Below are 144,179 nucleotides of genomic sequence, written 5' to 3' on the forward strand. Positions count from 1 at the left end.
AGATTATCTCAAGATTTACAGTTCGCCTTATCACATTGTATTTAAGTTCATTTTATTCGGGTGCATCTGCTGTTTTTTATACTCAGTTTATGTTTCATGAAGTTACAAGAGAAAATGTGACAAAAAGCCACATCTTCATTTTTTTCTCAATACAATAGCATTTTGGCTGTGTACTCATTGAATGATGCAGAGTTCAGAGTTTTTTGATTTTCCAGACAAATGTGGAATGTCAAATAGTCTCACTCTCTTTTCTCAACCCGTTCTCACTCCCGAGGTGTCAAATACTGCTGCTCGTGCAAGAGCCCAGTGCATCAACAGGTGGACGGCAAAAGCAGCCTTTGGCATTAGTTTCCGACGCCAAGTGACGCCAAAATGTGAAGGGTATCAGATTTTTTTCATTGTGAAATTATATGTTGGGGTACAAACGCCATTGTCTCTCATGTGTCTTGAACTTGAGCTCATCGTAATTAGTCACAAGACAAGTGAGAGCCAATGGCATTTTACGTTGCTGACACCTTCTCGTTGTGGCAATTTTTGAAGGTGTTAGAACGAGTCGAGGGTGGGATGTGTTACGGCGGACGCCAGGGGACCACGATTGTGAAATAAAAGCTTACATTTGTGTCTGTTCTTCGCAAAAAATTATCGGAAGACATGGAATACATGCAGAACTGAACAGATCACTTCAGCAAAGTAGAATGTGTACAGAAAACAACAGATTAAACATTAACCACTCCAAACTGTTACATTTTACTGCTTAAGCATTACCATTATGAAAAAACGTGACTGATTTCAAACATAATGAAAAGCATACACCAACATTTGTCAGAATGACAAAACTGTACCCCAACATATAATTTCACGATGATAAAAATCTGATGCCCATCTGTTACAGGACAGATTGTAGTCTTAGAGACATCATTTCTTTCATAACTCAGTTTTGATAAAGAGTAGTTACTTTGTTTTGCCTTTGCTGTGCTGTATAGTTTTTAGTCATAAAGTTCTTCCAAATTCCAAAACAACATGCAAAACAACAACATTTCACACCAATTACACAGACACGTCAATATCATACATTTTTTTGCATTGTTTGGTCTCTCATTATCACAGAAACGTTCATTCCTAAATCACTCCAAAGGCTTTAAAGAGAGCTAAAATCTACCAGTATGTTTCACTCTTTGCAAAAAAGCATGTATGTTTGCACTAATAGCAGAAATGTAATGCTCCACATGGAAAAATATTTGTTTGCTCTGTAAACTCTGAGGAAAATCAGACGCAATCACTCCTTTGTATCTTTGTTCGAAGAACGATCAGAAGTGTGCTTTATTTTCTCTGAGCTAAAGCTGCTTTTAACTGCTTTTTATTCTACCTGTGAAAGGATCAAAGTCATTGATTCCGGCTTCTCAACAAATTTAGTACATACTCAGTCTGAATTGGATAGATAATTTTGAATTCTTTTCATAGATTCCATTGATGGATGATGAAAAAAGTACACAGTACAGTTTGTAAACTCTGAAGTCAGTGTTCTCCTGTCATTCTGCTGAATGGAAATTTAATGGCAGCTCCTTATTCTCAACACAGCACTTTCAATTTCTGAATGACTTTAGAAGGAAAGGGAAAAAGGTCATTTGTGCTTTAGCGTGGGCGTCACTTTGTTTTAAATAGTGGTGGGGACAGTTTTGGGGGTGGGGGGAGGGGGGTGCAGTGACGACATGAAGTGGTGAAAGTCAAGAATACGTTATGTTCAGAAAATCTTAACTGTTTTGATTTAGAGTCATTCTTAATGGGGCCTGGGTAGCTCAGCAAGTAAAGACGCTGACTACCACCCCTGGAGTCGTCAGTTCGAATCCAGGGCGTGCTGAGTGACTCCAGCCAGGTCTCCTAAGCAACCAAATTGGCCCAGTTGCTAGGGAGGGTAGACCTCCTCGTGGTCACTATAATGTGGCTCTCGCTCTCGGTGGGGTGCGTGGTGAGTTGTGCATGGATGCCACGGAGAATAGCGTGACGCCTCCACACGCACTATGTCTCCGTGGTAACGTGCACAACAAGCCATGTGATAAGATGTGTGGATTGACGGTCTCAGACGTGGAGGCAACTGAGATTCATCCTCCACCAACCGGATTGAGGTGAGTCACTATGCCACCATGAGGACTTAGAGCACATTGGGAATTGGGCATTCCAAATTGGGGAAAATAGGGGAGAAAAAAAAAGAGGCATTCTTAATAACCAATTCAAGTCTTGGTTTGTGATTTAACTGGAAAGGTGCGCACACTGCAAAACAAGGGAGAACGCGTCTGAATGCAGGAGAGAACAAGCCGCAAAGAGCACTCATGATTAAGTTAAAAATAACAACCTCCTACAGTAACACACACAAATGAATTGGAAACTCCTGCTAGAGAACTGGAGATGTTTCTTTTGCAATAGACATTTACCTGACGAAAGCTATTTCAAAAAGTTGTGGGGACAAAACTGGCAAAGGCAAAAATTGGTAGGGACATGTCCCACCCGTCCCACCTTTAAATGACACCTTTGTGCTTTAGTGTTAGCTTGTTAAGGCTAAACTTTCCTTGATGCTCTGAGGCAGACACATTTTCACTGCTCTGGAAATCAGCGTGTAGGTAATTTTTTTCACCCAAATTTGGACATGATATGCAAAATTCCGGACAAGTGGCACCATGTGTTGATTTTTCATGCTGCGAAAATTGCCCCCGTTGTGCCTTTGATGTTACATACCTTTAGGGTGACGAGACATCCTATAAAACTGGGACAGTCCTGATTTTACGTCTCATGTCACATGTCCCACGCCCTGACGGTGGTATAGTTGGCAGGCCTTTTGTCCCGATAATCAGTCTTAGCTTAAATGTTTTATGAAACTGACATCGCTATACTTCGTGCTTTTTCTGTCATGAGAAACAGCGACAGGTAACAAGAGAATTGTTCATTTCCACTGACAGAATCAGCAGTACTTTCTCCAAGCAACTCCCAGTCTTTCCAAAACTTTCCCCCTCTCCGCTCCCTCCCACCTCTGCTGCTGTCTGTCTGCCCATAAGAAAAGGCTCCTCACCAGCTAGAAGCCAAAAACCGGGGAGGGATGGATAATAATACAGTACAGTACAGGTCAAGGTAATCAAATGGCAAAATAAAATCCGTACCCTTCATATAGCTTAGGTTATAGACCTAAATTCTATAAAATCGCACACATGTACCACACCATTTTTCATTTTGTTGAAAACAACTGTACAGAATTGCAACCCTATTATGGAGCTATTACTGGTTTCTACATCGCTCTCCACAAACCGTGCAGTGAAAACGGAACATACCCGTATATAGTGTGTTCATACTTGTAAGTTAATACTGGGGAGCTGTTAAAGTGAAAACATTAACTCATTTAAAAGCAGGAATTTTAGCCAGAAACTTATTTTAAATATCCATAGCACTTGTGAATATATTTACCTGGAGTGAAATGACTACGTATTCTGTCGAATAGTATCCTGTTGTGTCCCGTTTTTTTTTTTGTCATGGTCATCTGGTCACCCTACGTACCTTTTGACCTACTGTACAAGATACTACATTTTCAAAGAAGTAAACGAATGCTGTTTTGGTTTAATTTTGAAGCTCCAAAAGCACATAGAGGCAGCATAAAAAACTCCAGTGGTTAAATCAATGTCTCCAGAAGCGATATGATAGGTGTGTGTGAGAAACAGAACAATATTTAAGTCCTTTTTTTCTATCAATCACCACTTTCACTCTCTTTTTCGCATTCTTCTTTTGTTTTTGGCAAGTCACATTCTTTGGGCATATCGTCACCTGCTCAGCAGGGAGAGATTATAGTAAATTTATAGGGAATATTAAAATATAAAATAAATGTTTTTCAAATACCTTCCCAAACAAAATGTGATATATGGCCATAAACATACTGTATTTATAAAACTAGATTTCATATATTTGGACATATACAGTATGTAGGCTACATAATCCGATTACTCTATTATTTGGGAAAATATTTGTTACAAGTATGAAAATATGTTGTTGCATACAGTATGTGCAAGTATGTGATGTTTTTATCAGTGAAAACCATACATGAACATACATATAGTAGGCCATGTGTTTTACATTTTACAAAGTGGCACAATTTTGCATACATAGTCCAATGCGCACTTCAGTTTTGCATTCTAGATGAGACCATACAAATAGTAATTACATGTAGTTGTGTTTGCTAAGGAAAGCATCACATGCCCAAGCACCAGGGTGACTGCACGTGAAAGCACTATCACATTTTCTTCAGAAAATTTCAAGTTTGGTTTATATTTATTCTGATGTTATTTGCTCAGCAGATGGCTGCTTTGGTGTGGAGCTCTTAGCATTTTTGTTACTTTTGTTTGTTATGATTTTTGTCACTCTTCCCTGATCAGTTTCACCAGGGATGACAGCGCGTTACATCTGCAGGGCTTCCAACTGTTCCAGAGTTATCAGGGAAAATGAGAGCCAGTGGAACATGCTATTACATCAATGAAAGTTGGTGTACAGATGTAACAACATTGAAGAAGATGTGCTGTCCTAATTTAGAGGCACTATTCATCAACTGTAAGCCTTTCTACTCGCCATGGGAGTTTTCCCACGTTCATTCTGGTGAGTGTTTATATCCCGCCACAAGCGTGTGTGGATGCAGCATTGCAACAGCCGGCTGATCACATCACAGACACGGAGCTCTCTTATCATTATCCTGGGAGATTTTAATAAAGCTAACTCACCCGTGAACTGCCAAAATATAAACAACACATCACATGCTCCACCAGAGAAAGAAATATACTGGACCACTGCTACACCACTGTAAAGGATGTGTATCGCTCTGTCCCAAGTGCAGCTTTAGGACTCTCTGATCACTGTCTGGTTCAACTTCTCCTGACCTACAAGCAGAAACTAAAATCAGCTAAGCCTGTAGTAAGGTATGTAAAGAGATGGACCAATGAAGTAGAGCTGGAACTACAAGCCTGCTTTGACTGCACTGATTGGAGTGTTTTTGAGCTCACAGATACTGTGACATCATATATGTTTCTGTGAGAATATATGCATCCCTACTAGGACATTTTTATCATTCAATAACGATAAACCATGATTAACAGGAAAACTCAGACAGCTTCATCATGCCAAGGAGGATGCTTAGTGGGAATAAAACATTGTACCACCAGGCCAGGAACACACTTACTTAGGAAATCAGAGTGGCTAAAAGAAGCTACTCTGAAAAGCTGAAAAACCAGCCAATGATCCTGCATCTGTGTGGAAAGGCCAAAAAAGCATTACCAAGTACAAGACACCTCCCCCTCGCTCTGTAGAGAGTCAATTAATGGCTGATGAACTGAATGTGTTTTATTGCAGGTTTAAAAAGCCCAGTCTCACACCACTCTCCCACTCTGATCTTCACTTCACACACATACCAACACCTCCTGGAACCCCCCTCCTCCCCCTCCTGCTATTCAATCTGCACTTATGATCTGTGAGGAGGATGTGTGCTGGGTCTTTCAGAAACAAAAGACTAGGAAAGCTTCAGGCCCAGATGGTGTTTCACCTGCCTGTCTGAAAGTCTGTGCTGACCAACTGGCCCCCATCTTCACACAGATCTTCAATAGATCACTGGAGCAGTGTGAAGTTCCCTGCTGCTTCAAACGCTCCACCATCATTCCGGTCCCCAAAAAACCCAAAATCACAGGACTTAATGACTACAGACCTGTCGCTCTCACGTCTGTGGTCATGAAGTTGTTTGAGAGACTGGTTTTGGCCTACCTGAAGGACATCACTGGACCCCTGCAGGATCCTCTTTAGTTTGCTTACCAAGCAAACAGGTCTGTGGATGATGCTGTCAGTATGGGACTGCATTATATCCTGCAACACCTCGACAGACCTGGGACTTATGCAAGGATCCTATTTGTGGACTTCAGTTCAGCCTTCAATACCATCATACCTGATCTTCTTTCAACCAAACTGACCCAGCTCTCTGTGCCCACCCCAATCTGTTGATGGATCACCAGCTTTCTGACAGATAGGCAGCAGCTACTGAGACTGGGGAAACTCACATCCAGGACCCTCACTATTAACATTGGTGCTCCTCAGGGATGCGTTCTCTCTCCACTGCTCTTCTCCCTGTACATGAATGACTGTACTGCAAAAGACCCCACTGTCTTTTTACCATGGTCATCGGCCTCATCCACGATGGTGATGAGTCTGCATGCAGATGGGAGGTTGATCAGCTGGCTACCTGGTGCGGTCACAACAACCTTGAGCTGAACACCCCCTCCCTCCCCCAACCATCCTGAACAGCACTGTGGCAGCAGTAGAGTCATTCAGGTTCCTGGACTCTACCATCTCTCAGGACCTGAAGTGGGACACCCACATAGACTCAATTGTGAAGAAGGCTCAGCAGAGGTTGTACTTCCTTCGCCAGCTGAGGAAGTTCAACGTGAAACAGGAGCTGCTGACACAGTTCTACTCAGCCGTCACTGAGTCTGTCCTGTGTACATCTAAACTACAACGGACAGTCAGGACTACTGAGAGGATTATTGGTGCCCCCCTCCCCACCCTCCAAGACCTGTAAAATCCCTCTGGACCCCACACACCCTTTCCACTCCCACGCCCTCTGGCCGGCACTACAGAGCACTGAGCGCCAGGACATCCAGGCACAAGAACAGTTTTTACCCTCAGGCCATTTTGCTCATGAACAATTAAACTGCCTCAGGACTCCCCCATAGTGCAATAATGTAAATGCATTTCTCATGTACATATGTAAATTCACATATTTATATTCATATTTATTTTATTTAATAACTGTACATACCTACCTTGCACATACATTACCACTTTCACATGTACATACACCATTCTGTTATATGTCCTATTATTTGTATGTCTATTTATACTCCTACCTTGTATTATATTCTGTCTCACTGTAATATTCTGTGTGCACTTGTTTTTCCTATCACCAAAAAACATTCCTTGTGTACATGAGAACACTTGGCAATAAAGCTCATTCTGTTTCTGATTCTGATTTGGATCAAATATACACCTCTTACCTCGCATATCTAGATATGATTTATCTACACTTCATATACACCTCCAACACAAATTAATTTCTCAGCCAGATAGAGATCTGATTGCATTCGTTTTCTGCATCACATGCAAATCAAGGACTATTAATCTTCTGGTGTCCTTTTGCAATCAAGTCACGCATATAGAGGAGACCGGGGCTAGTTGTCTCAAGGGCTATATCTCAGTAACAATAAGATTTAGAGTCAAAGGTCCAATTGGTCAAATGTGTGTTTTCTCAAGCAAAGGTTTTGTATGTTGTATGGCTACTCAGACTACTTATTTTCATATCTGGAGTGAATATCCTTAGAAGATACAGATTATATTTTTTAATATATAAATATAGTCATTAAATAAGCCTTCAGTATAATAGTTTTGTGAAAGGGAGCACTTGGCTTAATTCTGAAGATCATAAGGCTCATTATACAAATATTTAATACTTAATCCCCATATTAAAAATAGATTGAAATGCAGAAATAATATATAAATTATAAAGCTTATATATAATCATAGGATTGAAGTGGGCCCTGACAACCTAATACTTGGTATACTACCTCCATTACTAAAAAATAAATTACGCAATACACTTTCAGAGTAATTAGAATTGTATCCTTAAAGCAAATTACAAGGCAAATCAGAATCCCCATGAATGCAAGGATGAAATGGAGAGAAATAATATCAAGGATGAATAAAAAGATGGAGTGGAAGAAAATATATTAGATGGGGAGATCAATAACATATAAGATTAAGAACCTAAAATTTGAACACTGTCCTTTTCTGCATATCGCTTCCCCCTTCCGTATATCGTGGCGTTGTTTTGTGGCGTGTTCTGCATAACTCAGCGGCCCATGTGGCCCCATTTTGCAGCCGGCCTACTGGGAAAAGTCCCAGTTCTCCCAATTGCCAGTCCGCGCTTGGGGTGGGGATAGGGTTAGGTTAGGTAACCCTAATCCTAACCCTAACCCTAAATGCTATAATTTTTATTCTTGAATTACAATTTCAACAGTTTTATATTTTTGTGTTTTGTGAATTTCTTGAAATACCAATAAATATAAACCATAAAAAATTCAGATATGTTGTAAAATATGGCGTTTTTTATTTTATTTTAGATAGTATTACAAAAAAGGATTTCTTCTTAAAACAGTGTCATAAACAGCAAGTTCCAATTATGACAACATATGAGTGTGTGAACATGCCCCGCTATTGTGAACATGCCCCACTATTGTTGTCTCAAAAGGACAGTGTATGTTCAAGGAACTGTATCTTTTTCCTGGGGCAATAATGGTGGAAATGTTCAATAGCCTTTTTGTAGTCAAGATTTTAAGGTATTTTCTATGCAGAAATAGACCCTTAAAAATAAACCTTCCTTATAAGGAAGATTCACTGGAGTTAAAAAAATAAAAAAAATAAAATGTGACGAGGTTTGATGATATGAGATACAAGACAAGGGTTCATATCACACGTATTACAAACACATATTTCACACCACACATACTCCACATTACGCGTCCAGAGAAGGCATTAATTCCAAACAATTTATTAACAGCTTCACTACATAATTGATCAAAAGTTCAGCCCTGGTAAGCACAAAGTACTTCATCATGAAACCAAGCACGTAGCTTTAGCGCCAGGGTGAAATTCAGCTCTCGCTATCAGTGGCTCCTTTACACATTAAAGCAGTCTTAATTTCTGAGAGCTACTTAATTATATAATGTGACAAGGGGGTATTAAAATCACAACTCCGTCAATTATAGATTTGATCACTTTACAGGCGAGGTTAACTATGCAGTGATGTGTGTGGAGAGAGAGGCTTTTAAAATGGAACTGGGTTCAATTGAAAAGCCCCACTGTTGAGAGTAATGAACAGTGACAAGTGCCTTCAATGACTATTGCTGCTAACAGTATAATTCAACAACACTTACTTAATAGTTATTTTCTTTGCTTTTATGAGTTCATATGCACTTTTAAAAACTAATTTGTCACACCACAGGACCATTTAAGATGAACTAGTGAAAGCAAAAATTGTGTTTAAAAATGTTAAAACTTTATTCAACCACAGTGGGACGCTACAGTCCTGAAGTCTGCCTCGCACGGATTGATGGATTTAACCCTATAATGATGAAAACTTAGCTGACAAACCAGTTGTATGCAATGTACTAGATATCTGTTGCCTCCTGGTGGAAGGTTTCTGTGCTCTTCTGGAAGTAGAAGACCTTGTAATATAATTTCCGAAATGGCCTTTGTTTTATGATGCACATGCCTTTTTGTTGTAAATCTTATGACATGATAAATTATAGATAAACAGTTTTGGGTAGATTACTCCTATAATGTAATCCGATACTAACTACAAATTACACATTTTAAATTGTAACCAGTAACCAAATCTTTTAGATTACACTTTTTAGGTAATCTAATCTCTTTACTTTTGCATTACACATTGCATGTTTTGATAAATCTAATCACTAGTTTTAAATATATTAAGCATCATATGTATTACGTTAACACTTGTTTAATTAAACAGTAGTAATAAACAAGAAAAAGTCCCACACACTGCTATTGCACATAATGCAAATATTACAAATTTATTAATACGTTTCAGTCATGAAACCTTCCTCAGGCATAAATGTTTAATGATTTAGTTGCATGGACACTACGCTATGGTCTAGTTATTGCATTTGGCTGATTTGTAATGTAATCAAAAATGTAATCATGTAATCCATTAAAATAAATGTAATCTGATTACATTTTTTTTTTTTTTTTTTTTTTTTTTTTTTTTTTTCAGTGCATTTGTTGATTTTGAAACAAATCTAGCATCAAGATGTGCTCACAACTCTACAAATTGGTGGGCTCCACCCATTGTCTACTCAAGCCAATCAGATAAAGGCCACATTACTCTGACCAATCGTAGCATGTTCTATCTTCAACCAATCATGCTTCGTTTTACTATCCGCAAACATTTAAAGAAACAGACGCCATTAGAGGAATACTGTGACTTAAGGTTTGTATCATTTTCTCTCAGTTATAAACATGTGTAGTGTCTTGTTAAATGTTGACAGCTGAAAATCGCCCGTTTGTAGAGTGTCCTGATCATTAGCTTTATAGCTAACCTGGCTGACTGTATGAGTCTGCTATTTTAATTTTAACCAAGTTTCTTGACTGAAATGTGTCGTCAAAACCTTTACTCTTAATGTTACATGGCAGATCCAAACAGACACACTACTAGACACTACAAAAGTAGTAGTACAGGTAGTGTCTTTATCTTTATAAATCATGAATCATATTAGATGATCTTAGGAGAACAAACCATAAATTAATACCCTATATTACACAGTGTACAAGATCTGCTATGCCAATCATTTGGTTTCACATTATGATTATGTATTTAATAAAATCAGTTTTAAGGTAATATTTATTAGAATTTTGCATTTAAGTACTTTTGTGTGAATTTTCCTTCATAAAATACAGCATCATGTTCTGACAGTGATAACTGACTCATTAATTATTGCCATCTTTTTCAGATGTTTCCCCTGTGTACTGCCTATCAACTTTGAGCATTTGACTCACCTGCTCCAAAACTCAACAAAAAGTGGTTCCATCTCCAATACAGGACACCTTTTATAATGTGTAATATGATATTCTTTACTTTTCTGTTATGTCAGATTTCCTTTAAGTTACAATGTCATGTCTTGAAATGAAAGTGCAATACAAAATGTAAACGTAAAACCGTAACATTGTCTTTGGGTTGACTTACTTAAAAATGAAAATTCTGTGATTTACTCACCCTCATGTTTTTTTTTGTTTTGTTTTTTTTTAAAAACCTGTACCATTTAGTTTCTTCTGTGGAATATGAGAATACATTGTAAAATGTAGATGCTGCTAATGAGGCTGAAATGAAAGTGAGGCTGTCAGTCCCTATCATAATTCCTGACATCTCTTTTGAGTTCCTCCCACAGAAGAAAGTCAGTCGTTTGGGTTTGGAACAACATGAATACGAGTATAAATGATGACTCATCTCATTTGACAAAATATTTTTTGCCATTTAGTTGACAAATCTTTTATTGAGTTCTATCAAGGCATTTTGAGGAGAATAGAATTTTAAAGAGTGTCTGTTTTTTAACACTTTAAAGCAAGTCTGATGGCAAAAAGGTATAATTTTTTGGTTACAATTGACAGGTTGTCATGCATGTAACTACAAAAGACAATAAATTTGAGTACTTGTTTTTACACACACAAACACTGGTATTGAGCATTACAACTGGAGTGCTTGCATTTTGCTCGAGCTGGTTGTACATGAACAACGTCATTGCCACGTCATGGTGTTGTATCAGTTGTCTGGGATGGATACTCCTAGCCAGGGTAAGAGCATTCTGCACAAATGATTGGAAAAAATAACAGTTACACGTTAAAAACAAGTCCATTACTGTATAGAAAAGAACATGTTACACAAACAAGTTTGGGCCATATAGCTTTGTGATGTCTTACCACCAGAAGCACAAAAGTCCCACAACTGTTTCCATCTTTTTGTGATGTGGAGCAGAGAGCACCAGTTCTCCAGTATCCTTGCAACTCTTTTATTATTATTATTATTGTCCTCCTGTATCTCGCAGCCCATATACTTCCTGAGTAAATAAGTGAAACACACTGTTTTACAGGGTTAACATAATAATTTATTGTGAGTAACACTGGACTGGTCTGCCATAACACTAAGTGCTAAAAATATAAATCCTTTGAAATATTACAAATATATATATATATATATAGTGAAACCAAATGATTGGCATAGCAGATCTTGTACACTGTGTAATATAGGGTATTAATTTATGGTTTGTTCTCCTAAGATCATCTAATATGATTCATGATTTATAAAGATAAAGACACTACCTGTACTACTACTTTTGTAGTGTCTAGTAGTGTGTCTGTTTGGATCTGCCATGTAACATTAAGAGTAAAGGTTTTGACGACACATTTCAGTCAAGAAACTTGGTTAAAATTAAAATAGCAGACTCATACAGTCAGCCAGGTTAGCTATAAAGCTAATGATCAGGACACTCTACAAACGGGCGATTTTCAGCTGTCAACATTTAACAAGACACTACATATGTAATGTAAATTATAAGGTGGGCAAAATCAGAGATCACCACAATTCACATTTCATTGACCACTCCCCACGATATCAGGAGCAGAAGTGTGGGTTTTCCCAGAGATCCACCTCACAGGTCACACATCAGTCAACATGTTTTACTCTTATATGGTTTAGCAGACATGTAAGTGACCAGAGGTCAGAAAAGTACCTTCAATAAGCCACTAATCCAGTACTGTTAAGGAATCAACCCAGATATTACAGACACAAGCAGTTTGAGAAGATTGTCCGGCACAGCTCAGTATCACTGAGGCAGGGATAATGACACAGGATTTCCCAGGGTCAGTCTGCACAGCTATTCCCTCCTTCACTCTTTGAGTAAACTGACATAATGGTGCTTCATAAAGGTCCAATTTAGTGTTTGACAACTCTCTCTCGCTCTCGCTCTCGCTCGCTCTCTCTCTCTCCCTCTCTCAGAGGTATTTTATGATAGTCTAGTAAAATTTTGGTCAGATTAGAGAGACTTGCCTGGTTATTTATTGTATTTTAACGTGTCTATTTTCATTTTTAATGTTTGCTGCCACTACACTAAAATATGCAAAGTTTTTCTTTAGTGATTACCTTTACGTTTGTCATCAAAACATTTGTCATCGTCCCTCGTTTATTTAAAGTTGAGCAAAATATGCAGTTACAGTGAGGCACTTACAGTGCAATGGAAGTGAATGGGCCAGTCCATAAACATTAAAATACTCACTGTTTCAAAAATGTAGCCACCAAACGTAAACACTGTATGTGTTAACATGATTTTTGTGTGATAAAATCATTACTAAACTTATCTCTGTAAAGTTATATCCTATTACAACTTTGCTGTCATGATGGCGAAATGCTGTAAACCCTGTTACCCATGTGATAAATGCCATAACGCAGGTAAATCCCTGATTTTATCACATGTTAACATGTATACTTTTGAAACAGTGTTTATTTGAACGTTTATGGATTGGCCCCATTCACTTCCATTGCGCCTCACTGTAATTATGACTATTCGAACAAATTATGAACAAATTATGAATTTTGATTTTTTTGTTTTGTGGTAATCAACATGCTGTCAATTGAGCATAACTTGAATTGAACCCAGAATATTCCTATAATTAATGCTGATTTCAATTAAAACAGTAACTGTATTACCGTAAAAATTTAGATATTGACAATCACCACTAATTAAATAACTAAAGAGTGTGGAGTTAATGTCATGTCATGAAAATAATGTAATAATGCAAAAAAAAGAATAGTCATGAAATAGCCTTCCGTTTCTCTATGCAATATATATATATATATATATATATATATATATATATATATATATATATATATATATATATATATATATATATATATATATATTGTATTTTTTAAATTGTATTTTCTTCGATTTACCATATTATTAGGAAATACATTATTTTACAAAATCACACTGGCGAGAAGGAAGGCTGCGATGAGAAAATAATTGCGGGTTGTCTTCCAATGGCGTTAGAGAGCGGAAGCACGTGGGTAAACAGGAAGTAGTTTTTGCATTTGGCGGGTTGAGCGGTGAAGACGCGCAGAAATGGCGGGTGAGTGTGAAAACCTTCTATTAAAGTGGTGCTGTGTCATTACTGCTACACTCATGATGAATGTGTGTGATATTAGAGCTGGGAATGTGCTGTGTCTGGAAGTCTGCGAGCAAATAGTTTAGAGAAACACTGAGTTTACCTGCGGCTAAATGCTAATTCACAGATGCATGCAGCTGAACACTTGATTGTTTACATAATTCTGTGTTTATTAGTTATATCATTGACACTAACACACACTCACGCACAGTATATCACAATCAAAACATCATATCAGAATGATCAGACGAGAGGCAGCTGCATACAGTCAGTCATCATTACCTGTGTGTTGAGTGAACTGTCAGTGGAACACATGAGATCAAGTTAGTGTCTTTAGATCTGACACTACACAACATGATAGATCGATAGATAGATTTCTGAAAAAACAAAACTATAGGCCGATAACTATATTTTGGCTTTTATTCAACCTATGCTGTCATTATATCACTATTTTGCTTAGGAGTTCTATTTAAAAAAATGTACAGAGAGGTACAAAATGTAGGTCTATTTTATTTTTCTAACAATATATAATTTCCATTGAACATAGATTGGATGTGTTGAACACAAGACAGGTCAGAATTAGCCTATAAAGGAGAATTCTGGGTTCAATACAAGTTAAGCTCAATCGACAGTAGGGCTGCCCCCGATCAAAGATTTTCCTAGTCGACTAGTAGGCATTAATTTAAGCCATTGGTCGACTAGCTGTCATACGTTTATGGTATTAATTTAATTACATATATATATATATATATATATATATATGTATATATATATTTTGGGGGGCATCAGAAAATGGTTTGAGTTCCAGGGCTTAGAAAGAAGGTTATACATAACATTGCTAACACTGTTCTACATTACAGAGAAATACTAAACCATAATAATGAGCCTTTAAAATATATATTTTACAAGCACACACACGAAGCGAGCTGCAGCGTCACCGAGAAAAGAGGTAATGATTCTGAATGTGTCGGAAAAACCAGCAAGGAGACTGTCTGAACATTTTGTTCATTTATAGAGAGAAATGCACATTAGGGTTGTGCCGACAGACGATGATCTCGGGGATCAACGATGGTCAGAGTGATCGCCAGTAGCTGATGCCTTTAATGATGTTAAAACGGTATTTGGCTCGTTTTCCCATTAATGTATTAAATTATTATTATTATTAGGCTATTATTATTATCAAATTAATATTACTAATAATTTGCCAGTAGACACACAGACACACGCTTGAAGAAACACACTTTATTATATTATCAAGAACAGATGACAGAAAAGTGTCTATGTGCATGTATGACACGCTGTTTGTACGGAGGCCTGCAGTCTCGTGGAACACACGCATGTAAAAGGTTCTCACTCTTTCTTTTGTTTTGCAAGAACAGTATCGTCTACGAGTGCTGCAAATGACCTCAGATATCTCAGCTCAGGAGGTGCTTTGAGTTCAGTTCTCTTTATTTCCACAGAGCAGTTCATTGTGAACGCAACTCTGCAGCCTATACATCTGTGATTAAAACATAAATAATACAAAAACACATTCACCTCGAACCATGATTTATATTTCAGTGATTATTATCATCATTATAATTATTATTTTTATATTTATAATTGTTTTTATTTCTTCATTTGTGTAAGTAATTTTCCGCCTGCATGTTAAGATGGATTCTTGCCTGACGGTAAATGGAAAGGTGTGTATATATATATATATACTCTTCTTTTATCACTTCATTATTTTAATTGCTTTTTGGAGTGCAATTTGAATTTAGAAATGTATTTGATTTAAGTTTTTCATTTAAAAAAATAAATAAATTAAATTAAAAAAAAGATGAATATTCACCGATCCCTCAGCCCAGGGGTTGCCGATGTAATTGGATATATATATATATAAATATATATATATATATAGTGAAGGAGGGAACAAAACAAATTTATTCACACACATGATGTATTTTCCCGGATAACCAAATACCCGACCGGCAGAGAATGCACAGATGAAGTAGGTTAGTTTCCAAAGACATGCTGCCCTTCACAACTGTTGTAAAGCCATCTTTCAAAAAGTTGAACAACACACATTTTAGTTGCACTTCATTTTTTTCCAGTTTCATTTGAATTTTTAACTAAAATAAATCAAGTTGAAAATCAAGGTGTCTTGCTTTATTGTGTAGGCTTAACCCTAACTCTGCTTAACGAAAATTACCCCATAGTACCTCTTAGCGTCCAACAAGCGGTAATACCGGTGTTTGTTGTTTTTATGTGGAGTTTTTTCTGCAACCAACCGACCAATCAAAACTTGTTGACCAAGACTCTTCAGGGGGCAGCCCTAATCGCAGCATTTGTGGCATAATGTTGATTGCCACCAAAAATTATTTTGACCTGTCCCTCCTTTCTTTTATAAAAAAAAAAAAAAAAAAGCAAATATCGAGGTTATAGTGAGAAACATACAATGGAAGTGAATGGAGCCACATTTTTGGAGGGGTTAAAAGGCAGAAATGTGAAGCTTATAATTTTATAAAAGCACTTAAATGAATTCTTCTGTTAAAACTTGTGTATTATTTTAGCTATAAAGTGGTTTAAATCATTGTTTTTTTACAACCATTTTAGGGTTTTAGTGTTTACGGTGTTAAGTCATCATGTTAACAAAGATGTCAAATTGGCTAGAATTTTACACAGAAGAGGTTAGCAAGCGATTCTATCACACTTAAATAATGTTAACATACATATTGTTTTGGACTTTTGGCTATACTTTTGAAACAGTGAGTATTTTAATGTTTACAGATTGGCCACATTCACTTCCATTGTAATTCCTTCAATGGAACCAAGAAATTCTTCTTCTTTTTTTTTCTTTTTTTTTTTTTATAAAGAGGGACATGTCAAAATTAGAGCTGTCAGAATTAAAGTGTTAATTAAAACGTGTGAATTTTTCGTAATCATGATTAACGCATTTATTGTTAATGCAGCATAAACACTTGTGTGAAGGGCGGAACATTTGTAATGTGTCGGCATGGAGTCATTACAGTGACGCACACACCATAGCGCCAGAGCCCTTCTACCAAATAGAGCCTACAAGCTTAACATAAAACAGCATAACGTGGCGGTCCTATAGACATTCTATGGGCGGAACTGTCTTAACACACTAAAGTTGACCATTATGCTCTCTCTTATGATAGAGCCATGGAGGTTGTTATCTCAGTAAATAAAAGAATCTCTGACAGCACTTCCCTATCAGTGATAAAATGATGGAGAAAGGAGCTCTAAGCACAGGGGCTCTCTGCAGGATAGAGGCCTTCCAGGACCAGGGTTCCCCACCCCAGTCTTAGCGCTATTTGATGTACAAAACAAGCCCAGATGGGACTTGTGACAGAAATCAAGTATTTTTCCACCTATGTAAGGCGCATGGTGAGTTCAAAGCGGCATTGACGTCCTGACGTGAATCATGAAAGCAGCTTCACGATTGCTGTAGGAAAGCGGATAGTCACAGTCTACCGGCAGATTAATATTGTGGGTGATGAGAGTTTAAGAGATTTAATGCCCATTGCAATGAATATGCATCCTATGTGGGGACTAGTTCTTTCAATTAGTCAAACTCCCACTTAGACTTCGGGAAACGTTTGATGTGACTTGAATTGGTGATGTTTTAGTGCATTTCTGTGTTTATATTGTGGAAGGCTTTGTGTGGAAAATGTTAATAAAGCATTAAATTGCTAAATATTGTTTTGTTTTCTTTCCTAAGATGGAAATAAATCCATTTTGACAAGAAAAGAGTGATATATAGTGTCAAATTTCAGCACTTTCAAAATCTGCGATTAATCGTTATTAACTACAAAAAAAATATGCGATTAGAAATTGTAATCGACTGACAGCACTAGTCAAAATAAATTGTGTTAATCAACATTGTCACAAATGCTGTCAATTGATCTTTAGGGCTGCAACTAATGATTATTTTGATAATCGATTAATCTATCGATTATTAGAACGATTATTCGACTATTCGGTGATTATTGCAACAATTAATCATTAGCTCTTAACCGATTATTCAGCTTGTGCCCTGACATAAAAGGTTGTATTAAACGTGCTTACTAACAATAAAGAGGACAAAATCATCTTTTAAAAATACCTCTAAATGACATTCACTGAATTAAAGGGAAAACATACTTTTTATTAAGTTTAATTCAGTAAAGAAATTCACTGCAAAAAATCCTATTTTTGTCTTGTTTTCCATTTAAAATTGTCTAAAAATCTTTAAAACAAGATACATTTACTTGAGAAGCAACATATAAGATATTTAGAATTGCTTTAAGAGATTGTCTCTTAAATATAAGTGTATTTTGTATATAAGTGTATTTTTTCACTTGGTTATAACTTGAGTGCAGTAAAGACAAATATACTTATTCAAGATCTATTCTCTAAAAGCAAGTCTAAATATCGTATATGCTGCTTCTGAGGTGAATGCATCTTTTTTAAAGGATTTTTAGATATTTTAAATATTTGTATTTTTAATATTATATTCAACATTCTCAGATAACTATTTTTCTTCTGCAGTATAGCTGCTAAAGTAAATGTATATTGTTTTAAAGGAGTTTTAGATATTTATATTGAAAAACAAGCCAAAACAAAAACAAATCAAAAACACATTTTGTTGCAGTGTATAATGGAGCGATGACTACCCTCTCTCACATTTCTGTTCACTTCAATCCATCTTTAACTCACACAAAAACAAACTCTCGCTTATTAATAAAGCTGCGTATTGCCAATTTCCTTCACGATAAGAAATGCACAGTGACACATATATTATGATTCAATAAGTCACGAGCCATCACGTTATAATCTAGCTGTATTAAGCGTCCACATTTGAGGGATGAGCGTCCCCACGACAGTGTGTGCCTCAGCCGGGTGCGGTTTCAGTCTCTCCCCCTTAGATCAGGACACTTCGCACAACTCATAAAAGAGGCACTGACCCCACAGAGAAATGCCAGTTTCGGAGTTTGTAGTTATTTAAATGATCTACTTCCTTATTATTTGAACTTGAATAAAGCTATAACGCATTAAATATAACTGCATTTAAGATGTAACTCCGGAGTGTTTCCTTTAAAGAGCTCCGGCTCCGCTTATTCCACAACGAGAGTGCTTCTGTATTTACTTATTTTGTATTTTTGTATTATAATTCCCTCATAATTTGCAATCTACATCACCTGAAACTGTTTGTAAAGTTTAGAGTGCATCTGGACTGTGAGCTATGTAATTCTTCCTATCCTCAGTCTGGCGAGAGCTGCAGTGCTACGTTACGTTATGTGAGATTTTAAGTTAAATAAGATCAAAAGACTATTTGACAACGAAAATTTTTGTTGACCATTTTTTATTGTCGATGTTGTTGATAACATCGACTAATCATTTCAGCCCTATTGATTTTAAAGGAATAGTTCACCATTTACTCACCTTCATGCTGTCTCAAACTCGTATGACTTTCTTCAGCGGAACACAACGAAGCTATTTTGATGGAGGTATTATGTGAATGTACACGGGTGGCCAACATTTTGGAATAATGTACAGATTTTGCTCTTATGGAAAGAAATTAATACTTTTATTCACCAAAGTGGCATTCAACTGATCACAATGTATAGTCAGGACATTAATAACATGAAAAATTACTATTACAATTTGAAAAAAAATGTTCAGAACTTCTTAAACTACTTCAAAGAGTTCTCATCAAAAAATCCTCCACGTGCACCAAAGACAGCTTTGCAGATCCTTGGCATTCTAGCTGTCAGTTTGTCCAGATACTCAGGTGACATTTCACCCCACACTTCCTGTAGCACTTGCCATAGATGTAGCTGTCTTGTCGGGCACTTCTCACGCACCTTACAGTCTAGCTGATCCCACAAAAGCTCAATGGGGTTAAAATCCATAACACTCTTTTCCAATTATCAGTTGTCCAATGTCTGTGTTTCTTTGCCCACTCTAACCTTTTCTTTTTGTTTTTCTGTTTCAAAAGTGGCTTTTTCTTTGCAATTCTTCCCATAAGGCCTGCACCCCTGAGTCTTCTCTTTACTGTTGTACATGAAACTGGTGTTGAGCGGGTAGAATTCAATGAAGCTGTCAGCTGAGGACATGTGAGGTGTCTATTTCTCAAACTAGAGACTCTGATGTACTTATCCTCTTGTTTAGTTGTACATCTGGCCTTCCACATCTATTTCTGTCCTTGTTAGAGCCAGTTGTCCTTTGTCTTTGAAGACTGTTGTGTACACCTTTGTATGAAATCTTCATTTTTTGGCAATTTCAAGCATTGTATAACCTTCACTCCTCAAAGCCATGATTGACTGATGAGTTTCTAGAGAAAGCCGTTTCTTTTTTGCCATTTTTGACCTAATATTGACCTTAAGACATGTCAGTCTAATGCATACTGTGGCAACTCAAAAACAAACACAAAGACAATGTTAAGCTTCATTTAACGAACCAAATAGCTTTCAACTGTGGTTGATATAATGGCAAGTGATTTTCTAGTATCAAATGATCAATTTAACATGATTACTCAAGGATAAGGTGTGGGAGTGATGGCTGCTGGAAATGGGGCCTGTCTAGATTTGATCAAAAATGACTTTTTTCAAATAGTGGTGGTGCTGTTTTTTACATCAGTAATGTCCTGACTATGCTTTGTGATCAGTTGAATGCCACTTTTGTGAATTAAAGTACCAATTTCCTTCCGAAACAGCACAATCTGTACATTATTCCAAACTTTTGGCCGCCAGTGTATCCATACAACCCAAATCTCCAAAAAGAACAAAAAGGCAGCATAAAAGTAATTAATACGATTTAAATGGTTTAATCCATGTTTTCTGAAGCGAACAGATCAGTTTTAGGTGGGAACAGACTTAGGTTGTGCGGGATACCGGTACTAAAGAAATATTGCGATACCAACGTTTTTTAAATGGTTCGATATCATTTTGTTGTTAATTTCGGTACCATATTAAAGTATGCTGCCATTATCAAAATGTAATGTAATGTGAGATTTTTGAGATGAAATCAAAGACCATTTGAAAATAATAATAAAAAAGCCTCTATATGGCCTAGTGTGATCATTAACAGCAGAAGGATGTCATTTAATTAAATAATATACAGTCACATGCGCTGCACGCCACAGTATGAATAAGAGGTGCCTCTCTGCCCTGTCATCTCCTTCACACACACACACACAACACACAGGCACACAAATGCAACACACACTACTAATGCTTGATTTTCATGCAGTGTCAAATAGGATCCATCTGCAGAGCCACAGATCAGTGTGTTGAGTGTATAAACGGCTGTAAACTCTCAAATGAACTATTTCTCCGTTGCTGCTCAGAGATTTCAGCTCGTGAGTCGCGGGAAGTTTGATATAACGAACGCTTCACAAACAGGAAGAACTTCAAAGATCTTTCAAAATAAAAGTCCCACTGATATGAGAGCTCTATTCAACTGATTGCGTGAAATTGAAGACATTACGACAGAAAAATATTACTACTCTATGAAAGTGTAATATTCATAGCAGTCGCAATAATACTCATAGTAACAATAATTTAATATTAAATGGTTATATTGTTAGTATTATATCACAAATATCAATATCACAAAAGCAAGTGTACTGAATATCAGCATGCTGTGATTCAGCCATGGCAGCCTTTTGCCTCAGGTAATCAAAAAATGTTTTTTCATTTTATGTTTTCATTTATACTGTTATGCTCTGTTGTGCACCTTTTTTTAATTTTTTTTTTTTAATTTTTACCAAAAATATTATACATATAAATTGTTGAAAAATATTATATTTTCATTTGATTAAAGCTGTACAGTATGTTTTTCATTAAACACAATTTATTATATTTATTATATAAACTATAACATTTAATTAAAACATTTTAAATGGAATCCAGAAAAATTTAAACAGATGGTATAATTTATAAGACTTTATGCAGTTCTTTTAGACAAGTAATTTTCTGTGTAATTACATAAAAAATCTGAGGGTTTTTATTTGTTGCCTAAGTATTGAGTTAGTATCGATACAGCGGTACCAGGGCTGGTATTGTACCAAAGACAAAATTTTGGTTTTGGAGCAACCCTTCAACAGACCAAAATATAGGCCTAACTTAATTTGCACTATAAATCTTGTGATCTGCAGTCTCTATGGTGCGATAAGAATTTGAAGCTGGATTACACTTCCTCATGCTTAACACATGCACAGAGCGCTGTACCTTTATTAGGGATGCACTGATCTGATACCTGGTCCTTACCATCAAACTCCAAAAATGCATAAAAGAACCATAAAAGCACCATTTAAGTAGTCCATATGACTCGTCCATTTTATTTTAAGTCTCTTGAAAACATAATATAGCTTTGTGAATCTTAAAAGGCTGCGTTTAAAAAATAAATATGAAGTCTTTATGAGCAGCACGCTTCAGTAATAGCAGTGCTCTGTTGTGTCACACACACATGGCATGCATGGGCTGATAGATCTCAGAGCGGCGTGCAATATGTGAGTGCTACACATGAACTACACCTCAGATGTAGATGCTCGATAGTTTGGTTTGCTTATAACTTGCATTGAGATCGAAACTGGAGAGGCATTTTATCAGATTTTGAATGAAAAGTATATTAAACTACTGTGAATTACACACAGATCACTGGATTTTAAAGTTAAGAAATTAGGACTGAAATACTTTACTAATGTATAATAAAATTCAAATATGTATTACTATTATTATTATTATTATTAAAAATATTATTAACAATGACTGCAATTATTATTATTTTAAATTAAATTATAATAATATTTAACTTGACTGGGTTCCAGAAAAATAACCGTGTGATTAAAAAGTGGACTGATATCCTATTACAACTGAAGTAAACAAAAAGAGATTTTAATCCATTTAAATTCAGATACAAGTTGAAAAAGTGTGTAAAGAGAACATTTGTTTCTACTGAAGATTTTCACTGAAATTACTGTTAATTATAAATAGTTAAATATTCTACTAGACTCTTTAAAAAATATGTTTTTCTTAATAGGCTACACATTTTTTATATAATTGTTTTTTATTTCTTCTCTAGTTTATAATGAATTCATGTGTAGTTAGATGTTTTTGTTTCTTTAGAGTTCCCCCAATCAGTTCCACGCAGTGAGGTATAGATATTCTTTCGGATCGAATTTTGAATATTCGTAATATTTAACAAAAAAATGCACATTCGAATGCTAAAACTGTGCATTCGAATTTTGGATTTGTGCCAAGCACTGATGACTTGAGATCGATTGCATTCTTGCGCTAAAAAAGGCTAGACACAGTGCAACAAATACAGTTTAACAGAAAGCAGGTGTCTCAATATGCGAAAAAATTATTTTAATTAGACACATCATCAAAAAAGAGCGCTCCTGCACAAGATGCTGAATAAACAAAAACAAAGGGAAACAAAGATTTTCGTCTAGTGCGTGTTTACATAGAAAAACAAATGGATGGTTGCAAAAGCATTCGGTGTGAACAGCCCCTTACAGTTGGTGGAGGTCTTTGGCCATTGTGTCTTGCCCTCTTAGAAGTGTTTCTCAGATTATGCAATGAGATGTTTAAATGCTTTGTCAGGAAAGATGTTCAACTTGGAACTATGTGTCTCGAGATCACCGTTATATTATTGCAAAGAACATTCCTGGCTGTTAAAAAAGAGCATTCCATTTTAAACTAATGTGCATAAAATAAATAAATAAAAAGTTGTAGTCGGTCCATATTCTCAAATGTTAAGTCAAAAGTAAAATGAGAAGGGAAAACGCTTCATTAGACAGTTCACATGGTGTTACATTTGCACTGATTTCTACTACACCAGACTCAAGCTTCATAATAACAGCGAAATACCACATTGTTTTTTACTCAGTACAGTTTTATGTATAGTAGCAATATTCACAGATAGCAGTGGTATTCGGCTGAACTCGGTGGTGAAGCAGCTCAGACTATGAGCCCAGGCAAGAGGCTGTTCAAACAGACGGAACACAACAGACTAGAACCAAACGCGATGTTGAACTCCTTTCCTGACAAAGCGTTTAAAAAAACTAATTTTTTCTTCTAAGAAATGCTTATAAGAGAGCAAGATGCAACAGCCAATGACCTCCACCAATTGTAAGGGGCTATTCACACTGAACACTTTTGCAACCATCCATTTGTTTTTCGATGTAAACGTGCTAGACGAACATCTTTGTTTCCCTTTGTTTTTGTTTATTCAGCATCTCATGCAGGAGCGCTGTTTTTTAGGTGATGTGTCTAATTAAAAAGAACTTCAAAAGCATATTGAGACACCTGCTTTCTGTTAAACTCTATTTGTTGTGCTGTGTCTAACTTTTTTTAGCTTAAGAATGCGATCAATCTGAAATCATCGTCGGTTCCTTCCGTATTTCAGAAATTCAGAATTCTGTCAGAATTTCTTAAATTCTATGAATATTCGAATATCGAATTTTAATTTGACAGCCCTGTTATTTATATGAATTATCTTATTTGGGGGCCTTTCTCAGCAAATAATGATTAATTTGATTAAAATTTGTAATCGATTGACAGCCTTAATTTATACTGTTGTGGCAGCGGGGGCATGGTCAAGCATCTCTCCAGAGAGAGAGAAAGCGGTAAGGGCGCTTACACCTGAGCTAAATTATGTCTAACACCTGTCTCTAATTTCAGTAAGCACGGGGAGAGCGGATAAATAGAGCAACACCGCAAGTAGAAAGGAGAAAGAGTCTGGGCACCACAGAGCCGAACAGGAAGCAAGAGTTTTGTGATGATGAGAGTTTTATTTTAATGAAGCGGTGTGTGATTTAAGTTCAATATTGCAAAGAGAAAAAATAAATCCTTACCTGAACCAGGAAAGCTGCTTCTCGCCTCCTCCTTTCCACTGAACCCCCTTACAACTATATATATATATATATATATATATGTATGTATGTATGTATGTATATATATATGTGTGACTATGGCATTTTTTTAAAATAAAAAACAGCAGTCTAAAAACATTTAGAAAATTTTTCTGCCACAAATACCATAGTTAATACAGTTAGCGTTACTACAGTAAATCCATGGTAAATTTTTGTGTTGAGATGTTAGGATTGAAAAGCCTTCTAATTTATGTTTTCTCCTATTTTCTTCGTCAGTTTAGAATGTGGGGGCTGTTTTTTAAAACTAGTTTCATCACTGAGACACAAACCAAGGAGTTTTGCGTCAAACGATTCTGTACCACATTTAAATGGGTTTCAGCATCCCCGCTGCGCATCACACTGGTTCAAAAGCGGATTTAAAATAGTCTGTGCGCTGCAATTAAGACCAGTTCGCCAGTAAACGCATCTGCCCTGTGCTGATCTGGATAGTGTCTAGTGCTGTTGATAATGATCTGCGCAGTCCGTGAGTTAACACACCTGCTCTGCACTCGCATTGATAAATGGTCCGGGTAGTGCTGTCACTCTGCTTTCATTTGAGGTGAGCAAAATGCACTCCAAAACATACAGTTTAGACGAAAGGGGAAGGCTCATTATTATTCACGAGGAAAGCACTAACTGATTGATCAGTGAGACATTCTGATCTCATGCCGTCCCACGTTTCAGAAATTTGCTCGCGGCCACATGAAATGAAGTGAGTTTGACATCTGTGTGTTATGTGGTGATGTCACTGAGTACGTGCATGTATTTGTGTATGTATTGGGGTCTCTTTTGCAGTGTAGAAAGCACACAGCTGACTGGGGCTAGCAAGCGTTACGTTGCTTCAAGAATATTAAATGAACCATGTGAAATTTCAGCAGTTTCAATCCTCACAGTACACAATATGCACAAAATTGTCACGGTACCAAAATTTCAGTAGTCGGTACTGATACCAATGAAATTTCACAGTTCTCGATACCAATTTCGATACCACAGCAAAAATATGCTAATATGATAATGTGCTATTAAACACAAGTTTTTAGAAATTATTTTAATAATTATTATTATTTTCAGAACATGTTTTAAAGTTTAATTTAATCATCAAAATGGTGTCTAATTAATTAATTCTTAAAACTTTTAATAAGTGAAATTGCCTTTTTTTTGCCAAATCTTTATCAACAGCTGTATTGCTTGTGATAAATTGATTAATTATTGTTATTATTATTATTATTATTATTATTATTACAGAGAATATTACATTTTAGTATACAGTTGTATTATTAATAAATTTTATTTAATCAATTTCAAGCATGTAGCTTTTATTTTGGATCGTACTTTTATTATGATGTGTTTTTTGCCAGAAGCTTCACTTTTCCAGATAAACAGTTCACGTCGTGGCCCGGTGCGATCATTGAAGACTTAATTCACATCTGAAATCTCATCTCTTTACACTGGCCTTTTAGTCTGACAAATGAAATGTAGGACACAGTTTTGGAGTGATTGTATTTTTGATTACTGGTGTTTGTGTATGTGGTAATTTTAAAATGTTGTTTTAAATGTTATTACTGTGAAGCACTTTGGTCAACTCAGTTGTTTTAAATACTATAAATAAAGTTGAGTTGAGATTAAAGCGCAAATGCTGTGATTTTAATTATATAAATATATATTTTACATGTGCTGAGTGGTTCACAGTAGATTAGTGCTCTGCTCTGTCATCTCATACAACGTGAATTATTCTCAATGTCTGTGGAGTTTCTAGTGTTTGAGCGGTCAATATTATTTATTTAAATATTATTTAAATATTTTTAATATTATTAATAAATATTATTTATTGTTTATTTATTTATTTATACATTTAAAGTACGCAACTCATCCACACTAAGATTGCAGCCTTTAGCGGTTTAATAAATCACACTAGGACATGCCGTGATTTTAATTTGATTTTGGTGTGTCAGTCATACTGCACGCTGGTACCGGATTGAGTTGGTGCTCGGTACTACCAGTACTGCAGAAACACTGGTATCATTACATCCTCGGTACCGAAGTACCAGTACTTTTGACAACACTAACAGATACAAATATTGCTCCATGTGTTTCTCCATGTGTGTGCATGTTAATGTTTCTAAGTGTCAGTAAGGATGAGATCATGTTAGTGTCTTTGTAAACCTGATCTCAGACCTGTCATCAAGCAAGTGACTGGTTTATTTATCTCTAATTGTTCATTGCTTATAGCAACACTTTTTATTGATGTTGATGTAGAGCTGCACGATTCTTGATAAATTGAGAATCACAATTTTTTTTTCTTAGAATAAAGATCACAACTCTCTCACGATTCTGAAGAAAAAATGCTTATTTCAGTGATTTACAAAACCTGGACATAAGGGTACTAAACATAGTAACATAATGTACTAGAGGTTCTCACAAAATGTTCTCTGCTTCATCTATGCAAAAATGCAATAAAGTTGTAAATCAAACATATACATTTAAAATGTCCTAAGTCCACAAGAGGGTGCAACGAATACATTATAAACCAAACAGCACTTTGTGATTATTGCAAAAAAAAAACAAAAACAAAAAAACAATCCTGTTAAAAAAACCTGCATAATAAATAAAAAAAAGATTTAGCCTGTTTCTCACATGCTAAGTAAAAAGCAAAACGAGCAGAAAAAGCTTCATTAACAGTTCTATGTTAACTTGGTATTGCACGTGTAAGCAAATATGCAATAAAACACTGTTACAAAAGTTTTTTGTTTTGTTTTAAATAAATATCAGCAATTTAAATTAAAACAATGTGGCCTTCAGTGTTTCTCTTGTAAAAATCGCTTCAAGCTTTTAAAAGGAATTATTCAAGAGCCAGTAATTAAATAGAGAACAGAGTAAACGGTGCTTTAAGTTTTTCAGCAACAGTAATTAAACATTAAAAAAATTATAATATAAAAACATTAAAGTAATTTAATGCAAAATGAAACTACTTAAATATTTGACACTCTTTCCTGTGTGATTAGTAGATTTACATTAATACTGATTTGATGCAGTAAGAATGCCTGAATGCCTATAACAGACATCATGCATCTTATTTACATTTAGACTTTGCACAGATCAAACATTTTGAAGAATTTGTCCCATCTGCTTATACATTAACGGCTGTGTTTGCTTTAATATCTCGTCAAGACAGTGCAGATTTAATCCCGTCTGTTTACACTGGTAATTCATTAACAGCTGTGTTTACATTAATATCACCTAAAGAGGGGTATTTTGATTAAAAACTGTGCAGAGTCTCGTACAGGAGCGCACGGGCAGACACGCATGTGAGCATTTGAGAGCAGCCAGCTGTAATCAAACAGCGCACGGGAAGTAAATTTAGTCAGATCTTGGTAATGCCGTCATTTTTTTGCATCGGTGGCCATAAAAATATTGAACTGAGCAGAGAATCTGTCACACTCCTGGCTAATCGTGGCTGCACCCTGCAGTTTGTAAACCACTGTGCTGGACAAATGTCTGTGCTGTGTTTTAGCTTGTTCAGCATCCCATGCAGGAGTGCTGTGTTTTGTAGATGCCATATAAAGTTTATCAACATAAAAATGCATCTTGAAGTGAATTCGGAATTTAAATTTGACCGCCTTACAGAGGCACGCCACTGGAACATTAATATACATTGCAGAATCATTGTCATTTAGAAATGAGATTGCGTGGGTGTCTGAATCGATATCGTGATCTTTTAACGATTAATCGTGCAGCTCTATGTTGATGGTATGAGTAGCATGTTATGACTTAGATACTCTCTTTCTTTTCTTACAGCAATGAATGACATGGAGAAGAAACTTGCTGAGTTTAAATGCAACACTAACGAAGCTATCTGTTTGAAATTAGGTAAATCGATACCCAGCATTATAAATAAAGCAGTAGACATGGCATGTTTGGTATTCACCATACATACAATTTTGTTTTAGTGCTGTGTCTTTATGTAAGTTTAAGTGTTTTGTTTGATGCAGTGCGCTTCCCAGAGGACATAGATGATGAAAGCACAACATTTCACCCTGAATACAGTCATCAGCTGTATGGAGATGAGTATGTATCATCCAGCATTGCATTTCATGCACATAATAGATTTATTCTTTTCCCTTTTGATGCTAAGACTTTGTTTTTAGGTATGCTGTGAATTTTGTACTACAATGTTAGGCTGTCAAATTAAAATTGGAAATTTTTATATTCGTCGAATTTAAGATAAAAATGCACATTCGAATGCTAAAAAGAGCATTTGAATTTTGGATGTGTGCCAAGCACTGATGAATTATTCTTGGGTAATAGCAGACACATTGAATCGAATAAAACAGAACTCAGGTTTCTCGAGATGCGATTTAAAGGTTGAATTTCCTTTTAAATTGACACACCATCTAAAATGCATCATTACTGCATGAGACGTTGAAAAAACAGTGAGACACAATGCAACGGTTGAAGACGTCCGTCTAGCGCATGCTTGCCTTAAAAAAAAAAAAAAAAAAAAAAAAAAAAAAAGACGGACTTGTTCGGAGTGAACGGCCCCTTAGGTGGTGGTCTTTGGCAGTTGTGTCTTGACAATGCCTTGCTCTGTTATCAGTGTCTCGCTGCACAAGCATTAGTCACATACATACAACTGTATTTAATGAAAAACACGGTGTTATCGCGGTATTATGAAGCTTGAGTCGTGGTAGAACTATGGCACCGGTATAGGCTACTGTTCAACACTAAGTTGACATAGATCGTTTTACTTTTTTACTTAAGAATATGAACTGGCTAAATCTTTTTACTTTATCATTTTATGCACATTTGTCAATAGCCAGACATGTTCTTTGCAATAAACAATAGCTGTAACATGGTGCTGATTGGTTTATATTGATTTGTTGTGCCCTCTTGGGGACATAAGAGACATCATCTATTTAAAAATCAGATGTCTTGTGGATTTTTCTCCCCATCTGAATAATGCAGTTTAAATTTGAAAGTATAATTCTAATTTTTGTAATATTTCAGTGAAACGTGAATTTAGCTTCTCAGCCCTGTTGACAGCCCTACTACAATGTATTCCCTTATTGTTCCTTGGCACCACTACTCTAACACGTTTGTCAAATGCTTGTGTTTTGTACAGTGAAGTTGCATTTGGCTACAAAGGTCTTCAGATCCAGCTGTACTACAGCGCGGGGAACCTGAGCACTCTGTTTAAAGTCAAATACAGCGCAAAGGTCACAGAGAAGTTTGACTGTGTGAAGGTACAGCTTCCCAAACCACTCCTTTGTCATATACAAGTGGACCTCACTAACTGTCACCCAGTTTACACCTGGTATTAAGATCTGTCTCTGGTGATCCGATCACATGTGGTCAGACGAGACAAAACATTTACATCTGTTTGCTCAAATGCGTCTCCTGTGACCACTTGTGTTCGGATTTATTCAGCGGATGATTGACAGGTCAGTGGGTGTTGTTTAGCTGATGTCCGGGATGCATCAGGACGGATTAGCGTTTACACCTCATGCAATGTGGTCACATGTGTTTTTAATGATCCGATCACAAAACATTCTGGACCCTGTTTACACCTGAATTTAGTGTTGACCACTTGTGATCGCATCGCTCGAAATGCATCTTAATACTAGATTCTGAATTTACTGTCTATATGTACCCTAATCTCTGCTATCCAAAAGAAGTTTTGGTTTACATGTGCCTTACATGGCAACAAAATTTCAGTGCATGCAAAGATCGGCATTTCGTGTCACCATTACCATTGAGTCCTATAAGAGAAAGTGATTGCTGACTAAAGAAGTTAGTGGTCTCTCTAACATATCTATAAATGTGCCAAGAAAGCATTCCTCACTAAGTCCTTTGTAAACATTTAAGCCTCATGCCCATTCCTCCTCCAATAACTAGAAAGTTGTCCTGCGCTGAACTATGCATGTACACATGTATTATTGAATCCCATTGCAAAAGGTTTACTTGGCAATTATTCTTCGGTTTAACAGATTATTTAAGATCTAAACCACCTTTTTCAATCAGAAATATCAGGTCGAGTCTGTATTCACTGGAAGCGTTAAAGCTACATGTCATCAGTGTTTTTATTAACTGCAGACCAATCAGCTGTACGCTTGAGGCTACAATTGAGCAACAATAAAATTAAAATAAAATCTGTTGAAAATGAAACTTTATTTTAAGAAATCAGACATTTACTTAGTTAATTTACTTTGTATGTTGTTGTTTTAAAAGGGAACTTTTTGGCTTAACTCATTCCATATTGCTAAAGGCTGGTTTATACTAATGCAAGTTGGTAGTGACCAACACAGTGATTTACATTTACAGTTTTGCGTTGGTGTGTCTGCGTCGTTCTGTGAATACACTGTCAAAGTGCCAGTGTATTGAAAGAAAACCCTTTCATTTCAGAGAGAAAATAAATTGGGCATATACTGTATGATTGCTCTTTAGTCGCTTATATAATGAAAAAATATTACTTTGATGCGCTGAGCTGGAATAAAAAACATCAAATGAATAAATAACTACCCGCTTGACCAACACCAAATGGGTGTCGTTTTAAAGCTTTGACTTTACAGTGTATATTGGCAATATAACCAACTCTTAACAGGTGCTTTTTAATTTGTTGGCAAATTATTAGTTCTGTTTTCATAACTTATGAAATATAATTATTGACTGTACACCATACCATACTGTCAAACACACAGTAAAAGTAGGCCAAGAGTAGAATACAAGAAATATTGTTTCACTTACTGACAAAATAGCAAATATTTATCGAGGAGAAGCCCTGAGAAAAAAAGCACAAGAGTTTACATGTTGTTTATAAGTCATTTTGTCACGTTTTAACATCATGAACAATAATCAGAATATAAAAACAACAGATGCTACCAATTAATGAGCCCAAATACAATGTGATATAATGCATAGATCTTAAAAAAAACAATCTTGGAGAAATGCAACGCTGCCTCAGGTATCCTTTTTAACATCCTGAGGGACAGTCTTCAGTCACAAAGTGGACCAAGCACATCTGTTGTGGTCTATGTTGACACGATGTGTTGTTACAATTTTGCACTTTAGTTTATGACGGAAGTTCGACGCAGAAGTACAAATTGACATTAAGGCCACTTGGAGTCTGTGATGTTTGTGTGCACGTGGTTGGAGTTGGTTCTAAATGTTATCCTAAAAAATCTGCACGAAAACTTGATGAATCAGGATTGCTGTGTGAAAATGTTTGCACAAGTTTTACGTGTGTGCGTTTGGTTAGTGAACGAAATGCGATGTTTGTATTTCTGCATCTGTGTGTGTGTATACAGTTGTGCTCAAAAGTTTGCATACCTTGGCAGAAATTGTGAAATTTTGGCATTGATTTTGAAAATATGACTGATCATGCAAAAAAAACTGTCTTTTATTTAAGGATAGTGATCATATGAAGCCATTTATTATCACATATTTGTTTGGCTCCTTTTTAAATCATAATGATAACAGAAATCACCCAAATGGCCCTGATCAAAAGTTTGCATACCTTTGAATGTTTGGCCTTGTTACAGACACACAAGGTAACACACAGGTTTGAATGGCAATTAAAGGTTAATTTCTCACACCTGTGGCTTTTAAAATTGTAATTAGTGTCTGTGTATAAATAGTCAATGAGTTTGTTAGCTCTCACGTGGATGCACTGAGCAGGCTAGATACTGAGCCATGGGGAGCAGAAAAGAACTGTCAAAAGACCTGCGTAACAAGGTAATTGAACTTTATAAAGATGGAAAAGGATATAAAAAGATACCCAAAGCCTTGAAAATGCCAGTCAGTACTGTTCAATCGCTTATTAAGAAGTGGAAAATTCAGTGATCTCTTGATACTAAGCCAAGGTCAGGTAGACCAAGAAAGATTTCAGCCACAACTGCCAGAAGAATTGTTCAGGATACAAAGAAAAACCCACAGGTAACCTCCGGAGAAATACAGGCTGCTCTGGAAAAAGACGGTGTGGTTGTTTCAAGCAGCACAATACGACGATACTTAAACAAAAATGAGCTGCATGGTCGAGTTGCCAGAAAGAAGCTTTTACTGCGCCAATGCCACAAAAAAGCCCGGTTACAGTATGCCCGACAACACCTTGACAAGCCTCACAGCTTCTGGCACACTGTAATTTGGATTGACGAGACCAAAATGGAGCTTTATGGTCACAACCATAAGCGCTATGTTTGGAGAGGGGTCAACAAAGCCTATAGTGAAAAGAATACCACACCACTGTGAAGCATGGTGGTGGCTCACTGATGTTTTGGGGGGGTGTGAGCTCTAAAGGCACGGGGAATCTTGTGAAAATTAATGGCAAGATGAATGCAGCATGTTATCAGAAAATACTGGCAGACAGTTTGCATTCTTCTGCATGAAAGCTGCGACGTTCTTGGACTTTCTAGCACGACAATGACCTTAAGCACAAGGCCAAGTTGACCCACCAGTGGTTACAGCAGAAAAAGATGAAGGTTCTGGAGTGGCCATCACAGTCTCCTGACCTTAATATCATCGAGCCACTCTGGGGAGATCTCAAACGTGCGGTTCATGCAAGACGACCAAAGACTTTGCATGACCTGGAGGCATTTTGCCAAGAGGAATGGGCAGCTATACCACCTGCAAGAATTTGGGGCCTCAAATTCTATTCAACTATTACAAAAGACTGCACGCTGTCATTGATGCTATAGGGGGCAATACACAGTATTAAGAACTAAGGGTATGCAGACTTTTGAACAGGGGTCATTTCATTTTTTTCTTTGTTGCCATGTTTAGTTTTATGATTGTGCCATTCTGTCATAACGTACAGTTGAAAATGAATCCCATAAGAAATAAAAGAAATGTGTTTTGCCTGCTCACTCATGTTTTCTTTAAAAATGTTACATATATTACCAATTCTCCAAGGGTAGCAAACATTTAAGCACAACTGTATGTATACACTAACTGAGCACTTTATTAAGAACACCTGTACACCTATTTATTCATGCAATTATCTAATCAGCCAATCATGTGGCAGCATTGCAGTGCATAAAATCATGCAGATACAGATCAGGAGCTTCAGTTAATGTTCACATCAACCATCAGAAAGGGGAAAAAATTTGATATCAGTGATTTAGACAGTGGCATGATTGTTGGTGCCAGACGGGCTGGTTTGAATATTTCTGTAACTGCTGATCTCCTGGGATTTTCACACACAACAGTCTCTAGAATTTACTCAGAATGGTGCCAAAAACAAAAAACATCCAGTGAGCGGCAGTTCTGCTGACAGAAACGCCTTGTTGATGAGAGAGGTCAACGGAGAATGGCCAGACTGGTTTGAGCTGACAGAAAGGCTATGGTAACTCAGGTAACCGCTCTGTACAATTGTGGTGAGAAGAATATCATCTCAGAATACACAACACGTCGAACCTTGAGGCGGATGGGCTACAAAGAAGAAGACCACGTTGGGAACTTTATTAGGATCATAGTGTTTCTAATAAAGTGCTCAGTGAGTGCAAACAGTATATGGTTAAAAAACTAGAGATGCACAGATGTATCAGCCAAACATCAGCAAATAAAAGCAATTATCTGCATATTTCTGAAGCTTTATTAGAAGAGCATGGTGCTAGCAACGCCATGGTCATGGGATTGATTCCCAGGGAACAAACATACTGATAAAATATATACCTTAGATACACTGCAAGTTGCTTTGGATTTTAATTTATTTAAGATTCATTTTAAACCTAAGTAAATACTGTTTGCTGATGTGAAATTATCATGAGACGAACATGTGTTGTGCTGTGTCTATCTGCTTTTGTCTCTCTATTTTGAGCCTAGCGTGAAATTACAGTCACTAAATGTACTTGTTTATTGTAGCGCTGTGTAAAAGAATAGTTTATTTTATTATTTCTTTTCTTCTACAGGATTCAACCGTTGCTCATATTGGGTTCCTTTTTCATCTCTTTTTCCTTGTTGATAAAGATGTCTTTGATTAGAAGGTTTTTTTTCAGCGTAAGTGGATTTAATGCCGTTGTTGAACCCCATCTGATAAAGAAGATGTATTCTGAAAATGAACCTCAAGTCTCTGAAGAGTCTTGTATCCTTAAGCACCGTTAGTTAATATATGGGAGCTCTACAATACCACGCTTTTATTCATGTGATTGAGCAATTTGCGGGAGAACAGTCTAATGTCTGAAACTGTCTATTTTTACCATTTTCTGTCCGTTCCCTTCTTGTCTTCTGCAGGACAATAGTGAGTGTTACTGAGCTGCAGGTGCACCGCTCGCCTTCTGATATTAGCTGATGTCTGAATGAGCAGGAATTAGCGGTGTGTTGCATTAGCCTTTTGTCATGTGTTTTGTGGCTGTCATGAATGAAGAGTCCCGCGACACAAGCGGAGCCCATCACGCGGCCTGATGCGGCCAAAGGGCCCTGCTTAGCGACTTAATGCAAAGTGTTCTCATGTCAGCCCTGCTGGAAATGGATAGAATGAAAACACGGGTGCACATTCTGCTGGGTAAAAAAATCCCAGATTGGGCGGAGGAGGGGGGCGGTACTATTGTCCGGCCGGGAGCCCGTGAATGGAGAGGGCAAACTCGTTTGATTGAGTTCGCTCGCCAGCCTCTGAACACAGGGGCCTATTATACGTGTCCGGGGCTTTTTTGTTAAGTCGAGATCAATTCATTAAATTTTATTGCCCAGTGAGAAGCTAGGACACATTATTGTGTGGGGAACTTCATCTGATATTCATGGTTTAAGATAAGTAGTTAAAGTATTCAATTAAGTGGTCTTTCAGAGGAGGCACAGGAAAAAAGGGGTGGGGGGGTGGGGGTACTCCTCAGCTGACATTGCTAATTGCCTAATGGGTCTCTTTTCTGTGCCACAAAAATATGTATGTTTTTCCTTTAATTCCTTTTTATGCCATGCCAATCACGGCTGAAGTATAGCTTAATGACAGAACAATAGGGAATTACTCTGTTAGGGCTCTTTTGTGATTATACAGTATGTAAGGCAGAGCTCCAGGGGAATAGATGCATAAATCATAAATGTGCCACTTCAGTTTATATGATTAAATTCAGCTGTTCGCACTGTATACTAGACACAGCTAAGTTAACTGCTTGCACACACACTCTCTCTCTCTTTCTCTCTCTGCGGGAGTTTAGGATATGCTTTAGATTTTGTGAAATGTGTGGGATCACTATGGAAATGCGCATAGTTTGTACTGGTCTTTACATTTAAAGGGATCGTTCACCCAGAAATTACAATTCTGTAATTTACTCGCATTCAACGCTACTAACTTAACTACATTTTTCAGTAGCGTGACAGTAGCTCAGCTATTTTCACAATAATGTAGCTTTTCCAGCAACAAGCTGGAAGCATTTTTTCAACATGTAGCATTGTAGCGTCACAAAATGCTACATTTGTCACATTGTATTGTGAGTACAGCAATGGAGCTGAGGAAGTAAACAAACACACTCCCTTAAACCGTCCACTCTTTTTCATATAGTGCTGGGAAAACCAAATAATTTAAGTGAATTAATTCTTTCAATAAACGTTACACTTACGTTTAGTATTGGGAACTCCAATTCCTTTTAGTGAATTGGTTCGTTCATGTAAATTAACTAGTTCACATTAGTGATTCACTTGAGCACCGCACAGCCTTAAAGGAACCTTTATGTAGTTAATTTCTTCTGTTTATCACTATAGTTTGACTCCGTTAAATAAAATAAACATTGTAAGTCTACATACAGTGAAGGCTTATAGTGACAAGGAGCAGTCAAGCTCCAAAAAGGGGACACACAAAAAGCACCATAAAAGTAGTTAATACAGCTCTTACATTATATTACAAGTCTTGTGAAGCCTTATAATATCTTTTTGTGTGGGAGAGAAAGAAATTAAAGGTTGTATTCACCTTAGCTCTCAAATCTAATTTATGCATGCACAAATTCAAACTTGCCGTGTCACAAAGTGGTGCGCCAGGTTTAACATCACTGATAGTGAATGCCATTTGTTCTCACATATCTCAACCAAACGTGACACGCTAGGTTTGACTGTGCATGACTAAATAGAATTTGACAGTGATGGCAGAGGGGAGGATTATGAGTGAATAACTGTCATCGAATCCAGAGGCAGGACCCAATCGCAGGGATTTATTAAATACCCACAAGGGGAAAAACAAACATAAACTACCCCGTAGGGGAAAAAGGTGTCCGTGCTGGGGCAGAGGGTAATGGAAATGGGCCGGACTGGAAAACGGGGCAAACACACAGGACCGACTGAATGGGGAACGGGACCAACTGGAACTAGACCAACCAACAGAACCGACTAGAATACACACAAGACAAACTGGCACTGGACAGCACACACAAGGAGACTAAAATAGGGAGAGAAATCAACAGGATAACAAGACAGGGCAGGTGTGACTAATAATGAGCAAATAAGAAGGCGGGGTATGATGTAAGACAGAGAGACACGTGGCGATACAGAAACAAAACAAAGCCACATGTTCTCACAAGACAACAAAACACCCAAATTGCATGAGCGCACATCACCAAGACAATAAGGCAATATGCGCCCATGCCAACGGACAAACAAGACGAGAGAATTCGTAACAACGGCAAACAAAGCGATGAGACGCATTCACACACTAAACGAAACCTGAACGTACATCATGAGGCAAACGGCACGCAACAGGCGACAAAAACATGACAGGACACCTGTGCGAGAGTACTGACACCTTAGACTGAAGTGACCGAACCTCAGCACAACATGAAGACAGCTTACAACCTGGGCGCGCAACACAAGCGCGATGCGAGGTGCACCCGTGTTCACGAGAGACAGACATAAACTATTGACGTGAGTGCATGCTGCCAAGATGACATAAGCGTGATGCGTCAATAACAGACAGAACGTGGAGCATGACACAGACCGAAACCGAACCAGACAGGAAGTCAGGATCCAGACACCATACTCCAGACATGGAACAACACAGACCAAAGAGTGCATGGCAGGGAATACAACCGAAACCGTGTGCTCACACAAAGACAGACAATGAAACACAAGACAGACATGGGACGATAATGTCATGGTCCTGTCAGACCAAAACCCAAAATGACAAGAGTGGCAGGACCGTGACAATAACAACTTAAATTTGGGTCTTTTTCTTACACAAAGCAGTCATATGACTTTGGAAGTCTTTGAATATAGCACATATAGTCGTACTTAAACTACTTTTTTGGTGGAACTATTACTTAAACAGGGTTCCCACATATACTGGAAAACCAATGCAATTTACTAGTCATGGAAATGAGAAAAATACCAAAATGTCCTGGAAAATATTTGTGTATAATAAAACTGTTTGTCTGTCGCTAAAAAGGTTTTTGTTACATGTAGGCCTGTTGCGATGATAAAATAATGGTCTGATTGCGGTTTCTGTGTCATTCAGTTGAAATTGGAGTCCGAGCCTCACTGAGCTGCACCATGGAGGTCAACCAGCTCCTGTCCGGAAGAGCGCACAAAGTGCTTTTCAAGTGTTCTGATGCGTGCTGTCAGCAGACGCTCGCGCCAAACTCTCGCGAAAATTAAACGAACAAGTACAAACTGAGATAGTGAATGCCAAGTGCTCCGGTTTCACTTTAAACGATCTTGTAATGGCAAATGTTCCTGGTTCATACACGCAGTGACACAGAGGAGACGCACGCTTACTCTATTTCTGTGGAGTGATAAAAGGTTTTGTTTCATGACAAATAAGGGCTCGTGGGTTTAATCAGAGCATTAAAATAACATGTGAAAGTGAAGAAATTAGGACAGTTATGCACTATTGCATAATATAATAAAATATTATATATAGTAAAATATATATTAAAAATTTTTTTTTTTTATATAAAAATGTCATGCAAAATATGAGTTCAAAAAACAACAGTGTAAATGTAAAACTGACCAAAACTAAAGTTGACAAAAAAAGAGACATATTTTAAGTATTTAGAAATATTTTGATATTTAAAATATTATTTTCATGTCATTCATATGTTTTTAAAGCCTTAAAAGGAAATCACATATCTCTATTTTATTATTTGATTTATATATTTCAAGTTAAATTTGTAAAAATGACTTCTTAGGGTGTATGAAGCACACATGCAGAAAAAAGCACACCTTAAGAAATATGACAATTAATCTTGAAAGCCCTAAAACAGACAATCATCATAATTGCAATTATTTGTTTTGCTCTAGTTACATGTACAAAAACATAATGATGATCAAGACTCCGGATAGGTGTCAAATACATAAATACGTACACTGTAAAAAAAAAAAAAAAATCATAATTTTAACGGTAAAAGACTGTAAAAATGCTACAGCAAAAACGTAAGTTGGTTAACGGGTAGTTATCTTAAAATATACGGTAAAAAACTGGAATATATTTAAAAAGACAATACATCTAGTTTTACGGTAAAAGTTTGTTATAATTATTTTTTAATATAAAAAGTATGATTTTCTGTATAATTAACAGTAAAAATGTATACTTTTTAACAAGAGGGTACATGTAATTTTTACGGTAAATTGTTGTTAAAATTACGGTAATCGGGCGTTCCCAGAATTCCCTGTGTGACCCAGTTCGTTTCATTATATTTTATGGGAATGTTATGTTTCTTCTTATTTTTAATATCAGTTATGTACATTGGGGTGTAATGTTATATTTGCTGTAGTTTAGTTAATGTTTATTGTATTATTTTAATTTCACACGTTACCCTGATGGTGTTTAGTGTATGTGTGAGTGACTGAGCCCCGTCTCTACATGTTTATTGTATTATTTTAATTTCACATGTGTTACCCTGATGGTGTTTAGTGTTTGTGTGAGTGACACTGAGCCCCGTCTCTACACGTTTATTGTATTATTTTAATTTCACATGTGTTACCATGATGGTGTTTAGTGTTTGTGTGAGTGACACTGAGCGCTGTCTCTACATGTTTATTGTATTATTTTAATTTCACATGTGTTACCCTGATGGTGTTTAGTGTTTGTGTGAGTGACACTGAGCCCCGTCTCTACACGTTTATTGTATTATTTTAATTTCACATGTGTTACCCTGATGGTGTTTAGTGTTTGTGTGAGTGACACTGAGCGCTGTCTCTACATGTTTATTGTATTATTTTAATTTCACACGTGTTACCCTGATGGTGTTTAGTGTTTGTCAAATCAAAATCAAATCAAATCACTTTATTGTCACACAGCCATATACATAAGTGCAATGGTGTGTGAAATTCTTGGGTGCAGTTCCGATCAACATAGCAGTCGTGACAGTGATGAGACATATACCAATTTACAATAACATCAAATAAACACAGCACAATTTAAACATCTGATATACACATAATTACACTCAACAATATACAAATAATAACATACACTGTACAGTATACAATACGCACAATATTGATACACATTATTCAATAAAAATTAAAAATAAAAATATATAAAAAAGTGTGTATATATATATATGTATATATATATATATATATATATATATATATATATATATATATATATATATAGAATGTACAGTATTGTACTGTATTGACATTCAGGCTGTCGGTTGATAGTCAGTTGTTAAGAGAGAACGTAATATAATATAATAATAATAATAATATAATTTATGATATAAGAGTAAGGGTAATAAAGTGCAGTGATGATGTATTTTGATCGTGAGAGATCAAGAGTTCAGAAGTCTGATTGCTTGGGGAAAGAAGCTATCATGGAGTCGGCTGGTGCGGGTCCTGATGCTGCGATACCGCCTACCTGATGGTAGCAGTGAGAACAGCCCATGGCTCGGGTGGCTGGAGTCTCTGATGATCCTCCGAGCTTTTTTCACACACCGCCTTGTATATATTTCCTGGAGGGAGGGAAGCTCACCTCCGATGATGTGTCTGGGAGTTCGCACCACCCTTTGCAGTGCTTTGCAGTTGTGGGCAGTGCTATTGCCGTACCAGGCGGAGATACAGCCAGTCAGGATGCTCTCCCCAGTGCAGGTGTAGAACCGTGTGAGGATGTGGCAGTTCATTCCAAACTTCCTCAACCATCTCAGGAAGAAGAGGCGCTGATGAGCCTTCACAACGACTTCATTGTGGACGGACCATGTGAGTTCCTCAGTGATGTGGACACCCAGGAACTTGAAGCTGCTGACTCTCTCCACTGGTGCTCCATTGATGGTGATGGGACTGTGTTCTCTGTCTTTTCTTCTGAAGTCCACCACAAGCTCCTTTGTCTTACTGATGTTGAGGGAGAGGTTGTGCTCCTGACACCAGTGTGTCAGGGTGTGCACCTCCTCTCTGTAGGCTGTTTCATCATTGTCAGTGATCAGACCTACCACCGTCGTGTCATCAGCAAACTTAATGATGGCATTGGAGCTATGTGTTGCCACACAGTCATGTGTGTACAAGGAATACAGTAGTGGGCTGAGAACACAGCCCTGTGGGGCTCCAGTGTTGAGGGTCAGTGATGAGATGTTGCTGCCTATTCTAACCACCTGGCGTCTGCTTGACAGGAAGTCCAGGATCCAGCTGCACAGCGAGCTGTTTAAGCCCAGAGCCCGGAGTTTCTCATCTAGCTTGGAGGGCACTATGGTGTTGAATGCTGAGCTGTAGTCTACAAACAGCATTCTCACATAAGTGTTGTTTTTTTCCAGGTGGGAGAGAGCAGTGTGTATTGTAGATGCAATGGCATCATCAGTGGAGCGGTTGTTGCGGTAAGCAAACTGCAGCGGGTCAAGATTGAGTGGCAATACAGAGCAGATGTAATCTCTGATTAGTCTCTCAAAACATTTGCTGATGATGGGGGTCAGAGCAACAGGACGCCAGTCATTTAAGCAGGTGATTTTGGATTGCTCTGGTACAGGCACAATGGTGGATGTTTTAAAGCATGTGGGGACTACAGACAAAGAGAGGGAAAGGTTGAAAATGTCCGTAAAAACACCAGCCAGCTGGTTCGCGCACGCTCTGATGACGTGGCCCGGAATGCCGTCTGGGCCAGTGGCTCTGTGGATATTCACCCGTCAGAAGGATCGGGTTACATCCGCTACAGAGACGGAGAGTGAACTAACCTCTGTAGCTTCAGCTGCGAGAGCTCTCTCCGCGAGGGCGGTGTTATTTCCCTCAAAATGAGCATAAAAAGTATTTAGCTCATCCGGGAGAGAGGCAGCGGTGTTCATGGCGGAGTTTTTATTCCCTTTAAAGTCCGTGATGATGTTAATTCCCTGCCACATGCTTCTAGAGTTGGTGGTGTTAAACTGTTCTTCAATCTTGCTGCTGTACTGGCGTTTTGCGGTTCTGTTCTTCAATTTTTCGGGCATAACTGGCTTGTTTATGCTCCTCCGCGTTCCTGGAATTAAAAGCGGAGGTCCACACATTAAGTACCGCGCGAACTTCGCTATTGATCCAAGGTTTCTGATTCGGATAGATCCGTATTGTCCTGGTCGGAATCACGTCCTCTACGCACGTTCTGATGAAACACATTACGCTATCAGCGTAAAGCTCGATGTCGTCATCAGAGGCGGACCGGAACATCTCCCAGTCCGTGTGATCAAAACAGTCTTGTAGCGTAGAATCTGATTGGTCCGACCAGCACTGGATCGTTCTGAGGGTGGGTGCTTCCTGTTTCAATTTCTGCCTGTAAGCGGGCAGAAGCAGAATGGTAAAGTGGTCCGATTTGCCAAATGGTGGGCGGGGGAGGGATTTGTAGCCATCCCGGAATGGAGAGTAGCAATGGTCCAAAACCCGGTCCCCTCGTGTGTTGAAACTAATTTGCAGGTGATATTTTGGTGCGACTGATTTTAAACTGGCTTTATTAAAGTCCCCGGTCACAATGAACACGGCTTCAGGGTGCGTGGTTTCCTGCTCACTTATTCTCCCATACAGTTCCTTGAGTGCCCGGTCTGTGTCGGCTTGTGGGGGAATGTACACAGCAGTGATAATGACTGCTGTGAATTCCCTGGGTAGCCAGAATGGTCGACACAGAAGCATAAGAAATTCCAGATCAGGAGAACAGAAAGACTTGATAGAATGTACGTTCCTCTGATCACACCAGGATTTGTTGAACATAAAACATACACCACCTCCTCTAGTTTTACCTGAGAGGTCTTTCGCTCTGTCCGCTCGGTGCACGGAGAACCCCGCGGGTTCAATGGCTGAGTCTGGAATCTCCGCAGACATCCAAGTTTCTGTAAGGCAGATAATGCAGCAGTCCCTCGTCTCTCGTTGGAAAGAGATCCGCGCTTTCAGCTCGCAGAGCTTGTTATCCAGAGACTGAACATTTGCCAGTAGAATAGTGGGTAGCGGGGGTCGATTTGCGCAGCGTTTTACTCTGATGAGAACGCCGGCTCTGTTTCCCCTTTTCCTCCTGTGTTTCCGCGGCCGTGCTGCCCAGACAAAGGGCTCCGCTTGCGTGTTTGTAAACAGCGGGTCGGCATTGAGGAATGTGATGTCCGGTTTTTGGTGTGAGATTGCTGAACCAATGTCCAAAATTGTTTGTCTGTTGTAGACAATAAGGCAGACAACATCCAAGACAAAAAACATAAGAATTGTGAACAAAACAAACAAAACATTGCTATGTTGTGTTGGAGCTCGCAACGCAGCAGCCATACTCGGCGCCATCTTGAGTCCTTAATTGTGTGAGTGACACTGAGCACTGTCTCTACATGTTTATAGGTCATTGCTCCTGGAAGAGCCACTATTGATGAACTTCATGTCATCATGTGCCCTTTTGTAGTTACTACGGTGATTAACAATATATTATGAAGTGAAAAGCATATTTTTACAGTTTCAGAAGGTTAATATATCAAGTTTATTATTTAATAATATATACGACGGTAATGCACCGTAAAATATGCAGGCATCAAAATTACATCCTGTAAAGCCTGAAATGTGGTTACCGTTTTTTTAATTATTTTTTTTTATAGTGAATTTCTGGCAACCACAGCTGGCAGTTTTTTAACGTAAATTTAACAGGATTTTTTTTTTTTACAGTGTATCATTTTGTCACTTTTGCTGGCTGCGCATTGTGAAACTATGTCATTGGTTTACTGTCATAAACAAAGCTCTGTTACGTACATTCTCTGCTCATATGCTGTCATCTCTGCTTTGCTCTGTCGAAATAGTTTAAGTATCAGTATAGTGCAAGTTTTTTTTTTTTTTTTTTTTTTTTTTTTTGATGGCTGTGGTGTTAACTACAAAAACATTTGAGTTGTAAATATTAGATAATGTCAACGGTCGGAACGCTGCTAAATAAGGCGGAAACGCATCACAGTTTGTGAAAAGGGTCCATTAAACCACAAAAGGCTATGATTTAATTAAATAAATATATAATCTGCATGTGCTGCACACTTCAAAATGAATGTGTAAAGCCTGCCGCTCATACACTGAAAACATTGTGATCATCAGAGCACTCTGAAGCGTGCAACACATACAGACTATATTTATTTAATTAAATTAAATTAAAATCTGCTTATCCAGATGTGAGAAACTACCGTCAAAAACACATAAAAACATAAAATAATAGCTTGATTTAAGTGAATTGGGAGGGAAGACAAAAATATTTTACTACTATATAGTAATGTAATTGTAGAGCCGAGGAGGGCGGGGCCGGGCTGGAATGAGACACACCCGGTCCCCAATCAGCCTGATGGGGCGCGCGAGGGATAAAGGCGGCCGGGGACGACAGTTCGGGAGAGAGAGATTTATAGACAGCTGTACTGTGTGTTTATAGTTGTGTGTTTTGTTTAAGTTGTTTATTAAATTATTATTTAAGTTGTCAAGCCGGTTCTCGCCTCCTCCTTTCCACCGAACCCCCTTACAGTAATGTTTACTGTAATTATAAATAATAACGTATAAAGAAATATCTCACACCTGTGATTAAGTTGTGAAACACTTCATTTGACAAAAATATCTCCCAATGTTGTTTAATATTTTATGGTGAGGATTTTGTAAAAGTACTTATAAACTCAGCAAAAAAAGTAATGTCCTCTCATTTTCAACTGCTTTTATTTTCAGCAAACTTAATGTGTAAATATTTGAATGAACATAAAAAGATTCAACAACTAAGACGTAAACTGAACAAGTTTCACAGACATGTGACTAACAGAAATGGAATAATGTGTTTCTGAACAAAGGGGGGGGGTCAAAATCAAAAGTAACAGTCAGTATCTGGTGTGGCCACCAGCTGCATTAAGTATTGCAGTGCATCTCCTCCTCATGGACCGCACCAGATTTGCCAGTTCTTGCTGTGAGAAGTTACCCCACTCTTCCACCAAGGCACTTGCAAGTTCCCGGACATTTCTGGGGGGAATGGCCCTAGCCCTCACCCTCCGACCCAACAGGTCCCAGATGTGCTCAGTGGGATTGAGACCTGGGCTCTTCGCTGGCCATGGCAGAACACTGACATTCCTGTCTTGCAGGAAATCACGCACAGAACAAGCAGTATGGCTGGTGGCATTGTCATGATGGAGGGTCATGTCAGGATGAGCCTGCAGGAAGGGTACCACATGAGGGAGAATGTCTTCTCTGTAACACACAGCGTTGAGAGTGCCTGCAATGATAACAAGCTCAGTCTGATGATGCTGTGACACACTGCCCCAAACCATGACGGACCCTCCACCTCCAAATCGATCCCGCTCCAGAGTACAGGCCTCGGTGTAACGCTCATTCCTTTGACGATAAACGCAAGTCCGACCATCACCCCTGGTGAGACAAAACTGCGACTCGTCAGTGCAGAGCACTTTTTGCCAGTCCTGTCTGGTCCAGTGAAGGTGGGTTTGTGCCCATAGGCGACATTGTTGCCGGTGATGTCTGGTAAGGACCTGCCTTACAACAGGCCTACAAGCCCTCAGTCCAGCCTCTCTCAGCCTACTGCGGACAGTCTGATCACTGATTGAGGGATTGTGCATTCCTGGTGTAATTTGGGCAGTTGTTGTTGCCATCCTATACCTGTCCCGCAGGTGTTGTTACACGTGGTCTGCCACTGCGAGGACAATCAGCTGTCCTTCCTGTCTCCCTGTAGCACTGTCTTAGGTATGGACATTGCAATTTATTGCCCTGGCCACATCTGCAGTCCTCATACCTCCATGCAGCATGCCTAAGGCACGTTCACGCAGATGAGCAGGGACCCTGGGCATTTTCTTTTGGTGTTTTTCAGAGTCAGTAGAAAGGTCTCTTTAGTGTCCTAAGTTTTTATAACTGTGACCTTAATTGCCTACCGTCTGTAAGCTGTTAGTGTCTTAATGACTGTTCCACAGGTGCATGTTCATTAATTGTTTATGGTTCATTGAACAAGCATGGAAAACATTGTTGAAACCCTTTACAATAAAGATCTGTGAAGTTATTTGGATTTTTACAAAATTATCTTTAAAATAGTGTTCTGAAAAAGGGACGTTTCTTTTTTTGCTGAGTTTATAATGTTATATAATGCAGCGTTATGTTAAAAATAAATTAATTTAGATAATTCTATTTCATTTGAATAAAGTTTTAATGAATTAATTTAATTAGAAATTATTTTGATGTTAAACTTGAATAAAGCTGTAGAATATGGAAATTCAGAAAAAATAACCATCCAATAACCACAATACATGGTACATCATAACCTCTTGTGTGTTTTTGCTTCCATATTACACCTGTTGAGCACATAAAATGTCCTGGAAAATTGTGCCTTGAAAGAGTGGGAACCCTGTTTAAACACCACTTCATCTTATTTACATGCTGAGTCAATTTCAGTGGTAAACACAGGTTTTTTTTAAAAGGTTTTTCTTTTTTATTTATGTTTCAATATTGCCTTTTTTTTTTTTTTTCATTTCTGTTGTTTTAATCCTAATACAGAATTGCCTCTCTCTTAAATCCATACTGTTGTATTTCAGAAGTATGGTTAGCTCTCATTTAAACTGCTTTCTCTCTGAATGTTTGTCTTAAGCCGGATGATGTGGAGAGTAAAATCAGAGAGATCATTCCTGCTGGTTTCTGCTGTAACACAGACTACTTCATCTCTCTACTGGAGAAAGAGGCCAACTTTAAACCCTTCGGCAGCCTGCAGCACACCTATAAAGTTCACAATGAGGAGGCAGGAGAGGACCTCACCTACCAGATACACAAGGTAATACAGCACATAGAGGCCCTGTCCCAAATGGCCCACAGTCTGTTGGGTAACAGTCCACTAAACTTTTCTAAAATAAAAAAAAACTTTTTATTTTTATACTATTTTTTTATGATTATCTCTGTATTGTTGCTGTATTGTTGTACACTGAAAGCTTCGGTCACCAAGACAAATTCCTTGTATGTGTATGTGCATACTTGGCAATAAAGCTCATTCTGATTCTAAACAGTCCACTACTAACCTTAAATGGCAAATGACTCACTCTCTTGGACTCCACTGATGTGCATGAGTCAAGTGAGCCATTTGGGATGGGCCCAGAATCACTGCTTTGACAGCTGGTGACATTAATGAGACTTCGTAATAGGCCATAGTTTGCAATTCAAAATAAGCACTTGTATTTTAGTCAATGTAACAGGTTGGGCAGTGTCAAAAACAACATAACATAAAACGGCATTTGCAATGCATTGAACGTCCATGTGACAAAAAAATGACGTGTTTCCAAGAATATTCAGTGAGAAAAAGTGCCGTGTGGGATTCAGTCTAATCAAACCAATGGTGTTTGACTGGATTGTGGAAAATGAAACGTGTTAGCCTATGATTTTATTGCTTATTATTATTTCTAAAGCTGCTTGGCCTTTAGTTACATTGTTTCAATGAAAGTTTCTATTGTACTACTTTATATATCTATGAATATTATAGTCATAATGTGAGCCAAAATGTAACAATTTATACTGTATGTGTGTGTATTTGATAAGATTATGACAGTGTTTTCTAAAGATTTCTGTTTTTGCAGTGGGGGAGCCCCTGTTGAGCCATATATATTAGTTTAAAAACAAATAAGTAAATGCTGTATATATTTGAATTAAAATATCATTTATCTTTTTTAGCTATGCAGTGTCAAATGAACAACCTATCAATAAAGATACTGATTTAAGTTTCACAAATCTTAAGAATACAGAACTGCTCTTGCTGCATTTCTGAAAGTAATGCTTACTTCAGTTCAGTAAGTGAGCCAAATGTTGTTTCAGAACTGCTCTAAGTAATTCGTGTGAAAATTTCATCAGAATTATTCAAATTTGTAAGCTTGTGAGTCTTTTAAACTATTCAACTTCTTATAAAAGAACCGGCTCAAAACAGTTATTTGCTTGTGAATCGAAATAACCTCGTCACACTGTTTTTTGCAGGCTGCCAGCGATAGAAACTCAATAGAAAGCTGCGTTTTCATGCCATTATTTTGGGATACACAGTTTTTTTTTATTTTTATTTTTATCTCTCTCTGTATTCAGACCTGGGATTCCATTAGCCTGTAATTACAGTTGTTTGACCGTTCAAACATCCCAATGTCCGACAAATTCAAAAATCGTCAGACAAAATGTCTGGTAAAAATATTACCACGAAGCATCAGCAACCCCTTTAGTTGATGCCACAAATGTACAGCATGACGCCATCCCAATGACGACAGCACTTTGCTGTCACGGAGGTTAAACTTTCTCGACTTGCGAAGTCCTAATCCGTGACTACAATGGGTTGTATCCCACACACTGGCTAAAGCAGGCTGCGTTATTCCCGTCTCTCACGCCCACATTGAGAAGCTTCTTACTTCAGAATCACATTAAAACAGCCTTGTGTTGCCGTCTTCTGGAGGAGAAGGGCATCAGGCTTATTTGAATCTCAAGTTGTAGAGAAACACTGGACTCATTTGACTTCACGTCGGCAGCTTCTGTGCTATGAGGAAAATAGTCATAAAAATAGAAAATAAATGGGCCAAGTTGAGAAATGATGACAATTATATGACAATATAACGATTTTTGATATTTTAATATTTCTTTATGAACTAAAAGATATGTGGCAAATTGCAGTTTAGCTTTTTGCTTTGTTTTTTTTTTGTTAGATGCTAATTGCATGACTGCCATTTCTTTTTAAATGGAAAAGCAGCTATCATGATCAAACATTATTATATTGCATATTATGCATAGTCCATCATGTAACAGTGCAAAATAAACACAGAAATGAGATGACCTGATTTTTTCCAATTTGTCCGGTAAACTTAATAATTCCCAGATACGTTAACAGGCACCAAAATTGGTTACCGGAGACTCTGATTCAGACTATATTTAGAATGCAAGATAGTATCTGGGGTAAAATTTCTTTACAATGTAATTTATTTTGCTGTAAATTCAATAGCGGCGGAGTGCCGCTGCAGGAAAGTGGAAGCACTGGATTATTACACCCCTGGAACAGAGTTTTTTTTTAATTACAAATATAATACTTTAGGAAGTCCATCTTGGAAATGTATAAAAAAAAAAAAACTTTTTTTGACACACCACATTATACATAACTATTATGATGAAATGTTCACTTTAACATGGTACTTTTTTTAAAATGAACTTCTGATAAAGTTGATGCTGTTAATAGAATTCATTTGGTCTTGACTCATTTCAGGTGGATATCTCGTGTCCAGGGTTCAGAGAGTATCATGAGCGCTTGCAGACGTTCCTCATGTGGTTCATTGAGACGGCCAGTTTCATTGATGTGGATGACGATCACTGGGATTTCTTCCTTGTGTGAGTGACTCAACAGAAAACCAGATTACTTCTTTCTTAAATTTCAGCATATCAAAGATTTCAACATATTATGGGCTCGTTGCTGGTTCAACACAAGCTATGGACTTCCGTTGTAAGTTCTTTACTCTAAACACTATTTTTATTTTATTTTTTATTGAGGAATGAGTCAAAAAAACATTTAATTGACAGTATGCTGATGTTAGAAATATGCTCTCAGATATTTCTTAATTTAGATATATGTACATTTATTAAAGACATTTAAGGCATTAGATAATCTATAGTATGATTTTAAAGACAATCTTTTAAACCATTGCAGCTTGTGGTAATGTGTGTATCTTGTGTTGTTGATAACTTTACAAATCAAGTGCTCGTACAAAGCCAGAGAGTGCCGATAAGAACGTTGTGTCAATTAAAAGTGAAGATCACATTGACAGTAACTTTCTTAACAATCATTTGCACACGCACTAATGTTCAAACGGGCCCAATGACGTCTCTCCTGCCTTTGTAAGGCCTGTGGGGCCAATTATCAGGCCGCTTTAATTATATTTTCTCCTGCATTGAGGCAAATTGTTGATCTGGCAAGAGTTTCCTTTGTGTTATTTGTCTCTCTTTCTTTTCTCTTGTGTTTCTTTCTCTCTTCAGTCAGGCCAAGAGGCTGAATTGAATGTTGTTGTCTTTTGAAATGCTGAATGAAGTCTCCAGCAGTAGTGAAGGGGACTCTGCTTGTGTTTTCTTTACTTTGGCACCTATTAAAACAGACAATTGGCAAATGGACTGGAGTGATGTGAAGAGGCTAGATGTCTGCCTCTCTGCTTTAAGTTGCAGTGCACCAATTAAGTGCATAATGCTTTCAGCGTCTGCAGCAGGTGCAGTGGCAGCCACTGGCCCTCCACGGCGTGCTCACACTGACAGTGGGCCACGGCGGGGGTCCGGTGCATGGGAGCGTGCCTACGATTGACCTGTCCGCCTTTGTCATCTCTCTCTATCTCTCTCTTTCTTTCCTGCAGATTTGAGAAGTACAATAAGGATGGAGAGACCCTCTACGCAACCGTTGGCTACATGACAGTGTATAATTACTACGTGTACCCAGACAAAACCAGACCACGTGTCAGGTAATTACTAAGGAAGCACGTGCCCACTATCTGCTTTATTCTACAGAAAGAAAATTATATATCTCTCTCTTTCTTGTCTCTAAATCTCCTAAATTAGCATCTTATGTCTCTTGTGTGCCAGCCCCTCTCTTGGTATTATAAGAACCACACATTCAGCATCACCCACCCAAAAGCCCGTTTTGAAAATGAATCTAATGTATTGATTGGCACTACATGGGAACATTCATTACGTTGAATGAACAGACTTCACCTTTCTGAGATGGATGAAATCATTGGAAACTATTTGAGCATGTTTTCAGCAGCGAAAGTGAGGTAGATATAGAAAGTATGATGGTCTAAAGCAGTGTTTCTCCACTGGTGTGTCACAACCAGAAAATGAGTCGCAGTTACGTTCTAATAGGGTCGCAGACAGCGGAGAAAATCAGGGAATTTTTAAATTGTGTTTTCCAAGCCTGGAAAATTCGTGGAAATTAATAACATTTAAAATTTCATGGAAAAGTCAGTGGATACACAAATACAGTATATAGGCCTGGCCGATATTTTGCCATTTTGCGATTAACTTTCGATTGCTGTGAAGTGTTTCCTTTTCCTTGTGTCAGTTCCGAAATCTACCAATAGATTTGTCAATGGATTGCCAGCACTTTCTGTTTTCAGTATTTTATCTTTTCAAGTGTATGCACATTTTGTTTACATCTGATTTGCTGTTGTTAAATTGTATCATGTTTATCGGCATTTATATTGGCCATTTAAAAAAAAGCATATTGGTCCACCACTAGATTTTGTAGTATAGTGAACACGTTTTTGTAGTTATGCTCTGGTCTTAAATATTTAATTAGCTAGATATTGCTCATAAGCCATAGTGATGTCTGATTTGTGAGCGAATCATACTTTTGAGTCTTTTCGATGAACAGGTTAAACTGGTTCACAAATCTGTCTGAATGATTCTTTGTAGGGGTGTGACGATTCGCTCTAACAATGATTCGATTACGATTCTTTACCTAACGATTACGATACATTGTGAAATCTGAAATTTGATCACGATTCGATTGTTTTGGAACGATTCATAATTATTTTCCAAAAATATGCCGAAAAAAGTTTCAAAGTTTTTACTGAACTTTCTTCATTTAGACAGCACAGAAATACGCCAGACTTGAGCACTAGAGTCACAGATGCATTTAAGACCGAGGAGGTTTGGCTTAAATGTCTGGCTGCATACATTAACAAAAATGCATTACATAATATGCACATTAGATGTTATGAATAAGTTACATTTAGAATGTGGTACATATAGATATGTTACATGCATAATAGATATCCGATAGTAATAAAGAATAATATAGTGTCTGATGCCACATAATGACTCGATGCACACGCACACAAACAGAAGGTAAACCATTAAGTAAGCATGATTGATTTGCATATCATGTAACAGAAAGATATTGCACCAATAATTAAAGATGAAATGTCATGTGCAGGCAGATAAGATTCATGTTTATATCGAGCAGGGTCATGGATTAAAAAATTGTCTATTAGTAGCGTGTAAAGGCGGTTGTGGTATGTGGTAACCGAATTCCCTATTCATTTTGGGACAGGGAGAGAGGCGCGAGGTGGCTAAACCGAGGTGCCTCTGCTTGTCAAGCTCGTTTACGAGAATCCAATTGCATTTTCATGCAGGACTGTTTGCGGCACACATTGTGAAAGATAAAAGTGCTTTATATTTTCGCAGCTGCAGAGTGTCATTGATCAGTCACAGGTGACTGTAATCAACTGGTTCCATTCAGAACAGTCTGAAATCGCTCCCTTTTCCCTGTAGCATTCACTAATAATAACTATAAAGAGAACGAATGAGAACTTTTGTCAAATTGCTGCAAACTGTTTTGAATAATGACACAGAAAGCCGAACTCGGCAGCATCCATCCATCTATATCTATCCATTTTATCTTATGTAGGTTCGCGGAGTGAACTCGATAGCATAAACTTTCTTTATTTCAAAGTGCGCTTTCCCTTCAATCTCACGAGGTTTGCGTAATATGAGATGGTCACATTGGTTATTAAAATAGTAATGATAATCGATTCTTAAATTAAATAATCGATGCATCAAAAGTTCTTTGAATGATCGATGCACCGCGATGCATTTTCACACCCCTAATTCTTTGGCAGTCTGTCTCCAAAAATCTAAATGATTTTGAAAAATAATTTTGCAATAATCACAAATGACTGAAAAGGTCAAGGAAAAATCCGGGAAATTCATTGATGAAAAGTATATGAGCCCTATAAAATGGAGCAAAAAATAAAAGAGCTAACCATATAATTGGCAAGGTTCCCACGGTCATGGAAAACCTGGAAGTATTAGGGAATTTTAAATTGAGTTTTCCAGGACTTATTTCCAAGTCTTATAGTCATGAATATTTCTATAATGTATAAATAGGCTACATTTAGCAAAGACAGTCTCTTTAAAATTTTATTTGAATAAATCATGAATGACTAAAAGTAATGGAAAAGTTATACAAATTGATTGTTCTTGGTTTCCATGGTCATGGTAATCCTGGAAATATCAGAGAATTTTAAAAATTGTCATGGAAACGAATAAAACCTCAAAAAGACATGGAAATTTCTAAAGAGAATATATATTTTTCTAGTTTTTCTCTGTTCCAATTTAATGAGAAAGACATTGCTCTTGTTTATAGTAAAACTTGCTTACTTTGATATCCCATTTGTCAGTGAATCATTCTTTTAATCAGTTCTTTTTAATGAATTCAGAACGGTTCACAAATCTAAACAATTCATTTGCAAATCAGTCTCAATCAAAATTATTATTAAACATTGTATCCAGTAATCAAAAATGCCTGTAAAGTCATCAAAAGGTCATGGAAATGAATTGGTCAAAAAGGGTGAAACCCTGTATATCTTTTGTTGTTGACATAGAAGGCTGTAAATCCAATTAAACTTGAAAGTATTTTGGTGCAAATTCCCCTATCACTTGATAATACTAATAGAATATTTGACCATATTTGATTGTTTTTTTATTATTATTATTTTTTTATGCATTTTTCCATGTATCATCATCATGTCAAGTTTTAAATGTGATTTAAGAGACATTTTCTTAACATGACTTTTGTATGATAATTGAATTTGGTCAAGTGTTGGGTCTTGGGTCTATAGTGTCAGTTTCAGTAGATGCTGTAAAGTCAGTAGTGTAGTGTGCATCTGATGAGTGCTGGAGGTGTAACACTGCTCTGTGTTTGCAGAACCATTGCTCAAAGACTTAAGAGTTCTAACCTTAAATTGTCTTTGTGGTAAAGCCTTGTGCTCTTGTGTGCTGGGTTACTAAAGCTTTTGTGTTTGTGTGCAGTCAGATGCTGATCTTACCGCCATTCCAGGGAGAAGGCCATGGGGCTCAGCTCTTAGAGACAGTCCACCGATACTACTGCAGTTCACCTAAAGTACAGGACATCACAGGTACTAGTGGACACTGAGTCCTAGTCGTTTATGAGTCCTTATTTTAGCTGTTTATTTGTCTTTCTTGTGTGTCTTAATTTGATTTAGCAAGCATCTCTATAACCTTGGCTTATAAGTAAGCTATAGGGTTGCTCTGGGATTAGTGTTGTGGAGGTGAATGGATGTTATGTAAATTGCAGGCAGTTTGCTGTTGAAATGTGCTGGCCACATGCTGCCACTCACTCACCCCCTCACAAAGACACAATTATTCACAGAGAGAGAGAGAGAGAACAACGCCTCACTCTACCAGAGGAGATCTCTATCCACCACTTACAACTTTCCCATGTCTATCTCTCTCTCCGTGTACACGCACATATCTGTCTTTTCCCCTCTCTTTATTTCATCTCTTCGAAAGTAGTCTGTGTTTCCTCTGATATCTAACAACACACCTTACCAAAGAGAACATGCATTTACCCAAATTTCCATCACTGATTTATTCAATATGAGAGTTTTAAAGGAATAATTTGCCCAGAAATGAAAATCCTCTCTCCTATTTACCCTCCAGGGCTCCAGACTAACATTTGAGAGCAGTGGCACTGGAGCCATCAAGTTCTATAGATGGTGGCACCAACACCTGATTTGGTTGCACCAGTTAAAAAATTATTAGTTTCTGCCCTTAATAAAAAAAAATAACAAAAATAAGGACAGAAACAAATAATACTAGTGATAAATTGTATTGCAGAAATAAGTGCAATTACCAAGATTGCATATTTTGCCACTATGAAATGCACATTCAACAGTAAAACAGATTTTGATTATGGAAGCACATGAAAACTTGCTGATACTAAGAACAGTGACACCTGTAAAAACATCTGTGAAAATTGATATGCACCAAATTTATATAGGGCTAAATTGAAATATTCTGACTGTGTGATTATGTTGGGACTTCAGCTGATTATGTAAAGTTATCCCTTGGAATCTCTGAAGGCAAACCAAGTCAGTTACTTAACTTTTTTTCTACTGTCAAAAGAGCATTCGATTTTAGACAGAAAAAAAACCCGGATAGGTTGATCCATAATAATTCTGAAGATTTACATTTAGTTCTTTCAAATTATCAATTGTTTTAACAGTGGTATTTGTAATAAGGCCAGTGTAACCACGTGATAAACCATGCATGCATGCTTCTTACTAATATCGTTAGTAACTCCAATAAAATAAAATAAAATAAAAACTGCCATTTTTGTTAAGAAAATAAAGACATTTTGAAAGAATAAATACAAAATATAAACATTTTGAATTTGCCGTAATTGTAACAAAAGCAATTTAATTGTAATATTTAATAGAACTATATAAATAATATAATAATATTCAGTATGAATATGTACCGCATTTCTGCTAACAAAAGCATAGAACAGTACAGTGACTGATGCTAAATCAATGGTAAATTGATGTCAAAATCAGAATGAGCTTTATTGCCAAGTATGCTTACATATACAAGGAATTTGTCTTGGTGACAGGAGCTTCCAGTACACAACAATACAAAAACAGCAACAAGACTTTTAAAAAATAATTAAAATTGAATAAAAAATAGATAAATATTGAAAAGAAAAAAGTATATATAGAATACACAATAGACAATATATACACATATACATAATATATATATATATATATATATATATATATATATATATATATATATATGTATACACACACACACATACATACATATATACACACACACATACATATACACATATATTAATATAAATACATACATACATACACATACATAGTGCAAATCTAAATACAAATCGGTTAAGTGCAGTGCAAGGGAATGGTATGACGTAATGGCAGACGAGGTAGGATGTGTTGGATAATATATAAAGACTAAGCTGTGTATTGCACATTAATTATTGCTCAAAGGGGCAGTTTTAACTGTTCATGAGATGGATAGCCTGGGGGAAAAAACTGTTACTGTGCCTGACGGTTCTGGTGCTCAGAGCTCTGAAGGCAACAGTTCAAAAAGGTAGTGGGCAGGGTGAGTGGGGTCCAGAGTGGTTTTTCCAGCCTTTTTTCCTCAATCTGGAAGTGTATAGTTCTTGAAGGGGGGGCAGGGGGCAACCAATAATCCTCTCAGCAGTCCGAACTGTCCTTTGTAGTCTTCTGATGTCTGATTTTGTAGCTGAACCAAACCAGACAGTTATTGAAGTGCAGAGGACAGACTCAATGACCGCTGAGTAGAACTGTATCAGCAGCGCCTGTGGCAGGTTGAATTTCCTCAACTGGCGAAGGAAGTACAACCTCTGCTGGGCCTTTTTCGCAATGGAGTCAATGTGGGTCTCCCACTTCAGGTCCTGTGAGATGGTAGTGCCCAGGAACCAGAATGACTCCACTGCTGCCACAGTGCTGTTTAGAATGGTGAGGGGGGACAGTGTTGGGGGGTTCCTCCTAAAGTCCACAATAATTTCCACCATTTTGAGCGTGTTCAGCTCAAGGTTGTTTTGACTGCACCAGACAGCCAGTTTAACCTCCCTTCTGTATGCAGACTCATCGTCATTTCGGATGAGGCCGATGACAGTGGTGTCGTCTGCAAACTTCAGGAGCTTGACAGAGGGGTCCTTGGCGATGCAGTCATTGGTGTAGAGGGAGAAGAGTAGTGGGGAGAGCACACATCCCTGGGGGGCACCAGTGCTGATTGCACAGGTGCTGGATGTGAGTTTCCCCTGTCTCACAAGCTGCTGCCTATCTGTCAGAAAGCTGGTAATCCAATGACAGATAGTCATGGGAACAGAGAGTTGGTGTAATTTAGTCCGGAGAATAGCTAGGATGATTGTGTTGAAAGCCGAACTGAAGTCCACAAAAAGGATCCTTGCATATGTCCCTGGTCTGTCCAGATGTTGCAGGATATGATGCAATCCCATGTTGACTGCATCATCCACAGACCTGTTTGCTCGATAAGCAAATTGAAGGGGATCTAGAAAGGGTCCAGTGATGTCCTTCAGGTGGGCCAACACCAGTCTCTCAATTGACTTCATGACCACAGACGTCAGGGCGACAGGTCTGTAGTCATTAAGTCCTGTGATTTTTGGTTTCTTTGGGATGGGGATGATAGTGGAACGTTTGAAGAAGCATGGGACTTCACACTGCTCCAGTGATCTATTGAAGATCTGTGTGAAGATGGGGGCCAGTTGGTTAGCACAGGATCTAAGACATGCAGGTGAAACGCCATCTGGGCCATGTGCTTTCCTTATCCTTTGTTTTCGAAAGTCGCGGCTCACATCAGGTTGAGTAGCAGGAGGGGGGAGGAGGGGGTTGCAGGAGGTGTTGGTGTTTGTGTGAAGTGAAAGTCAGAGTGGGTGTGGGGTGTGAGATTGGGCCTTTCAAATCTACAGTAGAACACATTCAGGTCGTCAGCCAGTTGTTGGTCCACCACAGGGTTGGGGGTAGGAGTCCTGTAATTCATAAGTTGTTTCATGCCACTCCACACTGATGCAGGGTCGTTAGCTTAAAACTTGTTTTTCAGCTTCTCAGAGTATCTTCTTTTAGCCACTCTGATTCCCTTATTCAGTGTGTTCCTGGCCTGATTGTACAAGACTTTATCCCCAACTCTGTAAGCATCCTTTTTGGCCTGACGAAGCTGCCTGAGTTCCGCTGTAAACCATGGTTTGTCATTGTTAAATGTTAAATAAGTCCTATTAGGAATGCACATAGCCTCACAGAAACTGATATATGATGTAACAGTATCTGTGAGCTCTTCCAGGTCTGTGGCTGCAGCCTCAAAAACACTCCAATCCGTGCAATCGAAGCAGGCTTGTAGTTCCAGCTCTGCTTCGTTGGTCCATTCCTTTACAGTCTTTACTACAGGCTTAGCAGATTTTAATTTCTGTCTGTAGGTTGGAAGAAGATGAACCAGACAGTGATCAGATAGTCCCAAAGCTGCTCTAGGAACAGAGCGATATGCATCCTTTATTGTTGTATAGCAGTGATCCAGTATATTTCTGTCTCTGGTAGGGCATGTAATTTGCTGTTGAAAATATAATAATTATTATAATATACTTAAAAAAAAAAATTCCATTTTTATTTTTGATCAAATAAAATGCTGCAGAACAGAGCTTCACAGTATTAATGAAAATCACAACATGCTGATAATACACTTGCGTTGTGATATTGCTTAATGATGATAATAATAATAATACAGCCATTTAATATTAGATAATTGTTATTATGATTATTATTGCTACTTTTGAATATTACATTTTATACAGTAGTTATATTTTTCTGTCTTAAATTTCACGCATCTATTTGAATAGAGCTTTCATTTAAGTGGGACTTTTATTTTGACAGACCTTTGAGTTCTTCCTGTTTTTGATTGGTTAGTTATATCAAGCTTTCCCATTAATGCTGGGATAATCCCGTCACAACTCTGGAGCTGAAATCTTAGAGCTGCACCAGAGGAGTTCATTTAAGTGTTAACAGCCGTTTAACTCTAAACACACTGCATGAACATCAAGCACCAGTAGTGTGTGTTGAGTTGTGTGAGTGTGTGAGCATGCGTGCGTGTGTGTTTGTGTGAAGCTGATGACGGAGCAGAGTGGCACCTCTTGTTCATTTTGTAACATGAAGCGCATGTGAATATAATATTTCATTAAATTACATCCTTCTGCTGTTTAATGATCACACTTGGCCATATCCAGAGGTTTTTTATTTTATTTTCAAATTGTCATTGATTTCATCTAAAAACTATCATTTGCTAATGACAGCATACTGTAATATGGTACCAAAATTAGCAACAAGATGATATCATACTGTTTAAAAATGTTTGATATTGCGCTACTTCGTTGGTAAACCGTGCAATCCTAATCTGGGTTAGTGGATAACACTGTTTTGTTCCAATTTTACGCCGTTTGTTGTATGATGTTTCTTATATGCAACAGAAAATGGCAGCACATAATCAAAGAGTTGGCCAAAATTGTAGTCACATCAGTGAAACCTCTTAAACATTTAGCCGCAGTCTAGAGCCCTGCACTTAAATCATTTCAGACCCGTATGACTTTCTTTCAAGGAAAAAACACAAAGTTCTGAAGAATGTTCACACTGCTACAGTGAAAGCAAAAAGCACCATAAAGGCCCTTTTACACCGAATTTGATGTGAAAAAGAGATAGATTGCTGACAAATGGCCCTGTCACACCAAAAGTGATGCAAGAACTCGATATTAGCACATTCAAGCCTTTATAGTATATGGCGCTGATCAACAGTGAATTTTACTCCCGTACAGTAAGTAACGCAAAGCAACTTTTAGCTGCTCCACCATTTACTTATCACAGATGCGAAGAGCTACTTAAAAAGCTTGCAAAACAACCATGGAATCACAGTACGAAAGACAAGCTAGCGAGTTTTCTAGCAAGGCGATCGAAAAAAGAAAATCAAGCAATATTTTCATGTTAAGAGGACCCATATGAGAAATATTTGTTTTTGTTTTTGAGACATTTGATGCAAATTAAATACACATCCTTACTTCCGGTTCAGGATTAGTTTCTTGAGTTACCAAAGTGTTTAATGTCAGTGGGCAAAACAGCTTTCTGTGCTTTAGTGCCACCAATTGCATTGGTTTTGGTAACTGCAGTGGCTCCTGACTTGTGATCCAAAGCACACATTTTATTGGTAAGGGCATTTCATCACAAGGTGAGGATAATAAATCGACACTCACCGTGAAATAAAAATCTTGTTTTGTCAGTGGGTGTCAGTTCACTCCCATTGTAAAAAGCTTCATAGGTATCCATTGTTTCTATTCAAAATCATCATCGCAGCAAGAAATTGTTGCAAAAATTTACGTTTGGTGTGAAAGGGCCTTAAAGTTACTATAAAAGTAGTCCAAATGATTAATGTGCTATATTCCAACAGATCGTAATTTGTAGTTCTTGCCTTCAAATCTCATCTGTTTCTATGCACAATCAAATTTTACACATCAAAATCAAGACACATGAAAACCAATGGCATCTGGCATCATTGATATGCCAAGTTTGAATATAACATAATTTTCATTTGTGGGTGAACTTTTCTTTTAATAAAGGTTGATTTGTGCTTGTCTGATCTCTGGTATCAGCATCTTTGAAATGCTCAAACACATCTTTCAAAACAATCGCCATTTGACTGTTTGTAAATTTACACAGCGGAAAATCCATCTGAGAACTACGTGAAGCTGAGGGATTTTGTGCTGGTGAAGCTGTGTTTGGCTTTGCCCTCGTTCTCTTGTGAGAAACTCTCTCGTGGCTTCAATGAAGAGATGGTGTCTGAGGCCAGAGACAAACTCAAGATCAACAAGGTAACATCTCCTGATGCTTTACTTGCTTCATTAATCATTATTTTTGGCTTTTTATTGCACTTTTTATTCATAGACCTAGTCGAGTGAAATTATAAGAAGATGATGTGGGAATGGGATTTTGTAATGTCACAAGCTGGATTCAAATGCACCGCGGCTCAATGCGTCATGCGCTAAATAGAGATTTTTAACCAACACTTTAATGATCTAAAGGTTTTTTTAATTGGCCATTAAATTTGCCAAAGACTGTGCCTGTAGGCAAGTTTCGCACTGCTACTTGTATCAAAAATTGTGAGTATAAAATGTGTTTAGATATTGAAACAGTCTGGTTCTGAATGGGAAAAATCACATTCGTTTTTTCCATAGACAAATTGAATTTTAACGATAACTTGGATAATTGGCTTGTATGATTATGTCGAACATGTAAGAAGTTGATGAATACATATCCTCATATGTTTAACACACCTCTTAAGCCTGAGAAATGTTGCATATCAAAATGAAAACTACCATCAGACATACAATATACATATTTACTGCTTAGATTATTAACCCCCATACTGTAAATAATAATAATATTTGACTTCATTATCATATTCCATGTTCATACTTTATAACAGCTGTTTAACAATAGTTTTTTACTGCATTCAAAGTAAATGCAAGACATAATTTTAGCAGTATGACAATATTTGCATATCTTTTCACAAACAGTAGCCAATGCGCTGAGAAGGAAGACAGGGTCCCATTCTTCCCGTTAGACCTTCCATGTGTTTTGTTCATCTAAGATCATCGTTAGATCATATTTGACCTTATATCTGTCAAAGTGATTGCACTTTAAAAATTAAAAACAGCCATTTGCAATCTGAGTTTGTGTGCTTTCTTTGTGAAAATTGCAGCTCTTTGTGACTTTCGGTAACTTTTTTGCCCCATGCCCCTTGCTCCCATATATTTCTGACCCTGCTACAATGGCTGTTTGGTTGAAAATAAGGTTCATTTTTGTGACAAAAATCACTTAATTTTAGAGCAATTACAGAAATAGCGAGGTATGTAGAAATGTCTTAAAATCATTTTAGATGGTAAAACAAAATCAGTGAATTGCATTATTAACTCTCTCTCAGAGTCTGAGCATTTATATACAGACCTAATGGCTTTGTCCTGATGGCTTTTCCTGATCTTAGATTGCCACTAAAGGCAAAGAGTGAGCATCCGTTTGCACTGAGGGCTGCTGGCCATTAGCAGGTAGTGAGTGAGAGTGGGCCTAACAGTGACCCCTGTGGTACTGCTCTCCCTCTCGCCACTCCGCTCACTCTAACTGCTCCAATTATAACCCAGCATCTGCTTTCATGGCCCACAATCCCCTCTGCTCGTGTTGTTTGTGAGTGATTATCTCGGGGTGGTGCCTTTGGCATGGCCAGGCAAAATGCTTGGCTCTTCATACTACCCTAGTGGGAACTATGTGAGGTATGGACGACCCCTCAGAGTCATGGTTACAGACTTTCGGCCCTCCATGCAGCACAGGAATCCCAGGGCAGGGTATTTTTAACCCAAAGAAAATGGGCAGGGTTAAACATTCAGCCTGTAATTGCTTCAGCTAGTACATTTATAGTTGTGCTGCAGTGTTTCCTGGACCGCTTCTTAATCTGCAGTGCCAAAATGTTAGTTTAGGTATAGCTTGTGAATTGTATGTGATGAGAGAGAAAGACTAGGTGCCTCAAAATAATACATTGACAATGAATAGTCAACACAACTTTCAGTTATGTTGTTCTCACTGACTGCAAGGAAAAACAAACATGTAGTGCAACATGCTATCCAATTTGCAAACTAATTGCTCAGTTGGTTTAGTTCAGTATTTTAGATTTAAGCCTCATTAACATTTCAATTAATCAGTTCTTTCAAACTGTTTGTCAATTAATTAGTACAATGGTTTGTTTGCTTCAACACCCAAAAATGGCATTTTACATGCTTTGGGAACAAATATGAGTAGGTAAAATTGGCTTTTTTTATTACTATTTTAAATAACTTGCATTACTGTGTTGGTGCATACAAATGATTAAATATTCTTCCTCATGTTAATTTAGTGATAAACTGTGGAAGACATGCATTTAATTATTTATTTTTATTTCACTTCTTGCATTGCCAAAATTTTAGTTTAGTTGTAGCTTGTGAATTGCATGCAAACTAGGCTCTGAAAAAAATATATTTACAATAAATAGTTGTAAAGGAGCTTCACAGCAAGAGGACACAGGAGAGCGGTTTCTTCACAAGTAAGACTTTAATTAATATACTCCAGCGCTTTACAGCTTCACAATGACTCAACAGCTTCACAATAATAATTCATCAGTTTCACAACAATAACTCATCATCTTCACAACAAGGTCTCTTGTCTCTGACTCTCTCTGCTTCTTGTCGGTGGCATAGTCCTTTTTATACCGCTCTCCCCAAGCTCACTGCAATTAGAAACAGGTGTTAATCATAATCTGGCTCAGGTGTATGCACCCTTACCACTTTCTCCGGGCGGATGCTCGACCACGCCCCCGCTGCCACAATAGTCAACACAACTAAGTTGTCCTCAATGACTGTACACAAAAACGAACATACAGTGCAAACCTTTTTCCAGTTTGCAAACAAATTGCTCGATTGGTGTGATTTTTAATTAATCGGCTGAACCGAATGTCTCAATCGAACAGTAGAGTCATTGGTCTAAATCACAGACTGAATTGGTTAGACAGGTTACTTTTCTGAATCAACTTGTATAACACACTTGCTTACTGAACAGAAATGAACTGAGAACTTTTAAAGTGTAATGTGTACTTTTTGAAATGTTGAAAATGCATATGTAAGGTTAGTAAAACTTAAACTTAACATCAGTTTAATCACTGGCTCTTTGTTCAGATGACAATGTGTAGTTAAAGATGCACATTCACAATGTTTAAATTTTGTTGTAATTATATAAAAAATCGAAATATGTTGGAGAAATACAACATGGTTATTATTTAACAAGTTGGTAGGTCCAGGTTTTTTTTTTTTTATCCTTTTTTTCATCCATTTTTGTTTTGCAAAGGCAAAATCCTGTAGGAAACACTGTACTTAAATAGTACAGTTAGAACCTTGGCTGTTACAAAACTGTGTTTTTATTCACTTGACATGAAAATATGACCTTAGCAATGCTCCATTTACACACTTCATAGCAAAATTCTGTTACACTCAGGAAGTCTTTGAAGTAGAGAAATACTTTAATAGGGCTGGGCGATATGCCAAAAATATTTTCACAATATTTTTGTATAAAATAAATATTGCAGTATCCGATTACATCATCAACCCCCCTGTCCCCACTGCCAAGCCCATATGTAAACGTATTTCCATATATATATATATATAAAAAGAAATAATATGATTAAAACCTGCATCAAGCAGATCTGACGTCACATTCTTCGCTTTACCCTCATGTTTCTTGCAGCACGAAAGTTCTTGTGTGTGTCTGTGACAAGCAGTTGGAACAGATTTTTTGCACTGCCGGTCACAATTACTCCGTTCCACAATGCTTTAACCCCAGTAAAGGTAAATATGCTTGTTTTCCTTGTTGCAAAAAAGTTTCCATTTTTGGCTGTACTTTATTATAAGACGTCCTTGTATAGCGGTTTTATTTAATTATTGTTTGTCTGTCGGTCTTCAAGGTTACTCTTCTTCCACCAGTTGATTTTGATTTAAAAATTCAATATATTGGTAACACTTTACAATAAGGTTTGATTTGTTAACATTAGTTAATGCTGAGTGACTCCAGTCAGGCTTCCTAAGCAACCAATTGGCCCGGTTGCTAGGGTGGGTAGAGTCACGTTAGGTTAAGCTCCTTGTGGTCGCTATAATGTGGTTCTCTCTCTCGGTGGGGCGTGTGGTGAGTTGTGCGTGGTAACATGCTCAACAAGCCACGTGATAAGATGTGCGGATTGACTGTCTCAGATGCGGAGGCAACTGAGATTCGTCCTCCGCCACCCGGATTGAGGCGAGTTACTATGCCACCACGAGGACCTAGAACACATTGGGAATTGGGCATGCCAATTTGGGGAGAAAAAAAACCATTAGTTAACAATATTATTTAACATGAACTAACAATGAACAATACTTATTAAGCATTTATTAATCTTAGTTAATGTTAACTCCAACATATAGTAATACAGTTTTAAAATGAAAAGTTGTATTAGTTAACATTAGTTAATGCACTATGAACTAACAATGAACAATTCTATTTTTATTAACTAACATTAACAAAGATTACTAAATTATGTAATAAATATATTGTTCATTGTTAGTTCATGATACCTAACTAATGTTAACCAATGGAACCTTATTGTAAAGTGTTACCAATTCATTTATTGAAACACGAAAACTTAAACCAAAGATTTCTCATTCCAAATTTTTCTCATTTCTAAATTCAAATTACACTACAAAGGAAACGAAAAAGCGAACTAACGAAGTGGTCTCAAAAAAGGTATATAACCACCTCCCCAAATCCAAACATTTACCGACTTCAACTTCCTCCACCGGCCCAATTTGCCATCATGCAAGTATCCATCTATGACAACAGGTGGGAAATTACCAATACAAATTAAGATCATAAAGGCAATTATAAATGTAAACATGATAATAATAGTGATAATAATAATAATTCAAATATAAATAAACCATTACATCTAGAAAGTTCGGTACAACCCACATAATTTGTACTTTCATAAAACGGCGACAACAGATTGTTTACTTCACTTAGTATGTGCTCAAATGAATAGAAAACATCAGTTTTCCTATAAGGTGTAAGCCTTATAAATTCCCTTGTGTTCCCCAATTAATGTTGCCTGAAAATTTCCACTGTTCTTATCAAATTTGTGCTTGTATTGCTTTTCGTTAATACAGTTAATGCTGCCTAAAGAAAATGAAATCGAACTCAATTTTAGGTTCAAGGTGAATGTGTTTTTGTATTATTTTATTATTTAAATTCCTTTCATCTTTATTTTTTAAACTACTTTCACTAAACAAATCGTAAGGTTGTTATAACGGGGCCTACGCACACCATATTTAATTAAAACAAAAAACAAAACAAAAACTTTAGTTTAATTTCATGCCTACAAATTACAAACTTCATCACTTATTATTTTTTCTCTACAGGCTGTATTTCCTTAATAATGACATTTCTAATATATGTGCTGTTTTTATCAAGTTGCTAAGCCATAACGTATTTGTTACAAGTCAAGTCTAAGTATAGAGAGCAGGTTATAACAGCTATGCTAAATGTTTCATGTTGTTCAGAGAACATGTCTACAGTGAAAATAGAAGAGGTGTGAATCTTCACTGGCTTCGCGATTCGATTACGATTAAAAGGGTAACAATTCGATTACAAAGCGATTCTCGATGCATCACGATTCATCTTGTCCTCCAATTTTTGTTTATCAATATGCAAGGCAAATTTATTTATATAGAACATTTCATACACAATGATAATTCAAAGTGCTTGACAAAAGCATTATAAAGAAAATACCAGTTAAGAACCAGTTAATTGCAAATCAGTGCAATAATGGGTACAAGCCCATCTTTCAAGTTGTTTGTTGATGTTATCATGAATAAACTCTCCCGCTGCTATGTGCGTGGGTTTGTGAATGAATTTCATGATCATGGTGTCATTCGGGCAAGGATAGTCGTGTGATTGATACACCTAGTTTGCTAACAAATATGCCCATTAGATGTGCATACTTGTTTGTAGCATCTCACTCTGTCTCTGACGCCACTTTGCTGCCGTGGTTTAAACTGAACCCCGAATCGATTCTGAATGTTTTTTCGCTGAAGCAATTTTTTTTCTCCCACCCCTAGAAAATAGTCATGCAACCAGCCTCTATAATCCGTATTATTAATATATATCTAACGGTTTAATAATTTGATTTAATATCTAAAAACGTGAAAGCATGATATCTATTGAGCTACTATTTATTGTATTTGGCAACTTGGCAACCCAATATTGTTGATCATCATCTGTCAGTGACTGTCACAATCATTGTGAGGATATTTGTCAGATATAATCGATATCCAATTACATCGTCCTATCACCCAGCCCTAGTGTGTTATATGAAATGCAACAGAAGTTACTTGTTTGATTAGTCAGAGACCCCTGATGATGTCAGACTACCCCTAACTACCACAGACAACTACAACTCATCCCTCAGTTTTAAAAACAAGACTGTAAATGAACACATTCCAAGTAATGTATTTCAATTAATGCCTAGCAGATAAGTGGGCAGCACTGTGAATAAATGTTTAAAATATGCAATTATAATTACACTGTTGTCAAAGTGTAACGGTAGTACTTAAACATTACACATGTTAGCACAGACTTACCAAACTTGTCTGTGCAAAGTTGTATCCAAAATTTCAACACTTGTCATGACCGGCAGGGCAGTTTAGACCATTTTTACAGATAAAATAACAAATATTTTACTGATAAACTGATTAATTCATTGAACAAAAGTACAAGATTCAAATTTCTGCCTTTAAACTATCGTGCATGTTTGCCTGCTAGGCGTTCATTGTAAGTATCCTACTGTAAACAAATTTTCTATTTGTTTAAACACACTTAGGGACGAAACAAAACTATTGTCTGTTTTAAGAAATAGAATGCCTTGGACAATGTCCGTAGACATTAGGTTGAAAATAGCCCATAATATTCATTAAAGAAAACAACTTTTATAACATGGGAGTGGTGGTGGCATAGTGGACTAAAGCACTGAACTGGTAAGTAGAAGGTTGTTGGTTCAATCCCCACAGCCACCACCATTGTGTCCTTGAGCAAGGCACTTAACTCCAGGTTGCTCTAACGGGACTGTCCCTGTAATAAGGGCACTGTAAGTCGCTTTGGATAAAAGTGTCTGCCAAATGCATAAATGTAAATAACATAGTATCTCTTTTGTCCATTTGTCTCTCTTTCAGAAACATGCACGACGTGTCTATGAAATTCTGCGTCTCAGAAACACAGATATGAGCGATGAAGAAAAAGCAAGAGAATTTCGTTTGGAGGTGAAGAAAAGACTCTATGGACCATACAGAGTAAGTGTGTGTATGTATCAGGGGTTGCACAGACTTGTCGATTAGTCGACTACAACTAACTAGTCAACACCGTCAGCCTGAAAATGACTAGTCGCTCACCACGTGATTTATAAAACGTGTCTTTAGGAAATACAGCAGGTGTAAAGCCCGGTGGCTCTACACCATAAATGCGCAATTACTCAAATATAGGCTGTGATGTTCAGAACTGGTGTTTGTTTACAGTGTCGCTCTGCTTAACAACACAACGCATCCACGTGTCAACAACAATCTAATGCATTCTCCATATTTTTATTGCACATGCACATAGCATTGTATCAACACTACTCTGATAAAGATGACATACATGCTACAGTAATCTGCAATATGTGCAAATTGGCTGAAATATTGCTGAAATACTAGTTTTATACTAACCTGGATGCTGTTCGCTCCTTCGAGAACATGATTCGTCGACAGTTAGAAAATCACTTCAAGTTAGAGTCCAGAGACCTGACAGAATACCCCGATTGTCAGCTGGTTGTGTTGGGACATCTGACTTGTATGCTGTTCACTCTTTCAAGATGTGATTCGGCGACTGTTTAAATAAGTGTGTCAAGTTGGAGTCTAAAGACCTGTTACGGAATACACCCCAATTGTCAACTTTTTGTTTTGGGACATGGATGGATGCGGTTCGCTCCTTCAAGAATGCGATTTGGGGACTGTTTAGAAAAGCACATCAAGTTGGAGTCCCCTGACTGAATGCATCCCCATGTCTTCTACACGCTAAATCTCGTGGCGCCTGAAACCATCCAAACAAGCGGCTGCGAGAGGACAGGGTCCACCTGCAGCTACAGGTAGTCCAGGCTAAGCTAAATAAGTTCAGACATTTATGTTAACTTTAAGCTACGTTACAGCTTGATGTATGCCTACCTGTTGTGGCACACTTCTAATAAAAAGGTGCTTACAAGGAGATAACATATTAGTTGATGTTTATTTCATTCAATACGATTTGTTTACATACAAAGCAATGCTCAGATCATCGCTCATTATTTTCCCCTCAGTTGTCAAACTACTATGCACGTTGCTATTGCACCTAAAGGACCTCAGGCTTAGTCTAGCTGGCTATCTAATGCCTGACGACATTTGGGGGTGGAATGATGTCACGACTAGTTGAATTCGACTCAACTAATGGGTGAAAGTAATCCCTGTTTGAAAAATATGACTCAAATGTTTTTTCATTTTAAAAATGCAAGTAGTTTCTTGGGGTAGGATGCGTATACTTATAATTAGCTATATAAAAACAATAGACGTCCATGGTGTCCCTGTTTAGGTCCATCCCTGCCTGTGTATGTTGACGAACTGCTTTGAAGCTTCAAAATGTCTGCAGTCTGACTGCACACTGTGTACATTAGCCATTAGGAGTAACTGCTGCAACTCCCATACAATGATTAATCAGACATTAATCACAGAGAAGGCAACCTGAACTCCGTGTGCTGAACAAGGATTTCAAGAAACAACAGAATGAGTGAAGTTGAGCCAAAACAAACCCCACCGTTTCCCCCGCTGCAACTGCTAAGACCGGCCTGCTTGTGTAACAATCTCTTAACCGCACCATTCCAAACTACAACACGTGAAATGAAGCATTTCTCCACTACAAAGAGAGCTGGCTTCTTTAGCACATTTCTAGGCAGAGTTACATTAGTATGCCAGGCCTCAACAATAAGGATGGGAGGGAGTTTTGGGCCCTGTAGGGCCAGTGCTGCATTGTCACACAGTATATTAAGTTTAGCCTGATCTCATGACAATTACAAATCTGTGGCGATATTTTGGTGAAATGACATTAAGTGGTTCATAACAAGTGTTGCGGGAGTTCTGAGGTGAAATGTCTACTGTATAGCACTAAGAGTGAGTTAAATGTTCTCCCAGGTTTTTAAGGTTAATCCCTACCCTAAGCCTAATCGATAGTGTCAAAAACACAAATGTGAGATGAAAACACAATATCTGAAGGAATCACATCATTTCTTGCTGCTTTTATGACACCTAGGCTCACGTGTCGACTTGCGTGCTCTTCAGGACTCGTACCCCAGATCTTTGCATGGGAAGTGCAATGCTTTATCAACTTAAATGCACTCAAAAGGGCTTGTAAATATAGCTATTTAATGTAAATGTGTGAGGAACAGTGTGAAAATGCTTTTGAATTATTTGTGTGAAAATTATGAAAATTTTCTGTGACACACACAAATGAAAATGTCTCATGAAAATGTCTTATTGGTATTATTCTTTTTAATAGTTGAATGGTGAAATAAAATGCAAAAATCATTTTTGTAGTCCGGCCAGTGAATTGCTAGTGATTCTTGCACTCTTTATATAAAAAGATCAAACCAAAACATTTTCTCTGCTGCTGTTCTGATTTTCTGCAATCTTTGTCTGAGGTAATTTATTCATTGAGCGGTGTGAATAGTTTTTGCCATTTCCTGTGTAATCCTCTCATGCTGTGTTAAGAGTGAGAGGGACCTTAGGCCTCGCTCTAGGTTTGTTTGAGGGTATAATGGCTCACACCGGGCGGCCACCGCAGTCTCCACACCCACACCACGAGCTCCATTCACAACAAGTGTCATTATTACAGATTTGCATGTGATTTAAGCGGAGCCATTTAGCAGGGAGAATACAGCTCCCAGTCACCTGCACACAGACTCGCTCTCTAATCCTCTCTCTGCATGAAGACACTGTGGTGTTGTATCTAAGGATTGGAGTCGAGCATCAAAAGTAAAACCACTAAATTCTTTTGACCTCATGAATAGTAATGTGTTGTTTTCCTGCAGGCTGGTGTAAAATGTTATGGTTAAAATTTGTAGATGTTTGACAGTATTTTAATGTCTTAAGAAGTTAACCTTAGCCTCATACGAAATCTATAAACTCTTTTTTTTTTTTTGTATTTTCTGCACCGATTGTGGGGCAAATTCTGCGGAATGACTCTAAATATAGCAGATAGTGTTTGCCAATGCCAAGATAACTCAGTTGTTTCTCAGTAGTTGCCCAAGTTAGCTAATATTTGGGTGAAATTTAAGGTGCAGTATGTAAGATTCAAAAACCCTTGTTATTAATGACACCTGTGGCCGTTAAGTGAACTGCAGCCAGCTACCTGTTGCTCGTGAACACACTCCATAGGGACGCGAGCGAGTATCGGCCAAAACAATGACGTAACTTACAAAGAGACTGAATGTGATCCACCGGCAACATGCTGACAGATGAGGCAGCATAATTAAAATTACACAGTTATGATTGTTTTACTACAAACTTTGAGACTAAACTAAAACTACTTATCATCTAACATAGCATACTGCTACACACATACAGCTACATACTACAGAACTACACCAGACAGTTTACTGTTGCGCTGCACTGTTATGTTGCACTATTGTATGTTTTCTATGTCTTATGTTGTACTACGATCAAGAAACCAGCGTATTTGCTTAAATTTATCCCGTATACCTGACATTTAGTATAAAGAGAAGATTGTTGAAATTATTTGAAAGTTATGAAGCAAGGTAGCTTGCAATTCGTCAGTGTTAGTAGGGAAGATCAAGTCAGCTAAAATTACACAGATCAATCCTTATGGCACTATATTTCACTATATTTTATGTAAGCTTACCTGTCCTATAAGAAGCACGGCAATTCAGGGTCCGAACGAAGGTCCCTCCAGGAATCAAATGCCCTGCCGATGTTTACTCTAGTTTTCGCTCGACCACAATCACATTCCCGCTTAGCCAGACAGGATTCAGTAGAAGGCTCTCGGGAGCGCACATAAACGTCACATCCTTTGGATTTTCCTGGCAAAACCGACCCTCTCCCTTCACATGAAAATCAGTCTATAGGCTTTAATAGGCAACCTAGGAAGTCCAGGAAAGGCTCATTTTTTTTAAGTTGCGTTACAAGCTGTTCACACATTGGCAAAAAAAAGGCGAATATTACATGAAAATTGTTACATAAAGGAACCTTTAAAGGAGCAATATGTAAAATTGAAATCAAGTGTTTAAAATGTTTAAAATGGGTACTACAGTCCAAATTCAAAATATTGGAGAGAGTTGTCTCCCCCACCCCCTCCTCCCCAGACTCCAAGCTCACATAGGTTGCCAGGTTGAGGACACGCAACAGGATTGAGCAAACTGACAATGGCAAGCGATGAGCCTCACACTAAGTTGATCAGCTAATGCAATGTTTGCAATGTTTTTATTGTTTGCAAATTATAAACCAGCTCATGAGCATTTTTTATAACTCTGTCAGTGTTAGCTAGATGTATTGCTGGCTTCCATGTCTGCAGCGCACTGTGTTTGCCTGCTAACTTGTTTCAAATTTGGCAACCTGGGGTGTCGAAATACTATTGGGAAATGGGCAGTGGGCAGGATCACACAGGCCAAAACACAAACAGAAATTCCAGCCCGGAACAGACATTTCAAAGTAGAACATACTGGCTGTAGCATTGTTTTCAGTGAAGCCAGTATTTCAAATTATGTTTCCTAAATCTCTGCTAACATTTTGTGGTAATTTTATGCTCTAGTACAGTAAATATATTACATATTGCTCCTTTAATAAAATAAAAGAAATTGTGTATGTTTGGTGTATCTTCATGATTTTTTTGATGATGGTTTAACTAGTAGAGTACATGATTTTTTACACGCCCTTTTCATCAGTGAGGTAGATTAAACTAGCTAGCTCATTAAAACTCATTATATATCAGTAATTTTACTCGTATAGAATTTTTTTCAATAAATATCCTTTTAGCTAGTCTCTTTGCTTTTCCTTTTTGTGGCATGGGACATGTCTTTCCTGTGATTTAGTAGAGTAAAATTCAGGGGAAAAGCAGTCCTAAAAACTGGAATATGTGATCATCCTCCAGAGCGCACTCTCTCCAATGTTTACCTTTCACACAGTCACCAACTGACGTATGGATCGGCAAAGAAAAGCACAGTTTCGCTACAAGAACCGTTCAGCCTGATGGTGGCAAAGCAGCTACAGAGGCAACAAGAGTCCAGATATATACAAAATAGGCACTTTTACCATCATCTACAACATATTACAATATAAACACTATAAAGTAAACATTGTCCAAAAAAATACAATATGAGGAGTAATTCATTATCAGTAGATCAGCATTCATTAACAGCTGAGCATCAGTGATCACTTGTCTTAAATGTCCTGTATTCCGGATAAATATTATAACATTTTTGGGCTTTCTCTGGGGGCACCGTTAGTCAAAATCGACATACTCATCAATCAACAAAGGTTACATAAATAACGTTCAATAATGTCTATGCTTCATATGTGTCTTTTTTATATATATATATATATATATATATATATATATATATATATATATATATATATATAACATCCCATAATAATAATCGTGCATTAGTCCATAAACAGTGACAGAGAATTAGCTCTATTACAATGTCCTACATGTAAGCATTCACCAAATGTAGTTTTTAAATATAAACTATATATTCACCAGATGAATGGTTTTATATATCTTACCAGAGGATGCGACATGAAATTGGAGATGAGATGTGGTGACGGTGCACGTGTCTTTGCATGTCCTCACTTCAATTTAGAACACTTGATTATCTAATTAAAATAATTATAATTCATCAAATAGGGATGGGCATTATCGAGTAATTATGTAGTCGAGTGCTCTAACCCACAAAAAATTTTAATAATCGTAAATTAAAATGTAGGTTAAAAATATCAGGGATGACATACATCAAATGTATATCTTATTTTATTCACAAACGTTACCAAGAACGGTTACAAAGTAAGCTCATTTAAACTTTGCGTTTCTCTTTATGGTTCAGTTACCATTACATTTCATTACAATTCTCAATGCATTAATGACTCAATTGTAACTGCGAGATTTGGTGAGAGATTCAGAGGGAAAGTATAATTCTGCATAACAGCAAGTGTGCAAAGTAAAATCAAAATGTGTATTTTTAATAGATCTTTTTTAATATTTGATTAGTTTGTACTGAACAAGTACTCGATTAGTCAATTTTGTATAAAAGTAGTCCATACAACTAGTGCACTATATTCAAAGTCTTCTGAAGCCACATAATTCCTTTATGTGATGAACAGACTGAAATTGAAGTCGCTATTCACTGAAAAGCTAATTTACGCATGCACGTATTTAAATTTGGCACCATAAAGATGCGTTGTATCAGGTTTAACATAAAAAAATGCGAGAATGCATTGGTTCTTTCATGTTTTGTAATCTCTATGTGGAATTTTTGAAATTGCGTGACCACAAAATGAAATGTGAGAGCTCGGTCAGAGGGGAAGGTTTTCAGTTAATAATGACATAAATAATGGTATGTTCCTCACACAAAGCTATTGTTTGTCTTCAGAAGAATTAAAATAAACTGCATGAATCATATGGACTACTTTTATTGAAAGACTCTAGTCACTGTGTGCTTTCATTGAATGAGTTTACGTGCACACTATACACCGATAACTACCAAAAATCAGCTTACTCAAAAAGTCAGACAACACAAGATAACCATGTTTACATGAAATATGAGTAATCGCTGCCTTTGATGTCAAAGTGTAAACAGCACAACATTTGCGCACATTTGAAAAGCCAGTAAAAGGGGAGTAATGGGCAACAATTTACGTGTGGCAATCGGTTTATGCTTAAACCGTTTTATGACATTACCCTGATAAAGGAAATCCGCTTAAGGCGTTTACATGACCACACACATTGTCAGATTTTTAAGCATAATTGGTGTAAGAATGTGCATGTAGATGTGCTTATTGTATGGAAAAGAGTAGTGTGAACATTCTGCCAAATATCTCCTTGTAGAAGACAGTCTTACAAAATTGGACAGGCATGAGGGTTTGTAAATGATGACATTTTGGGTGAACTATACCTTTAATAAGTGAATCTGTGAAGGGGGATGTTCCAAATAGAACTTTCCAATTCTGCTGAGCTTTCAACGAAATTCTGTGCAGGCTTAGTCATCCTTGAAAAAGTGCTCTTTATTTTTTCATCGTATTTTCTGACTTTATAAGCCATTTATTTTTCATTGTGATAATATGATTTGATATGTAGCAGATAATGTTAGTGTAACAGTTAAAGGACGGGCAAGGAGGAGGCAGGAACTGGCTGAACAGTCAACATTAAGTTTAATGGTATAAATAAACTTAAAACATCATAAAATATAAACGAACACAGACACACATGCAACGCGGCTGCGTGCGTCTCTCTCTCTCTCTCTCTCTCTCTCTCAAACTGGCGCCTCCGGCTCCCCTTTATCTCGCTCTCCCGCTGATCATCTGATTGAGCGCCGGCCTTGCACGGCAAAGCGCCCTTCTCCTCGTCACAGTTAGTAATATGAGATGTTACTGGTACTGAAGCTCCAGCGGTGTTAATGTTCTGGATCAGAAGTGCTCTCTTCATGACACTGTCCAGAACAGCAAACTGTGATGGCAGTAAAACTACATACACACCAGACGAAAGAGCCAGAGCCAAAGACTGAGGGAAAAACATGAGAATGGAGAGGAAGTTGAACAGGATCTGCAGACCATATGTATTTCTCTCTCTTTCTCCCTCTATTAGTTTTCTGGAGGTCCCTTTGCTCTGAATGTGTTGCAGATTTCCCCTGGCTTTTCTTAGTGTGTGGGAGTCTAATTTGAGAGTTTGTGTGTTTGTGTGCAGGTAGGGGTTTAGTGTGTATCCAAATACTTCTTTAAATTTGAGAAACCATAATAGCCATTGTGTGTTTCTGTTCTGAATGAAATACTGACTACTGACTCGGTATGTTTACATGAACACCAGAAAGCGGCATAAGCAGCATGCTCTTTACTCCCGTATACATGCGGCCCGGTCAGTAAGCAGCTTTCTCCACAGCATCGTATTTTCCCTGCGGCACTTGAGTAAATTACAGACAAGGTATCTGAGGAAGAGTTTGCTGTGTTATTCTCTGTTGCTTTGCTTTATTTCCAGATATTCCAGAGTTGTTGCTGTGTTTGTTTCATTAACTTTCCATTGCAGCCTGCACTGGAATTGCACTGCAATAGTGGGGTTTCCCTCTTACTAAAATGTATGAGCGCATATACACGAATGTGAGGGACCGTTGATATTTTACATTGGTGTGTATAAATGAGTACAGTTTATAGTGTATATGCTTTTTTCACTGTACCGCTAGAAATGTAGAAATTCTTTCCGCTGTGTTGACTTGTTGTTGGGCTCCATCCTTTGACATTTGTTATCCGGTCTGTTCACGAACATGCGCACTTCTCAAAAACCTGTAAGAACACCGCTTATGTGTTTACATGACCACATAAACCGCATTCTCCAGAAGAAACCCAGGTGTGTTAAACTGCTTTCTCTTAATCCCATAAGGAAAACAGTGTTCTTGTTTTAATGACGTTTCAGAATGCTGCTTTCTGCAGAAACCCTGGAATAAACCATTTTCTTAAATGCATGTAAACATGGTCACTGATGACTATACAGTGTAAACTATTTACTCTGTCTACTAAGTGAAACGGTAGGCATTTTTACAAATAGTTGTTATATACTTGAAATTAAAAATAATTCACACTAAATACACTAAAATACTTTGCTTCAGAAAAGGCAGCTGTGAGGAGCTCAAGTGAATCATTTATGTAAACTAGTTCATTTATAATACCGTCCGAAAGAATCGATTCACTTAAATGATCTGGTTTTCCCACAGTGTGACATGTAGCATTTTGTGATGCTAGAACAAACTGGAATCATGTGTAACAGTCTTATGTAGTCCTCTTTGCACTCTGAATTTCTTCAGAACAGAGAATCTTTGTGACACTTGCACTAAAAAAAAAAGCTAGATGCAGTGCAATGAATGAAGCATCATAAGTAAACAATTCAAGTACTGTTGACTACAATATACCATGAAAAGTAATACAGCAATATATTAACGATCCACTAACAGTTTACTTTTAAAATTATCATTATTTATTTATAGGAAAGAAAATCTAGAAAGAATTGAATAAAATAATCCTGTCACAGTATGTTGTGGATTTCCTCGCTTGAGCTGCGTGAGCTGAAGACCTGTAAAATTAACTTTTCTAACGGGTTAATTATTCAAACACATCCTATACATGTGACATTAGACATCAGATATATCCACAACATAAAGTCATGATAACATGCTTCTGCACAGACAATGAAGCCAATAAACAGGTGAACTTGAACTAGGTCACATGCTACTCAGAATGTGTAACTTGCATTGTGAATAAGCCACTTCCTTTAAATACACGCTATGCATTATGTAATATCCTAAACGGTCTTAACGTGAGGAATTCACAACAGACTTAAAAAGTAGCTTATACTTCAGTATATTCATTATATACTAAAATTTCAGGACCTCAGGTTTTCAGGACAGTTTTTTCATGTAGTTTAATCTTACACATTAAACATATTCATCTTTAAAATGTTTTATACATGTTTAAATAATTGGAAGTAGTCTATACATTTTTCAAAATATTTGAATATTTGGTTATAGTTTGGTCTGTTACAGTTTTATTCATGTTTTTGTAACTTTGCACATAATCATCAACAAAAAATTTCAGCCACTAAAATGATATGCCATTTTAGAGTAGTAAGAGTAAAACTGACTAAAATGAAAAAAATATATGACATTATGAAATATTGACTAAATCTTAAAGGACATTTTCGTTAAAAGACAAAAATGATATGATGAAATAAATAGGCACTCTGCGTCCAGTGCCTGTTTACATAGGAAAAATAATTGAAAAACAGCACACAAACACACAGCGCAAAAACAAGTTTGGTTTGAACAGCCCGTAAACAAGTCTGTAAACGCTCTAAATGAGAGCACGTCTGTGAATCAAGTTACAGTACAGTTTAAATATTATATATTAAATGTAACCTGTATTACATTAAATATATATTATTAAAATATTTATAATAAAAATATTATTATGTTAGTTTTTCATTAATTCCCAACACAAAATTATTCTTGAAAAACTGACGATGAATCTGAAACCCATAGGTTTGTCGGGTCTCATCGGTCTCGGGTCGGGAAGCAGACCTCTAGTATAGTTCACATTTTGGCAAATGTAGTTGGTCATTCTGTGCATACAGAAAAGAGTTGCAAGTATACTGTAGGAATAGTTAGAATAGTTTTTTTTAGTATGCTATTCTGAACAAAGCCTGTGTTTTTTAAATGTACTGTATGTTTTGTGAATCTTGGTTCAGTGCCAAAGCCTCTCAGCAACCTTACAGACTTTTTTTTTAAAACACAGTGAATTTTAGCTATGATGTAATCAGGTTTGCCCTGGGGTTTTTGTTTGATGGTAGTTTTTGGATGGGATTGAGTAAGCTGGTTTGCATCTGATTTTCTCCTGCACTATACTGACAGCTGTGTATTTTCTCCCAACGCTTTTGCCCTGTGTAGAAAAACCAGCGTGAGCTGACGAAAATGCGGAAATGTTTGAAGCCCGAGGAGTTGGCGTCCCACATCAGCCAGATCGACACATCACTGCAACACGAGGAGCTGGAGAAAAGCTACCAGGATGTGCTGGTGGAATATCACAGAGTCCTGGAGCGACTGGCTCAGGCATAAACAAACAAACACGCATAAATGAAGAGTTCTGCGAAGTCCAAAAACTGGCCGAGACATCAACACACACACTGTTTGATTCTCTTGTTCCCAGCATTTATAAGGGTGTAAACATGATACAGCTGCATTTGTTATGTATGTGTTACAGACATGATGGGCAATTACATAATCAGAGATTAGTGCATCAGTCTACCGTGGAGCAGATCTCTGAAAATTGAGTTGATATTGTCATTGTTTCTTCCATCAAATGTTTTACCAAAAATGTAGATTTTGAAGCACTTTGAAAAACAAATAAATGTTTTGTATATTGCTCAAATATGTGGTTTGGCATCCCTTTGATGTATCCAGAATTTAAAAAATCCTCATTTTTTGAGGACTTTAAGGAATGTTAAGTGTTGAAGCCGTATAGTGTTTGATTTCATGCAAAACTTGAGAATTTGTGTTTTCATTGTTATTTTTATGCATTAATAACTAAATCCTGCAAACAGTCCTCAGTCAGGTGGCACTGGCCGGTCACATTTAACAACCTCTAAACTAGAGCTGGGTATCGGTACAGAATTCCCATTTGATTTCGATTCAATTCCAATTTCGATAGGATTTTCTGCTTCGAAAATATTCAGTTCAATAGCTGTTCATTCAACAGATATACTAATCAATACAATCCAAACTGAAGTCAACTTTTAAAGATTTTAAGTAAAAGATTTTAAGGTTGGACAATATTGGGATCCTTCAAATGAAGATCACGATTAATCTGAAAATATATTTGTTCACCCAGCCCTACTCTTAACTGGCCATATATCATAAGGAATAACATTTTTGTGAGCTTTTTCAAATGTGATCTCATCTTCATCAACATCACAAGTATAGACAAACACAATGTGCTTAAGCTAACAACACACAATCAATTATAATATTTCATGTCTTTATTGAACACAATAAACATTCACAGTGCTGTGGAAAAAGAAAGTGAACCCTTGGATTTAATAACTGGTCGATCCTTCTTTGGCAGCAATAATCTCAACCAAGCATTTCCAGTAGCTGCGGATTAGACCTGCACAACATTCAGAAGAAATTTTGGACCATTCTTCCTTACAAAACTGCTAAAGTTCAGCCATATTTTTAGGATGTCTGGCGTGAACGGCTCTCTTGAGGTCATTCCACAGCATCTCTATTGGGTTAAGGTCTGGGCTCTGACTGGGACACTCCAAAAGATGGATTTTCTTTTTTTGAAGCCATTTCATAGTGGATTTACTTTGATGTTTAGGGTCATTGTCCTGCTGCATCACCCAGCTTCTACTGATCTTCAACTGGCACACAACCACCCTGACATTATCCTGTAGAATATCTTGATACATTTGGGAAACGTAGTGCTGCGTGTTCTTCCCAAACAATTCAACCTTAGTTTCATCAGTCCACAAAACATTTTACTAGTAGTGTTGTGGAGTGTCAAGGTGGTCTTTAGCAAACTTCAGGCACACAGCAGTATTTTTGTTGAAAAGCAGTGGCTTCCTTCATGGACACCGTGCCTGTTTAATGTTTTCCATATAGTAGACTCATGAACGGAGACGTTAACTAGTTCAAATGATTCCTTCAAGTCTTTAGCTGCCACTCTAGGGTTCTTTTTTTTTTTTTTTTACCTCATTGAGCATTCTGCAGTGTGCCCTTTGATTTATCTTGACTGGACGGCCACTTCTAGGGAGAGTAGCCACAGTCCTAAATAGTCTCCATTTATAGACAATTTGTCTAACTGTGGACAGATGAATATCTAAGCTCTTCGAGATAACTTTGTAACCCTTTCCAGCTCTATGAAAAGCATCAATTATTGATCGCAGGTCTTCTGAGATCTCTTTTTTGCGAGGCATGGTCCACGTTAGCAGATGCTTCTGAATAGCAAACTCAAAATATTTGAGTGCTTTTTATAAGTTAAAGCAGATCTAACCCACACCTCCAATCTCATTTCATTAATGCCAGGTTTGCCAACTCCTGACTCTAATTAGCTTTTGTTGACATCATTAGCCTACGAGTTCAAAAACTTTTTCCAACCTACACTGTGAATGTTTCAATGATGTATCCAATATGTATAAGAACAATACAATAATGTGTGTTATTAGTTAAAACAGATTGTGTTTGTTCATTATTGTAACTTCGATGAAGTCAAACCAGATTTTAAGACAAATTTATACATAAATGCAGGTAATTCCAAAGGGTTCACATTATTTTTCTTCCACTGTAATTTCTATAAAATTCTGCTTAAAACTACTCAAACACCCATAAATCTCATAGACTTTCAAAGGAAAAAAGCAAACGCTTGTTAGAAAAATGTCGGACTGCAACAGTTGCTAATGGTGTGTTCAAGATCTCCTAGGAAGTTTGTACTTACAGGTCGGATATCGTAAATACGATGTGATGTGCGTTCAAGTGATTTTAGTTAGAAAGAACGGACTCGTTTTGCAATTTCATATTTCTTTCTTTTTCACACACTAGTGAAGGCAGGAAGCTTTTTTAGTAGCAATGCAACAAAATGAGCAAATTCACACATAAGGACTGTAATTAATGCCTTATCTATCTATTTTATCATTCTTGTGTGGCCACATGGGAAATGCAGTTTTGTTGCAAATGCTTGTCGTTGCATTAACCAGCTAAATTACTCTTGTTTTCTGGCAAGTTTTATTGTTGTTATGTGCACAAACTAAACTGCACAGTCCAAATCCTCAAGTAAAACTGAATTATTACCAATAACAAAAGAAGGAAAAAAAATACAATTTTTCAGTCAGAAGGAAAAACACGGTTGTAATATTTTAGAAATGTGACATCCCTGCTATTATTGAGTTTGACTGTATAAGATGAGATAGTTTAACCAAAAATACCTCAAATCTGGGCAAATATCTAGAAATGTGTTCTTAAAAATAAAATAATTACACTGCAAAAAAAATATTAACATGTAGGTCTTGGTTAAAGTCATATAAGCATTTGAAACGTGTTAAATACGTCACCCAAAATCACGCAGAACAAAATTAAACCTTAATAGCATCAAAGTGTGATGGTATTGAACATTTTATGAACCTCATTAATTCCATGAATTCAATATCAGCATTTATACACATTTGTACATTACTAAAGTTTTCCATGCGTAAAATTAACGTTTTAGATGCTGTCAATACTAGAAGAACCACACTTTACGTAAGAATACATATAAATACTCATGAGATCGATATGCAGTGTAGAAATTATCTTTCAATCTCTTGCTCTTACTTTGGTGTGTCTCTCAAGCTCCCAAGAGCACTGGTAAAGACTATCTGAAGAGAGGATGAAACACTAGAAACAGTTTTAAATGATTTCATTGGGAAATGATACAGAAGTTAAACTTCTGATCATTCTCTCATTTCAAGTCAAATCAATCTACAAGCAGAAATCTGCTGTACAATTTGCTCCCTCCCTCTTGCAGCTAATGCATCTTCTGATTGCATTTAGCGCTGACTGCTTCACTAATGACCGTTACGCTAAAGCCCTTCCTGTCGCCATGTTGGCCACTCATGCTGATTCCATGGATGAATTACCCTCCCTTCCCTTTTACTCCACGCAGTTAAAAAATTAAGGTCTGGAGGTTCATTTTCAGTTCTCTTTACATGTGAGAAGTTGAGCCCAGAACTCTTGACCATGTCAGATATTAATTTGATCCTCTCATGTTCCTCTGGCCTATGTTCATATCAAGGCCTCTTGTCTAAATCCAAATGGAGAGAAATAATTAATGTCGCTGGAGGATCTAACGCTGTCAAAAGAGGATTTATTTTACAGGTTGAAGATTTTGATAGCAGATGCTTGTGGTGGGCCTCGTAAACATGATGCTCTTAAGTGTTTAACAAGGTTAGACCAGGAGTGGCAGAAGAAATGAATGTCTCTTGCATCATTTTTGTTGCATATAAATATTTGGAGAGTGCCCAGAGTAGTAAATGTCTATTATGTCTGTCATGACTGTAATGATCTCTCACATCAAATTAGCCTTTGAAATGTAGCTTCAGGGAATTACCTTTACAGCACTTGGTAATGCAACCTTGTTATTTCAGCTAGTGTATTGTTCACCCCCAAAAAAATAAAAATAGAAAAGTACATCATTTATTCACCCTTACATTGTTCCAAATATGTATGACTTTCTTCCTTGAAACACAATAGATGTTTTGCAGAATTTCTTCTTTGCAACGAAAACATATAAGCTCCAAAATTACTAAAAACACCATAAAAGCACCATAAAAGTACACGGTACAACTTATGCACTATATCCTCCTGCGACCCCGTGTCCACATGTGTGGACATTACGTTTTGGCTCTGATATAGGCTATGCATTATTTTATTTAATTTCAACCCACTGATCTCGGTTCAGGAGACTCTAGGCCGTCATTAAATGGTTAAACTAGAGTTTGTCTTTGGGAGGAACGCAACAAAACTACATCTGGTAATCAACCTAATTATGTTTTTACATTAAAACCTGTTTGAGTCCAAAGATTAGAGTCTCTAGTTTCATCCGATATGCCATTTTGAAAATGTCAATTTTATTGCAGAATGGCACACTGTTAAACACAATGACCATGTATGTGGACTGTATGTTCATATTCATATAAAATATCCTATCAGAGATTCAATGGATGCGTCGAAAAGCTGGAAAATGTTGCTTTCAGAGGCTGTATATGGAGTTAGGATAAAACAAGGTGCATTTCAAACTGTTCTGAGACCAGTGAAGACGGACAGCACACTGGAGGTTAATTCAGTCCCTAATCAGGGAGCAAGGGAGCATCCTACTGCTTTCCATGCAGCCAAGTGGATTCACTCCTAACATCCGGTCAAAAGTTCAGTTTCATCCTGCAGATGATGTTTGGACCACTCAACATGTTTGGCAGACATGGGACAATGATAATCAGTACATAGATTCAGAATTTAAAAATGCAACATTTTATTTTAACATGGTTGGCAGTGATTGGATGATGCTGGTCATTACTTTAATAATGAATTATGTTAATTTCTGATGTAATGTCTTTAGTTTATGTGGACATCAATTTAGGAAGGCTAAATTTTGCCATGGGTTCCCTCAGATTTTCCTATGGGGTTTTTAATGGCAGTTTTATATTAATGAGTAAAATAAGGTCTGTGGTAAACATTGCTTGAAGATACTTGAACGTTTTGTTCTACAACATAAAATACACACAGGCATACCCCAAACATGAATTTTGAAGCTGCTGTGTTTTAAAAAACAAAATGGTTGCCAACAAGCTGCTAAATAAGGACTACAAATACCACAAGCATGTGTGTAGTGCCTGACAAAATGGAAGAGCATTGTAGTCCTTATCTAGCAACTTTTTAGCAACATCATTTTTAAAAACACTGCTTCTGTTTGGGGTATGACTGTGTTATATTTATAATGTGATTGTAACTAGTAAGAAAGCCTTTTAAGATATGTTTAATTAAACTTCAATTTATTGATATCTGATTATTGAAATGAACATTGTCACTAGTGAAACAAAATTTCAGATGTCAAAAATTAACATAGTTGTAATTCATCAAGAATGGTTATTTGTACTAGTAACAATGTTAATTCTAGATATCTGTAATGTGATTGTTACTAGTAAGAAAGTTTTAATGAAACTGGCTCATCTGCAAACAACTGAGCAATTTAAAAGTTAGACAAAGAGAGAGTGCAAGTTGGCTAACAGATTGCATGTCAAAGGACCTATCAGTTTGCGCCATGTAGCGTAATGACTAAACTTAAAATTATTTTTCTTAACCAATACTTGTGACAATTACAGATTGTCCTAAAACCAGTCACAATCATCTTAGCTTGGGCTATTTTTTTTTTTTTTTTTTTTTTTTTATTCAACAGGGCTGTATTTTGAATCCACAGAAAATTTTAATTTATTTTACATAAAGTTCTTACTAACCTTTTAACTAGTCTTTTTATTTAAAACCACAGCCCTTTTCTTCTGCTAGTCTGTCATCTTTCATGTCTGTGTTCTAAAACACATCACTAAAATTCTTATATTAACAGTACACAAAGCTCACAGCTGACTGTGTGTGTGTGTGTGTATATATGTGTGTTTTGGAGAAAATAACTGTATTTTTGAAGGCATCACTCTGAGAGCTGTGTAAACTGTAATATGTATGCTTGTATTGCAGGGTTTCCCCAGCTGCAGTCACTCAAACCGCTAAGAGCCGAGCACAGACAGCAGAGGGAATTCTGTTCAGCTAACTTACACTACAGACAGAGCCTTTTGTGTTTTATTCCAGAGAATCCATCATCATCATCACTAAATCGCTGTCAGTTAGTCATCTTGAGTTCAGTGCTGGCTGTAGAAAAGGTTCGATTACAGGGATCCGACTGTCTGCGCCTCTTTTTCTGTGATTAGCAGGGTTTAGCTTTTGTGATCCCAGCTTTCCTGAACTAGATGCCTGTAAATGTCATTCCTCATTAGGAAAATTTGCAATTGTTTGATTGGGGAAAAAATTATTTCAACTTATCCCGAAGTTTGTAAAAGTGAACAAAAAACGATTATAGAAATGTACTCTTCATGGCAAGCGTCTAGCGATGCTAGAATAAATGTATAAATGTTTAAAACTGTTTTGAAAGTTTAACCATAACACAAAGGTGAAGTGTGCAATTCCTGCACCACTAGTGTCACCAAACACAGTTTACAGTGTTTACACTTTAAAGGGGAGTGGACCTATAAATGGCTTACTCATAGTTGACTCTGCATATTTAGCTGAGACAGAAGTATTTAAAAAAATAAAATAAATAAATTATACACTTCACCTTTAAAAAATGACATGTTAGTATGAGGCTGGTGTGATAGGCTAAATTCGGAATCACATATCACCATACTACTCTTACTATTTCTTCTATATATAGATGAGACAGAAATAGTAAGAGTAGTATGCGTTTCCAGATTCCAAATCCATAGAATTATTCACAAGACTTGTCTGTGCAAAGTAATATCTTTCCAGCCTGAAAGAAAAACACAATTGCTGAAGCAGCCATGTCATTTTGTGGTGCTTTAAGTTCATGAGTGTTTATGAACTGATAATCTGCCGTTTTACTCGTGTTTTGTTTGAAAGGGAATAAAAGTCATTCTTGTTGTTGCGCCTCTAGTGTTTATTTAACCAGAAAACTGCCGCAATGCATACAATGAGCCATGATAAAATCATTTTGCAAATTTGAAGGTATAGTAATGTCTGTGAGACGAGGTTGAATCTTTCGAGCAGCTAAAATAGTAAACCCAATTTGTGTGAGGATACCAGGAAATAACATTTGAGATGTGATGTAGCTATTCGTAAAGCACTGTTTACATGAAGAAAACACAATTCTTATGGGTGGAGTTAATACAAAACCATAAGTTTCTCCACCTAGACAAATAGTCCCACCTCAAAGTCACAGCTCACAGAACAAACATTTTTCACTTAACAATTCAAGTGCTTTAACAAAAATGTGAGCTTCACATTTCTGCTTTTAAGCCCTCTGGAACGCTTGCCTGCTAAGCTTCCATTGTACGTACATTACTGTAAACATGTTTTCTGCTCTTTTCTATATAAATCTGAATGTATAAACCCTTTAAGCAAGGTGTTCTATATAGAGCAGAGTTCTGGAGATGTATGTGTGGACTAGGATATTCCAGTGACAGACAACAGTGTTTCCCTCTGTAATAATGACAGACTGGAACTTTCATACTGGAGGTTTGAATCTCTGGTTACGCTTTTTGGAACGGCAACTCTGCGCATCTCGTTACCTGGTGGCGCCTCCGTATCCCTGGCCTTAGACGGCGCGGAGCAATTGGAACTCATCCCAGCCATCCACAGCAACCCTTTCAAACCCGATACCTCTCCTTCGGAATCCCGGCGTCTCAGTCGCAGAATTCCCATGGGGTGGGAGAGACAGACACACTGTATCCCCCAGTCCTTATCATGTTCCCAGACTATTGTCTCCCTGTGCGTCCTCTCATGCCTGAGGGACAGCGGTCCTCCTTAAACTCACTTTTCCAGACCTCTCTTTTTCTCCCTAAATTGAGACCTTCTTTAGATATCCTTTGACATGCTGACAAGCCGAACCTAAACACTGTTAAAGAAACCAGGTTTGACATCTTTTAATTGCGTGTGCCAGCAGAAGACTGATTACAGGGGGAGAGGGAGGATCAGGTGGACAGGTGGGGCTGTAAACCTGAGCACTCAGATATGTGTGTGTGTGTGTGTGTGTGTGTGTGTGTGTGTGTGTGTGTATGTGTGTGTGCGTGCGCACGTAATAGAGATCTCTAGGGACTTGTGGCAAAGCGTCATGCAATGTAAACACACACTTCACTGTACCTGATACAGGTGTTTCTCCTGTTTGAGGCTCAGTTTAGATTTAAACACCTGATGGTGTTTATTACAGTTTTATATACAGAATTAAATGTCATGGTTTTTTGTCAAAATACTTCCATTAGAATCAAGTTTCTTACATTTAAAGTAAGTAAATATTTAATTCATATTGATATCATCTTAATGTAAAAATATAGCAGTTTTAGATTGTTAGTGGTGTTTGTTCAGATAAGCTCATATGAAGGGGTTTATCATCCAGCACATCATCCAGCACTGTTTATGTTACAGACATGAATGATACTTCAAATCATGTGACTTGTTGAGGAGAATTGTACTACTACTTGGGATGGGAATCGTATGGTTTTGATTCCAATTCCTCTGAACGATTCTGGTTCATTAATGGTTCCATTTAATGTTTCAGTTAATGTTCACATCAACCATCAGAGTGGGAAGAAAAAAATTATCTCAGTGATTTGGACCGTGGCATGATTGTTGGTGCCAGACAGGCTGGTATGAGTCTTTCTGTAACTGCTGATCTCCTGTGATTTTCACGCACAACAGTCTCTAGAATTTACTCAGAATGGTGCCAAAAACAAAAAACATCCAGTGAGTGGCAGACTGGGACAAAAAAGTAGCCCTGGACTTTCTGGCCCAGAGCGAACCACCAAACCCAGCCCACAACACACATAACACACCAGCTCATTAATTTCATTTTCTGGCTCAATTTCAGATTTTTGTGTTGAAACAAATACATTTCTATTGACTGCTAATCATAACAACGGGCCCAACCAGTGCAAAAAAAAAATAAATAAATCATAATTTAAAACATATAAAACCACTGTAAATGTGATGAGTGGATTTTTTAGAGAAAGCACTAAAATAAGGACTGTATAGCTCAGACAAATAACCGAAAACGTTTTTCCCAACATAAAAAACGTTAGTTTTCAGCTAACGACCCTGCATCAGTGTGGAGTGGCATGAAACAACTCACAAATTACAGGACTCCTACCCCCAACCCTGTGGAGGACCATCAACTGGCTGGCAACCTGAATGTGTTCTACTGCAGATTTGAAAAGCCCAATCTCACACCCCACACCCACTCTGACCTTCACTTCACACAAACACCAACACCTTCTGCAACCCCCCTCCTGCAACTCAACCTGCACTTAAGATCTATGAAGATGATGTGAGCTGGGTCTTTCGGAAACAAAAGACAAGGAAAGCTTCAGGCCCAGATGGCGTCTCACCAGCGTGTCTTTGATCCTGTGCTAACCAGTTGGCCCCCATCTTCACATAGATCTTCAGTAGATCACTGGAGCAGTGTGAAGTCCCATGCTGCTTCAAACGCTCAATCATTATTCCTGTCCCAAAGAAACCAAAAATCACAGGACTTAATGACTACAGACCTGTCGCCCTGACGTCTGTGGTCATGAAATCATTTGAGAGACTGGTGTTGGCCCACCTGAAGAACATCACTGGACCCTTTCTAGATCCCCTTCAATTTGCTTAAAGGGCAAATAGGTCTGTGGATGATGCTGTCAACATGGGATTGCATCATATCCTGCAATATCTGGACAGACCAGAGACATATGCAAGGATCCTTTTTGTGGACTTCAGTTCGGCTTTATCCCAGCTATACTCCAGAATAAATTACACCAACTCTCTGTTCTCATGTCTATCTGTCAGTGGATTACCAGCTTTCTGACAAACAGGCAGCAGCTTGTGAGACAGTGGAAACTCACCTCCAGCACCTGTACAATCAGCACTGGTGCCCCCCAGGGATGTGTGCTCTCCCCACTACTCTTCTCCCTCTACACCAATGACTGCATCGCCAAGGACCCCTCTGTCAAGCTCCTGAAGTTTGCAGACGACACCACTGTCATCGGCCTCATCCGAGATGCCGATGAGTCTGCATACAGAAGGGAGGTTGAACAGCTGGCTGTCTGGTGCAGTCAAAACAACCTTGAGCTGAACACACACAAAACGGTGGAGATGATTGTGGACTTTAGGAGGAACACCCCAACACTGACCCCCGTCACCATTCTAAACAGCACTGTGGCAGCAGTGGAGTCATTCAGGTTCCTGGGCACTACCATCTCACAGGACCTGAAGTGGGAGACACACACATTGACTCCATCGTGAAAAAGGCCCAGCAGAGGTTGTGCTTCCTTCGCCAGCTGAGGAAGTTCAACCTGCCACAGGCGCTGCTGATACAGTTCTACTCAGCAGTCATTGAGTCTGTCCTCTGAACTTCAATAACTGTCTGGTTTGGTTCAGCTATGAAATCAGACATCAGAAGACTACAAAGGACACTTCGGACTGCTGAGAGGATTATTGGTTGCCCCCTGCCCCCCTTCAAGAACTATACACTTCCAGAGTGAGGAAAAAGGATGGGAAAATCACTCTGGACCCCACTCACCTTGCCCATTACCTTTTTGAACTGTTGCCTTCTGGCTGATGCTTCAGAGCTCTGAGCACCAGAACCGTCAGGCACAGGAACAATTTTTTCCCTCAGGCTATCCGTCTCATGAACAGTTAAATTGCCCCATTGAGCAATAACTATGTGCAATACACAGTTTAGTCTTTTTTATATTTATCCAATACATCCAACCTCTTCTGCCATTTCATTCCTCTGAAAAAAAACAAAAAACATTTGCACTGTACATAACAGATTTGTATTTTGCACTGTACATAACAGATAACAGATTTGTATTAGATTTGCATTATGTATGTGTATGTGTGTATGTATATATATATGCGTGTGTCTGTGTGTGTGTATGTACGTATGTGTATAATTATTTTTTATTATTATTTATGTCTTGCTGCTGTTTTTGTATTGTTTTTGTATTGTTGTACAGTGGAAGCTCCTGTCACAAAGACAAAAGCATACTTGGCAATAAAGCTGATTCTGATAACACAGATGTTAGGTTAAAATGTACATGAAGTACAAGGGAAAGTGTGTATTTTAGGTGCTGTGACAAGTCAGCATAAAGATTTTAATCACCTTTTAACTTTTTTCTAGAAGTGCAAATAAATTATCATCTTAGTTAATATGAGGTTGTGGAAACAACAAGTATAATGATAATATATTATTTATGTATATATAGCTATACAAGATCATAACATGTTGTTTAAAATAGTTAGATGAAGAAAGTATCACACAGCACGACACTGATGACAATGCTTAAAATTTCATGTCAATTACCCACATAACTACGTGTAAATGTTTATTTTTTGGCCAGAATATGTACATATATAAATATAAACAAATAAAAATATATGTAAAAAAATAAAATAAAAAAAAATCTCTTAATGTGTAGATCTTTGCAGATATTTTGCAGATTAATTGCTCATATTTTCATATGAGTATTATTATTCTTGAGTAAAAGTGAAAAGCCCTATGCTTTGACAAGTGCTGTTTCTGCTATCCTTTAAACAAAGTAAGCCTCAAAGTCTCAAATAGTCACAAAGTAATATTGTTCATGACTTATTTTCTGCATTTTTATCACGCATGAGCATTATTCAGCAAGCTGCACTTCAGCTCTCAGTAGAGTTCTGCCCGAGACCGTGTGGCCAGACCCTATCCGGCCCAAACGATACCGTCAGATTTGAAGCCTGAACCCGACCCGAGCCCGAAATCGCATACGATCTAATTTCTTCTCCTAGCAAGTACTGTTGCAATAGGCTGTATTTTATGTAAGCATTTTGGCAACATTCATAACAGTACTGAAACAGTAAACATACAGTTTTAACAAGTCACGGCAGCCCCTTAGTACACTAGAGCAGAAGGGGAAAAAAGCATTGCCTTACCATTTATTTGCTGAAACTTCATTTAGTGCAGAACAATCTGGAATAATATGAAACAATGCAAAAGTCCCCTCTCGGTGCAGAACAATCTGGAATAATATGAAACAATGCAACAGTCCCCTCTCAGTGCATAACAGTCTGGAATAATATGAAACAACGCGACAGTCCCCTCTATGCAGCCTGAACTTGTTCAGATTGTTGAATCTTTGTGACACCTACGCTAAAAACAATCTAGACACAGCGCAAAGAATGAAACAGAGTGCAGATGTCTCACCGTGCGTTTTTGAAAATGTAAAGTTCTTTTTAACTTGACAAAATGTGCCAGACCTACGTGAGACACTGAAGAAAAAGCGAGACGCTGTGAAAATGTCAAACAATTTGGGCTGGCTTAAATTACCCAGCAGCCCACTGGGAATACGTCCGGTGCGCCCGATGGCCAGTCAGCAGTAATGGACAGTAACAATGTATTTTTACTTTGTTACTGTACTTAAGTAAATTTTTTTAGGTATCTGTAATTTATCAGAGTATTTTTATTTTAGGAAACTTTTACTTCACTACATTCAAAAGCATAATATCTTACTTTTTACTCCACTACATTTTTTAAAAATGTGCCGTTCCTCGCTACTTTGAAATTAATAAATAGCGTTAAATTAAAATAGACTGGTAGGTCTTGTTCTCGCAAGACTATAACTGACAAATGACAAAAGCAACAAATGCAGTCTCGCCAGAGTTTCCGCAGATGCATTTGAGTGCCGAAAGACATTTTTAAATGTCTTCTGTGCCAGCCTAGCAAAATACACGATGGTGGTATCGGCTTTCAAGAACTCGTCGTCAAACTTGAAAAACACATCAAGATAATACATTTTTAATATTATATTAATAAAACTGCCACGAATGTACATTCTTGCTAGCAGTAATCTTATAAATGCACTCTGGCCAATGCAAATTAGGTTGCAGGATAATATAGGATATATAGAGAGAGCCATATAAAGAGCTGATAACATTTTATTAGGCCTATTTCTCTTTATATGTCAAAGAAAATATATTATCTCTGTTTTATGTTTTAATCTCTGATTTGTCTAGCTTTATTGCAATCTACAATCTCATCTGTTTAGCGTCTTTACCACGATTCAGATTATTAAACACATGTTGACCTAGCGAGGTATGTTATCCTACAATTATATAAACAGTAAAACAATAATGAAGCACAAAATGATTGATAAAATAGCAAAGATGTATTCATTGGAAATGTACAAAGATAAAAAAAATAAATAAAAAAAACCATTGTTTGGCCAGCAGATATTGTAATAAATAAACTGTAAACAATTTAAAACACACAGTCTGCACTGACCTGACATTTATGAAGAATACTTGTCCTGAGAACACAGGTGAACCTTTTGGTTAATGTCTTGCTTTAATGTATGGCAGCATGGTTTTATAATATGAATAATCATATTACTCAAATAACCATACTGTACCATTGCATTCACAAAGTTGCATTCGTTTAACCATACTTAACCATACTGTTGTATTGTTTAGTATGGTGCTGTCATTTTACAATTGAAATGTGGAAAATGCATTGTATGTTTGCTAAAAGGTTTAGTAGCAATTAAAAATAATTCATTTTCAGGTCAGGACTACTTCAGAGACCATCTGCGAGAAGAGATCGCATCCCAGTCACAAGATGATACTTCAACACTTCTGATGAAAATTACTTCTTTTCAGAAACACACACACACACACACACACACAGTGATATTTTGTATGCCAGTTTTTCTTAATAAAAAGCTCTAAACTATCTGTGTGCCTGTGATATTAGACCACTCTCTCCTAAAATGTATATGAGCAGGAGGATAAAGCATATTGAATTGCAAAAAAATATTAAACAAAAGGGATAGATCACCCAAAAATAAGAATTCTCTCTTCATTTACTCACCCTCATGCCATCCCAGATGTGTATGACTTTCTCTCTTCTGCTGAACACAAACCAAGATTTTTGGAAGAATATTTCAGCTCTGTAGGTCCATACAATGCAAGTAAATGGTGTCCAAAATTTTGAAGCTCCAAAAACCACTTAAAAACGTCATAAAAGTAATCTATACAACTCCAGTGATTAAATCTATTTCTTCAGAAGCGATATGATAGGTGTGAGTGAGAAACAGATCAATATTTAAGTCCTTTTTACCATAAATTCTCCTCCTTGCCCATAAGGTGGCGATATGCACAAAGAATGTGAATCGCCAAAAACAAAATAAAAATCTAGTTCTGAAGAAATAAATTGAACCACTGAAGTCATCTGGATTAGTTTTATGCTGCCTTTGAGTGCTCTTGGAGCCTCAAAATTCTGGCCACCATTCACCTGCATTGAATAGACCTACAGAGCTGAAATATTCTTCTAAAATGATTTGTTTGTGTTCTGCAGAAGAAAGAAAGTAATACACATCTGGCATGGCGTGAGGGTGAGTAAATAATGAGAGAATTTTCATTTTTGGGGTAACTATCCCTTTAATAGACTTTGTCCACCACTGCCAGTCTGCCCCTGCATTCAGCGAGCAGCAGTTCTGCGGACGGAAACGCCTTGTTGATGAGAGATTACAATTGTAATGAGCAGAATAGCATTTCAGAATGCACAACACGTCAAACCTTGTGGCGAATGGGCTACAACAGTAGAAGACCACGTCGGGTTCCACTTCTGTCAGCCAAGAACAGAAAGCTGAGGCTGCAGTGGGCACAGGCTCACCAAAACTGGACAGTTGAAGACTGGAAAAACATCGCCTGGTCTGATGAATCTCGATTTCTGCTGAGGCACACAGATAGTAGGGTCGGAATTTGGCGCCAGCAACATGAATCCATGGACCCAACCTGCCTTGTGTCAACAGTCTAGGCTGGTGGTGGTGTATTGGTGTGGGGAATGTTTTCTTGGCATACTTTGGGCCTGTTAATATCAATCAACACTTGAATGCCACAGCCTGTTTGAGAATTGTTGCTGACCATGTGCATCCATTCACAATTTCCCCATCTAATGGCTCCATCCAGCATGATAATGCACCATGTCATAAAGCAAAAGTCGTTTCATGAACATGACAATGAGTTCACTGTTCTTCAGTGGCCTTCCCAGTCACAGGATCTGAATCCAACAGAACATCTTTGGGATGTGGTAGAAAGGGAGATTCGCAGCATGAATGTACAGCTGACATATCTGCAGAAATTGCATGATGCAATCATGTCAACATGGACTAGAATCACAAAGGAATATTTCCAACATCTTGTGGAATCCATACAATGAAAAATTGAGGCTGTTTTGAGAGCAAAGGGAGGACCTACCCAGAATTAGTATAGTTTTCCTAATTAAGTGCTCAGTAAGTGTATTTTAGACATGCAGTAACTTAAATGAAATTATGCAGAAATGGCATCTTTCTCTATAATTTCTTTCCTCTTCTGATACCTAGACTTTAGAATCTTTCTAAGAGAGCACTCACTCATTGCGCTCACCTGTCTAGTTCGTGCTGTCCGCACGCCACTCTGTTCAACATGCAGCAGATGGAATAAACAAGCTATTGGTAAGAGGGCGGAGAGGAGAATTTGTTGAAAGATTTAAACTACTTACAAGTTGCATTGCTCTGTGATTTGATTGTTTTTTATTGTGCCCAAATACATTGAAATAATTATACTTGATGTTATATTATCAATCTTGCTGCAATACTTGTGTTGTATTTTCTAATGTGTAACGGTGTACCTGATGCAAAGTGATACTAAATCTGAATGTTGAGCATAATTTGGTTGCTTGCTTTGTCACTATACACATGTACTGTTTTGAAGCATATTCGTACAGCACTAAGACTGTAAAAAAGCACTTGTTCACTTGCATCTGGTTATAATGATTGACGTTGATCGAACAGTTCCAGAGATCTGCTTGTTATTTTTTGTCACTCATGATGTATGTCGGTAGTGCTGAGACTATAAACAACCCCATCCTGAATCGTGGCTTGATAACACTCAGGTTTCCAATGCTAATGTCCCTTCCTGCCAGAGCAGCGTGGCAAAACATTTAAACTTTTTTGTCGTCCCCGTCTGATGAGCTCATTTTTTACATCGTTTTTTTTGCCTGTTCACTTATTTAACGTTTTGTTTTTTTAATTGACTTGAACAAATGCTAATGGGAAGATGTCATTAGGCAGAACAAGCCGTGGTGAGTGACCTTAGCTCACGGCAATTCGGAGCTTTTATTTCTCCTTCACAGAAAGTGAATGTGTCAGACTTTCTTAGTTCAGACAGTCTGAAAGTAGGAGAGAGTGATTTCTATACAAGCTCCTCAGGAGGGGGCTGTCTCACTACACAGAGCACAATTCAAACTGCCACACAATGGCAATGTGCTGAAACAAAACCAGTTTCCCTTTTAAGCCAATTATGTGGCGAAGGCGAATTTTACTGTTCCATAAAATCATAGCTTAGATTCGCTCACCATGCAGAAAACCTACATTAGCATAATTTGTAAACAAGTGACTTTCTTTCTGAAAATAAAAAGAAACATTTGAAAGAAAATTGAGCTGCTTGGAGGGATTGATTGTAACTGGTGCAAAGGAATAAATCAGGTCTCGCTGTGGTCCAGAGTGGAGACATTAATCTCCTGCATCTAACGAATGGCGGGTGCAGAGGACGTCTGGCATACTGCAATTAAAAGAGTGCTGGAGACTGTGTGGTAAGATCATGAGCTGTGGCCAAACACAGAGAGATACAGATGAGGGGTTGGACAGAAGTTTATGGTCAAATGAAGATGGAGAGAGAGAGATAGATGGATTGAGATAGTATCAGGACATGCAGACAGGATGTCTATGTTGTTGTCAGGTGATGGAGTCCTCTGCTAATTCAGTTTAAACCATCAACATACAATATACACTGAAATAAACTTATAGAGCCCTGCAAGTCATCATTCACTGATAGTGACATCGCGTTTGTGTGTAAAGTCTGTGACACTAGCGTCACCCAAAAGAATTGCAAAAATAATGACTATTTTCGAACAGGTTTTCAAACACTCCCAATGTTAATATAATGGACTGTTCGACATCAAAGTCCCTTTTCAAAGGCAAGTCAGTTCACTTGGCGGCCACTTTGGTAACACGTACCTGTATCACGGCAGTTCTGAGGTAAAATGTCCACTGTGTAGCTCTGAAAGTGAGTTCAATGTTCTCGCAAACAGATGAGGGTTTTAAGTTTAATTCTCTATTGAGTTTTAAATCGACAAAACTTACCTACCTAACATAAACCTAATTCTGAGTGTCATAAAAAGGAAATTTGAGATGGAAAACACAATTGCTGAAGCAACCACATTATTTTGTTGTGCTTCTATGACACCCCCGGCTCATGTGTTGACTCCCATGCTCTTCAGGACTCGTACCCTGTACATCATAAGTGCAAAGCTATATCTTGATCGCACTCAAACAAGCTTGTAAATGTAGTTGGTTATGTAATGCAAACATTAAAATTATTTGCCTTAAAAGTCATGCGCTATAGCAAAAGTGCCATAACAGATGTCATAACATAGCATTGTAAGTTTTGAAACACTTGACCAAAATGTTTCCCATGATCTTAAAAATCTTTTGATCCGAAGGCGTATGCTTAAATGTTTGAAATTAGTTTTGTAGACAAAAATATAATTGTGCCAACATATTAATTTATTTCATTATAAATCTAAAATTTTATTACATTTTTACATACATTTTTTTAAATTGATGACTTGGACCAAATAATAAAGAAAAGCAGCCAATAAGTGGCCAGCATATAGATGGGAACTCCTTCAATACTGTTTAAAAAGCATCCCAGGGTGATACCTCAAGAAGTTGGTTGAGAAAATGTCAAGAGTTCATGTCTGCAAATTCTAGGTAAAGGGTGACTACTTTGAAGATGCTTAAATATAACACAGTTTTGATTTATTTTGGATTTTGTTTAGTCACAACATAATTCCCATAGTTCCATTTATGTTATTCCATAGTTTTAATGACTTTGCTATTATTCTAAAATGTGAAAAAAAAAAAATTATAATAAAGAATGAGTAAGTGTTTAAAACTTTTGACCGGTAGTGTATATGTTTATGAACTGATAATCTGCCATTTTACCCGTGAATTGTGTGAAAGTGAATAAAAGTAATTGTTGTTGTAGTGCCTCTAGTGTTCATTTTACCAGGAAACTGCCTTGGTACGTAAAACGAGGCACATAAAAGTAATTTGGCAAAAATTTAGGTATAGTAACGTGATTCTATGGGACTAGGTTGCTTAGCACCTTTCTAACTGAATAGGGAAAGAACAAAGTCTTGCTAATGCGCATACACATTTTAGAGTAAACAAACACGGCACCTTTAAGTGTAAGGTAGGACTTCCATTCATACAGCCACCATTTTGAGCTTGTGAAACCTCTATTAAAAAGGCAATTGGCTCTTTTAACTTTAAGGCACGGCCCGTATTCACAAATATTTTTATGTTACCACAAGGAGTTCTTCAAAGAGTTCCTAGCTAGGAGTTTTTGCTTAAAGCCTATTCATAAAACTGCTAAGAGCAAGTTTTAGTAAGGAAATCTTAAGATAAGAGTAAGGCGAAGTTGACCATGTTGCTATGGATTACGTCACATTTTATTAGCCCACAGTGATTGGTAGACAGGGAACCGCTATTTGTCAGCTAAGACAGACAACTATATATATATATATATATATATATATATATATATATAGTTGAAGTCAGAAGTTTACACACAATTAGGTTGAAATCATTAAAACTCATTTTTTACCCACTTCACCTATTTCATATTAGCAAACTATAGTTTTGGCAAGTCGTTTAGGACATCCACTTTGTGCATGAAATGAGTAATTTTTCCAACAATTGTTTACAGACAGACTGATTCACTTTTAATTCACTATATCACAATTTCAGTGGGTCAGAAGTTTACATATACTGAGTTAAATGTGCCTTTAAGCAGCTTGGAAAATTCCAGAAAATGATGTCAAGTCTCTAGGCAATTAGCTTCTGATAGGCTAATTGGCTTATTAGTTGGGTCAATTGGAGGTGTACCTGTGGATGTATTTTAAGGCCTACCTTCAAACTCAGTGCCTCTTTGCTTGACATCATGGGAAAATCAAAAGAAATCAGCCCAGGAACTCCACAATTCTGGTTTATTCTTGGGTGCAATTTCCAAATGCCTGAAGGTACCACGTTCATCTGTACAAACAATAGTCACAACTATAAACACCATAGGACCACGCAGCCATCATACTGCTCAGGATGGAGACGCATTCTGTCTCTTAGAGATGAACGTAGTTTGGTGCAAAAAGTGCAAATCAATCCCAGAACAACAGCAAAGGTCTTTGTGAAGATGCTGGAGGAAACAGGTAGACAAGTATCTATATCCACAGTAAAACGAGTCCTATATCGACATAACCTGAAAGGCTGCTTAGCAAGGAAGAAGCCACTGCTCCAAAACCGGCATAAAAAAGCCAGACTACAGTTTGCACGTACACATGGGTACAAAGATCCTACGTTTTGGATAAATGTCCTCTGGTCTAATGAAACAAATATTGAACTGTTTGGCCATAATTACCATGTCACATTTGGAAGAAAAAGGGTGAGGCTTGCAAGCTGAAGAACACCAATCCCAATCGTGAAGCATGGGGGTGGCAGTATCATGTTGTGGGGGTGCTTTGCTGCAGGAGGGACTGGTGCACTTCACAAAATAGATGGCATCATGAGGAAGGAAAATTATGTGGATATACTGAAGCAACATTTAAAGACATCGGCCAGGATGTTAAAGCTCGGTCGCAAATGGGTCTTCCAAATGGACAATGACCCCAAGCATACCTACAAAGTTGTGGCAAAATGGCTTAAGGACAACAAAATCAAGGTATTGGAGTGTCCATCACAAAACACTGACCTCATTCTGATAGAAAATTTGTGAAAAGGCGTGAAAAAGCGTGTGCGAGCAAGGAGGCCTACAAACCTGACTCAGTTACACCAGTTCAGTCTGGAGGAATGGGCCAAAATTCCAGCAACTTATTGTGAGAAGCTTGTGGAAGGCTACCCAAAAAGTTTGACCCAAGTTAAACAATTTAAAGGCAATGCTACCAAATACTAACAAAGTGTATATAAACTTCTGACCCACTGGGAATGTGATGAAAGAAATAAAAGATGAAATAAATAATTCTCTCTACTATTATTCTGACATTTCACATTCTTAAAATAAAGTAGTGATCCTAACTGACCTAAGACAGGGAATGTTTCTATGATTAAATGTCAGGAATTGTGAAAAACTTAGTTTAAATGTATTTAGCTAAGGTGTATGTAAACTTCGGACTTCAACTCATATATATATATATATATATATACATAGTATATACATACTGTACATACATACAGACAGACAGATAGACAGATAGATAGATAGATACATAGATAGATAGATAGATAGATTGATTGATTGATTGATTGATTCTGCTGATGGATGGCAGACATTCGCAATTCAACCGCACTTCACAGTTTTATTTTGATGTGGCTAGGGAGCACAGAGTTGCCAAAACCTTTATCTCTGGTGTAATTGGGTTGCTTCGGTTTGTGGGAGAGGTGCGTCTTTAACTAAGTTTACAATAATGAAAACACCCTTGCAATTCAGACAATACTGTTTTAAAGGTCAATGTCAACATGTATAATATTACAATATTATATTATTAAAATACATAGACTCAGTTTTTATTCAGGCGATGCCTTTTTAAACAGTTAATTTCATAGTTATATTCTAATACATTGTTTTTAATGTGGATTGACGACAGCAGCCATGCTTCAGATCGTTTGTTAGCCACTCTTAGGGATTTAGAAGTCCTCAGGAGGACTAAGCTATTGTGGGTTTAGGAGCTACTTTTAGTGTTTAAATGCTTCATGAATTACTCTTAGATTAAAATTTTATGAGTCCTAAAATTAGGAATGACACGGCCCTAATTTTTAAGAGTTGCTCCTAAATTTCTGCGTTAGGAGCTACTTTTAGCCTACATTTTTTTTGTGAATACAGGCCCAGGACTATAGTCGCCATATTTAGTGTTACAGTTTCTCAGATTCAACAAGTGGTCCATCTCCCCTGCCTTATAATGTCACTGGTGTTTGAGTCAAAGATGAGAAAGTTACTTTACTTTTACTCTACTTTTAGGAGTACACTAGCATATAGAAGGCCTCAAAACTTAAAGACATGGACTTAAAGCAACAAAACAACCATTTTAATTCATAGGGTCTTTGAGCTGACTAAATGTAGAAGTGTTTAGTCATAAAGGGGTGCTGTGCTCCAGTTATTCATTATCATAATTATCATATCTTAATTCCTGATGTGTAGTGTGCTCTGATAGAGATGGAGAAGAGTTTTTTTTGTTAGTCATTTAAAACCATGCCAGGGGGTTTGGGGTCATGACTCCTATTAAATCTGTGTTTGTGTGTCTGTTTGATGTAGTAAACATCAGGCTATGTTAACAGAAGTCGATATTGCACAAAATGGCATCCAGCCATCATCTTGGAAATAAAAAAAAAGTTATTTTGAATTTTTTATCAAATTTTGTGCATAAAATGTTGTAACTTTATGCAGTCCAAATAAAGCGAGATATTATACATTGTAGTCATGTGCTCTGTAGTATACGGCACATTTTGGCAAATGTACTAAGTCTTTGTGTATGCTATACATACAGAAAATATGCATTTTGTGCACAGTATACATTAGGGATACTTTATTCGGAAAGGCATGAATAATGACTTCAAAATGAATAACAAATTCTACCAAATACTGTAATAGAAAAAAATATTTGTTATTCAACAACAAGTACAGAGATACAGAGATATTTTAAATAAACATATCTAAAATGCAATAGTGAGTCTGTGAAGCCAATATGACTAAAGTGTAAACTTTAAAGGTCGAAACATACTGTACGCAAGTATGTGAACGCAGATGTGCGCACTTGGCCACCGCATTGCCAACACGCAGTTTGGTTGAACGTGCTTAACGTGCTTTCTAGAACAATTAAATCGCTAACCCGCATGCGCATTAGCTATACAAGTTGGGAAAATTGCGTGTTTTAGCGTCAAATGAGGTCAACATTCGGTTGAGTGAAATGCGATTGATTCATGTGTTAATAAACACTGCATTAAAAAATCAGTAAACATGTTTAGGCAGAGAGATTATAAGACAAGTCTTCCACTGGCCATGACATGATACACAGGGTGAAATACTCGCTAAATTCACTGACTTATGCAGCCGAACTGCTCCGTGTTACAGCTCTCTGTAACTGGGAGAATGGGATGAGAAAAGCTGACTCTGGATCAATGGCTCCGAGCAACATTCTACATTGATTGTGTACAGGGGTGGACTGGGAAGAGACTGGGGTTGCTGTCCTTTTCTGCATATCACTGCCCCCTTCGGCATATCGCAGTGCCGTTTTGTGGCCCGTTCTGCCTAACGCGGCAGCTCATTTCAGCTTATCGCGGCAGGCCCGGTTCTCCCGATGGCCAGTCTGCCCCTGATCGGCCCCAAAGTGCGTCGGCCCACCGTGAAAATGCCCATTATGCCAGATTACCAATCCAGCCCTGATTGTGTATGAAGAGAAAATGTCTTAGTTTCTAAAAAGATTCTAAATTTTTGTATTATAATAAACAAGTAGTTTGATGAAACAAACTGTTTCCATTCAAGTTGTATCAGCATGCGCCTTTGAAGTTGTATGCAATCAACCAATGGTGTCTGTACGCACCATGGATCAACTCAAAGCAAGCGTGCACTGAGATGACTTAAGTGAAAAATCTTATTTTATTATCAGACATATTCCTTGAAAATGTTAGGCTGGCATTCCCCACTGAATTTTATCTTGATTTTTGAAAAACATCTTAAGTTGACTCTGACATTGTCGATGGGCACGGCATATGATGGCGTATATGATGCAGGTTCAGGTGTTGGACTTTGCTGCTTTAGTGGTTATTCTTCATTATTCATACTGACTGCCATGTTGATAGAAAAACAAATCGTGCATATTCGTGCTATTGATTTTTTTATTATAAATATGACATGAAGACCTACTTTCTAAATATCTGTTTGTTTAGTATGTTGTTTTGACATGAGTATTGTACAGTAGCTAGCATGACCTGTAATGTCTCTTGTATGCAATGCATGACTTATTTGTATGGAATGCATAGCATAGTAGAAGAGAAAGTGGATGTGAGAAAAAAGTAACGCAAAATTAATGCAAAAGTAACGTAACGCTTTACTTTCCATAAAGAATTCCTTTTTAATTAATTAAGTGACTTTTTTAAGGAGTAATGCAATATTCAGTTTCTTTTAAAAGTAACGTTACCCAACACTGACTGTATATGAAGCACTGTGTAATGGAGCTTCCAGCTACTTTACAACTTAAAAATAGGATATAAACTCATACTAGGCCTGCTTTTAAACACATATGTCACATTTTGAACACATTTATGGGCTTTCTCGGTGGGCCTGCATTAATTGCTGACCAATAAAGGTTTTTCAATGGCCGATACTGATGGGGTTGCTGATAAAATGCAGATATGTATGTAATACATGTGCATTTAATTTAAGTACAGCAACTGAAAATTTTCAATAAAAAAACAAACAAATTCCATTCTGTACTCAGGATTCAGTATAAATGTTAGAAAAAAGATACATTATCCATCAACAAGGCTTTTATAGAGTTTAGTAGACGCTTCTGTTAATTGGTCAAGGGGGTATATAATCAGCCAATGTAAATCTCAAAATGACAAAATATCATCCAATATATCTGGCCGATATATTGGTCTATCACTTGACTGGATATACAACAATGAGCCAAAACATTATGACCACCTGCCTAATATGCTTTTGGTCCTCCTCATGCCGCCAAAACAGCGCCGACGCGCTGGGGCATGGACTCTACAAGACCCCTTAAGGTTTCCTGCTGTATATGGCACCAAGACATTAGAAGCAGATCCTTCAAGTCCTGTGAGTTGTGAGGTGGAGCCACTGGATCGGAATTATTGAACCAGCACATCTCACAGATGCTCAATCAGACTGAGATCTGGGGAATTTGGAGGCCAGGGCAACACCTTGAACTCTTCATCATGATCCTCAAACCATTCCTTAACAATGTGTGCAGTGTGGCAGGGCGCATTATCCTGCTGAAAGAGGCCACTGCCATCAGGGAATAGCATTGCCATGAAGGGGTGCACCCGGTCTGCAACAATGTTTAGGTAGGTGGCACTTGTCAAATTGATGTCCACATGAATGGCCGGACCCAGGGTTTCCCAGCAAAACATTTCCCAGAGCATCACACTCCCTCCACCGGCTTGTCGTCTTCCCACAGTGCATCCTGGTGCCATCACTTCCCCAGGGAAAGACCTTAATGCACTGTGTTGTGACACATTCCTCCTGTAACCATCATTAAAATTTTCTGTGACTTGTGCCACAGTAGACCTTCTGTCAGTTCGGACCAGACGTGATAGACTTCATTGCCCTCACGCATCGATGAGCCTTGGGCACCCAACACCCTGTCTCTGGTTTGTGGTTTGTCCTTCCTCAGACCACTGTTGTTAGTTACTCACCACTCTGACCGGGAGCACCCCACAAGCCTTGTCATTTCAGAGATGCTCTGACCCAGTCGTCTGGCCATAACAATTTGGCTCTTGTCAAAGTCGCTCAGGTCTTTATTCCTGCCCATTTCTCCTGCATTCAACATGTTGACTACGAGAACCAATTGTTCGCTTATCATCTAATCTACCCAGACCTTGACATGTGGCCTTGTTAGGAGATGATCGATGTTATTCGCTTCACCTGTGAGTGGTCATAATGTTTTTGCTCATCAGTGTATGGTAGTATATCATATTATATAGCATTATATATGTAGTTTGCATTTATGCAATTCTAAATGACATTAGTTTTCAGTTTCATACCTTCAGTTGCCAACAGTAAATTTAAACTGTCGCCCTGCAAGATGTTCCTGAAAATCAGTATTCACACCATGGCACTAATTTCTGTTTGGTATTGTTATTTTGAATTCATTATATATTTCCTTATTTGTAATTAAAGGTGCAGTATTTTTTTGCCAATGTGTGAATGGCTTGTAACGCAACTTAAAAAATGAGCCCTTCCCGGACTTCCTAGGTTGCCTATTAAAGCCTGTAGACTGATTTTCATGCGAAGGGAGAGGGTCGGTTTTGCCGGGAAAATCCAAAGGATGTGACGTTTATGCGCGCCCCCGAGAACCTTGCTTCAGTGCTTCTCTTCCGCTATTCAAAAGCGACAACAAACTGCAACACTAGGTAACGTTATCTTAGAGATGGAATCCAGCAAACGTCCGGCTCCCAGCACAACACGGACTCCTACACAAACTCCGAGTAAGCCAAAAAAAAAACTCAGACTAATCCAAAAAAAAAAACACAAAAAAAAACATTTATGTACTGAATCCCGTCTGGCTAAGCGGGAACGTGATCGTGGTCGAGCGAAAACTAGAGTAAACATCGGCAGGGCATTTGATTCCTGGAGGGACCTTCGTTCGGTTTTGGGGATCAAAACCAACCCTGAATTGGTGTTCTTCTTATTGGGCAGGTAAGATTACATAACTGCAAAGCATGTGAAATATAGTGCCATAAGGATTGATCTGTGTAATTTTAGCTAACTTGATCTTGCCTGCTAACGCTGACGAATTGCAAGCTACCTTGCTTCATAACTTTCAAATAATTTCAACGATCTTCTCTTTATACTAAATGTCAGGTATACGGGATAAATTTAAGCAAATACGCTGGTTTCTTGATCGTAGTACAACGTAAGACATAGAAAACATACAATAGTGCAACATAACAGTGCAGCGCAACAGTAAACTGTCTGGTGTAGTTCTGTAGTATGTAGCTGTATGTGTGTAGCAGTATGCTATGTTAGCTGATAAGTAGTTTTAGTTTAGTCTCAAAGTTTGTAGTAAAACAATCATAACTGTGTAATTTTAATTATGCTGCCTCATCTGTCAGCATGATGCCGGTGGATCACATTCAGTCTCTTTGTACGTTACGTCATTGTTTTGGCCGATGCTCGCTCGCTCGCGTCCCTATGGATTGTGTGCACGAGCAACAGGTAGCTGGCTGCAGTTCACTTAACAGCTACAGGTGTCATCAATAACAAGAGTTTCTGAATCTTAGATACTGCACCTTTAAAGTTGTCTAAGATTTGTTCATTTTTCTTTTTTTTTTTTATATTATTATTATTATTCAGTGAGAAGTTTTGGGGGTTTAGCGTGAATCATTCAGCGTGATTTAACTAAGGGAATAGGAATGTTGCCAATGCCGCGAGGAGACACGCTGAAGTTTCCCAGATGCAGAGAGCTAATTAGCCTTGAGTATTCCCATGATGTCGAGTATGTGAGAAACCAGAGGAGTGTGTGTCTGTGAGCGGGAAAACTAGCAGTACATACCTGTATAGCCTTACATACTCTAAACGCTCCCACTGCAAACACCTCTGCGCTGTTTGCTTTACAAGCCAACAGGGAGTTATTTCAGAGAGTGAGAAACTGTCATCCTATAAAAGGGTTTTTCCAGTAAAATGGTTTTGATGGTTTGTGGAAGAAAAAGTAAACAGATGCCATGGGAACTTGTTCTCTCAGGGAATGTGTGTGGGTCTGTACTATGGGGTTTTCATGTTGGAGGTTTTTTATTTTATTTTCATTTGTCAGATTTTTTTCGGTAGTTGCATTTAAAATTCTTTCATTTTATCTCTCCACTTCTGTCTTTCTCCACCAACCTCTCCCACTGAACCCGTCACCATTTCTCATTGGCTCTGTACTGTAATTACATGTCTGTATGCTCTCTCCTACACACCTCTGCCTGTCTCCCTGTTGGGATTTTGTGTTCTCCACAAATAATACAATGTGAACAGAACTTTGTTTACAAGCTGTTGAAGAGGCAATCCAGTGTTGTTTCTTTATCGAGACTGATCCAGTCCCTCTGAATTCTGCTCTTTCTGTTAAGAGCAGGCTCAAAATAACTCACATACTACTTACTATGTTTATAGTGTTCAGTATAATGTGTACAGTATACAATGCAATGCACTCAACCTTCCATTTCTAGTGTGACGAATGAGCAGAAAGTAATATCATTATTTGATCAGATTGCAAAAGTTAAGACATTTTTACACTTTACATTTTACAATTGTTTAAAAAGTGCAATATAACTGTTTGCAAAATGGATAGTTACAACTCTTAATATCTGTTTGGATGAGCTGTGTTTGAAGCCATTATAAAATTGTCAAACACACAACTAACCACACATTCTCTAGTAATTATGGTGACACGTTACATTTATGTTCCCTTCGTTAAGAGTTTATAAAAGAGTGTCTGGTGTAATTTAATTACAAAGTAATGAATTACTGTGTTCTAATTACTTTTTAGTACAAAATGTAGTGTCGCACATTACATGTCAAATTCTTGTAATCAGATTAAAGTTACTGACTTTGAATTAAGGTAATTACTTTTAATTACTTTACTTGGTTACACCTTTTTCTATAATAATATTATATTTGTAGAATAAATTTAAAACACGAATTACGTTAATATGTACATCTGTTTGTGTTCTGTGACAGCTGAAGGGTGTGCACCCCCTAATAAGTCAATAAACAAGGAGGAAATATAGATATTATTTTAAATTCGTTTAGCTGAGGGGCCGGGTAGCTCAGCGAGTATTGATGCTGACTACCACCCCTGGAGTCGTGAGTTTGAATCCAGGGTGTGCTGAGTGACTCCAGCCAGGTCTCCTAAGCAACCAAATTGCCCCAGATGCTAGGGAGGGTAGAGTCACATGGGGTAACCTCCTCATGGTTGTGATTAGTGGTTCTTGCTCTTAATGGGGCATGTGGTAAGTTGTGAGTGGATCGCGGAGAGTAGAATGAGCCTCCACGTGCTGTGTGTCTCCGCGGTGTCATGCACAGTGAGCCAGGTGATAGATGCGTGGATTGACTGTCTCAGAAGCGGAGGCAACTGATACTTGTCCTCCGCCACCCGGATTGAGGTGAGTAACCGCGCCACCACGAGGACCTACTAAGTAGTGGGAATTGGGCATTCCAAATTGGGAGAAAAGGGGATAAAATAAAATAAAAAAAATCATTTAAAAAAATCATTTAGCTGAAAAGTTTTAACTTTTATGTTTAGTGTTTTAGATAGTAACTTAAAAGTAATTAGTAATGTGATTACTTTTTAAATGACGTAATCCGTAAAATCAGTAATCTGATTACAATTTTAGAGTAGTAATAAGTAATTTAAAATGAATTACTTTTTTTTAGTAATGTAACACTTTATGAAGGGTTAGGGTTATTTATTAATGACTAAAGTAATTTACAAATGCATTATAAATCATTGATATGTGGTTACAACAACATGAATAAAAAGGGTGACTTTCATGCAATACCTGTCAAATTGTGAGATATTTTACCTCACATATGACCTCACAAAATTGACACATATGAAGTATTTATTAAGGAGTTGCCAACATTAGAAACCTATAAAGTTCAGCATGGTTTAATAGACCTGAACAGTGTTTTTGCAGAGGACTTTTGGTAACAAGGACTAATTAAAACCATTCTTTTGACATCAACATGACAAGGAACACAAGTGAGTCAAGACATTACAGTAACAAATATAAACACAAAATGACATAATCCCTCTTTTTAATCTCACTATAATAGTTTATTTTAGCTGCATTAACCTGTTGATATGCATAACCCCCCTCCCAGAACTGATGTCACTTTGTTTAAATTAGTTCACATATTTAATAGTCTAGTCAAAAAAGAGTTAATAACGTTAATAATTCATGAATTAGGGCATTTTCTATTTTTCATTAAAATAAGTATGAAGAAGTGTATTTATTAAGCATTTAAACGTACAGCAAATTAAAGTGCTCACTATTTGGCAAGTATTGTATGAAAATCTGACTTTTTTGCATGTTGTTATAACCGCATATCAGTGATTTATTATGTATTTGTAATTGACTTATTATTAGTCATCAGTAACCCCTTTATAAAACCTTAACAAAGGGAACATTAATGATAAGTGTTACCATAATTATATATAGTAATGCTTCAATGCTTCACATCTGTAAACAGCCTTCAGTTACAGTTAATGACCTATTTTGCTTAGCAGGAGAATTGGTTTATTCTGATTATTAATATTAACAAATGTATCTATTTAAGGTTCACTCACTAAGCCTTGCATTGACCTGAGCCCATGCTGAAAATCCCTCTAATTTACATGCTATCATGGCTTATTACTTACATTTTTCTGAGATGATAATTAGATTCCACTTGTTGAATTACACATGCGCTATATGAGGTCATGTCACCAAAATGTAGCATACTATATTTGGAATGTTTAGCACCGCATATTACGTATTGTTTCAAACACTCCTTTTTGAAAAACAGCATGCAGGAAGCAGTATATACTGTATGTTTTCTATTATGAATACAGCAATATTAATTATTACTCAGAGTACAAGCATGATGAAAGAAAGACCTTAAAATAAACACAAACTAACTGACAGTTGATCAGATTTTTCTGAAGTGAATCACACTGATTAAGCACCTTGACAGTATGATGACTTAATGCCCAAAATTACAGCATATGTAAGTTGTGTTGGTGGGGTTATTGCTGTGGGAACAAGCTTACCTTAGCAAGGTCTTCTAGCAACAGTAAAACCAGAACTACAGAGATGCGATGTGTACGCTTATCTATCTAATGCCATCATTTTGGCACACCACATTATTTACAGTCAGTATTCTTTGCACTATGTGCCAATCACAATATTTATTTTCTGTAAAACGCTGATCACTGTTTTTTTCCCCCGTAACACAACTGAACTTTTGAGCTTGACAAGGCCAATTTGTGTAAACATAATGAAATACAGATTAAAAAATCTGTAAGAGAAACTCACTGCTGTTAGAATTTTTGCTCTAAAAAAACAACTGATGGTTAGGATTATTTTTGGGTAAGGGGTTAAAGTTCATAAAAAATGTATTCTTGCTGACTGTATTACAAAATTTACAACTAAAAACTTTCTTTACAACTAATTTTTAGTGCCCCTCAGTGGACATTTCACCAGCTCACACGTGCCCTTTCATTCAACAACAATTGCAGCTCTGGCCACTGGGGGTAGTGATTCGAATTTCGGTAAGCACAGACCGATTTCAGTAGCAAAACATTCATAGCAAAAAAAGTGCAGATTGGACAGAAAGTGCAGAGACAAAGACAAATTCTGTGTTTTCTCAAAAATACATTAATCATTTGAAAAAAAAAAAGAAAAAAAAAAGAAAAAAAAACCTACATAGACAGTGAAAACATGATGTTCTAAGTTAAATAAAACAAATTATAAATTTTTTTATTCTTTATACTGTAATCCATTAAAATGTAATGATGATGAATGGGCACAAACTAATTGACTGATATTCTAAGGAAAAACTAACATTTAAATATTTTTTTAAATGTGGCGCTGTTGTGCAAAATGCGTGGCATAATCATAAATGTTTTTTTAATAAATAATATATTTTTTGCATCTTAAACTTGTTTTTTGTCCATTATACAAGACAACAGTAGATATTCTTTTGAAAAATTATTTAATTCTTAAGGTCTGTTGTGTTAAAGCCTTTTATTTGTTTTCATTTGCTATGCATGGTGCTAGGCCTTCGTCCACGGTGTTAATCAATGTAGATCTGGAAAACATCATGCGCATGTGCAATGAGCATTCAATGATAGCTTGATGGGTATGTTTGCCTTCGCCTCTAAGCCATTCAAAAGCTTCTTTTTTACTGCTCTTGAGTGCAGACCTGAGTAGTGAACTTCATTGGTAAGTTTTAAAAGCTAATTTCATTCTAATGTGTTTCTGGTTGAATAACATTGGATTAACGGTACAGGTTGGATTAGTTAAAGCGCACTACTCATCATTTCAATTAATTGTATGCCTTTGCTTAGAGGTGGTGTTGCTGGTTTTTTACAGACTAAACAAAAAGTTCAGTATAATGTTAATTATATCAGTTTCTGAGAATGCCCCATCTACCTTCCCATCCATTAAATTAATGTGATTTTTATTGAGGCTATTATAGTTTGTTGCTGAATTATGGAAATGTATAGTTATTAGAGCTATCAATCTATTCAAATTGAATCAAATATCAATATTTGCTAAAAAAAAAAAAAAAAAAGAAAAAGGCCCCCAAATAATTATATACATTCTATATATAATAAATATAATTTAAAGACATTATTGTATTGTGGCAGTCGAGTAAAGCATTGATTAGACAATAAAGAGTGGCTTTAGAAGTCATTATATTGTTTGTTTTATTTCCATATAAATGAGCATTTTGCAATTGAGATTATCAATCTGTCCGATGTTGACCTTTAAGGGCTGTTCTCACAGGAAGTGTTCTTGTGTTCTAGGTGCACTGTTTTGGTTGGTTTATGTCAGACCAGTTTTAATGTGGTTGCATTGTGTTTCACTGGTTTTCAGTGTCTATAGCCATATATGGCGCATTTCACTTGGCATAGCATTGTACAAATGTTGTTTGAGAAAATGTGTGTCTTTGAACAGCTGTTGGTTTGTTAACTGTACAGATGCGCGTTACCTGTAAATCTGGAATTGCGCTGACTACCCTCTGCTGACTGTGACTCGCAAAAACATGAAGGTGGTACTTCCAGCTTGAATTTGCTTAGAAAAATTCCATATTACAGGTCTGATTTATGCAGTCAGGGGGCGTATTTTTTTTCTCGTGTTATTGTTTATGTAATTAATCACTAAATTAAAGTGTTAAATCGACAGCCTTAGTTTGTCTGAGACCTCAGATTTGATTAAGCCTAGTACCTTGCACCTTGCTGAAAAATCATATTTGGTGAGAAGGTGTCATAGCTCTTTGCTCTGTGTGTTTAAAACAGAAAGGACAACACAGAACAGGAAGTGATTTGAACCCCAGTGTTCCGGTGGCCTATATGAGTCAATCTCTCTCTCACTCTCTTTCTCTCCGGGCTCTGGCTCCTGTCCAGACTTCGGCATTCTGATGGCAGGTCAAGGGAGGGCTGACCTGCTCTCTGTTGGCTGAATGTTGTTATTATTGGTGTGCTGTGCCCTCCGGGCAGCCTGTCGTCCCAGGGAAGGGAGGAAACACAGAGGGCTGCTAGATCTTAGTGCTGGCTCGCAGCTGTGCAGGTCTGGTGGTCTGTTAAGACCTCCACTCTCTTCTGTATGCCTCTCTTGAGGGAAACCTGCTCCAACCAAATCAGAGGGGAAGCAGTCTAATCCATAAATATCTCGTTCTGCTTTTGGCTCAAAGAAAATCCGCCACATGTTGCTAGTTTGTCAGACTAAGAATAATCATTATTGTTAGAATTTTTGTTGTACTTTCTTACAAATGTTCTTTGTGGTGGTTTTTTTCTCACAGAATAGAACATGCACAGTAAAAAATTTAAATCCTGTTAAATTTAGAGTTTTTGTATTTATTTATTTGACATACAAACAACCTGACAGCTGTGCTTGTCAGAAATACAGTAACAAGTATAGTAACAACCAGTGTTGGGTGTAATCTGATTACAAAGTAATTAGTTACTGTAATGCAAATGTAAAATGTAATCCACATATTACATTTTAATTCTTGTAATCAGATTACAGTTATTGACTTTCAATAAAACCCATTACTTGGGTTACACATATTTATAAAATATTGTTCATGTATGATGCATTTAAAATATTAATTCATATGTACATCTGTTTGTGTTTCTGTGACAGCTAAACGGTGTGGGACAATGAACAAGGAGGAAATATAGACATTATCTTGAATTCACTGAGCAGAAAAACAAAAATGTTTCTGTGAAGTGTAACTTAAAAGTAAAGTAATTAGAAATGTTATTACTTTTTCAATGAAGTAATCAGGATTACTTTTTTCGAGTAACTTACCCAACACATGGCGACAATGGTTCAGGCTTTACGGAATGGCACGAGAAACATAACTATTTAAATAAAATTTTATCAAAATGTGATGTTTCGTACAAAAAAACAAAAACAAAAAAACATTATTTATTATATTTTAATTATAATATATTAGTATTTATTAGTATTAATTACATGTATTATCATGTTAAATAAAATATACATTTTCACCATAATTTATAAGGTAATTCATTCATTTTACTTCCAAAAACATTATTTTTACAGTATTTATTTACTGCAGAGGTGTGCTCAAGAAATGGTTTTGTGTGAATATTTTTTAATTACTTAATAGATCCAGGACAAAAAAAAAAAAAGGACATGAACATACTTAATTAGCCAAATATTTTCAGTCTTGCATGTCAAACTCAAAAACGTATGTGGGATCATATGGAAAGAGGTCAAAAGAAACAATATTCCCAAAATAAGCACGTTTCAACATACAAGACAAAACATTAGTGTTGGAATTCTGCACATGTGAAATGGCCTGGCTCAGGTCCGATCATATTAAATTAACCAGACTAAAGGATTGAGACTGGCACCCACTGCAGTAAAAGTGACTGGGCTGAGATGGTCAGAGGTTGTGTGCACTGATGAGAGCGATTTAGGAAGTAGTAACATTCCCTGTGTATTCTCAGTGCCATCAAACAATATTGGAAAAATCTCTATTGACTCTATACAGTGCCATGTGCAAAGCATTATTGGAGCTTATCTCTCAGATATCTATATGAAGTGAAGATTAAGTTGTCAGGACAGCCACTTTCCTTCTACCAGGCAGGTATTATGTCACTGACAAAATTGTCAAAGGCCTCACTGGACCAAACCAAGATGAAGAAGAGTTTTGAGGTGTTTGAAGCCCCACTGAAGCAGAGCTGGTTCAAGGGCTGACCCACCAGCCTGCCAAGTAAAACACTCCAAGACGCATGCAATTACAGACTCAGTCAAAGGCCATGCACAATTTGCAAGCCTATTTACACAGCGCAGAATGCCCTCCCACCCTGCCAGGAATAGAACACATCAAGATTGGACGATACAGATGCTTTGCAACTGAATATAAGCACTGGAACTCAAAAGTCCTCAAACAGACAAGGTTTGATTTAAGTGCATTGAACAGTGGAGAAAAAAGTATGAATGGTTGAAAAACATGCAAATGATGTGGTATAATACATTAATTGGTAAGACTAACCCTCATGTCATTTTCTGAATATGTGATCGTACTAGGAGCTCCAATGAGTTCGGCTACAGAGCTCCTGTGACTGTGCTTGAGTTGATAAACACACATGACTTGCAGGTGTCTCAGTGCATATTCTTCCAAATGAACCCATATGAGGGTATCTAAACATCCAAACAGACACCTGGCTGAAGTGAGGGGGATCGTGTCATGCATTTCATTTCACTGTAAAAAGTAACTTTAATAGAAACAGAATGTAAAGAATGTTACAGTAAATACTGTACCCGTTAGCCTAATTCTAAGTTACCTTTTCATATACAGTGAAAATTATAATAGATTTAACAAGACAATACATGTAATTATTTTTTACTTTAAAATACTGTAGTAAAAAAACATTGTTTTTTGGAGGTATACATTACATTACATTTATGCATTTGGCAGATAATTTTATGTGACTGACAGTGCATTCAAGGTATACATTTTATTTGTAACGCCTTCCAGTAAGGTTGTATTTATTAACATTAGTTAATGCATTAGGTCAGGGGTGGACTGGGACCAAAAAATAGCCCTGGACTTTCTGACCCAGAGCGGCCCACCAAACCCGGCCCGCAACACACATAACACATAAGTTCATTGATTTCATTTTCCAGCTCAATTTCACATTTTTGTGTAAAAAAAAAAAAAAAAAAAATTTCTATTGACTGCTTGTCATTACAACAGGCCCAACCAGTGCAAAAAAATTGTCATAACTTTATAACAAATAAAACCACTGTAAATGTGATGAGTGGATTTTTTTAGAGAAAGCACTAAAATAATCATTTTAAAGCTCAGACAGATAACATGTCCAAAAACTTTTTTCCCAACATAACATACAGATGTTAGGTTAAAATATACATGAAGTACAAGGGAAAGTGTGTATTTTAGGTGCTGTGACAAGTCAGCATAAAGATTTTAATCACCTTTTTCTAGAAGTGCAAATAAATTATCATCTTAGTTAATATGAGGTTGTGGAAACAACAAGTATAATGATAATATATTATTTATGTATATATAGCTATACAAGATCATAACATGTTGTTTAAAATAGTTAGATGAAGAAAGTATCACACAGCACGACACTGATGACAATGCTTAAAATTTCATGTCAATTACCCACACAACCATGTATAAAATGTTGTTTTTTTTTTGTTTTTTTTAATCTATGAAAACAAAGTTAGCCAGAATATGTACATATATAAACATAAACAAATATACTGCAAATATATGTAAAAAAAATAAATTAAAAAAAAAAAAAAAAAAATATATATATATATATATATATATATATATATATATATATCTTAAAGTGTAGATCTTTGCAGATATTTTGATATTATTCTTGAGTAAAAGTGAAAAGCCCTATGCTTTGACAAGTGCTGTTTCTGCTATCCTTTAAACAAAGGAAGCCTCAAAGACTCCAATAGCCACAAAATAATATTGTTCATGACTTATTTTCTGCATTTTTATCAGGCGTGAGCATTATTCAGCAAGCCGCACTTCAGCTCCCAGTAATGCTTTGCGGTATGAATAAATTATGCAAATGACTATGTACTGCTCATAGCTTGTTTGCAGATTTTATTTTCACTGCTGTTATTGTATTTGTTGTAACTTGCAGTTATTTGTCATTTTGTAATTATTCAGAGCTCATCTTATACTTAATATGTTGTTTTTGGTTGTTACCATTATTGTGATTTGTATGTCAAATAATGAGGTCCACGCCAGTTATGGAGATAATGTGCTTATACATATGAGCTCCAATGTGTAGGTAATTCAAAATGAAAGCTATTGTATTGGCCTTACTTTCAGAGTTTATTGAATTTTCGCTTTGTTATGGAGTTCGTGGGCATGTTGGAGCCCAGGGCGGCCACTTATATCGCCTGTAAGATGGGCCGGTACTTGCGCAGCAGCAGTCTGCCCCTGCATTAGTTATCATGAACTAACAATGAACATTTTCTTAACAGCATTTATTAATCTTGATTAATATTTATTTTTATTAGTATGTGTTCCCAGGGAATCAAACCCATGACTTTGGCATTGCTAGCACCATGCTCTACCAGATGAGCTATGTATATGATAAACATGTTTAAATTTTGTGCAATTTTTTTTTTTTTCCCTGGTGCTTAAAGTAAGAAATGTCTAAGTGGAGATATTGAAGGAAAGAAAATACTATACAAGTATAATGTAATTAAAAGCTACATTTCTTGAAAAATTAAATGTTGGCATAAGGTTAAGAATAATCTTTTAATATTATTTATTAAACATTAAGGTGTACATTTTATTAGAAAATCTTATTAATATTTAAAAAATAATAATTATATGTTTTGACATTTTTATGAAAAGGCATGTCCAGGTCAAATGGAGTAACCCTAAGAAAACGTTTGTATTATTATTATTATTAATGACCTAAAAAAATATGATATTTGAAATAATAATAATAATAATAATAATAATAATAATAATAATAATAATGAAAAGGATTTGATGATTTACAATTGTACATTACATGTATTCAAGGTGAAAGGAAAGTATTTTGATACCTTTTACTTGATGGTTACACCACTTTATTTTTAAAAGCCATTAAATCTTTTTTGTTGTTGTTGTTGTTGTTTTGTTTTTGTTTTTTGATAGAAAATGCTATAAATATTTTTCCAAAATCTATGAAACCAACATGGATTTAAAGAGCGAGGAAAATATTTTAATACATTTTACTTGATGGTTACACCACTTGACATTTTTAAATGCTTTCAAAAATCTATGAAACATGGAAACAAGAATTGCATTTCTGCGAACTTAACACATGACAACTAGAAGTTAATCATTTTAATTATTTTATTTCAGTTGATGATAAGTTTTCATCTTAGTTTGAGTTTTAGTATACAATAATACCCCCGGACACCAGTTGGTTAAAAGTCATTGCAAATATTGATCAGAAAACTGAAGTGAGTTCTGAGAAAAGCTCTAGAATCAGTTGTTTGCAGATGACACTTATTTAACAAATTCATAACCTCCCTAGTGTTTGTCATGTGAGAGCTAAAATATTTCTTTTTTCATAGAATACAATCAGAATACTGATTGTATTCTATGAAAGAATTTGGTGTTTGGACATGGTTGATGTAGAGGGAGGCTGCTGATTATGTACGTGTTCTGCAGATAGGCCCGTCCACTCCACCCTGACTGATGGTGTAGCTCTATGAAATGATCTGTGAAGATGATGCTTGTTCTGGAGTCTTGGCAAAAACAATGGGAAAAAACAGAAAAGAGAGCAACATATGGTTTTCTTTCCGCTCTCCCCACATGGCTCGTTCAGACTTCTGCAGACCACTAACTAACATCTCAATTGACTGCAGTCAGGGGGGAATCACCATTTCAATCCAGTCCTTTATGTTTGAGGAGAAAGATTTCTTTTACCAATGTCCATTCTTTCTAAAGCTTATTTCAGGATGAAAGCTTGCTTAGCTCTCCACGTCAAGCAGGGCAATGGTCTAAACACCATCAGACCTGAACAACATCTCTCAACATGAGTAACACGATTACTGCATCCTGTATTACAGTAGAAATCATGAGTTAAGTGCGCTGGACAACAAATCACTTATGGACTTTATTTGTCTTTCTCTTTGTATCTCTTTTCTCTTCCTCTTTCAATAGAAGTGACTTTGAGGCTCATGATAAGAACTGTTCGGTGACGCTTTACATTAAGGTTCCCTTTGTAAAGGGTTTATAAATTAGTTTATTAATGACTAATAACTCATCTACAAATGCATTATAAATAATTTATATGCAGTTAGAACAATATGAATAAAAAGTGACTTTTGTGCAATACTTGCCAAATAGTGAGCCAACTCATGTTATAAATGCTTAATAAAGGTACATATTAATACTTATTTTAATCAAAATCATAAAATATCAATATTCATTATTTATGTCATGATGCAGCAAAAATAGACTACTGTAGTTAGATTAAAAGGTATGTTTTTATTCATTACTCCAATGTGACTCATGTCACTTTGCTTGTCATGTTGGTGACAAAAGAATACTGTTACTCTGAGTGGTAACCTACAGTACGTATCAAAGTTGGTATGTCTCAGCCAAACACTTTTAAGGTAAGTAACAATGCCTGTACCTGTGCCTGAACCATTTATTAATGACTTACCAACATTAATAAGCTATAAAAGTGTACCGCATTTGGCAAGTTTCGCATTAGTCACCCTTTTTAGTCATGTTGTTATAACTGCATATAAATGATTTATAATGCATTTGTAAATGAGTTATTAGTCATTAATGAACCACTTTTTAAACCCTTTCAAAGGGAACCTTCACATAAATTGTTACCAATTGTTCTGACTAGATACTTTATGTACATATACTACAGTATATACACACGTATCAAGTCATTTCCCAATTTTGATTGAACGTATGCAGATTAAATTTCAGAAATAATCTACCCAACATTGGTTGTTCCGTGAAAATCTTCTCTTGTTCATGGATTTCAAATCTCATTCAATTCAATTATTTAGATTTTTCTGTAAATGACGGAATCAAAGCTGGTGCGCTGCATGTTTATTCATCATATTTGAACTGAACACAAATGCAAATGAGATTTGAGTGAAGAGTAAAGGATGACAGAGTTTTCATTTTGGAGTGAATTAGTAGTTTAAATTAGATTTATCACTAGCTCCCAAAACGTAACTTTAAAAAAAAAAAAAAAAAAATAGCATGTGAAGTACTTTTGGGGTATTGATTTGGTCTTAGAACAGCTATCTGGCAATTTGTGTAGTTTTTCTTAGACACTGCTCTACTGAATGAGGGAGCGTACAGCTAGATAGATGTGGGTCATGGCCCTTGTCAGCAGTGTTGTAACAGCTGCACAATCAAGGATTCAGTCTTTCCTCCACCTGGACGGAAGAGGTTCATCACATTGTACTGGATATTGATGAGCTGGTTGCGTGTGCAGCCGTAATGGAAAGATCTGATTGGCTGAGACGGTGGGCTGCACAGGTGCTGGTAATCACAGAGGTTTTAAAAGACACACTCAGCACTGTCTTGAGGACTACACACACACACACATCAGATCTAGACATACACATGCCCTCATCAGTTGGTCTACATACACACACTTTAAGTTCTGCTAATCAGTAAAGACGCATGGGAAGATTTACTTTATTGCCCCTGATGACCAAATGCAGAATAAATCTGACCTCCTGACCTCAGAATAGCTTTACCTTTGATTCTTTGTTGCCCAAGGTAAAATTGTATTTCTCAGTGGCTGCTCCTTTATAGCTCAGGAGAGTACAACCCATTTAATCCCAACAGTTACAGTTGTGACTGTACTTCTCACAATAAACATACAGTACAAGTATTTTTTGTACATATAATATTTTTATGGGTCTATAATCATGCTCACAGGACAAGTAAACATGTAAGCGGTCACAATTGTGACCGTTGGGAAAACAAAGAGCCACATTTTTTTAATAGACGACTGATTGACTCCCATTCTAAAATTGCAGATTTCAAAGTATTGTTACAACACACGAAACAAAGTAAAATTAAAGAGAAATATGCAGTTATTCTTGGTTTACCCTTTCTGTTTTCCCCCACAATTGCTTGTTAGTATTAATAATAATAGTAATAATAATAATTATGTTACTTTGTTTGCAATTTTTCTATTGGGTCCTATTGAGCAACAGAGCAAAATTTGACTCTGTAGTTTCCCACCGGTCACAACTGTGACCAAGAATAAATCTCATCTTTCACTAACTAAACTTTTTTCTTCATTTTTTTAGAAAAGTTATACAGTTTGTTTCCTCGGCTATCCAAGGAGTAAAATACATGTGCTCACATAATGGAGTTCCCAGTGATTTTACATTAAACATATTAAACATGGAGTTTGAACACTTGGGCCATTTAAAAAGAGATTTGAAATTTGAAATGTGTAAGCTTTGTGTAGTTGAATACCTAGGCTGTTTCAAGAGCGATTTTTACGAAGTTCACGAGTCTTGTGAAGTTCATTTACTTCTGCAGTTTGAAGAATGATTTAAAAGCTGAAAGTTATGTAAAGTTGCCAAGGTGTTCTTTGTGGTTGCTAGGGGATTGCTAAGGTATTCTTTATTATTGCTAGGAAGTTGCTAAGCTGTTCTTGGTGGTTGCTAGATGGTTGTTAATGTGTTCTTGTTGGTTGCTAGGAAGTTGCTTAGGTATTCTTAGTGGTTGCTTGGAAGTTGCTAAGGTGTTCTTGGTGGTTGGGTTGACAGACAAACAGACATATAGATCGATAAATCTTTCCTATAGGTGTCTGATTTGAACAATGGCCTCTAGTGCCTGAACAAGTGACATGAGATATGTGTGTGTGTGTGTGTGTGTGTGTGTGTGTGTGTGTGTGTGTGTGTAGGACAGCCATAATAACTGCAGAATTTGTCTGTGAAGAAGGAAGACAAAAGATTGTGTGAGTGAAACAGAAAGTGTGTGTTCAGGTATATGGCTTTGAATGAAGGCTGTTGAAGAGAGCTGTGTGAATTGTGTGTGTGTGTGTGTAAGAGAGAGAAAGAAACAGACCTCTCTATTGGAGTCCCTGCTGAGTCTTGTGGAAGAATATGCCTGTGTTTGTGAATAATTGTATATTCAGTGGCCCTCGGATGGCTTTTGAAATGTATGTGAGTGTGTTGTCGGACTCATGCTGTTCTCTGCCAGGAGCTGTCTGTGTGGACGAGCGTTATGTGTGTGTCTTCCCTGCTGAGCGCGTTGTGCTGAGAGCGGCTGTAGTGCTGTTCTCTGATTGGTGGGTGATGACGATGATGAGGAGACGGACAATGTTGAACCCCACCGCGCCGCTCTGCAGAGCTCCACGGGGCCCTCTGGGCTCTCTGCTCAGAGCCTGATTGGCCCATGAGATCACAGGCCCCCTGTACACTCTTGCATACACACCAGAGAGCATCTGTACCCACAAACCCCTGTTGAATATAAGAACAGTGATGTGGCATGTCCAGCTGCAGTGCATTTTAAACAAGCAGCGTGGATGAATGGAAATCTTGTCAGTGAAACACAAATAACCCCCTCCACATTAGCGAGCATCTTTATATGAGGTGGTTTGAATGTCGTGACCATATTTAATGGCGTCTCAGTGTCCAGAAATGTCTCAGGTCTAATGAGTCACTTATTACAAAGTGCAGACTAGGGATGTGCCTGAAGCCAAATACCTTATTTGGTAAGGCACGAATAATGACTTCAAAACGAATAACGGATTTCTCTGAATAATATACAAAATATTTGTATGCCTGATTATCCAAAAAGCACAAGGAATAAGCAACATTTTAAATAAACATATACAAAAATTACAAAGAATTTATGAAACTGTGCAGCCAATATTTCTAAAGTGTAAACCTTATGAATTAAAATGCGCACAGTGTGATTTCAGATTGGATGGCTGCGGTCTAGTCTCCGTTTGTGGTCTCTGATAATTGTTCGCGTCTGGAGCTTGTCAAGTGTAACATTAATTAAGATACAACATCATATGCACATTCCACTTCTTGAAATGTATATGTTAATGTATCACATGATTTACACGTGATTCTCATGTATATTGATTGATTCTACATGATTCTATTTATAGCCTAAACCTGAGCGCGATGTTAAATTCCTGACCTGAAGTGATTTCACGTCAGAGCTCGTCTTTCTGTCTCTTAAAGTTGACCACATTTGGTTAAGACTTTATTCAGAAAAAAAGTTAAAATGCTCCATAAAGGTTTAAATGCTCCATAGAGTATTCATCTATTTGGAATATTACTGCTTATGTAAAACAAAGAAACTGAAACTTGTTCTGTCTTTTTTCTTCTTTTTTAAATTGTGCTAAATTTGAAAATGTTAAGTGTTCTTGAACTCTGGTAAGGCGCAATATAAATTTAACATTATTATTATTATTATTATTATTATTATTATTATTATTATTTAATGGGGTTTTATATATCTTTTGGGGGGTATTTGTGCTCAGGTCAAGCCTCGCGCCCTTCGCCCAGAACAGCGGGCCATAAACGTTTACACTATCCTCTAAACAGGATTAGATTACGAACTACTGAAATGTAGTGAATGAAATGTTGATGTTATATGAAATGTTATAAATAAGGTTCGGGAGGAGCAAGGTCATTTAATCCGACCAATCACATCGCTAGAGTAAGCGTATATAAACAGCCACTTACCTCTACGTGGCGTCGAGTCTTCCAGCATTTGGCCCTGCCCATGGACCATGAACAGACCCATAAAGTGACTCGGATCATCAGATGCAACTTTGCTGCAAAGCATTCAAATCAGTTTATAGTGTGAATTTGCTTCCACAAACTGGCTGCTTCGGCTCTGTATACATTTGAAACAACTACCTACGACTGCTCATATGTTCCCACCCAAAGCAGTCCATCGCGAGCTGCCTCTGCGAACGGGCGCTGTTCCGGCTTCATGCCATTCAGGTTCCATTTCAATTCCTTTTTTTTCTTTTCAAAAGCAAGAGAAACAAAGATTAACTATTCAATTCAACCGCCATTTCAACCCCCTCAGCGTTTTAATCTGGTTCTTCCGCACAGGTGATTCCTGTCAGCCTCATTACCTCGCCGCACAGGTTGTTTATGGCGTGCTCTATCCAGCAATTCCGTTCGTCATCTTCTAACATGAATATCACGATTGTTTCTCTCTCCAAAGTACCCTTCGGAGTGTGATTATTCCATTCAGAACACAGGGGTAATCATGCAATAGCGAACTCCTTCCAATCGACCGATACTCTAATTACAACATCTTTTGAAACCAACACAGACATTTTAGCGTGAGCTCGCTGCCACGCAGCACTTGCTCTGACCATTCCACAGCACACTGCAGTTAAACAAAACCTCTGTCTGAACAGACACGAGCCGAATTCGGCTCCGCAAGAGGCGGATCACACGCCGCATCCCAACTTATTCATAATCAGGTTTCTGCAATGCGTTTCGCCTCCTATCAGCACTCGAGCTCGCCTCGCCTTGCAGCCCTGATTTCACAAAACAAGCGCTGCTACAAACTTCCACTCATCTCTACACTAAACCATGACCTCCCCTCCTCCCGTCAGGACAAATGCTTCACTCAGGTAAAATTAATCCATTATTTTATTTTACAGACAGTCTTCTCTATTTTTGCCCAAATCTTTGGATTACAAACTTTATTTACAAGCTTGGCCATACAACTTAATCGCTGCATGATTATTAAAAAGCGTTCAACAATCTGTCATAATTTTACGCTCCACCCAAGTTTAAAGTAACAGGTTTAAATCGACGCTGAACGTTCCAGCTTGGCACCTTGCTTTATACTCCAATATTTCCGTTTTTCTGTAGAATTTATTACAAGTCATAAATAGTCATTTTATTCACCACACTACTGCAACTGATGCTCTTATAGTATCTGTTAAATCCAATTCCCAAGCACAAACTCCTACGATTTCATACGTCCTTGACAAAACAAGACGAGTCACCCCGTGCCAATAATATAGAGTTATGAAATGACTCGCATTATGTTGGAAAACAATCTACAAAGCTCCAAACCATAAGCTTAAGTTTATAAACATCAGACAACAGTATATATCTGGGCACTCATTTCAGGTGCCTTCTAATTTCATGACAAACCAACTTTAAACGACATCGTTCGCATGTTTCCTGACATTGTTTTGCATATGTTCCCGACATTTAACCTAGCAAACAATTATGTTTAGGAATCCGCAGACGCTATGTTTACCACTTTACCATGTTTTCTATTAGCTCAACACATCTCTAAGCAGCACAAATGTGCCGTCCAGTTGCCGCAACTGCGTCGTCTTTCGGGCCATGCAACTAAACCTCCCACTACACCCCAAACAGTGCAATGCACTGTCCAAGTGCCACAACTGTGGTGTCTTTTGGGCCATGCGACAAACTCCCACTACACTGCAAACAGTGCACGCGTGCTGTCCAAGCACCGCAACTGTGGTGTCTTTCAGGCTGTTTGACCAAACCTCCCAATGCACTGCAAACAGTGCAAATACGCTGTTCAAACGCTACAACCGTGGCGTCTTTAGGGCCATACAACAAACTCCCACTCAAACGCTATTCAAATGCTACAACCGCGGCACGTCTTTCAGACCATGCGACATGTGTGTGTGTGTGTGTGTGTGTGTGTGTGTGTGTGATTACACAACTATGCATAAACCATATCAATAAAATATCTTACCTGTTGAGTAAGAAAAAAGCCATCTCTGGGTCGCTTTTAAATCCTTTCAGATCTCGAAGTTGTCGCCACCTCTGAAAAGCCAAGCCGATGTTGATTCGGGTTTTATTACTGACTCTGTTGCTTTTCCTTTTTGCTTGTAGACTCTGCTCTGTTCGGGGTTTCTTTGTTTTTACAAAGTGTTTCCCTGGAGGTTTGCCGTTTTGAATGATCCATGGTCAATTTTTCTCATTCATTGTGACAACAAACTTTCGGCTTCAGCTACTCCCACGCACGCACTACAGAAGCCGGATCTTATTTTCTCTGTGTTTGGATATGACGTCAACATGCACAGGCAAAATCCATCCCGACAGCTCTTAAATATTTATAATATAATATCATTATTATAGGTTTATCAAACTGTATTTGGGTAAAATAAATACATCATTTGGAAGATGGAGTTTTGTTGCACTCTCTCATTATAACATTTTGTTATTTTTTAACAAAAAAAAAAGTTACATAGTGTAGCTTTAAACAAAATAAACAGCATTTGTTACATACTGTACAAAGAGACACAGATTAAAAGAAAGTGACAGTGGTGTGTGTGTGGGGTGGGGGGGATACGAGGATTTTTTTTTTTTAGGTTACAAACTGGTAATTACAATGGTATTATGCTATAAATGTGGTTTATGAGGACATTTCTAGTGTCCCCATAAATAAAATCTCTTAAAAAAACATACTAAACAATGTTTTTTTGAAAATGTAAAAATGCAGAAAGTTTTTTGTGAGGGTTAGGTTTCGGGGTAGGTTTAGGAATAGGGGATAGAATCTATAGTTTGTACAGTATAAAAATCATTGTGTCTATGAAGAGTCCTCATAATGATAGCCGCACCAACATGTGTGTGTGTGTTCAGGTATATATGGTTTACGAGGACTATTCACTAGCACTATTCTAGATTACACACATGTAATTATGCTATAAACGTAATTTATGAGGACACCTCAAGTGTCCTCATAAACCAAAAGGCTTAAAAAAACATACTAAACAATGTTTTTTTGAAAATGTAAAAATGCAGAAAGTTTTCTGTGAGGGTTAGATTTAGGGGATAGAATATATAGTTTGTACAGTATAAAATACATTATGGATATGGAGAGTCCTCGTAAACCATAAATACCAATGTGTGTGTGTTAGGGGATTCCCAGGTCTTTGGACTCTGAAATCTCACTGTAGTCTCTATCCTCATCATGTGTGTGTCTCTGTCTGCACGGACACAATGGTTGTCGTCACATAGTCTGGGTTAGTAATGTGCTGAGAGAGAAGGGAAAAAAGAGATTGTACATGAAGATGAGAGCAGGTTGACCCTTACAATACTCTCATTTAAAGCACTGAGCCTTCCAGGCTCACAGGCCGTCAGCCCCTCTGTCTCCAAGCCTCAGGCCCAGGAACGGATCTCCACCCTGGGGAAAGACAGACCGCTGATGCCCCTTCTCCACACATGAATCACACGCTCACATTTAATTTTTTAATCCTCAAAAACATTCACATTTTGAGGGGCAGTGGCTCAAACTGAGAAAAAGGGCACATACCTCTTAGAGAACGGATTTTTGCAGATAAGATAGTTTGGCTATTTTGCAGATTAACTGCTTATATTTTCACTCTGTGTGAGTTTTTTGCATCTTTCTGTGGGTAGTGTCTGAAGTTCTTCCCTAGATTATTCTTGAGAAAACCTGACAAGCCCTGTGCTTGGATAACTGCCAATTCTGCCATTCATTAAACAAAGGAAGACTCAAAGACTCAAAAAGCCACAATGTAATATTTTTCATGACTTATTTTATAAGGTGTACGATCTGTGTCTAATAAGAAGCGACACCCAAATTCCCAGTAATGCATTGCGGTATGAATAAATTATGCAGATTACTGTGTACTGTTAATAGCTTTACTGTTAACCAATTTTATATACACTCCTGTTATTAAGTCATCATTTTTATTTGTATAGCGCTTTTCACAACACACATCATTTTAAAGCAGCTTTCCAGAAAATCATGCATTAACAGAAAATGAAACTGTAATATCTATAAAGTTTTAGAGTCATCATTGTGTGGCTTTATTAGATACAATTGTGAAATGTGTATAAAAATAAATAATTAATTAATAATTGTATTTATAAACCCAGCGAGCAAGCTGTAGGCGACTGTGGCAAGGAACACAAAACTCCATAAGATGTTGGTTAATGGAGAAAAATAACCTTGAGAGAAATCAGACTCACTGTGGGGCCAGTTCCCCTCTGGCTAACAGCATGAATATAATGCCAATATTACTTAATTATGTGCCGTGCAAGTCATGGTTTAAAATTATTAAACTAAGTAAGTGGTAAGGGTCAGTGTTTAAACAAAGATTTTGTAAGAACTGTAAGATTAATGACTAATGTTTTTGAAGTTCATCCTGAATTAACTGCAGACGTTCACAGATGCATTGTCCTTTGTTAGTTGGCTGATGAAGGATTTTGTTGGCAATTAATTGATAGCCTATGTATTCCATTTTAACAGTGTAGTCCATCATTAGACAAAGGTGATGCAGGCAGAGATCAATGAGGTGCATCACAGTTCAACTGGCAGGTAATTTCGGTGAGGTCTATCCTAAATCCAAGGTTCAGGCAATGGCATATGAAGTATACCATGTCTTATGCTAACAAAACTTATTGAAACATCAATACCAACTAAGCTCTTAAAAGAGGTATTCCCTGTAATCTCAGAACCTCTTCTTAATATTTTTAACTCCTCGCTATCCTTAGGACATGTCCCAAGAAACTTTAAAATTGCAGTTATCAAACCAAGATTAAAAGCTGAAAACAGATAGATAAGCGATGCTAAAAAAGCTAGCAGGCTACAAACACAAACTCGAGCTAGGTGCCAGCAGCAACAGGAATAGTAAGTGATGTCGGTACAATGCCCAACTAGCTGACAAAGGCAGGGGCCTGTACGGACTGGATTTTGGTTATAGAAACTGGCTTTTGGTACATGGAATGTGACCTCTCATGTGGAGAAGCCAGAGTTGGTACATGAGGTTGAGCAATACCAACAGCATACAGCCACCCTGGGACACTCTGATGGATGACTTCAATACCTATGTTGGCAACAGTGGAGAAACCAGGAGGAGAGTGATTGGGAGGAACAGCCTACACAATCTGAACCCAAGTAGTGTTTTGTTATTGGACTTTTGTTATTTCTAGTCATGGTTTGGCCATAGCAAACACCATGTATGAACATAAGGTTGTTCATTAGTGTAATTGGTACTAGAACATCTTAGGCCAAAGGTCAATGTTCAAGTTTATTGTTGTATCGTTAGACTTGTGGCTATATGATTTGGAACCTTGGGTAAAGAGAAGAGCAGAAGTGTCGACTGATTACCATTTGGTAGTGAGTCAGATCAGGTGCAGGGGAGGATACCGGACAGACCTGGTAAACCTAAACAGATTGAGCGTGAACTGGGAATGTTTGGTGGAGACACCTGTCCAGAATATATTTAACTACATCTCCCACATCCCTGGACCATATTTAAGGCTTTTATCATGGAAGCAGCTGCCTGGAGCTTTGGCCAAAAGGTTGTTGGTTCCTTTCGGAATCAGCTAGCCCATAGGATTCAGCTGACAGGTACCGGCAAGGCAAAAGGACTGCAGTCTTGGTAGTTGTGGAAGCGAAAAACCCTGGTGTGGCAGGAGCTTTGGGAGGCTATGGACAATGACTTTTGGTTGGCCTCAAAGAAGTTCTTGCAAACCATCAGATGGTTCAGCATCCACAAGCTTCCAGCCGGACTATGAGGCCCAACTCACTGACCAGCATCATCTTGGTCAAAGAAAAGACTACACTCTCTTAAAACAGAATTAATACCAACTTAAGCCTTCATCTGCCAAATAAAAAGAACACTTCATCTACGTGCACTTCAATTCAGGATGGACTTCAAAGACCCTTAATCATTAATCTAACAATTCATACAAAATCCATTAGTTTTACAAATTTCCCACAAACATCTACTCAGTTTACTCACATAAAACAAGACTTGTACTACACATTGGTAACTAATTTGTCATTATATTCATGCTGTATAGCCAGAGGGGAACTGGCTCCCCCAGCTGAGCCTGGTTTCTCCCAAGGTTATTTTTTTTTCCACTAATTAACATCTTATGGAGTTTTGTGCTCCTTGCCACAGTCGCATTTGGCTTGCTCACTGGGGGCCTACAGACAATAATTTTTTCAAGGCAGAATTTTTAATTGCTTTTTTTTTCATTTAAACCGCACAATGAGGACTTTTCATCATTTTCTGTTACAGCATAACTTTCTGTAAGGCTGCTTTGAAACGATGAGTGTTGTGAAAAGCGCCACACAAATAAAAATGACTTGTCTTGACATGACTTGGCTCAGGCGGGGGAGACAGGGCTTTAGTCAGGCTGTTGTAAGCTGGGACAGGGAACTGCTGACCTTGTTTGGCGATATAGTCAGGCAGTGGAAGGAACACAAAGGAATTTTTGAAGCAGATTGATACCTCCTCTCTAGAGAGGAAATCAGGGACAGTACCAGGGTTTTGGCAGATAAATGTGGTGGTTCCTATTTTTTAAATGAGGGACCGGAGGGTGTATTCCAGTTATCGATTATCAAATTTTTTATACTACCTGGAGAAGGCTTATGATCGTGTCCCCCGGGTGTCCAGTGGGGGATGCTGTGAAAATACAGGGTACTGGGGCTGCTAACACATGCCATCCAGTCCCTGTATAACTGCTGCAAGATCTGTGTTCACATTCTCGCCATTAAGTCAAGTTTGTTCCCAAGAGTTTCCCCAGTTTTGGGGCCTCAGGATTGCATCCCTGCATTTTGCAGAAGATGTTGTGCTGTTGGCAGGAATCTTGTAAACACTGCACCAGTGTGGCAATACCAAAACTTTTCTCTGCATATTTGAGCATCCCGACCAGCCAAACAAAGAAACACTGGGGTTGTACAATCTATTTTATTTACCTAAGGCAGATGTTGTGAGCATTCAGGAAACTTGAAAACAGTCATAATTTTAGCAATTCCGTTTGGTGACACGAGAGCCAAGGAATTACACACTGCAGCTTAAACAATGATAGATTATTGCTTGCATTTGCACAATACTTACACACATTTCATAAAGTATGTGTAATAGTTAATAGCAGATCAGGTGGGTCCATGTCTATATCATACATTGTTTTGTAAACCTTGTCATCTAGCTGCCCCAATATAAAGTCTCATTGTGCCGCTTTTGCTTCCATAATGACCCTCTGTAACAAAGACAGACTGATGTCGTTAGGTATTCATGGAAGTCCTTCACTCTGGTATGTTCAGAGCAGCACCTTCTCTGAGACGACAGCACTGATGATCACATGCACGGATGGCAGAGTCCATTTGCTCAAATGGTGAGATAATTGTAGTGAAACCATTAGCATCTCAATATCAGTAGCACACTTCTCATGTCTAGAGAGAGGACACAGCACACCTCACCTAGGCTCAGCCCTTAATGGAGTCTGCTTAATGGAACCTCGTTCCTGACACATTCAGGTTATGGTCATGGCAGTACTTTGCCGAGATTTGCGTCTTTGGTATGTTAAATTCTTTGAAGAGATACTTTAGGAATTAATTCATTAAATCCTCTAAAATTCTTTATTCTTTCTAAAACATTGTGGGAAAATGTACTAAACAGTTGCACCACTTTTGTCATGTGGTGTTTCAGCACAAACACCTGCGTCTTTGGCCAGAAACATATATTAAGCAGGTATGTGAATTCAGACGTGAATAATTGGCCAAAGCAATGTGCTCCCGTTAAACATACTTAATATGCGCTCTTGCTTTGCTGTTGTGGTAACAAACCTCGGTACTCAAGAGAGCAAGTTACCTTCAAATGTTATCATCATTAATCCAAAGGTGTTATTATTCAGGTAACTAGATATGCACATCATATCTAACATGCTCAGCAAAATTATTTGTTACTCCGCTGTGACAATAGTCAACCTTAAAGAGAAAACTGACCATAGAATCAATCAGTTTATGCTAATTCCAATTATAAAACTGTTAGTTATGGTCCTCGAATCTGATTGGACGAGAGGAATTCCAAGAGTGCTGATAGCTCACACAATTAGCACTTGGTGATCTTTACTGTTTGTATCACTCCACGTGTGTTCGTGGCATTCTAAACGCGTAACAGCAGTGCAGATGTGTAAGAGCAGCTAAAAGTTTACATTTTCATTCATCCCTGTGATATTAAAGATTTGAGACTGCAGGTGGCGACAAAAGATTGTCTTGTGTGTGCAATGAGCGAGTTGAGCTGATGTTGACAAACTGTATCATAAGTCAGTGCGTGAATTTCTTTGAGGTTATCTGGAATTACTACTACACTATAGCTGAGAAATAGAGTTAAACTAACAGCTTAAGCATTACTGCCAATCACAGCTGAGAGTTGTGTCACATTGAGTAATCAAACACGCTCAGGGCCCCTACATTATACAAGCTTCCAAGTTGTGATGAGACGTAAACTTTCAACATGGCAGAGGACAGAATGCTTTCATGTGTCATGACAAAATAAGAGTTCCCCAAGAAACTGAACACTTGAACGTGAGTGAAATACACATAGGAGAATTCCGATAGCACATTTTGCAGCATCACTCCACGATCGGACTGGATTATTATCACACTACAGTTGAAGAATAGAGTTAAACTAACAGCTGTAGCATTACTGTTCAACACTGCAAGATAGTCACATGCTCAGTCACTCACTCTCTCTCTCATACATACACACACACACACACACACACACACAATAACTTCTAAGAAACAGCCCAAGCTGTTGTTACTAGTTCTAAAGTGTGATTTCCGAATTAGTAACGGAGGCTTGGATGCACCTTTCAAACTACCAACGGCAGGTCCTGTGGCGTAAGAAAGTAGTTTCACACACAAGAGCGTTTTTTTGGGACTGTCCATTGTTTTTCCCTACTTATTTATTTAATTGTTCATTGAACTGTTGTATAAAAGCAATATCACACTCGCAGTCGTGCTGTATTGTCCATCTATCAACTGATCGCTGGACATACAGCATGATTGCGAGTTTGATATTGCTTTAATATAGCATCCCTTGTGGCAATGCTGAGAATGCAATGCACACTTGCATTATTTTATGAATTTCTTTCTGATACATTTCTGAATGCATGGAAATTAAGCAAGCATAGTGTCAAGGATTACATACTTGCAAAGAGCATGTGTGGGGATGGGGGCGTGGTCGTGTGTCTGTTTGTGGGAGAAAGGGAGTGTTGTGGCTGGTCAAACTGGTTGGCGTAATTTCTAACAGCTCTTTCTTGTTACAGTGATAGCGGAGAGAGACCTCAAAAGGCAGCCAAGACACTCCAGAGAGGAGAGAGAGCGACACGAGAGTGCAGCATGAGATATTCTATTCATGAGGCACTCTTCAGAATTATGTCCCGAGTGGGGATTCGGAAAGAAATCCTCACTGATCAGGGCACTACATTTATGTCACTAACACTATGCGAACTTTACGAATTATTAGGTATTACAGTAAATCGATTCACACCAGTGTTTACCACCCACAAATGGATAGTTTGGTGGAACGATTTAATAAAACCTTGAAACCCTGTGAAACAGCAAATAAAGTCTAACTTGAACTGCTTTGTTTTTTTCTCGACTCCTCCTGTGACTGAACATCCAAACTGATCACAGCATGATTGGGCTTTTGTTGACAAAGCACAAGCAATCCAGTTTAGTCAGGCTATATCTGTGCTGTTATTAAGTAAATTAAGTAATTGCCTTTCTTTACAGCATAAACATGCCTCCTCTATACGTAAATTAAATTATTGTTTTCACAAGCCTTTTTTTCATAACATTGCACTATAACCGCCCACAGAAAGCAGAGGGTAAGTTGAATTTTATTTAAAAGTGATCATGGCAGCAGTAAATCATCAAATGGTGATAAAATGATGGCGAAGAGCATTATAACAGTGCATATGTAGGGCATTTTAAAGAACTAATTTAGGTGTCTGGATCACAGTGGTAGAGTGATGCTGTAGAATTAGGGCTGCATGATTATGACAAAAGTCATAATTGTTGATTGTTATTCTTGAAATTGTAATCGCAATTATGTCAATGAATAGTTACATTAAATGCTTAGGCCTATTTGTTATGTTTCATGCCATATTCTTTATGTAGGCTAAACATCCAAAACAAGCTGAGAACTGTTAAGCTGAAATACTTTGAATAAATTATACACATAAATTGAGAAACTTGACAATATCAGAACTCTTCCATTAAAATCACTAAAACTCACTGCAAGTTTACACTGTTTGAGCCAGGGTATGAAATTAAAACCAGCCAAGACTGGTACTTTTTGCGCAGTGGTGGGTAAATTTGCTAATCTGCCTGCCACTGTGGCAGGTGACCTGTACAATTCGAAGTAACCCGGCGCAGTAGTCAAAGACATCCATCCAGTGCGTGTTTACATAGAAAAACTATTAAAAACAGGGTTAGGGGTTTTAAGCCCAACGCTTTACTTGAAAAACTGACCTGAACCCAGCTCGAAACCCGACATTTTGCTGGATCACTTTGGGCTTGGGTTGGTTTGCCTGATTTAAATAATTCCTTTAATAAATTAGGTGCTGAACAGCTAAAACAACTGAAAAAAAGGCATATAGGCTATAGGCATGAATAATTTATTCCTTGTGAATTCCCCCACTATCTTTAAATTTTGTGTGTTGTGTTTCATTCTATTCTCCTCTCTTCTCTTCTGTCCAGGCTGGCATGACAACAGATGAAACCGATGGCATTATTCCATGATGCAGAAATCAGACACAATATCCACCAGCCCCCTCTGCTTAGGCCAGGCTATCCAAAATCAATCTGAACCACCCGAAACAATGTTGCAATGTCACCGTATACCTGGTAGGTATTGAGGAATTCAGCTCTTGTCATGTATAATGCTGAGACTCCTCCTCTCCACCATCCCATTTACCCACTTATTCAGAGCAGTCAAAGCCCTGAGCACAAGCAGGAAAAACTGTTATGATCCTCTGGGTCTTGGCTCAGATAAAGCACAGTTAGACTTAGTACACTGAACTCTGTGTTTGCCTGATATACAGACAGCCATTTGGAGACCTCACTTGACATGAGATAGGGAGGTCTTGTATAGAGACTGTACAACACTGAAAAACGTCATTGATGCCCATCTTGCTAATGAAAGAGACAAATTACACACAGGCTGGTGTAATGATTGGTGTGAGATTACTGTTTTATATTACAGTAATGATTAAAGGTATTGTTGCATAGGTGTAAGCACCTAAAATCACACGGCCCTTTGTGCCGATTTACTCTGGAGATGTTTGACAGTTGGATGTGCCCAGATTTACACCAACTGTTGCTCATATATATTTGCCCATAGAGGCCTGAGAGTGTGTGACTTCATTAATTTGTGATCACAATTAATTGGTTACCTTGCCACTTAACAAATAGATTTATGCCAAAGCAACTTACTGCAAACTTGTCATGTAGAAGGTTCTTTTGTTTGTTTCTTGTTTTCATTCCCCACAAAGATAAGAAGCTTTTTTTAGCACTTATGAAAAAAACTGAAGATCAAAGGATGCACATTAGGTGTGTAATTGATGCCTTATCTATCTATTAAATCATCCTCAGACTGCCACTGAAGATTATGGGAAGTTTGTCACGCAAGCCTGTCGCCTCATAAACCGGTTAAATTAGGAGCATTTTCTGGGAAGTCTTATTGCTATTCATTGAAACACCCCTATCAAGGAAAATTGTGGCTTAAAGAAAATCCAGAGTCCAGTAGGAATATTTGGCAAAGAACGACAATATTCATGATCCAGAAGAGAAAGATCCTCCAATCAGAGAATTGCAGCCAACAAAGTGCACCAAAAGACCTCTGCAGTGACCGCCCACTCCCATGACATACTGTGAATGATGCAATCGAGTCTCCCTACACTCTCATACTACTTATATATTTTTATATATCTGAATATTTTGCAATAAAAGTCAAATATATTGTTTCTATACTTATAATCATCAAATTTAAATCAATAGTTTTAGATTTTTCCATTGTTTTTAATTCAATTACATCAGCATTACTATTTATATTATTAACAGGAGTGAACTGATGTTTTCATTGAATTTCAGCCAATTTGCATCTTATATGGAAAAAAAATTTTTATTCTACTTACTGAATACTTCTGCTGACTAATGTAGCACTTTTAGGATAAACAACTAAAGGTATTGGCTTTGACTATTAAATTAACTCAATCTCAGCATCCAACTGGCCACACAATATTTGGCTGTGTAATAGCTGATCAAATGGGACTTTAGTTCCATGTATTTTGGGTACCAGAGAAATAGGAAAGCAGCACTACTGAAATTAATCTGCTGTTTGTGCTGGAAATAATTGAGTTTTCTGTTTTCCTGTTGCTGACTAAGGCTTTATGCTGTGGCTCCTGCTAAATGTTTAGATCAGTAGATCAAGCAATGTCCCAAAGGACAATTAAACCGAAATTTACCCAAATTGCAGCTAATTTTATGTTGTTGGCTATTTTTTTCTGTCTGTTTATCTTTTGCTCTCTTTCTCAGAAACTCATTTTTTTCCCCACTCACAATGTTGTTGTGTTTTTATGGTTCTGTAGATGCAGGGAGATGTTATCAAAGTCAGAGTGAGTATTTGTCATATTTGTCATGAGTCTGCCGTCCGTTTATGGGTGGATAATCCTACATCGAGGTCCAGAATAATGGTAATACTTTACATTAATGCTCCCTTTGATAAGTGTTTATAAAGTGGTTCATTATTGACTAATAAGTCATTTACAAATGCATTATATCTCATTGACATGCAGTTATAACAACATGAATAAATAAGGCAACTTTTATGCAATACTTGCCAAATAGTGTGTATTTAAACGTACATGTTATAATGCTTAATAAATGCACTTATTCATATTATATATTAATAAAAAACATAAAATGCCCCAATTCATGATTTCTGTCACAATGCAGCAAAAACAGACTATTATAGTGAGATTAAAAAGAGGGATTATGTCATTTTATATTCATTACTGTAATGTCTTGACTTGTGTTGTCGCTGTCATTGTCACGCTGATGTCAAAAGAATGGTTTTAACTAGTCCTAGTTACCTAAAGTCCTCTGTAAAAACACTTTTCAGGTCTTCATGCTCATTCACAGCATATATCATATAATAAAGCATGATGACCATTAAACCATACTTAACTTTATGTATATTTGTTTTCAATGTCGGCAACTCCTTAATAAATGCTTCATATATATCTACTTTACATTAAGGTACATTTACATAGGTTATTAATGTTGAATAAATGTTATTGAGCATTTATAACGTGAGGTAAAATGGCTCACTATTTGGCAAGTATTTCATGAAATTCACCCTTTTTGTGCATGTCATTATAACTGCATATCAATGATTTATAATGCATTTTAAATTACTTATTTGTCATTAATAAACCTTTTATAAACCCTAAACAAAGGGAACATTTAATGTAAAGTGTTACCAAAATAATGTATAATTCAATACAGAATTGTTAATTACAAATGATATTATCAGCATAACATTTTGAATAAAAAAGTTGAAACGTATACATGATTTTGGAAATTTCTTATTATTTTATATGGTCCCTTTTTGCTTTAAAGACAGCATACACTCGAGCTGGCATGGACTCCACAAGTTTGTGATCATGTTATCCAGCATGATTTGAGAATGCTCCAAAGAGAATCTTGTGTGCTTTAAATGAAAGCAATGAAATCTGACCTTTTGTACAAATGACATTTTTAACCTAGAAATTGTGTAAAATCTTACATTTTTCATCTTTGTTTTACATTTTTCAAAATCCTAAAGCTTTTTATTTATTTGTACATTTTAAGAAAAATCCCAGATTTTCAATGTTTTCTCAGACTTTTGGAGCCCACTGTATGCAGATTTGCTTTGATGGGCCTTGTTTTTTTGTTTTGCATGACCAGTAGTATAGCGACAGGAAAAACAGCAGATTGAGAAAGAGGAATGTGTGCTGTTTGCTCAGGCAGCTTGTTAGTAACTCACCTCATTTAATTTCACCCCTCCCATTATTCTGTCCTTCCTACCCTCTGTTTCTCAATTCCCACTGAACCCAGGCATGCTCCCACCAGCCCCGGAGCAGCACTAGTGTCATGGACAGAGAGAAATAGAAACCGAAGCAGGAATGGAGGGAGAGAGGAGATGTGAGCACTGTTACTCTGCTGAGAAGTGTTAATAGTTATTGATCCACTGTGTTTTTAATGTGCAGCGTGGGTCGACTGCCACAGGAAGGCTTGGTGGGGGGTGGTGGGGGGTGTAGAGGCAGACACACTCACAGACAAGCCTAACGCACAGAGAGAGAGAATGTAATAGAAATCTCACTGCCCTGTTTTTATGTGTGTGTGTGTGTGTGTGTGTGTGTGTGTGTGTGTGTTTGCGCTGCGTCCCTCCCATCTCTTCCATCTCTCTATCTCGGGCTGTAGATTGATCTTCCTCTTCCTGCTGTTTGGGTCTCTGTCATTACCCGCTCTGTCATTAGAGTGGAGTCAGCAGCCGGGCCGCCCTGCCCGCATCACTCCACACAGACAGCTCGACTCATCCCTCATACTGCTCCTACATTTATAACAGCAGCTGACACACACACACACACACACACACACACACAAACTTGTTTTTATATCATTGTGGGGACTCTCCATAGACTTCCATGCATTTTATGGATTTTATACAGATATAACGATAATTTCTATCCCCTAACCCTACCCCTAAACCTAACCCTCACAGAAACCTTTTTGCATTTTAACATTTTCCAAAAAATATCATTTAGTATGTTTACTAAGCCATTTCCCTCATGGGGACCGCTGGCTGGGCCCCACAATGTAGGTGATCTCAGGTTTTACTCTCTTTGTGGGGACTTTTGGTCCCCACAATGTAGCATAAACATGTACACACACACACATACAGACCAGCGATTCTTGATCCCTCACTTCTGCTCCAGGGGTCTGTTATTTTACCAACACATTGACAGCCTTGTGCTCTTTAAGACATACAGTAGATTAACTAAAACATCATACATATATTTATAAAGACTTGTTTCTGCTATATTTGGGACTTTTTTTGTATAAACATGAAGAATTTAGGAGAAAATATAAATGATTGTGTAAGGAAAAATGTATATCTTAGATGCTATGTCTTGTTGCCATTTCTTTGAAGTTTTGATAACAATTTACATTAATGTTCCCTTTGTACAAGGTTTATAAAAGGGTTCGTTAATGAAAAGTTATTTACAAATGCATATGCGGTTATAACAACATGAATAAAAAGGGTGACTTTCTGTAACACTTGCCAAATAGTGAGCATTTTACATGTTATAAATGCTTAATAAATACACTTATTCATACTTATATTAATCAAAAGCTTAAAATGCCCTAATTCATGGTTTATGTCACAATGCAATAAAAATCAACTATTATAGTGAGATTAAAATAAGGGATTATATTGTTTTGCTACAGACCACTTTGTGTATATATTCATTACTGTAATGTCTTGACTCACTTGTGCTGTTACTTTCCTTGTCACATTGATTTCAAAAGAATGGTTTTAACTAGTCCTAGTTACCTAAAATCCTCTGAAAAAACACTTTTCAACTCTTCATTCTCATTCATACAGGTATATCATATGATAAACCCTAATGACATTAAACTATACTGAACTTTATTTACAAAGAGTTATAATGTTGGCAACTCCTTATTAAATGGAGTTAAGGTACATAGTGAGGTAAGGTAAATTAAGGTACATTTCCACAAGTTAATAATTTTGAACAAGTGTTATTAAGCATTTATAACATGTGAGGTAAAATGGCTCACTATTTGGCAAGTATTACATTAAAGTCACCCTTTTTTATTCATGTTGTTATAACCACATATCACTGATTTATAATGCACTTGTAAATGAACTATTAGTCATTAACTCCTTTATAAACCCTTAACAAAGGGAACATTATTGTAAATTGTTACCGAAGTTTTTCACCTTTTTTAAATACTATTTTCCGTACAATAATTCATTTTTAAAGGGCCCTGTATTGTGACAAATTAACTTTTAAAAAAAGTTCAAATATTCCAATTAATGCTAGCTTGTAAAAGCTGCATGCGTAATAATGATAAAATGCTGTAGTTTTAGATTTTTTCACACTGCAGGAAGCATTAGCTCTCACTATGAGGTATACTTTACAAAAAAGGTATTTTTGGACAGGGCACCATGGTAATACCATGGTTTTTGGACACTACCATACTGGTAATTACATAGTATTCTTGATGTACTTTGGAGTGCCATGTAAATACCATGGTATATGAATATGGTAATCTTACAGTACCATATGGTGTTACATTCTGATACCACGTTATCACCACAGTATACTTTTGTGTAATGTTTAGGATGCTGAAACACTATTAATGTGTTATACAAAGATTTAATGGCCTTACAATCCTCTTGTTTCTTATGTAACAGATCTAGTGTGCACGGTAAGCTTGCCTAATACATACATTTACATACATGTATTTATCCAGGCTCATTAGAGGGCTCAGACGGAATATTCTGCTCATCTCTAAATTAGAGTTAAATGTTTAGTAAGAAGAAAGTATATATAAAGATGTATAGGAAGGCTTTCTTTCATTGTAAACTGTATTCTACCAGATAATGTGTGTATTGACCTTCTCTCTCATTCAGATCCTTATTGACTGTAATTATGACACATCACCTAAGCTATTGCATTATAGCCCCCCATGTTTAGCTAATGTATTTAATATTCTGTAATATACTGTAATACATTGTTTATACATTTAATTAAATTCTGTAATGCACATCAGTCATTGTTGTCTATCAACCTCTCTGCAAAGTTTATGAAAAAGAATCAAATATATGATCATGAAAATGAATGAAACATTCTGGTTATAAAAAATAAAAACCTAAAGAGAACGTTCCTAGAACATTGGGACTTGGTTCCCAAAGAAATAACCAAACGGGACCATATGCTAATGTTAGGGTAACATTCTGTGTTTGCTGGGGTTTTTTTATCCATAAAGTGTGATATTTTATTTATTTACAGTTCGGTTTTATAAATCTGTGTAAACGTTTTGCGATCCAGGGTCTAAGTACCAAAGCAAACTGAATATTTTCTAGGATTTTTATAGATTATTTTTAATACAGATCAATGTCGCATTAAATTAATTAGAATAAAAATGTTATGTCGCAGAGATTAAGGCCTATATATTTTTTAAGCATCCGTTCATATGATATAAGTACCAGTAAATTAACCATTTGATTATTGCTATTTTTATTTATTCATATATTTTACATTGTATTTGCAGGTTCTTTGTCATGTTGTGTCTTCTTTTGTTATGCTTATTAAGCTCTTTATTAAGCTGTGTTTTAGCACCTGACAGATGTAATGCAAATTAAGTTATTACTTCATTTTAAATTATCATAATTGCTGTTTTTGTCATTTTTGTTGGTGTTAGCGACAGAGGAACATTGGTATCTGTCTGTTTTTTTTTTTGTTTTTGTTTTTTTTGATGGAGATGTTAAATGTGTCAGATAACACACTCAGCTGGTTCTCACAAGCCCTTCGTTCGGATGGAGCAATTACCATGGTGTGATGACAACTGGTCAGCCATTACTGTTCCAGGTAATCACAGTAGGTGTGTATTTCCCAGACAGAGAGCTGTGTGGTGACGAGAAAGAGAGAAGGAGAGGTGAAAATGTGTGGAAGAAAGAGAGAACAAAGGAAATAAGTGGTAAAACATATTACCCTCATTCTGTTGTTAAAACTGTTAACATGATGACGCGGGAAGTTGACATGTTGCTTCCGCATGTTCCAGTACCCTGACATCGACCCCATTCTGCTGAGTTACTGACAATCTCCCATCAGACACTTTAGCATTAGTTCAAATTCGTTTTCACTTGTGGTGCGACTGATAGCATGTTGCATCAGCAGCTTGGGTAACCTGGGTTCTTATCATGTGTTGAAACCAGAAAGTATAATCAGCCATGTACCTAAACTGTTTGCATAATCAGTAGCCAGTATGATTTGGCAGTTCCCTTAAACCTCTCAGATTACATTTTAACTTCATTGACAGTTAGGTTTAGGGTTGGGGTGTGGCGGTTGTTAAAGGGATAGTTCACCAAAAAATGAAAATTCAATTATTATTTACTTACCCCTGTGTTGTTATAACCCTATATGACTTTCTTTCTTTTTCTTAACACAAAGGGAGTAATTGTGAAACAATTTTGTGCTCAGTGATATCATACAATGGCAGTTTATGGTGACTATCTCTTTAAGCTTCAAAAGAATGCAAAAGTATAATTCAAAAGTCTGATAAATTATTCCACAAGACTCAATAAGCATACAATAAGGTTTGGCGAGAAACAAACCGAAATCTAATGTATTATTTAGTGAAAATGTTCACTGACCATTGATCTCCTGTGCGCGTTCATGACAGGGCACAAAAGCAACAGTTCATGCAGCGCCCTAGTGCATTGGGGCGTTCAGGCGAAAACTAATTTTGTTTATCTAAAAATAGGTCCTCCACAGCAATAGCGACAACAGAACACAACACAGCTGCACACAAAATAGAGAACAGAACTTACTGAATATGTCTGAAGAGTTTGTAGATGAAGAATTGATGCATTTCTATGCCCAGCCTTCTGTTGTCGCTATCGTTGTGGCAGAACTGTTTTTAGATTTAAAAAATTAGTTTTTGCTTGTACGCCCAATGTCGCGAGGGCTCTGCAGGAACTCTTGCTCTCGTGCCCTATCATGAACATGCACAGGAGATCAACGGTTAGTGAACATTTTCACTAAATACATTAGATTTCGGTTTGTTTCTCACCAAACCTTATCATATGCTTTCATAACAATCATGAGTCTCATGGAACAATTTATCAGACTTCTGAATTATACTTTTGTGTCCTTTTGAAGCTTGAAGAGATAGTCACCATAAACTGCCATTGTATGACATCACTGAGCACAACAATTTTTCCCAATTCCTCCCTTTGTGTTCAGAAAAAATAAGAAAGTCATATAGGCAAGGTTGGGGAGTAACGGAATACATGTAACGGGATTACGTATTTAAAATACAGAACTGTATTCCACTACAGTTACAATTTAAATCATTGGTAACTAGAATACAGTTACATTCAAATAGTATTTTGGTTATTGAAGAGATTACTTTGCATTTTATTGTCATTTGTTTCATTTAATATTTAGTCCTTTCAGATGGAAAACATTTATACATATAAACGATGCGATCCAAAGTGCATTTGAACAGCGGTGAAACACTTTCTTATGATGTGTTACATTCATACGAGCAGACAGAGAAGTAAGTTTGAATTAAGTTTGGAGCAGAGGAAATAGAAATAAACCTTGTGTAAATTGTCAGCTTTACGCTAAACTAAAATGCTATTTCTAGCCATTTTACATGAACATGTTATCAGGCACGATCATATTTTTTATCAAGAAAATTCACGTTGGATAATAATTTCTTTTTTTCTAGTAAGACCTTTGATATTAGGGCAAAAATCGTATTCTTGATAATAAGTTTTGTATTGTTTTCCTGTAAAAATATCTAAAAATCCTTAAAACAAGATTAATTTGATTACAACACTGTATAAGATATTTATGTTTTTCAGAGAATGTATTTTTAACATGTGTATTTTGTCTTATTGTACTGGCAGAGTTTTTATAGTCAAAACAAGTGAAAAAATCTACCAGTGCTGAAGAAGTAATCCAAAGTATTTAGAATACGTTACTGACCTTGAGTAATCTAACGGAATACGTTACAAATTACATTTTACAGCATGTATTCTGTAATCTGTAGTGGAATACATTTAAAAAGTAACCCTCCCAACCCTGCATATAGGGTTATAACAACACAAGGGTAGTAAACAATGACTGAATTTTCATTTTTGGGTGAACTAATCCTTTAATAAAATGTGTATTTCTCTTCACTGTATTACATAATTTACAGCTAAAAACAACCAGAGACTATTTAGCAGAGACAGGCCACTACTGTTCATATGAATGGGAGAAATTTGAATGCCCAATGGTCAACAGATGCAGAAAGGAATTCCCACCTTACAGGTAAAAGAGCTAAAACCTTTTAGGTACAGACATCACCCTTCAATCAACTCAAGAACACACATGCGCAATAGCTATACAAATAGCTTTTTTTTGCATAATTTGAGGTAAGGAGCACAATATATGATACCAGTGTTGTCAGATTTTACTGCTGATTTAAAACATGCTCTTTGATCATAATCTTAACCAACTGTTTTGGAGATTTCATTTTTTTCCCCATTCAAATAGATAGGAGCTGTACTTGTATAGCGCTTGTTTACATAGAAAAATAGCTGCTCCAGAGCTTTTCAAAGATGGCCACCAGTGGACTGACTTGCTAAAAACAACTCGCTTTTGGCGCCACTCTGCAGGCATTCACCCTGAAACTAGAGCTCACACGTGCCCTCACGTTCAAAAACACTTCCTGCTTCGGCCACTGGGGACAGTGCTTCAAATTTTGGTAAGCACAGACCGAGTTTAGCTCAAGAAATTTCAAGCTATTGTTTCCAAATTCAGAGATTCTGCCATGACACTGATGAAATGGTCAGCACCAGAGATCCATCGAATGATTTGGATCTCAATGGTTGAGCTCCCAGTGGCCTAGACTGCTGAAATTTCTCCAGATGTCTGTGGACCCCCTCACAGAGGGTTGGACCTCTACATGTGGGAGCAGTTATGGGATGGAGAGCGGGAGAGAGATGAAAAGTGGAAGCGAGGAGATTCCTTGTTTCTATGGCACCTGAGGATGCCATTTGTGTGGAAACCATTCAGCTGCTGGCCAGTGGTGGAAAATTTCAGCATGTGGTGCCCTACGATGGTCCCTGGCTCACTGTATTTGTTGAAATATGAGGGTTTAACAGAATTGAGAATGTTTCGGTCTATGTATATTTCCACTTGTAAATATTTGAATACTTACTCTCCACTTTGCCCCTGTAAAAGGCAAATTTAATTGAAGACCTATTAAAATAGAATCTTGGGTTATGAATATGAATTACTCTGCATTTACATGTATCATTTGTGAAATGACGCAGAAGGAATTTGAATAGTGAGAGAGGGGGTGAAATTACAGGCTGAGCTCTTTTCTTCAAGAAGAGTCCTGAATCTCCTTTAGCATTGTGAGGAAATGTTTAATCTGTCTCCCGCTGGGAAACCGAAGCCTAATGCAGTATCTCAGTGCCTCTGCTGTCTGGAGGCAGAATGGCGGAGACATTTTAATGCATTTCAAAGTTCTTCTCTAGGTACGAGATGATGGACGGAGGAACCTTATATTTGTGAACACCCAGGGTTTAATGCACTCAGCGGCGCTCGCCGCCTAGTCTTGCAGCCAACAAAACATGTTCTGCAGAATAAAAGAAAAAGCAAAGCACAAAATTATTCTCCCTGCCTTCTATCAAGCTCCTGCATTCAGCAGTGCGTCTGAAGGGCACGTCAGTCTGCCTGCCTCTCTCAAAGAGGTAATTATCCTTTTTCCTGTCACAGGGCTCCAAATGATCTCTAACCACTGGGGAGCTTTTTTAGGGGCTCAGCTTTGTCAATAGGAAGTCGAAAGAGCTTTAATTTTCACACAGCTGCACATGTACTTTCATCTCTGTGTTATTCTCCTAGCGGTCATCCATCCGTCTTTGTTTGTGACGTGGCGTGGTGTATGTGTACAGCCTGCCTGCATTAGCATATTTATTTATAGACTTACACTTTCCTTACAGTCATTTTTGTGTAACAATTTTCACACTTGACATTGTCTGCGTGTAATTTCCCTTTCAGTGTCTCTCTGTTTTCTCCTCTCTTTCCTTCCCTTTCAGAAAGAGACATGAATGGATGGAAAATTATCACAATTACTCACATAATTGAGCCGTCTTTGTGGCAAGTGCAGCTCAAGGAGCCCTTTTTCCATCAGCCAGAATGGTTTCATTATAGGGGTTTTCATATTCCCTGACACGGGGCACGGGGGGGGGAGGCGGGCGGAGAGGGGCTGAGGAGCGCTGGAGTGCGCAGAAAAGTCGCTGGGGGAGAAGGGTGGATCATTAAGGTCACAGTGGGGATAATTATCTTGACTATGGAAAGAGCATCCAGCACCTTTTTCTCTTCCCCACCACAAAAGCACCGTCCCTGGCCTTTCGGCACAAAGAACTTGGAAATAAATGGCGCTTCCACCTACAACTTATTCAGAAAGAGAGATGGAGAGAGAGACTTGTATCAACATGACAATTTTCTATTATTAAGACTAATGGCAGGCTGCCTTAGGAGATCAAAGGAAGAGGGGAACGTGTTCAGGTGTGCTGGAGTGCTGACCTCTACCCTGGCTTTGTTTGAGACTTAACTCGGAACAAAAACCAAAAAGAATACAGAGCCCCCTCGGAAGGCTCGCTGCCCCCTCCACTGCACCTAATTATTTAATTAGAAAATTTGCATGTTTTCTGTCTTTATAGAGGCATTAATTGGACAATGTGAAGTACATTTGCAGCCATGTAATCAAACCTTGTTTCAACATGCAAAAGAGAGGAACCAAAATGAATAGTATGTAGCTAGATTGTTTTTTTCCTGCTCCCAGCTGTTTAAAATCATCCACAAGCCTCTGCTCCACTGCATCCACGTCTAAATGGTTCTGTTTTCCCTCGGTATGACTTTCATTGATTTTAATTTACTGCTTAGTTTGAAGATTTGATGACTGCCTGTCTAGAGCCTTTAGCCTCGAGACACAACAAGGAAAAATAAGATTCTGTGCTGATCCGATCCAATCGACAATAAAACCACTGCTGAAACGCAGCCAAACATTGTGGTAATCGTGCAACACGTACCTACACCTATGATTTGCCTCTAGATTTCTTATTTTAAGGTAGGAATGGTATTTTTAAGGCCATGTGATCGTTTGCTTGATATGAAGCCTGCTCAGAAAACCAGAAGGTAGATTTCACAATTTATTTATTTCGGTAAACATCAACAATGATTAAAACTTTACATTAACAGTTATTTGTTCTAATCATTACAATACAGTTGTTGGGGTTTTTCGTTTGTTGGCTTGTCTGTAGATCCACAGAGTAACACATTACTTTTAAATACTGCTTTACAAGCATCTAGCAACAGGCTAACAGGTCTGCATACAGCACTTACAGTGATTGTGTGTGTTTCTGTAGGTGTGAACCGCTGGCCAGCTCTGAAGAATTCTTCCATTAAGAGTCAGCGGAAACTGAAAATATTCAACAATGTAAATATTAATACTGCATGAAAACAATATAATGAATATATGTAAATCAGTAAACAGTTCATAAACAATTTTTTTAGTTTTTATTTTTTTTATTTTTTTTGGGGGGGGGGGGGGTTAGATTAGATTGCTGGCTTGGTGTTAAGCTAAAATCTTGAAATTTCCATAGACTCCACAAAATAAAATTCTAGCAAGCTGTTTTGAGTTATTTTCCAAAGTTATTTTGGAGTTATATGCAGGTTAAAGGGTTTGTTGCCTCTTTTATTATATGCCTACATAGACTGGGGGAAAATATTGTTTTATTCAAACATTTTTTAAAGTTCCACTTTATATTAGGTGTCTTTAA

General features: G+C 37.3%; 1 protein-coding gene and 2 long non-coding RNA genes across 5 annotated transcripts; 1 reads left to right on the top strand and 2 right to left on the bottom strand.

Moving 5' to 3' along the window:
* Positions 1-13,719: 13,719 nt before the first annotated feature.
* LOC127446846 (histone acetyltransferase type B catalytic subunit-like) lies at positions 13,720-78,226 on the top strand. Of its 3 annotated transcripts, none has more exons than XM_051708134.1 (11): positions 13,720-13,764; positions 28,499-28,570; positions 28,693-28,768; positions 29,823-29,943; positions 46,626-46,805; positions 49,248-49,369; positions 50,377-50,481; positions 53,834-53,940; positions 60,094-60,245; positions 67,206-67,322; positions 77,750-78,226. In XM_051708134.1, the coding sequence occupies exons 1-11, from the start codon at positions 13,758-13,760 to the stop codon at positions 77,915-77,917; spliced, it is 1,227 nt and encodes a 408-aa protein (XP_051564094.1). In that variant the 5' UTR covers positions 13,720-13,757; the 3' UTR covers positions 77,918-78,226. The 3 variants fall into 3 exon arrangements, with proteins under 3 accessions (XP_051564094.1, XP_051564096.1, XP_051564095.1); XM_051708136.1 differs by lacking the exon at positions 13,720-13,764 and adding an exon at positions 14,815-14,917 and having other exon boundaries at positions 77,750-78,225; XM_051708135.1 differs by lacking the exon at positions 13,720-13,764 and adding an exon at positions 24,508-24,598 and having other exon boundaries at positions 77,750-78,225.
* LOC127446861 (uncharacterized) lies at positions 72,784-107,759 on the bottom strand. Its single transcript, XR_007898257.1, has 3 exons — positions 107,745-107,759; positions 75,491-75,596; positions 72,784-74,823 (listed from the first exon to the last, which is right to left on the bottom strand). It is a non-coding gene; the product is annotated as an uncharacterized LOC127446861 (long non-coding RNA).
* Positions 107,760-134,148: 26,389 nt separating this feature from the next.
* Positions 134,149-143,819, bottom strand: LOC127446862 (uncharacterized). Its single transcript, XR_007898258.1, has 3 exons — positions 143,743-143,819; positions 138,166-138,240; positions 134,149-135,152 (listed from the first exon to the last, which is right to left on the bottom strand). It is a non-coding gene; the product is annotated as an uncharacterized LOC127446862 (long non-coding RNA).
* Positions 143,820-144,179: the final 360 nt, after the last annotated feature.

Source organism: Myxocyprinus asiaticus, chromosome 10 (genome assembly GCF_019703515.2).
Source record: "Myxocyprinus asiaticus isolate MX2 ecotype Aquarium Trade chromosome 10, UBuf_Myxa_2, whole genome shotgun sequence".
Taxonomy (NCBI): domain Eukaryota; kingdom Metazoa; phylum Chordata; class Actinopteri; order Cypriniformes; family Catostomidae; genus Myxocyprinus; species Myxocyprinus asiaticus.

Bases quoted from the DNA above. Each gene is read 5' to 3' on its own strand.
- LOC127446846 (XM_051708134.1), top strand. The intron at 49,370-50,376 runs GTGAGTGACTCA...TCTTTCCTGCAG, and splicing joins CACTGGGATTTCTTCCTTGT to ATTTGAGAAGTACAATAAGG. The intron at 53,941-60,093 runs GTACTAGTGGAC...AAATTTACACAG, and splicing joins TAAAGTACAGGACATCACAG to CGGAAAATCCATCTGAGAAC.